A 144,179-nucleotide genomic window follows, 5' to 3' on the forward strand; every position below is an offset into this window, starting at 1 on the left:
AATGGACCGCGGCCGATTTAAAGGCTACCACCTAGCAAGTGTGGTGTCTGGCAGTGACATCACACAGTATTCCACAGTCTAAAGAGTGTGCCGAGAATACCAGACTTCAGGCATTACCTATCACAACGAGCAACACAGTGGCCTTCACTTAACGACCGAGAGCAGGGGCGTTTGTTTAGTGTTGTCAGTGCTAGCAGACAAGCAGCTCTGTGTGAAATAAGCGCAGAAATTAATGTGGGACGTGCGACGATCGAATCCGTCTGGATAGTGCTGCGAAATTTTTCGTTGATGGGCTATGGCAGTAGACGACCAACGCCAGTGCCCCTTTGCTAACAGCACAACATCGCCCGCAGCGCCTCTCCTGGGCTCGTGGTTGGACCCTAGACGACTGGAAAACCGTGGCCCGATCAGATGAGTCCAGACTTTAGTTGGTAAGAGCTAATGGTAGGGTTCGAGTGTGGCGCTGACGCTACGAAGTCATGGACCCAAGTTGTTAGCAAGGCACTGTGTAAGATGATGATGGCTCAATAATTGTATGGGCTGTGTTTACATGGAATGGACTGATTCCTCTGGTCCAGTTGAACCGATTATTAACTAGATATGGTTAAGTTCAGCTAGTTGGAGACCATTTGCAGCCATTTGTGGACTTCATGTGCCCAAAAAACGATGCGCGATGTCACTGGGCCACAATCGTTCGCAATCGGGTTGAAAAACATGGTGGACAATTCGAGCGAATGATTTGGCCATCCAGATCGCCAGACATGCATCCCATCGAACATTTACGGTACATAATCGAGACGTCAGTTCGTGCACGAAATCCTGCACCGCAACACTTTCGTAATCAGCGACAGATATAGAGGCAGCATGTCTCAGTATTTGTGCAGGGCAGATCCCATCGCTTGCTGAGTCCAAGCCACGTCGAGTTGCTGCACTACGTCAGACGAAAGGAGGCCAGACACGATATTAGGAGGTATGCAACGATTTTGTTACCTCAGAATTTTGTCAAGATACTTGTGCATGTGATTGCAGTGTTGCTAAATTGCCTTTATTTTGCACTGAAAATATGCACGGGATGAAAATTTGTTACAAACATTGTTGCACAGTTAGTGTGCAAAAATCGCATATTGCAATGTGGTATCTGAGAGTATGAATTGTGGTTCACCCTGTTTTCTGTAATTGCGTAAGCACGCGCACGCACACACACACGCACACAGAAACGCACGCACGTGCGTGCGCGCGCGCGCGCACACACACACACATACACACACACACACACACACACACACACACACTCTCTGAAAAGAAGAAGTTTTTTTGCTGTTAGTGTTCTTGACAATATGAGAGTCGTGTCTCACCTCACGTGTGATTAACAGAGACAGACTGTAGGCATCTAGACATAATTTCTTCTATAATGCCTATAATTGTTCTGCATACACATGTAGACTAACGCAGAGTGAAATTAATTAAGTGAAAATGAACTATTATGTAGTTAAAAATATTTCAGATGTATTACAGCTCTGTCATTAATGTGATACTGATTGACAAAGCTTTATAACTATTACTTTGAAGCTCATACGACAGTCCATCACACATTTAGAATATATATCTTCTTACACTATAGAGGGTGAATGTTAATAAAACCGTCAAACTTTGCCGGCCGATGTGGCCGAGCGGTTCTAGGCGCTTCAGTCTGGAACCGCGCGACCGCTACGGTCGCAGGTTCGAATCCTGCCTTGGGCATGAATGTGTGTGATGTCCTTAGGTTAGTTAGGCTTAAGTAGTTCTAAGTTCTAGGGGACTGATGACCTCATAAGTTAAGTCCCATAGTGCTCAGAGCCATTTGAACCGTTTGAACCGTCAAACTTTAGGAACGGATTCCTGATTGGAAGTTGAGGAAAGAAGATCCTATGAAAATTTGTCCAGAAATGGACAGTGTTAAACAACGACGAAAGATCGTCGCAGAGCATAGTACAGAGCTGCGTCGCATCCACATAATGGCAGATGTTCAACTCACTGCACGTAACAGGGGTAGTTGTGGTTGCGATTCAGTATATACACAATCGTTCTTTGGCTTACATCAAATGTACAGAATCATCATCGAATTTCATGGTCGCAGCTTGATTTTTTTTTTTAGGTAAACCATACGACTATTCCTCATCAAAACACGTCCTTTTACGGTCACGTAACTATTCTATGTACGAGGGCTATTCAGAAAGTGCGGAACGTTTTGGTATTAGAAAAACTAAGTACAAGAAATAAATTTTATTATATGCATGTGAAAGAACGACTGACATACTACTTTTCCACCTAGTCACTAAACAAATTGAGGGACTTATAGCGGTGGACAAGATATGAAATACCTTCGCCGTAAATTTCTGCCGCCTGAGACTTCAGCCAGTGAGTCAAGCCCGCCTGGAGTTCCGTGTCGTCATCAAAGCGCTGCGTTGCAAGCCAGTTCTTCATCTTGGGAAACAAGTGGAAGTCGCTTGCTGCAAGATCGGGGATGTAGGGCGAATGAGGGAAAATTTTCCATTTGATTGAATTAAGGAGTTCTTTAGTGCTGTTTGCCGTGTGAGGTCCGGCATTGTCGTGCAAAAACAACATTTTGAACGGCAGCTTTCCTTGGCGTTTGTTTTGAACTGCTCTTCTAAGGCTGTGAAAAGTTTGACAGTACCAGGCAGAATTTATGGTTGCTCCACGCTCGAGAAAATCAGTAAGAAGCACACCTTGCCTATCCCAAAACACGGTCTCCATCAGCTTCCTTGCTGACAAGGTTTGCAAACATTTTCATAGTTATTGGGGGGACCTTGTGTGCCCCCACTCCATGGACTGTAATTTTGTCTCGCAATTAACGTATTTCACCCACGTCTCGTTACCAGTTACAATTCAATCAAGTAATGAATCACCATGTTTGTGGTAGGCCTCCAGAAATGTCAACATTGCCCCCCTTTGCAGTTCTTTATGGAGCACTGTAAGCATTTTGGGCACCCATCGTGCACAAAATTTGTGGTAGCGTAGCTTTCGAGTGTAAATTTCAAACAACAAAGTCCGTGAAACTTGTGGAAAAGAAAGCGAAAGCTCCGTTGTTGTGAAGCGACAGTTTTCACGAACCGTTTCATCAACATTAGCGACAAGATCGTGTCACAATGCTCGGGCGTCCACTCTTCTCTTCATCATGAAAGTTGGTTCGGCCATTTTTAAGCCGAATGCACCATTTCCGGACGGAACATTCACTCACTACGCTGTTTCCGTACACTTCACACAGTTCACGATAAATTTATGTAGGTTTTAGGTTTTTTGCCAACAAAACCCGCAACACAGACGGCACCTCACAACTGGCGGGATTTTCGACTGCAGCGCGCATTACAAATTCGAATATAAAAAAAACCAGACGCGCAGAGACGTTCCTGCTGTCACGGATGGATGCCGACTGAGTTGCCTAGCACGCAATACCAAAAAATGCGCGATCGGCGAGCGCCTAGCGGCGTCAGACGGAAACGTTCCCTACTTTCTACATAGTCCTCGTATTTACAGGCACACAATTAACATTTACATGTTATACTAATGCTTATCAAAGGACAAAAGTTATCTGAGTGAATGGAAGATTACATAGAATAAACGTGAACATCTGTCACATTACTTACTGCAAACTTTGGTATCTGAATGTAGAGCAAATGGAAATTTGTCAAGGAGGAAAGTAGTATGACATGTTTTCTAAATTCGGTTATGAACTTTAATGTTTTTACGATTTTCTGTCATATACACTACTGGCCATTAAAATTGCTACGCCACGAAGATGACGTGCTACACAAGCGAAATTTAACCGACAGGAAGAAGATGCTGTGAGGTGCAAATGATTAGCTTTTCAGAGCATTCACACAAGGCTGGCGTCGGTGGCGACACCTACAACGTGCTGACATGAGGAAAGTTTCCAACCGATTTCTCATACACAAACAGCAGTTGACCGGCGTTGTCTGGTGAAACGTTGTTGTGATGCCTCATGTAAGGAGCAGAAATGCGTACCATCACGTTTCCGCCTTTGATAAAGGTCGGATTGTAGCCTATCACGATTGCGGTTTATCATATCGCGACATTGCTGCTCGCGTTGGTCGGGATCCAATGACTGTTAGCAGAATATGGAATAGTTGGGTTCAGGAGGGTAATACGGAACGCCGTGCTGGATCCCAAAGGCCTCGTATCACTAGCAGTCGAGATGATAGGCATCTTATCTGCATGGCTGTAACGGATCGTGCAGCCACTTCTCGATCCCTGAGTCAACAGATGGGGACGTTTGCAAGACAACAACGATCTGCACGAACAGTTTGACGACGTTTGCAGCAGCATGGACTATCAGCTCGGAGACCATGGCTGCGGTTACCCTTGACGCTGGATCAGAGACAGGAGTGTCTGCGACGGTGTACTCAACAACGAACCTGGTTGCACGAATGGCAAAACGTCATTTTCTCGGATGAATCCAGGTTCTGTTTACAGCATCATGATGGTCGCGTTCGTGTTTGGCGACATCGCGGTGAACGCACATTGGAAGCGTGTATTCGTCATCGCCATACTGGCGTATCACCCAGTGTGATGGTATGGGGTGCCACTGGTTACACGTCTAGGTCACCTCTTGATCGCATTGACGGCCCTTTGAACAGTGGACGTTATATTTCAGATGTGTTACGACCCGTGGCTCTACCCTTCACTCGATCCCTGCGAAACCCTACATTTCAGCAGGATAATGCACGACCGTATGTTGCAGGTCCTGTACGGGCCTTTCTGGATACAGAAAATTTTCGACTGCTGCCCTGGCCAGCACATTCTCCAGATCTCTCACCAACTGAAAACGTCTGGTCAATGGTGGCCGAGCAACTGGCACGTCACAATACGCCAATCACTACTCTTGATGAACTGTGGTATCGTGTTGAAGCTGCATGGGCAGCTGTACCTGTACACGCCATCCAAGCTCTGTTTGACTCAATGCCCAGGCGTATCAAGGCCGTTATTACGGCCAGTGGTGGTTGTTCTGGGTACTGATTTCTCTGGATCTATGCACCCAAATTGCGTGAAAATGTGATCACATGTCAGTTCTAGTATAATATACTTGTCCAATGAATACCCGTTTATCATCTGCATTTCTTCTTGGTCTAGCAATTTTAATGGCCAGTAGTGTAATTTATCCCTTAGAATTATCCATTACCGAATGAACACAGCATTTTGTTATCAATGGAGAGACGTCTACAGACGTTAAGGTAACCTCTAGCGTGCCACAGGGGAGTGTTATGAGATCATTGCTTTTCACAATATATATAAATGACCTAGTAGATAGTGTCGGAAGTTCCATGCGGCTTTTCGCGGATGATACTGTAGTATACAGAGAAGTTGCAGCATTAGAAAGTTGTAGCGAAAGGCAGGAAGATCTGCAGCGGATAGGCACTAGGTGCAGGGAGTGGCAACTGACCCTTAACATAGATAAATGTAATGCATTGCGAATACATAGAAAGAAGGATCCTTTATTGTGTGATTATATGATAGCGGAACAAACACTGATAGCAGTTACTTATGTAAAATATCTGGGAGTATGTGTGCGGAACGATTTGATGTGGAATGATCACATAAAATTAATTGTTGGTAAGGCGGGTACCAGGTTGAGATTCATTGGGAGAGTCCTTAGAAAATGTAGTCCATCAACAAAGGAGGTGGCTTACAAAACACTCGTTCGACCTATACTTGAGTATTGCTCATCAGTGTTGGATCCGTACTAGATCGGGTTGACGGAGGAGATAGAGAAGATCCAAAGAAGAGCGGCGCGTTTCGTCACAGGGTTGTTTGGTAACCGTGATAGCGTTACGGAGATGTTTAACAAACTCAAGTGGCAGACTCTGCAAGAGAGGCGCTCTGCATCGCGGTGTAGCTTGCTGTCCAGGTTTCGAGAGGGTGCGTTTCTGGATGAGTATCGAATATATTGCTTCCCACTACTTATACCTCTCGAGGAGATCACGAATGTAAAATTAGAGAGATTCGAGCGCGCACGGAGGCTTTCAGACAGTCGTTCTTCCCGCGAACCATACGCGACTGGAACAGGAAAGGGAGGTAACGACAGTGGCACGTAAAGTTCCCTCCGCCACACACCGTTGGGTGGCTTGCGGAGTATAAATATAGATGTAGATGTAGTGATACGAGGCCGTTGGGATCCAGCACGGCGTTCCGTATTACCCTCCTGAACCCACCGATTCCATATTCCGCTAACAGTCATTGGATCTCGACCAACGCGAGCAGCAATGTCGCGATACGATAAACCACAATCGCGATAGGTTACAATCCGACCTTTATCAAAGTCGGAAACGTGATGTTACGCATTTCTCCTCCTTACACGAAGCATCACAACAACGTTTCACCGGGCAACGCCGGCCAACTGCTGTTTGTGTATGAGAAATCGGTTGGAAACTTTCCTCATGTCAGCACGTTGTAGGTGTCGCCACCGGCGCCAACCTTGTGTGAATTCTCTGAAAAGCTAATCATTTTGCATATCACAGCATCTTCTTCCTGTCGGTTAAATTTCGCGTCTATAGCACGTCATTTTCGTGGTGTAGCAATTTTAATGGCCAGTAGCGTAGTAACTCTTAGACTGAAGAAGAAACACATTAAGAGTAACTCTCACTGCCGGAATGTCCGTCCACGGGCACGTAACAAGATCACAAGCATATATCAAACCGCGTCCACATCAGTCGTGCCTCGCCAGGGGAAGAGATTCGGTGCAGCGCGGCGCATCTGGAGTGGGCGTCAAACCGCTCAGCTCTGCGCAATAACACACAATTTCCACTAAATGTCCGTACATCAGAGGAAATGTTTCGCTCGTGTGCGCCCCGTTTGTGCGGCTTTTCTCGTTTACCATTTTTATTGACGCGCGCCCGCGCGCGCACACTGGAACATTGCTGCGCACCTGCGAACACTCAGCCCCATTCTGCGCAGTTCTGCCTGGATCTGTGCCGTTCTGCGCTGCTCTGTACAGCGCGTTTTTGTTTGACGCGGAATGGGGCAGAGTATTCATTCATAGGTGCCAGGCAATGTTCCAGTGTACGCACGCGCGCGTCAGTAAAAATGGAAAATGAGGAAGCTGTCCAGACAGAGTATGCACAAACGAACCAAGGAAAGGCTACTAACCCACATCATTGTAGGTAGGTATCATTTTGCACAAAAGTTTATGTATACCCACACAGTTGTTTTGAAGGAACACATGTCTTGGATATGGGAGCTCTTCTGGTGTCAGCTACAGCAAACCTGTAAAACGTACCAACAGTACGCGGAGCTCATTCCTTGTTGCGCAGAATAACGCAGAATGGTGTGGTTTGACATCAACACCCGACGTGCCGCAGTGTTCAAAAATGGTTCAAATGACTCTGAGCACTATGGGACTTAACATCTGAGGTCATCAGTCCCGTAGAACTTAGAACTACTTAAACTTAACTAACCCAAGGACATCACACAGATCCATGCCCGAGGCAGGATTCGAACCTGCGACCGTAGCAGTCGCGCGCTTCCGGACTGAAGCGCCTAGAACCGCTCGGCCACCGCGGCCGGCTGCCACAGCGGAACGTCTTACCTGGGTGTTGTGTGATGAAGTGCGGCGCGGCCGCTGTCGACGTGGCTTATGAATGGAACAAAATTGAGTTTTTCTTGTTATACAAAATGTTTGAAAATAAAATATGTAAAAAAAGTGGTCCGTTAAGTTAACTGTAAATAAATTAAGGTAGCAAAATACAGGGTAATTTTTTCCCCCGTGTACATACTATAGGGATTGATCGGTGAGAGGATACAGGACAAGTAAGGTCTAATGAATTTACGTCCGGAAATGCATGGGTTCCATGGTAGTGACCATGTATACAGTCATTCATTGTTACAGAGACTGCGTTCTAATACGCGCTGGACCATACAGCCACGGTTACAGTATGTGTTGAAAATGGTTTCCACGTGTCTCAATGCATGCGTGTGCGCGCCGTAGCATGTTCTGTCTAGGAGTGCAGTATTCTGCTGCATCCATTTTCAATAAGCTACCACAAGAACTCGAAAATCTTAGCAGTAGCCCAAACTCTTTTAAGTCTAAACTGAAGAGTTTCCTCATGGCTCACTCCTTCTATTCTGTTGAGGAGCTCATGGAAGAGCTAAAAAATTAAGCAAATTCCAGTGTTACATTGTTGATTTTCTTCATTTAAACTTACGACTTGTCACCTGAATATGTTTTTTTATATTTCATTTTATCTGTTTCTAATATCGTGTTATAATTTCATGTATCGACTCGTTCCATGACCATGGAGACTTCTCCTTAATTTGGTCCCACGGAAAAATAAATAAATAAATAACATATCCACATCAACGAGGCTTCATCCGAACAATGTCAAAGGCAGCATGAACACGCTGCTCCAGTGTCTTCACGTCTGGAAGGCGCTCTGCATACACGATACTTTTGAGATGGCCCCATAACCAGAAATCGTACTGGTTGAGATCCGATAAACGAGCAGGCCATGCAGTGGACCCCCACGTCCGATCCATCGACGACGGAAGACGCGACTGAGATGCGTCCGGACGTTAACGGCGAAGTGGGCTGGAGCACCATCATGAAGCAGCTACATAGCCCTTCGAACCATCAGTGGGACTTCTTACAGCAGGGGAAGCAAAGTCACCCGCAAGAGCCGCCGACAATTCCGGCCTGTTAGGCGACGTGGAAGGAAGACTGGTTCCAAAATACGGTCGCCAATAATCCGAGCCCACACATTCCGGCTGCTAAAGATTTGCTGTAACCATACCGTGGGGGGTCTGCATACTTTCCCAAAGATGACTATCATGAAAGTTGAAGATACCACGCTGCATAAATGTGTCCGCATCTGTGGATAGGATGGATCACACAGATCCCTGAATCGTGGTTGCCTGATGGAAAAAAAGGGGGGGGGGGGACAAAACTGCTCCCGATGTGCGAAATCTGTCGCTAGTATGCCCTGCACACGCTTAAGTGACAACGGAAGTGACAATTGTCATGGAGAATGTTCCACGTGGTCGTCTGGCTCATTCTGTACTGACGGACCAACTGCCTGGTACTGAACGGCGGTCGCCTTCCAGTGTGTTACATTTTTCTCCAAGTCTGATGTCCGAACATTTCGGGCACGTCCTTCATGATTTCCTGCTTCCTGAAAAAACCCTGTTGTTGGCGGGAATAGGTCACCTGATACAACCTTGCTGCCTGCCGCCCATTACCATTTCCCTTTCCATAAGTAAACACCATGTCGGCAAGCCCTCGATTCGAATACGGAACCATTGTGTACGACGCTGTATCACATCCACTACAAGGTGAGTCAGCTGGAGAATTGAATCGGACACAACATTACCAATTAATATGGCAGAAGAGGGCTCTAGGGCATGACGTATCAGGAACACTACCACTCTCTAGGAGGAAATCATGCATACCGTAACTGTGGCTGCATGGCACAGCACGTATTAGACAGCAGTCTCTGTACGAAGTATGATTGAATAAATGGTTGCTAGCATGGAAACCATGCATTTCCGGATGCAAGTTCATTAGATCTTTTTTGTTCCATATCCTCTCATCAATCAATCCCTAGAGTTTGTACACGGTGGAAAAAAATCACCCTATATATCTTTATTCTCATACCAAAAGCGTCGAAGAGTACGTCATGCCATTTTATAGTGTTGGAAAGCGGTATAGCTTGCATGAGGAAGCTAAGTGGGTTATTTTAATTTATTTCGTTTGTTTAATAACAAAGGGCGTTTCTGATGGTATCATATATTCGTATTCGAAACAAGATCCAGTGGATCTCAAGCTTCTGAAGGCTTATATAGTGGTTATTCATATATTTCAAGGGTGGCATACCAAAAGGGAATTAGCAACTACGATGTTACATAGTGAACAATTCGTCAGAAGTCATTGGAACACTGTAATACAATACCAGTTTCATTTTACGTACATAATCATTTCAGATGCTTGTTTGTTAAATTTAAAGATACATCAAGCGAATTCAAATAGAAGCCCCTGCAGTAGTGTATATACATACGTTTCCACCAGATATCTTGGTATATCATTAAATGTACAAGCATAAGAAATGATGATGAACTGACGTTTTCCTGCGAATAATAAACGGCTGTTTCTTGCAGTTATTGATCAACCAAACGAAACATCGGTACCCAAACGACAATAAAAATGTCATTGAAACGTCATTGTGAAATGTTTTCCTATCAATTAAGCTTTGCACCTAATATTCAAATGTACCTCGACTTCTCCGTACCCTCATACGTTATATTTAAACCAGAAGAAATTTGAAAACACAAGTGCTATCTTAATAGAATCTGACAGTGTTGCAAATACAAATAAGGTTATACTTTGATTGAAGCAATACTAGATAATTCCCCACGAAACAACAAAATAATAAAGGGTACAACCACTGGTCGTTTATAACTTTCACGAAGCTGACATTTGGTTTGCTGTCTTTTAATCACTTAATTAAAACTCCCCATTTGCACTCCGATGATGAATAACTGGAGGACGTACAACATCACAACTTCTATTTTGGGAAGTATGACTCTGTAAGCACTGACAGTGCTAACATATACCGTTTCAAACAAATGTTTAGCATTCTGCCAAATAAACAGGCATTTATGACACTTGTGGATCTGCTCACGGTCTGTTCCATTTCATTGCTAAGTCAGTGATTTGTGATAATGTAGTCTTTAGATTCATTAATCTTCACACATCGACTGCACACTAAAAAGAGTATTCAGATAAATGGTCTTGATGGATGGTAAAACACACGTATCTTCATAACTGAAAATAAGTATCATTCGACTGTCGATATCCGTACTACGGTACTTACGTTGCAAGAATAACTTGTCCCTGGTCTGCATCAGTTACTGAAGCTGAAAGACTGTTAAGTTCATTGGGAAGAATAAAGAGTGGTCTATGATCCACACTGACGCAAAATAGATTATTTTATTAAGTGGTAATTGCTACGGACTCTAACGAATGGTGTAATTCACAAATTTGCCAAAAAAAATGCAGAGGTTTGCTATTATTTTTTCTATTATATCAAATAGTTATAATTTTCAATGTTTCCATTATAATATAAAACACTGAAATATACATTTTTAAAATGCTTTAACATACAAATTAACCATCACATTCTTTAAAATATTTGTTAGAAAACACCATTACATGTTTATAATAATTTTTAATAAACCATATATGCGGCTACATATACCACTACGGAAAGACTACTGACCCACATCATTATAGGTAGGTATCATTTTCTACAAAAGTTTATGTATTACCCACAAAGTTGTTTTGAAGGAACACATATCTTGGATATGGGAGCTCTTCTGGTGTCAGCTACAGCAAACCTGGAAAACAGAGCAGTAACATCTCTTGAGTTTTGTTTTTCTTGGTTGGGAGCAACATACAGAAATTTAAATATTCAGGAATCTATAAGGAATACAAAGTTTGTAGAAACTGCAAGACATGAATAACTAATAACACTTAGTGTTTTATGTAGTCGCAGTGCATTTATAGACTGCTCTATTTTGCTTATCGTATTGTTTTAAAAATGAAGTAAGTAGTTTTTTACCACCATTAAATAACTATAACAGCTCACAAGTTTTCTGCATTGAGAAATAATGCAAAACTGTGATAAATTTCACATCATTTATACCACAAATTCCAGTCCCATGTAGTAATGCTAAATGCGTATCATACTAATTACAGTAGGATGCCACATATGCTAGTTACACTATTGAAAAACGCCTTTATTTTTGTGATCTTCAATGTTGTGTTGTATAAGAAGTTCCTTATAGACTTTGAAACAATCATGAAACCGCTGTCTCTAATTTAAATAACGGTAGCGCCTATTACATCACAGTTAAATGCTGAGCACCATCATCTATCAATCTGAATTTCATTTTAATGTTAACATAAAGCGATACTTTTGTGTTAATTTAATTAATGAACTAGCATAGAACTTATTTTTTATGGCATAGGCTAATACTTTTCAAATATGACTATAAAAATGTTCCAGAGCACATACTATTTTAATTTACAGATCACTACATTTACAGTCTGTTGCAGTAATTTGATTAGAAGTCTGAATGCCCTAAACTGAAGTTCTTTTGTGATTGACATTGATAACTTCTAATTAACAGTTTGGTACCCTTATGTTGCTTAGTCCTCATGTTGCATACGTGTTAAATCCAACTTTTGTTCTTTTTTTCTAGCTCAGGCAATTACCTAAACGTACTGCCCCTGATTGTAGCGCTCGCTTCACACCATGTGATCTCTGTGCATCACTTGTTTTTGCTTCTGCAAGCACCCAGTAGGTTTCAGAATCTGACTGGAGAAAGCTGTTGATCGCAGTGACAGCATGACTTCGTGAAATAAAGGCAACTTCTGCGTATTTTTAGTAGTTTTGAACTATAATGCGTGTATAATATGTCGTAATATGGTAATATACCCTACGCTGTAGAATAAATGATTGTTTACTTCCTCGAAACAATACTGCGATTCATTTTTTACGATGTAGCTGTGAGTCTACATTCGGTAACGACGTACGTTTTCACATTCATAAGAGTGAATACAGGAGGAAAAAGACAGCGACGAAGAAGAAAAGGAAAGTATTGACAAACTTGATGCATTTCCAATTATTAACACCCCAGAACACTAAAGCCTGAGCCATCACCAACAGCAAAAATGTTCCATGCCACGCATTTAACTAGGCTGATGAATAAAACCCATAAACGTTATTTACGATGTGGGTTGCTTTGGTGAAAGGGTTTCACATTTGTGCATTGCACTAATTGCGAACTATACCTTTGTGTCGCAGAAAAAAGTAACTAATTTCTGCAATTCAATGAAAAATAGCAGAGTCGGTTACATGCGTATGGACTTCAAAAAGTAAGTTACGCTTGTCATCCCACCCTAAGATCACTGCGCAACAAGAGTGGAGCATTATCGGAACATAGTACTGGTGTCCTGCAGACACAGTCTGCTGCGGTAAGGATGACAAGTGCTTGACAGTGTGAAAGAACTGGTGCGGTATCTGGAAATAGAGTCTGTTGTGGAAGTACTCGGGAAAGTACGATTCTTGAGGGCAAAACGTGTAACTTGCGCATACACTTATCAGCCAGAATATTATGTATGACCTTCCACCTAATAGCCGGTATGTCTAGCTTTGGCTCGGATAACAGCAGCGACGCGCCGTGGCGTGGAAGTAATGAGGCCTTGCGGCGTCGCTGGAGGGAGTTGGCACTACTTCTGCATGCACAAGTCACCTAGTTCCCATAAATTCCGGGGAGGGGGCGTTGAGTTCTGACGCCACGTTCAATCACATCCCAGATGTGTTCGATCGAGTTCAGCTCTGGCGAGATGGGAGACCGTCACATCAATCGGAACTGTGTTCCTAGAACCACTCCATCACGCTCCTGGCCTTGTTACATCACGTATTGTCTTGAGAAATGCCACTGCCGTCGGGAAACGTGATCGTCACGAAGGAGCCTATGGGGCCTGCAACGTGTACGATACTCCTTGGCCGTCGTGGTGACTTGCGCGAGCTCCACTGGACCTGTGGATACCCACATGAATGTTCCACAGAGCACCGTGGAGCCGCCGCTAGCTTGTCTCCGTTCCGCAATACAGGTTTCAAGGAGCTGTACCCCTGGAAGATGACGGATTCGCGCCTTCCCATCGACATGCTGAAGTTGCCGATGTCGTGGTGTTAACATTGGCGCATGCATGGTCGACGGCCGCGGAGGCTCGTCGTCAGGAGTGTTTCGTGCAATGTGTGATCAGAGACACATGTACTCTGCCCAGCATTAAAGTCTGGTGTTAGTTCTGTCACACATCGCCACCTGTCCTGTTTTCTCAGTCTGCCCAGCCTACGACGTCCGACATCTGTAATGAGGGGTGGCCGCCCAGCCCCACGACGTCTGGACGTGGTTTCACTTTGGATTCTCCACGAGTTGAAGACCACAGCACTCCTCGAACACCCGACAGGTCCTGCAGTTTTCGAAATGCTCGTGCCGAGCCTCCGGGAAATCACAATATGCTGTCGGTCAGATTCAGATACATCGCGCGCCTTTCCCATTTACACACGAACAGCGCGCTCATTGATACTACATACGCCGTGCGTGTGTCTGACTAGCAGTCATTCCTCGCCAGGTGACGCTCCTATCGCCTGTATGGATTTATATCGATAGCAGGTTGGTGGTCATAATTTTCTGACTGATCAGTGCAGATTCACAGTGAAATTCTGGAGGTATATGGACCAAATGCAACGTCGCGTCCAGTGGTAGTGAAATGGTGTCAACAATTTGACCAGTGCCGCACAGACGTGGGTGGTGATGATGAGAAATTCCAGGTCCTGCACATGCGGTTTCCGTCTTTTCAGCAAGCTGGATGAACGTCTTGGGTAGAAATAGATTGTCCAGTGATGAGGATGTTCACACACCAGTTATCAAATAGATCCGTGACTACGCAGTGGATTTCTATCGTCGAAGAATTGAACGATTGGTACAACATTCCGTCTGTTGTGTGCAGACACTTGGTGACCACGTTGAAAACTATAGTCGTTAATCTGTGTCACTTTGGAGCATAGTGCAACATTCGATAAAAATTACCTGTCGCGCTAGAATGAACTATCCTCGCATATAAAATTTTCTGATTGTTACGGACTTGTTGTAGATGAGACTACCTATTACTGTAAGGTACACACAACTCTGTAAAATCAAATAGACTGTTTGTTTAGACAGACCTTACAAACCTAAATGTAGATGTTTCTATCCGTCTCAGTCTAAGGATACATGAAATATAGTCCAGTATTTGTAGAATAAAAATCGATTATACTTTAAGAAAGAGTGTTAAGCACCATATAACGCACAAGAAAATCTTTTACAGTGGTTTTAGTGATTTAATGACAATGAACGCCACACACAAAACCCTAAATAACATGTTGTCGGACTTCCAGCTGCATCAAGTGGTTATACATCCATGAGATTTCGGCCAACTGCTTCTCAGCCATTGTTAAGTGGTAATTGACTGCTTTGTGGTTGCAGACCTCGTCTTTACATGGAAATGGTACCGGCTGTGACGTCAACGCTGCCTAGGCCGTCGTCATATTAAAGAATTTTTATTTATTTATTTCGTCTCTGCTGTGCTCGCCCTCTCGATGACCCAGTTCCACATTGTACTCTTCTGGAAACCGGCGTGATAGTGTTATTTGATAGCCTGATCTCCGTAGCTGCAATATTGCCCCGTACCAGAAACCCTAGCCTTCGTGACGATAGAGGTCTCACGGTATGCAGTGTCCATTTCCCAATAAGTGTTTAGCTGTCGCCTTTTTATCTGCGTAGCACAGGCGCAGACATCTCTCACGTTCAGTTCGGCGTTGTTCTATGGTGCTTTTGGTCTGCCCTGTCCGCACTCGTAAGGAATTTTTTAAATGCCGAGAGCTCTAGCTACGTTATCTTTTCCAATCCACATGGGTTGGTGTATTTTAGCTGGAGGCCTGAAAAGCAACATGCGTGTCTGTTTCTTCAGCAGATACCTAATCCATCGCCACAGAATACAGTATGGGAAAACCGGAAGTCTTTTACTCTCCTCCAAGGCGTTGTTCTGCTCCGGAAAACTCCCGAAATTCCAAAGACGATTTGTTTTCACAGCTATATCGACGATGCTTTGGTCGTCTGGCCGTATGGACGTGAAAAACTTGGGGGAGTTCATTGAACACCTCAGCAGCATGCATGAACTCATCAAGATGACAATGGAGGTTTAAAAAGACGGTACCGTGGCCTTCCTTGATTTTTTTCATCCACTGAAAACCCTACTGGCGGATCAGCCACAACGTATACAGAAAATCAAATCATACGGTCCGGAATGTGCACGGTTTCAGCCACCACCACGCTACTCAATAGCGCACTGTTCAATGAACCATGGTTCATCGAGAGGGATCCGTTTTGCCGGCCGCGGTGGTCTCGCGGTTCTAGGCGCGCAGTCCGGAACCGTGCGACTGCTACGGTCGCAGGTTCGAATCCTGCCTCGGGCATGGATGTGTGTGATGTCCTTAGGTTAGTTAGGTTTAAGTAGTTCTAAGTTCTAGGGGACTGATGACCACAGCAGTTGAGTCCCATAGTGCTCAGAGCCATTTGAACCATTTTTAGGGATCCGTTTTGTCTCCGAAATTTTGCCACGAGACCTGAACCAACTGCAAAAGGTTTTCTGTGAGAATAACTACAACAACAAACGCATATCACCCGCAATTTTAGGAGGTAACCTCAAGATATACGAAATATATGAGACAAGCCAAATACCCTCAGACCAGAAGAAAAATTCAATAATTCCAGTTCCAAAGAAGGCAGGCGCTGACAGGTGTAGATATCAATGTAACAAGTCATGATTGCAAAATGCTGAAACCAATTACTTACAGAAGAGTAGGAAAACCTAGAAGTCATCCTCGGCGAACAACAGTTTGGGTTCCAGAGAAACGTAGGAACATTAAAGGCAGTGCTGACCGCATCCACTTATCTTAGGCGATAGGTTAAAGAAGGGCAAACCTACGTTTATAGCATTTGCAGATTTAGAATAAACTTTCGACAATGTTGACTGAAATGTTCTCTTTGAAATTCTGTAGATAGCAAGGACAAAATGCAGGAATGAAAAAGTTATTTAAAACTTCTACAGAAAACACGCTGCAGTTATAAGAGTTGAAAATAGTTAAGTGGGAGATACGACGACGTTGTAGCTTCTTCCCAACGTTATTCAATCTGTAAATCGAGTAAGCAGTGAAGGAAACCAAACAGAAATTTGGAAGAGGGATTAAGTTCAAGGAGAAGAAACAAAAGCTTGTTTTCTCTCAGACATAGCAAAGAACTTCGAAGAGGAGCTGCACAGAATGGGTCATTTCTTGAAGACGGATTATAAGATGAACATCAACAAGAGTAAAACAAGGATAATGAACAGTAGACGCACTAAATCGGGTGATGCTAAAGGCATTAGATTAGGAGATGAGACACTAAAATTAGTAGATGAGTTCACCTGTTTGCGCAAAATAACTGGTAATGGCAGAAGCAGACGGGATATGAAATGCAGACTAACAACAGAAAGAAAGCATTTCCGATAAATAGGAGTTCGTCTACATTTAATATAAATGTTTTTTCCTAGAGGTATTTGTCTGGAGTGTAGTCTTGAACTGAAGTGAAACTTGGACGATACGCAGTTAAGGCAAGAAGCGAATAAAAAATTTGAATTGTACAGCAGAAGAATGTTGAAGATTTGATGAGTAGTTCGAATAATTGGTGCTGAGGTACTTAATCGAACAGGGGAAAAAAAAGAAATTTACGCCACAACTTGAGTAAAAGCAGGGCCCGATTGATAGGACACATCCTGAGGCATCTAGGCGTTGTCAATTCGGTAGTTAAGGGAAGTATGGTGGGTTTAGATGGTAAGGAGGTTCAAGCGGGTGTAGGTTCCAGTAATTATGCATTGACAAGGAGGTTTTTCACAGTGTAGACTAGCGTGAAGAGCTACATCAAACCAAGGAAGTGGCCGACCGAGGGTTCCAGGAGGTCCGGACTTCCCACCCCTGCTCCCTCCCCCTCCAGTCACCTACATGAAATTGACCGTTAAAGCACGCAACCTTAAGAGGAAAATGCACTGACGAAACAAGAAAGCCAAATAAATTAAGTCAATAAAAACGTCCCACACACTGCCCCGTAATACACACTAAAATAAAGAATAACAAATTTTCCCCCCAATCTTAAGAGGAAGGAAATGCCTAACGGTAAACCCTTCATTCGATAGCTGTCCTCAGCATGAAGAAGTGGAAGTAACACATTAGTCAGCTGCCATGTAGTGAAATTGAAAGCTATTTTGATTTTCAACCATACGACGAAAAAGAGATACGCACTACTTATAGTAAACGTCGCCATCGATAGATTTGGCACTGTCGGCCATGGCCCATCCTTACTTTAACCAAGAGCAACAGCTGTACATTGTTGGCCTTCCTTAAGCTGATTTGTTGTTTTGTGAATCGGTTCAGTTCTTAGTTGCAGTTGAATTTAATGTAAGTATTGCCGTTTGTTGTTTCCGTGCTGTGTGTTGTTATGATAGTTTCTAATTCAAAAATAGTTCAAATGGCTCTGCGCTCTATGGGACTTAACTTCTGAAGTCATCAGTCCCCTAGAACTTAGAACTACTTAAACCTAACTAACCTAAGGACATCAACACACATCCATGCCCGAGGCAGGATTCGAACCTGCGACCGTAGTGGTCGCGCGGTTCCAGACTGTAGCGCCTAGAACCGCTCGGCCACCAGGCCGGATAGTTTCTAATTATGTGTAAGATTGTGTATGGTAAGTTAAAAATATGTACGAACTACTATAATAGCCTAATTGCCTATGTACAGCAGTTTAACGTTAGCAATGGAGTCGTTGTTTGGAGACTGGTAGACCTTCATGGTTGGAATATTTCACTGCTTCACAAGACAGCGGAGCGGTAAACATCATTACAAATACCATTAAATTAAATTCACTGCATAAAAATACATCTGGATTTGCCTGTGTCGCCCAGAATCTCCTTGATTAACAGAAATATCGTCCAAACGGTGACTGTTACATTTGAGAAGTATCATTTCAAATCGTATTATGTGCATATACCATAATTTTTTACAGGAAGCGAAAAAACATTCTTTTCCCAGCCAAATGTAATACGTCAAAATTCTCGACTGCAGGACGTAAGTATTCAGATTATGTTCCAGAATCAGTCATGATCGAAATCACTTCCCACTGGATGAAGGGACCATTTTAATTTTTAAATTCCACTTAATACGTTTTGAATTTTGAATCAATTCACTAAACAAAATACCTTTTGATTGAATCATGTTTTTACACAATATGATTTCAAATGCTCATTTCAATTTTTATTGATTTTATTGTTGTACACAACATATCACATAAGAAAATAAGGTTATTAACATGTTGTTGACGGTAGATCGATGTGTTACAATGATGCACTCAGTCCTTCTTCCACGTGCTAACAGTCACACTCATCGTTCACACGAGTCGGCCTACCAGTTTCAGCTGATTCTGCATCGATATTTAGTGTCGAAACATGAAACTGCAAACTATCAACCTCTTTCTAGTTATCTCCAAATCTTGTTTCCAACAGTATGTCGACATCCAGTTCTTAGAGTCAGGTAATTCGGTTGAAACTCCACTGCGCCTTTCTGCTAAATACTTTACAGTTCTTCGTCATATAACTGAGTCTACAACTTTGTTACACTTTGTCCCGTAATATGTAAACTTTACTTTTTGCCTTCGCCAGGTAGAATACCGGGATGCTTCCACACTTGAATTTGTCTTGTTTATGATTACAAGGGGCCGGCCGAAGTGGCCGTGCGGTTCAAGGCGCTGCAGTCTGGAACCGCAAGACCGCTACGGTCGCAGGTTCGAATCCTGCCTCGGGCATGGATGTTTGTGATGTCCTTAGGATTAGTTAGGTTTAACTAGTTCTAAGTTCTAGGGGACTAATGACCTCAGCAGTTGAGTCCCATTGTGCTCAGAGCCATTTAGATTACAAGGCGGCTCAAAATTACTTAACGTGTATCTGAGCTGAAGAACCTAAAACGAAATACCACTCGTCACGCCCTAACTACAGATAGTAAAGCTCCATCAAAGTATAAAAACATGCATTTATGCAATATTTCTGTCACGAATATCACATCAGTGCTCCGACATTACAAATGTCTCTCAGAATGATCATTCGTAAAATACATCAGGCGTTATTACTTGCTAAGCTTCTCTTTTACGCTGTCTTTTAGTTTTTGCAGCTCTAATTCTGATTCTACTTCATTTATATCACTCTTCCACGGGTAAATATCCCACCATGATTATCGAAAGTGCACAGTCATGAAATCAACACCACACAGTGAGCTGTAGGACGAAAATAGCAGAAACAGCAAGCAAAAGAGTGGCTAGTAACGCATGCTGGTAAACTTGCCCTGAACATAATACGTTCTGAACAGTCGGCTGCGCTGTACATACTACGATTTGATCCGATTCATGTTTTTCAACACTACATTACTATTGGAAAAAATATGACATAAACGATCTGAATCAACGGCCTTAAACAGCATATCACAGTTGAGGTGAAAACGCATCGAACTGTATTCTGAACTCGGCTGTATTTAATACGTTTTAAAACGATGCTCCTCATTGCTTTAAAATAATTGCTCAAAATTCTATTATTTGTGGCTCAAGTGGCAGAAAAACCCCCTATCTGGTCACTCGGGTGCTACTCAATTATAAAAACCAGTTTGGATACGGAACGATGGGGAGAGGATTGTGGAGTGCGGAAGGGATATGTAATGACAACAGATTCCACTGTTCGTTCGTTCTTTCGTTTCTAAAAGGAGTTTTCAGCGGCTGCTTCAATTCGTCCAAGGGACTGCGCCTTGCCTACCCCTCCCTCTCACCCCTTTGGCCAAAATCCTTCTACGCTCTCGTAATAGTATAACTGAAACTAGCAATTCCGTGCACAATTAAATCTTAAAATATGTTTGCATTCATGGACTATAAAATAACAAAACATGCAAAATTATAGGAAAATCTTGCAATATAAGAATTCCATCTTTGATGCATTATTTTGAAACAATGTGCACCGACTAGTTTTCTCCTAATCCTCCACCGATTGTGGTAGCTCTGCGCATTGAAGCATTGAGTTAAGAATCGCTGAATTTGGAGTTGGGGCGCTTCGAATCCATCCGCTGGCAATCTTGAAAATGGTTTTCTGCGGTTTCCCATTTTGAGTTATGCAAAGGACACGGTTGATACCGTACTATAGGCCACAAATAATCCCTTCCGAATTCCTTTCTTTCCTGAAAGATTTCAGGTCCCTTAAAGATGCTTACATGAAAAGAGCTGCATCGAAGGCGAGTCCAACATCTCTTCCAAGGATGTACTGATGTATCATGTCTTCAATTTTTACTGCAATAACGATTCTCTGCTGTGAAATGTCTTCTTTGTAACATACGCGGAACAGCGAGCAAGAGAGGGGAAGAAAACCAATGTGCACTCCGTGTGCACACCGGGCGGAGTCATTCCAGATGTGGAAAGGGTCCTTCCGGATGCCATGAAGGGTACAGGGTGCACCCATCTGCAGGTGGTCGCTCATGTCGGCACCAATGATGTGTGTCGCTATGGATCGGTGGAAATCCTCTCTGGCTTCCGGCGGCTATCTGATTTGGTGAAGACTGCCAGTCTCGCTAGCGTGATGAAAGCAGAGCTCACCATCTGCAGTATCGTCGACAGGACTGACTGCGGACCTTTGGTACAGAGCCGAGTGGAGGGTCTGAATCAGAGGCTGAGACGGTTCTGCGACCGTGTGGGCTGCAGATTCCTCGACTTGCGCCATAGGGTGGTGGGGTTTCGGGTTCCGCTGGATAGGTCAGGAGTCCACTACACGCAGCAAGCGGCTACACGGGTAGCAGGGGTTGTGTGGCGTGGACTGGGCGGTTTTTTAGGTTAGATGGCCTCGGGCAGGTACAGAAAGGGCAACAGCCTCAAAGGGTGCGGGGCAAAGTCAGGACATGCGGGGACCAAGCAGCAATCGGTATTGTAATTGTAAACTGTCGAAGCTGCATTGGTAAAGTACCGGAACTTCAAGCGCTGATAGAAAGCACCGAAGCTGAAATCGTTATAGGTACAGAAAACTGGCTGAAGCCAGATATAAATTCTGCCGAAATTTTTACAAAGGCACAGACGGTGTTTAGAAAGGATAGATTGCATCCAGCCGGTGGTGGCGTGTTTGTCGATGTTAGTAGTAGTTTATCCTGTAGTGAAGTAGAAGTGGACAGTTCGTGTGAATTATTATGGATGGAGGTTACACTCAACAACCGAGCTAGGTCAATAGTTGGCTCCTTTTACCGACTCCTGACTCAGCAGCATTAGTGGCAGAACAACTGAGAGAAAATTTGGAATACATTTCACATAAATTTTCTCACCATGTTATAGTCTTCGGTGGAGATTTCAATTACCAGATATAGACCGGGACACTCAGATGTTTAGGACGGGTGGTAGGGACAGAGCATCGAGTGACATTATACTGAGTGCACATCCGAAAATTACCTCGAGCAATTAAACAGAGAACCGACTCGTGGAGATAACATCTTGGACCTACTGATAACAAACAGACCCGAACTTTTCGACTCTGTAAGTGCAGAACAGGGAATCAGTGATCATAAGGCCGTCGCAGCATCCCTGAATATGGAAGTTAATAGGAATATAAAAAAAGGGAGGAAGGTTTATCTGTCTAGCAAGAGTAATAGAAGGCAGATTTCACACTACCTAACAGATCAAAACGAAAATTTCTGTTCCGACACTGACAGTATTGGGTGTTTATGGAAAAAGTTCAAGGCAAACGTAAAATGCGTTTTAGACAGGTACGTGCCGAGTAAAACTGTGAGGGACGGGAAAAACCCACCGTGGTTCAACAACAAAGTTAGGAAACTACTGCGAAAGCAAAGAGAGCTTCACTCCAAGTTTAAACGCAGCCAAAACCTCTCAGACAAACAGAAGCTAAACGATGTCAAAGTTAGCGTAAGGAGGGCTATGCGTGAAGCGTTCAGTGAATTCGAAAGTAAAATTTTATGTACCGACTTGACAGAAAATCCTCGGAAGTTCTGGTCTTACGTTAAATCAGTAAGTGGCTCGAAACAGCATATCCAAACACTCCGGGACGATGATGGCATTGAAACAGAGGATGACACGCGTAGAGCTGAAATACTAAACACCTTTTCCCAAAGCTGTTTCACAGAGGAAGACCGCACTGCAGTTCCTTCTCTAAATCCTCGCACAAACGAAAAAATGGCTGACATCGAAATAAGTGTCCAAGGAATAGAAAAGCAACTGGACTCACTCAACAGAGGAAAGTCCACTGGACCTGACGGGATACCAACTCGATTCTACACAGAGTACGCGAAAGAACTTGCCCCCCTTCTAACAGCCGTGTACCGCAAGTCTCTAGAGGAACGGAAGGTTCCAAATGATTGGAAAAGAGCACAGGTAGTCCCAGTCTTCAAGAAGGGTCGTCGAGCAGATGCGCAAATCTATAGACCTATATCTCTGACGTCGATCTGTTGTAGAACATTAGAACACGTTTTTTGTTCGAGTATCATGTCGTTTTTGGAAACCCAGAATCTACTCTGTAGGAATCAACATGGATCCCGGAAACAGCGATCGAGTGGGACCTAACCCGCTTTATTTGTTCATGAGACCCAGCAAATATTAGATACAGGCTCCCAGGTAGATGCTATTTTCCTTGACTCCCGGGAGGCGTTCGATACAGTTTCGCACTGTCGCCTGATAAACAAAGTAAGAGCCTACGGAATATCAGACCAGCTGAATGGCTGGATTGAAGAGTTTTTAGCAAACGGAACACAGCATGTTGTTATTAATGGAGAAACGTCTACAGACGTTAAGGTAACCTCTGGCGTGCCACAGGGGAGTGTTATGGGACCATTGCTTTTCACAATATATATAAATGACCTAGTACATAGTGTCGGAAGTTCCATGCGGCTTTTCGCGGATGATGCTGTAGTATACAGAGAAGTTGCAGCATTAGAAAATTGTAGCGAAATGCAGGAAGATCTGCAGCGGATAGGCACTTGGTGCAGGGAGTGGCAACTGACCCTTAACATAGATAAATGTAATGTATTGCGAATACATAAAAAGAAGGATCCTTTATTGTATGATTATATGATCGCGGAACAAACACTGGTAGCAGGTACTTCTGTAAAATATCTGGGAGTATGTGTGCGGAACGATTTGAAGTGGAATGATCACATAAAATTAATTCTTGGTAAGGCGGGTACCAGGTTGAGATTCATTGGGAGAGTCCTTAGAAAATGTAGTCCATCAACAAAGGAGGTGGCTTACAAAACACTCGTTCGACCTATACTTGAGTATTGCTCATCAGTGTGGGATCCGTACCAGATCGGGTTGACGGAGGAGATAGAGAAGATCCAAAGAAGAGCGGCGCGTTTTGTCACAGGGTTATTTGGTAACGGAGATGTTTAGCAAACTCAAGTGGCAGACTCTGCAAGAGAGGCGCTCTGCATCGCGGTGTAGCTTGCTAGCCAGGTTTCGAGAGGGTGCGTTTCTGGATGAGGTATCGAATATATTGCTTCCCCCTACTTATACCTCCCGAGGAGATCATGAATGTAAAATTAGAGAGACTCGAGCGCGCACGGAGGCTTTCCGACAGTAGTTCTTCCCGCGAACCATACGCGACTTGAACAGAAAAGGGAGGTAATGACAGTGGCACGTAAAGTACCCTCTGCCACACACCGTTGGGTGGCTTGCGGAGTATAAATGTAGATGTAGATTACTTGTATTACTTGTAGATCTTCCACTGCCATGAGCCGCGCGGTGTAGCCGCGTGGTGTCAGGCGTTTTGCCACGGTCTAGGGGCGGCACCCCCCCCCCCCCCCCCCCCGCCTTCGGAGGTTCGTGTCCTCCCTCGGGCATGTGTGTGTGTGTGTTGTTCTTAACGTAAGTTAGTTTAAGTTAGGTTAAGTAGTGTGTAGGCTTAGGGACTGATGACCTCAGCAGTTTGGTCCCTTAAGGATTCACACACATTTGAATATTTTGAACATAGCCACGACACCATTAAAGTATCTTACCATACATTTTAATGCTACTTACATCTTCCCTTGTATATATGTATATATATTGTGTAACGGGTATAAGTGCAAATATTTTTATGTGTGGTACCTTAATATGTACACATATTAGTGTATTGGTTGCTTTTCTGTGTGTCGAACAGTGATCCCACAAACACATCACGAACTTTATGACCCGATGTCTTCCACACAGTTGTAGCTGCACCACTAAATGGACTATGCTTGTCGGTACAGGCTAACGGTTTAAACCCACACTAGAACACCTGAGCTGCCACCCACAGAAAAATAAGCATTAATAGCTTGCTCTTTCAACATCTATCTGGAGATACTAACCAACCTAAAAACATTTGACTTGTAATAGCTATAATTATTAGTCTGCAAATTATGTAAATACTGATGTAATATCGTTCATATATATATATATATATATATATATATATATATATATATATCTGTGTGTGTGTGTGTGTGTGTGTGTGTGTGTGTGTGTGTATGTGTATGTGAGTGTGTGGGAGAGAGAGAGCGGGGGGTGGGGGAGAGAGAGAGAGAGAGAGAGAGAGAGAGAGAGAGAGAGAGAAAGAGAGAGTGAGAGAGACAGAGAGATGGTATTCCCTTGTTGTCCTGAGACCACTAAACTTGTTTACTGATTCGTTTATAGGAGAGATACAGTTTGAACCCAAATCTTCGACAGAAATGTACTGTTGAATTTTCATTTATTTATTTACAATAACCTCACAGAATATATTAAATTATAATTTATGTGAAGTGCACTATGTTAATGTGTCTTCGTCAAAGACAAATTTCCTACAAACTGGTATCTTTATTGCTTAAGTATACTTTTATACTTACTTATAAAGTTAGATGTGACTGAACCACATAGCATCCCAGTTGGCGGTGAGCTGAGGTGTTGGTACCCTATGCCCACCAAAGCCAGCAGAAGTCCTGTAAAAAGACACCCTAGATGTTTTAATTTTTTTCTGGGACACACTTTACACACTGTAATAATATGCATATTTGTATTATTAAGCCAGAAGACAAAATACCAGAAATATACATTAACTAATTAAACACTGAAGAAAACTCCTAACATTAAAAGGAAGTCACTGAAGTGGGAAAACAAATACTGGTTCATGAGGCATTCATAACAAATTTCATATTACCCAATCAGTGGTAACTTGTTTGATGGTGTACAGTTGATTTCAGGCTTGCAATAAACATCAAGATCAGTTACAGACAGGAATTCTAATTTACACCGAGTAAAGAAATTCGTACAATTATTTCAAAGATAAACCACTGTTTCTGCATAGTTGCAAGGAATACCATAAAATGAGGTGAATAGAAATGATGGGGTGAATAACAGCAAACTTCGAAGGAAATTCTAAAAGATAAATTTTGAACATACTGCTGTGGTTTTGCTCTTGAACTGTTTGTCCTTATGCTCTCCACTATATTTAATAAATGATTATTAAATACATTTGCCATCTGTGACTCATCATTTGTAGCCCTTCCATTCAGTTCATTAATGCTGTTGTATTGTTCTTTGGCTGGTTGTCCTGTCTCTCGCTTCACTACATTGCATACTGCCGTAATTCTGTTGCCGGGTGTACTGATTTCTGACATTATTTGTACGTTATAGGATTTTTTAATAACCTTTCTTAGTAATTTTGAGTATTTTTTGTAATGTGCAACTACTGAAGTATCCCTACCTATTCTTGCCAAAAGGTACTTCTTTCTTTTCCTTTCACAAGATACTTTAATCCGTCTAGTGATCCATGGTTTTTTACCTGGCTGTTCTGACTAGCTTATGCGGCAAGCTATTTTAAAATAATGATATGAATTTGTCATGGAATAGGTTAAATTGTATATTAGCATTAGGTTCATTATAAATTACATCCCATGCCCTCTCCTGAAAACTATTCTGAAAGACATTTGTCCTGGAGTCATTAATTATTCTAACTGAATTCCACTGATGAGTATTCATACCTTATGGCGCTATGTTATCCATCGTAACTGTGCATCATGATCAGAGAGACCATTTGTTACTGGATAAACAGTTATTTTATTACTTTGAGTTCCATCAAAAAAAAAAACATTATCAGTTAGGGCCCCACTGTCTTTATCCACCTGTGTTGGAAAGTTAATTACTGAGACCAAATTGTGGGATCCAAATAAGGTTTCCGTATCATTTTTCCTATCAGGATCCCTTAGCAAATCTACATTGAAATCACTACAGACTAATAATTGCTCGTTGCAGTTTGAGAGATACGACAGCAAAGAATCCAGATTCCTCTTAAATAGTACAAAATTTCCCAGGGGGGATCTATATACAGTTACAATTAAAAGTGAGATATTTTCAAGCATTGATTCACAAGCACACATATCTGTGTGCATACCACTACAAATATTTTTGAACTTGTATTCTGTCTTAATATATGTAATAACTCCTCGTTTTCATATGTTATTTTTGCATGAGTGAGCTGCACTACTATAATCTTTTATATGTGTGTGCTCAGACAAGTCCAGAATGATGAAGAGCCAAGTGGCCATCTCTCTGTGAAGATCGCAAGGGAAATGGAGGACCTTGTGTTCCAGGACCGGCGTATCTCAGTTAAGGAAATTCCGCAAAAGATAGAAATCTGTAACAGAAAAGTTTTCAACGTTTTCCTCGACATTTTGAACAAGACATAGATCACCCACCGCTGGCTACTGCGACTGCTCACACCCATTCAGGGTGGCCTGCCTATATGACTTGTTTAGCCGCCTAATCACTACGGACGAGTGCTGCGTGTGCTACCATGATTTCGAAACGAAGGAGCAAAGCAAGCATTGGGAACATGCGGATTCGCCACTGCCGAAAATGTCGCAGACGCAGCCGTCAGAGGGCAAGGTGATGCAAGGACTGCCATGGTGTGATGCTAAGATATTTTGCTAGTATGGTGCAAACGTCACAGGAACTTGCTACCGAAATCTCCTAACTAGATTACGGGTGCTGTCAAGACGAAAACTTGTGGGAAGCTGTCCAAGGGTGTGCTTTTGCTCCACGATAAATGTCCCAGCTTGTTCTATACAGTCCCACATGCTGCTTCTTTGGGCTATTAAATTTTGCCAAATTATCTACCTATTCTTACACCGTTGGGAAAAATGTGCCGCCCTAAAGGTTAAATATGTAGAGAAGGACTAACACCACCACGAAGTTACAGCATTGCAGCTCAGTTTTTATCATTGTGATAATTAAACTTGCTTACTCACTGCGCTCAGTTGTATTCTGGGACCTTCAGCCGACACCACTCGTTGTACAAAATATGCAAATTTGATCCAATTTCCACGTCGACACTGGGGCAGCCATAAGCATTACGTGTGGGGGAACTGCAGATTCACATGGTCCCTCTACGTGATTGCTCTGGGTCGCTGAAGGCTGAATCCTGCCCGTAAGTGTCAGGTACTCGAGTGAAATGTTTCACTGTCCTACTTTCTTCCGAGGTGCTTTACAGTATCTGTATGTACTGGAATATTTCGGTCTCCCCAGCTGAGTCCGCTAACGCACGCCTGTATAGTTGCACCAGACTCTGCGGTTGCTGGTTTGGATCGCGGCGGTGGAACAAATTTTCACCGTCAGTATTCACTACACTCCTCCCCCCCTCCACCCCCTCCCAAACCCTGTTCTACTCTCGAATGGGACGTTGGTAGTTTCAAACCACCACACTCACTGTTGGTAGTGATCCGTTCGTGGGATGAGAACATTAGCCATTCAGTCCAGCTGGTGCTATTCGAGAGGAGTAAGCTATGTGCTGGCCGCGAATCTCAGCCTCCCTCTTCTTTCGTCATCATACAACAATAGCACGTGACCTCACTAAAAACAGATACCTATTACAGTCACCATACTTAAAAGATAAATTTGAGACACAATTGTCACACACTGGGAAGAAATGGACCATTGAGCGCGGAGGAGAATAACCTCTCGGGGTCTCCCAGGTACATGATACATTCTTTCACTAAGCAGTCCTATACTGGCGTGTTTTATTGTAATCCGTGAAGTCTCACCATAAAAGCAAAGCTGTATGGCTTGATTGGCGGGGAACTCGTGAGAGGCAGGTTCAGCTGCCTGATTGGAAAGGCATTTCGTATCCCTCGCGCGTAATGGAACCTTTCCGAAGTGTGAGATCTGTGTGTTAAGTGTATGTTACCTGTAGATGGCTGTAATGTTTGTGTGTGTGTAGTATGGTGTCGTGTTCGCATTGTATGATAATGAGAGGAGAGAGCGGGTGGAACCTGGTGCCAGCACGTAGCCTCCTCCCCTCGGGTAGCACCAAGGGGGCTTCGAGCTTATCGTCCCCTTCCAACGGATAGATCACCATCAGCAGGGGCATATGAACTCATTCCATGAGGCAGTGCAGAGGGGTTTAGAGTTTAATCCAGGTCTCTTGCCCAACGTCTGGTGATCAGAAATTTAATACCATCACCCGTCCTTCCCTTTCAGGAAAAGTAACAGGAAATTTGCCAACAGCGCATGACGTGCCTGTGCAGTTACCCATCTAAGCAGCGGCGTAGCATAACTTCGGTGACCTGACGGGAACCGGTATATTCAATGAAGCAAGGTCGTTGACAAGTATAACTATCAGACAATATTTATTCAAAGATCTCGAAATACATTAACTTATATGCACGACTAAGTGCGCTTCATTTGTCTCCCCATACTTGGTTGAGCCCAGTTTAACAATATTATAGGTAGGTTTTTGATTATTCTAGAATCAGCCTTGAAACAATGGATACATTTGTTTTTTATTTGTTCTCGATTCTGATGCGTTATTTGAACAGATAACAAAAGGAACCAATTACAAACAGAATTCAGCTTTGGAAGCGTAGAAACAATTTCCCGTATCCTTGTCCCCAGTGTCTTTGTTCAAATGTATTCTCAGATAACACATACTACCCCGCTGTAAAAAATTCTGGTGTAAGAATGCGTAGTCTAACGGCGATATAAAAGCATTAAAATTTTGTCGAGCTTTCAGCCGCATCAAGTGGTTAAGTATTCACGAGCTTTCGGCCATTGTCAGGTACTGACTGAGTGGATATGTAACCACTTGACGCAGCTGTACCTTCGAATAAACTTGTAGAACACTTCCTCATTACTCGCATTTCTTACTTTTTGCTATACTGCCAGTATACCTATGTGTGTTGGTCACCATTATTGTTCCTATTTTTTTCACAGGTCACAATTTTTGCATTAGCCACTCTCTGTTTAACAACACAAACAGCACGTGACTGGTTCTTTGTGAACTGATTTACACTGTTACCTTAACAAAGATCTTTCCATTTGTTTCCAGTCGTTGCTTATGGAAGTACAGTAATGAGTAATTGTGTCATAAACACTACCCTTATGTGCGTTTAGTAAACTACTTAGTGACGTAGTGCGATATTCACAATTAAGTTACCGATTTTTCAAATACTGTAACTGCATTTGCACGCCATATTCGGGTTTGGGTTTTGTGATATATGTACTTCTTCAGTTATTTATGCTGTCAACAGTGAGGTATACTTACGTCTGCTGCTGGCTCTTGTTGTTGTTTCCATCTTCAATATTTTTCAAATTGTGCACGGAATATCTGTTGTAGAAACCCCAGATACTCTTCATCAGCTTATCACTGTATTTAGTGGGCAGCTCCTCCATAACTGAAAAATTAAATTCAAGTGGCACACTATAATGCATAAGAACTCAAAAGCATAGCATTTTGCTTCGTGAAGTGAACTTAATATTACTTGACTTTCGTTTTTGATATTACGACACCCAAACTATACCCCTCAGCGTCCATGCATACTGGTTTAAATTTGTTGACTTCTGACGTTTAAGGTCCCAGATACGGGTCGACTGTTATGGTGTGGGAGGCTAAGCTATACTTCTTATTTTCTTCTCCTTTCGCTCCCCCCACCCTTCCACCCTAAATGTAATACGCTGTCACTCCCATTTCTAAAGTACCACAGTTGCCTAGTGTTTAATAACAATAATAAAATACATAAAATATTTTAAGATAATAATGTGGTTACATTAATGCTTACGGCATTATTTTAGCATAACTTAGAAGATTAATAGTTTACACAATACAAAACCGGAGTGTGCACTAAGCATTATCTGTATTTAATGAAGCACTAGGGTTGTGAACACTGGTGTCCAGACAGGGCAATGTAAGGTGTACATGAGAGGATGCTATATGGGAATGCAGGCTTTCTCAGCGAATTTCATGGATGAGATCTTCTCGGGTTACCAGCCGAGCCGTGACACCGTGTTCTCACAACATTTCGAAGATTTTTCGTTGAAGCGTTGCGACAACACACTGCATGAATCGGCTGATAATCCAAGAAAAGGAGGATGCTGCTTCTTTCAGTTGTTCCTGGCAATGGTCTGGAAATTCAGTGTTTCTGTGATTTTCTTGCTTAGTGGAGAGCTTTCCTCTCTCTTGACTCACTCAAATTTACAGCTATTTCTGGTTACATCTGTGGCCTCAAGAACCATGTCGTACTTTTTGCCGGCCGCGGTGGTCTAGCGGTTCTAGCGCTGCAGTCCGGAACCGCGGGACTGCTACGTTCGCAGGTTCGAATCCTGCCTCGGGCATGAGTGTGTGTGATGTCCTTAGGTTAGTTAGGTTTAAGTAGTTCTAAGTTCTAGGGGACTTATGACCTAAGATGTTGAGTCTCATAGTGCTCAGAGCCATTTGAACCATGTTTTTTTTTTCGTACTTGTTGGCAGCAAGTATGACCAGCCTGTGGGCGCCAAAAGTCATGGGATACATCCTAATATTATGACGGATCTCTTTTTCCCCGACATAATTCAGCGACTCGGCGAAGCATGGATTCAACAAGTCGTTGAAGACCCATGCAGAAATATTGATCGATGTTGCTTCTTTAGCCGTACATAATTGCGAAAAAGTTTCCAGTGTACGATGTTGTGCACGAACTGACGTCTCGATTATGTTCCGTAAATGCTCGTTGGCATTCATGTCGGAAGATCTGGGTGGCCAAATAATTCACTCGAATTGTCCAGAATGTTCCTAAAGCCAGTCGCGAATAATTGTGGCCTAGTGACATGACATCTTTGTTTGGGAACATGACGTTCATGAATGGCTGCAAATGGTCTCCAAGTAGCCGAACATAACCATTTAAAGTCAATGATCGGTTCAGTTGGACCGGAGGACCCAGTCCATTCCATACAAACACAGTCCAAACCGTTATGGAGCCACGACCAGCTTGCACAGTGCCTTGTTCACAACTTGGACCCTTGGCTTCGTGAGGTCTCCACCACACTCGAACACTACCATCAACTCTTACCAACTGAAATTGGGACTCATACGACCAGGCTACAGTTATACAAGCATCTAGGGTCCAATCGATATGGCCACGAGCCGAGGAGAGGCGCTGCAGGCAGTGTCGTGCTGTTACAAAAGGCATTCGCGTCGGTCGTCTGCTACCATAGCCCATTAACGCCGGATTTCTGCGCACTGTCGTAACGGATACGTTCGTCGTACGTCACACATTGATTTTTGCCGTTATTTGACCCAATGTTGCTTATCTGTTAGCACTGACAACTCTGTAAACGCCGCTGTTCTCGGTCGTTAAGTGAAGGCCGTCGGGCACTGCGTTGTCCATGGTGAGAGGTAATGCCTGAAATGTGGTATTTCGGCACACTCTTGACACTGTGGATTACAGAATATTGAATTCCCTAACAATTTTCGAAATCGAAATTCTCATGCCTCCAGTTCCAACTACCATTCCGCTTTCAAAGTCTGTTAATTCCCGCCGCGCGGCCATAATCACGCCAGAAACCTATTCAAATGACTCACGTAAGTGCAAATGACTGCCTCGCCAATGCACTGTCCTTTTTATACCTTCTGTACGCAAAGCTACCGCCATCTGTATATGTGGAATTCTCTATTCCATGACTTTTCCCACCTATGTGTAATGCTCTCTGCAGCCGGTCAGTCTGCAGCTCTCAAGGAAACAAGTGAAAAGTGTGCTGTTTTAAACACAGCTTGTAATTTTCTAGAATCCCTTGCCACTTTTAAAATGTTTTCGTATTAGTTTATTTTCCGAAACTCATCTATCGTCCTGCTCGTCAACTCGTTTTCTCCTACTGAGGCGTGCAGGATTGTTAAGTTGTATAAGGCACGACCTTTCCTTTAGAAAGTAATACTGACAGGATGAAAATGACCAACTCACCGGATCGAATGGCCTCTAATGAAGCTTCGTTTTGTCAGACTGTGGATGCTGTAAGGCGAAAATTAAGTGATGCAGTGTACACAACTGCAAATGTGTCCCATAAAAGGAAGAGTGATGTCTGAAAAAGTTCGATTCGATAGTCTACACTTCAGACGAAGAACATACAAATTTCCTCGAATGCAAACAAAATGGTTGTGTTCTCATTTATTCCACCTCCGCCGTGAGAAAACATATGTGCTCCGTCGAACGAAAGCTGGGCATAAAACAACGCCACTGTTATGCCACTGCGACTATTTGTGTATTCCTTTGGTCAGGACAACTTGTGTGTTTGAACTAACACTTTATCATCATTTTATCATTCATTTCTACGTCATTATCGATCACTGCTGCAAATTTATTTTAATAAAGAATCACCCTTTAGAGAATACTCTTCATCACAACGTCCCACTTTCTTGCACTGTTGTCACAGAAACTGTGTGTATGTCTCTGAACATATACCAAATTTTAAAATAAATCTACAGCAGACTTTGAAAATTTTTAAAATATGATACCTCCGCCGGAGAGCACTTTCGGTGACTCATAGCGCCAATGGCCCAGGAGAAAGCCGACCAGATCCCATGCGGCGAGCGCCCGAGATGCGGACAATGGAGACATTCTGCAACCGCACAGGGGATAGCCGGGCAGATGCCCTCGCCTCGCGTAAGAATGGACATCTTGGAAAGAGGTTGGCGGACAATGAGCAGCGTGTCGAAAACTGATACACCCCTGTAGCTATAGGGACGGAGCGTCAGGAATGCACACTTGGAGACATGTGAATCCTTCTGGTCTGACAGCAGCCGTTTTATCTGCCTCAAAAAGCAAGAATGTGTGGACAATTCCAGGACTCCTCCAGACACAAAAGCGCCAAGAATCCGCACAGGTAGGCATGTGAGACTAAAGTACTACGTAAGAAATCGTCCTGCTCAGAAAGATGTTTTCTGGACATTACGGACGTCCCCAGACTCCGATTTCACAACATTTTTGCTAAAGCTAGAGGAGGTTCTTTGTTCACTTTATAGCAAATACAAAAAGTTAGGTGACTTCAGTTTTAATTGGTAAGTGATTGTGCAAGGAAAAGGATGCTGGTAGACCTCCTTAATTCATATTATCTTATGCAAACCGTATTCTTTCCAACGAGGGTGCAAGGGAACAGTAGAACAACCATAGACAACATTTTTGTTCATTCCTCATTACTAGAAGGGCATTCTGTTAGCAAAAAGGTGAATGGCCTTTCAGATCATGATGCACAAATTTTAACTCTAAAGGATTTTTGTGCTGCAACAAATGTTAAATATAGTTATGAACTTCTTAGGAAAGCTGATCCAGTTGCTGTAGAGACCTTTGTAAACCTTATCAAGGAACAAGAGTGGCAAGATGTGTATAGTGCTGATACAGTAGACGATAAATATAATGCTTTCCTCAAGACTTTTTTCATGCTCTTTGAAAGTTGCTTTCCGTTAGAACGTTCAAAACAGGGTACTAGCACAAACAGGCAGCCTGGGTGGCTGACTAGAGGGATAAGAATATCCTGTAGAACAATGTGGCAATTATATCAAAACGTTAGAAGCAGTCAAAATCTAAATGCAGCAGCCCATTACAAACAGTATTGTAAGGTGCTTAAAAAAGTTATTAGGAAGGCAAAAAGTATGTGGTATGCAGATAGAATAGCTGAGTCTCAGGGTAAAATTAAAACCATATGGTCAGTCGTAAAGGAAGTGGCTGGTCTGCAGAGACAGGTCGAGGATATAGAATCAGTGCGTAGTGGGAATTTCCTTGTTACTGATAAGTCACATATATGTACAGTATTTAATAATCACTTTCTGAATATAGCAGGTGAACTAAATAGCAACCTAGTCCCAACAGGGAATCATATAGCGCTCGTAGAAAAAGTGTTCCGAGACTGTTACCCGAAATGCTCCTCCATGATACTGACAAGAGGGAGATTGAGTTAATAATTAAATCACTAAAGACCAAGAACTCTCATGGATATGACGGGGTATCTATCAGAATACTGAAGTATTGTTCTATGTATGTTAACCCAGTACTTAGCCATATCTGTAACTTTTCCTTTAGGAGTGGTCGGTTTCCTGACCGATTAAAGTACTCGGCACTGAAGCTACTTTATAAAAAGGGAGACAGGGATAATGCTGACCTATTTCTATGCCATCGGTGTTTGCTAAAGTTATCGAGAGGGTTGTATATACAAGGTTACTGGAGCACTTAAATTCACATAATTTGCTGTGAAATGTACAGTTTGGTTTTAGAAATGGTTTAACAACTGAAAATGCTATATTCTCTTTTCTCTGAGAGGTTTTGGACGGATTAAATAAAAGATTGCGAACGCTAGGTGTTTTCTTTGATTTAACGAAGGCTTTTGACTGTGTTGACCACAAAATATTACTGCAGAAGTTGGACCAGTATGGAGTAAGGGGAGTAGCTTACAATTGGTTCGCCTCTTACTTTAAGAACAGAAAGCAGAAGGTAATTCTCCGCAATATTGAGAGTGGTAGTGATGCTCAATCCCAATGGGGCACTGTTAACTGGGGTGTTCCCCAAGGGTCGGTGCTGGGGTCACTGCTGTTTCTTATTTATATAAATGATATGCCTTCTAGTATTACAGGTGATTCAAAATATTTCTGTTTGCTGATGACACCAGCTTGGTAGTGAAGGATCTTGTGTGTAATATTGCAACAGTATCAAATAATGTAGTTCATGAAATAAGTTCGTGGCCTGTAGAAAATAATTTGATGCTAAATCACAGTAAGACTAAATTTTTACAGTTTCTAACTCACAATTCAACAAGAACAAGACAGAATGGGCATATTATAAGCGAGACGGAACAGTTCCAAGTTCCTAGGCATTCGGATAGATAGTAAGCTGTTGTGGAAAGCCCATGTTCAGGATCTTGTTCAGAAACTAAATGCTGCTTTATTTACCATTAGAACAGTATCTGAAATAAGTGACAGTTCAACACGAAAAGTAGTGTTCTTCGCATATTTTCATACGCTCATGTCATATGGTATTATTTTTTGGGGTAATTCTTCTGATTCAAAAAGGGTATTTTTGGCTCAAAAACGGCCTGTTCGAGCTATGTGTGGTGTAAGTTCGACAACCTCTTGTCGACCCCTATTCAATAGTCTAGGAATTCTGACACTGCCCTCACAGTATATATTTTCTTTAATGTCGTTTGTTGTTAGCAATATTAGCTTATTCCCAAGAGTTAGCAGCTTTCACTCAGTTAATACTAGGCAGAAATCAAATCTGCATGTGGAATGCACTTCCTTGACTCTTGTGCAGAAAGGAGTGCAGTATTCTGCTGTATCCATTTTCAATAAGCTACCACAAGAACTCAAAAATCTTAGCAGTAGCCCAAACACTTTTAAGTCTAAACTGAAGAGTTTCCTCATGGGTCACTCCTTCTATTCTGTCGAGGAGCTCCTGGAAGAGCTGAAAAATTAAGCAAATTCCGGTGTTACATTGTTGATTTTCTTTATTTAAACTTACGAATTGTCGCCTGAATATGTTTCTTATATTTCATTTTATCTGTTTCTACTATCGTGTTATAATTTCATGTATTGACTCGTTCCATGACCATGGAGACTTCTCCTTAATTTGGTCCCACGGAACAATAAATAAATAAATAAAATATAAATCACGAACACCAGCAGACCCTCCAAGCCTCACACACAGAGAGCCGTTGCAAAGAAGTGTTGCGTGGCTACTTTCACAACAACTTATGAATACAAAAGAACATGGAAACCATGGGTGACCAACGCTGGGAACGTCCTTGACAGTAAAATAGCGAGAAAGACTACAATTCTCGAGTCGCACACAGGCCACGCAAGATAGGTATTTCCATCCTGCACGGAGAGGCGTGGTCACGAAACGGCGACAGTCATTGGGTGACATTGTGAATTTACTCCGCCAATGGCAGTGTTGAGAGAGTAAATATTTCGAGGAGATGGATGAAGAGTGAAGAGGGGAGTCGGTGGGACGGCGCGGAAGCAGGAGGACAGGGGGGCTCTTCCATCCATCGCCAACATCCGCCTTCCGACACCGTGATAATGCTCCTTCGGCTACGCAACCCGAAGCGAGCAGAAAACGCGGAGACCATACCTGATCCTCGCCGCAAAGCTGCGACCGATGGCCTTTGTAGTCTCGTCCCTTCAACCCCCACAAACCAACCCCACAGCTCCGCGGCGACCTGCCATACGACGAATGATTACGAATAATGGTGAGATGGTTCATTCCCCCCTCCCCTCCCCCTTAATAATTGATTCGTGTCCACGCTCAATCAAATCGGCCCTGAGACTTGTAATTTTTTGTTTTGCTTTGTGTGCAAAAGTTATTGAAATAAATGCTGTCAAATTCAAATGGTTCTAAGCCCTATGGGACTTAACATCTGAGGACATCAGACTTAGAACTACTTAAACCTAACTAACCTAAGGACAGCACACACATCCGTGCCCGAGACAGGATTCGAACCTACGACCGTAGCAGCAGCGCTGTTCCGGACTGAAGCGCCTAGAACCGCTCGGCCACATCGGCCGGCTAAATGCAGTCATTTCATGTTTTATTCATCTAAACAATCTGTTCCATTCGTTTATCAATCCTCTAATCTCTTTGATTTCGTCCAGTTACTGATGTCACTTAATTGGGTCAAAAATGGGTCAAATGGCTCTGAGCACTATGGGACTCAACTGCTGAGGTCATTAGTCCCCTAGAACTGAGAACTAGTTAAACCTAACTAACCTAAGGACATCACAAACATCAATGCCCAAGGCAGGATTCGAACCTGCGACCGTAGCGGTCTTGCGGTTCCAGACTGCAGCGCCTTTAACCGCACGGCCACTTCGGCCGGCTCACTTAATTCTGACTTCCAATATGGGACAGTTTCATTACTCATCTACATGTCATTCTGGCAGAGAGGAGAATTTTCAGTTCACGAAATTTTTGACGCCGAACGTGGGGCGATCTCATTAGTAATTTGCGTACTGTGCGATATCACAAACAATTTCGCGATTCCCTATATTTTTAGCGCCCAGTGTGGAGCAATCTCATTAGTCATCTACATGACATTTCATGTCAGAGAGCAGGGAAGAATTCTCTATTCACTACATTTTTGGCATCCAACGTGGGACGATCTCATCGGTAAATTTCCTGCTGTGTGACATCACAATTTGTCGATTTACTGCAATACATACATACAAACATATATACATATAAACATACGTTTACGTGAATATAATACACACACACACACACACACACACACACACACACACACACACACACACACACACTTGAACAATATTCACTGCCAATTGGTGAGTCATTATACTGGTATCACGCGCAGTGGTTGTGTAATGGGTCCTAGGTTATACTTACGTACTCGTGTACTCGCTCTTCTTTCTATGCTGGTACAATTCACTAGTACCCGACAACAGATTGAAGTGACGAGCTTCCAGTCAAATGGGCAGAGGCGGACATTCGCGAGTCCAGTCTCCGAGCATACGAAGATGGTAAGTTCGGAGATGAAGTCTAGGACCGGCTGGCGAGTATAAAGCGAGTACACGGAGCTCATTCGTGACCTCTACTGTCTGCAGGCAGGAGCCACAGCACTCCTCCCTCCGCAGAGATAGGAATCACTTTTAAGTCTGTATCTCCTTGTTCGACTTACCCCGTTTCTCTAAGGGGTCGGCATTTTTGTATCGGTTTTGGCGATGTTAGTGACCGCTGGCAGCCGGAACCTGTGTCTGCCATATGTTAAAATGTGGAAACGTTTTCTAAATGTTCGCGTTGCTTGTATCTGAGGAGGGGATGTCGTTACCAGCTCGGTATTTATTAGATCATTCAAAAATAAACTAGTCGGAGGCTGTAAAATGAATGTCGCTGAAGGGATGGTAATGCCATTGCCTGCGGAAGAAGATTTGATCCCCATAAGAGCGCCGAGGCAACAGACTCGTCCCTACAGGGACACAGACGCACACCCACGTGACAACAGAGCAAGCACGTGCACGTGTAGACCGTCTACTGCACTCAGTGGTGCTGAGAACAGAGGGATCGAGGCTTCAAAAGACGAGCAAAGGGGTGTATTGCTGAACCTTACAACGGTTGGAGGGCAGGGAACGGAAATTCACAAAAGAATTTCGCAAATTGTCCTTTCGAACTGCGACCCTCGATCCGGCCTCTGTGTCAGTGGCGGTCACCGTAACTCGTCGGTCTGTGATAATGAGGGCATCCATCCGCTGAACAATGTTATCGGCAATGCGTTGTGTCGTTCCACATCGTGCGTCATCGGCCAACGACATCCGTCCTTCCTCGAATCGCTCGTGGCACTGACATGAAGTGCTCCTTGGATATTTACGCCGCTTTTTGGCGAATTTCCGCCTCCCGCACTCCTTCCTCTGTCAAGAAACAGACTACACGCCTTTACTCTTCTTTTGAAACTTTCGTTGCTCTGTTTTCATCGTGACTGAATGCAGTGGATCGTCGGTGCGTACACGTGCGCGCTGTGTCGTCACGTGGGTGTGCGCTCGTGTCCCTCTAGCGGCAAGTTTGGGGCTCCAGCGCTCTTATAGGGGTCACACCTTCTTCCGTAGACAACGGCATTACGATTCCTTCGGGGATTTTCATTTTACAGCCAACGGATCGTTTCTTTTTGAATGGTCTTAATACCTTGCTGGATGTGGAAAACGTGCTAAAACCACATCGAGGCTTGTCGGGTGTAGGAAACTTTTGGTCTCGGGGGCATAGAGGCGCCAATCTCAACTTGGCGCCCCAAATAGCCGCTTGTGTTGCTTGGGCCTTACACTAGTCATGCTTGCTTGCAACAGTACATGTTAAAACACGAAATACTTACAGAGCCTCGTTTCCCAAAACCGAGGTTGCTGTATTATTGTACATTCTTTTCTTATTTGTCATTGATCTGTGAGATTCTTATTGAATTTTAAACAAGCAAAAACGTTCTTCATGTTAAAGCTCTTAACAATTACTGGCCGCATAACGAGACCTCATTACGAAATCTTGTTATACCTACCTCACTATGGATTTAAAAAAAAACTGGAACTGGTAATGGTAAAATGAGAACAAACTTTTTTTATATAATACTTGTGGCCGATTGGTGCTCGTATTCGAGTTACAATCCTTGTAAGTCTACTACAGATATATTTCTGAAAATGTCTGTTTCCGAAAAGACAGACTTTGTTTATGTAAAAAAGTCATTAAAAATTTAAATTATTGCTTTAAAGGGTAGTCCTTCCGTGTCCTGGTGTTGTTTTTTGATTAAAGCCGTATAGATCGCTTTGTGTATTTCTTTATTAATAACTTCGTTTCGGCTACTGCCATTATCATATCTGCAATTAAGACTAAAGTACCATAAGAATGAGAGATGTTTGTATACTTTGTCAGGCTACAAAAGATGAAAAACTTCAAAGTTAAAAAGTTTAAAAAAAATCACTCACCAAAACATAGAACGTGTAAAAAATGCTCAGTGTCAGTTTTTCGAGCCCAGTTGGAAGGTAATTTATTGCTAAGACTTAGGTTTTACTGTAACTGGCACTGTACGTCGTTTTAAAAGTTCTATGTTTTAAGTTTAAAAAGATTAAGTTTTCAATTTTCCATCTTTTTTAGGCTGATAAAACAAACACCTCTCATTCTTACGTTCTTTTAATCTTAATTACAAATCTGATGATGACAGTAAAAGAAATGACGTTATACATGAAGAAATATTTAATAGATCTAGACTCCTTTATTCACAAAGTATCCAAAATGACTATTTACTTTGTTATAAGTCCTGACGTCGGCTGTCGTATCTGCTTTTGGGACAACACAAGTGGAGGCACTATTAGTCATACTAGGCGTCTGTCCAGTAGATATTACTGTTAGGTACAAAGGTTCTCTTTACTGGCTTCGTAAAGGGGACATTCCCAAGGTGAGAGCAAGTACTGATCAGGAACGATAACCAAACTAGAGGTAGAATTATGGAAGGGGCGTGTGTGGCAAAATGATCGAGAAAGTATCACGACAGATTGCAGAGCGTACATATAGAATGTTTCCAAAGATGAAGGAGAGGATGCTTAAAAGCTGCTAAATTCATCTGGAGTCATGCTTCATTGCCTGGCACGCCATGGACCACACCTTGAATATTTACAAAAGACGTATGCATTTGGCGCCGTCATTGGCACACCAGACCATACTACATTGGAGTGCCTAGCTTATGAAGATCTGTGGATTCGAGTAACAGGCATGGGAACATTCATTGACATTATTAGAGACTTGCTGTTGATCGAAATGGCAAATAAGATATCCGGGAGCAAACTTAGAAAATATTTAGTAAACAAAGGTACTGTAAGAGGAACCTGATGGTAAGTAATGGCGTTGAAGTGAGTACTGTGAAAGCAGTAAATATCACAGACCCTGGAATTAACACCTACAAAGAGGACGACCAGAAGCAATGGAAACGTGGTGAACAGCGAGAGTGCTATGACGTAACGAGCATAACGAATGAAAACTTTTAGATGTTTTATGTGGGTGTACCAGCAAGTGCTTGATGCAGGGAGAAGAGAGGGACGTTAAGTCTCACTCGTTAGCTCCAATGTGGCTCCGTCTCAGGGGTGACGCGTACTGGGTTTAGGATTATTTGCGGACGGTATGGGTTCCCGTGATAACCGGTTTTAGAGATTTAGCATGTTTTCCCCACCAATCGGCGACTCGCTCCCATCCGCGTAAGTAATTTTAGCATAGGTCACAGATGTAGAATTCCGAAACAGGGGCTTCCTGGAGCATAAAACTTTCTTAACCATGAGTTGTATTAGGACCTGCCAGTAAACCATCTGCTGTGATGATAGTGTAGATGATCAACAAATGTAAGACTATAGTTGAAGAGTTTTGGGTGCTTTCTACTTTATGTTTTAAATTTAATTGTACCAGTTATTGCAAATGTTTAATTTACATCGAAATGTGGAGGCGAATGTTTAACCAAAAAATGGCTCTGAGCACTGTGGGACTTAACTGCTGGGGTCATCAGTCCCCTAGAACTTAGAACTACTTAAACCTAACTAACCTAAGGACGTCACACACATCCATGCCCGAGGCAGGATTCGAACCTGCGACCGTAGCGGTCTCGCCGTTCCAGACTGTAGCGCCTAGAACTGCTTGGCCACCCCAGCCGGCAACGTTTAATCACTGTTGTATACGACTTCCTGTAGTAACTTGGAAATATGACCCGCATTAGATTCTGGGTACTGGGTGTCAACATCGTAAATATTAATAAATAGATGTACTTTGTGTTTTTATGATGAAAACTTAGTAAATAATAAATGCAAGAGGAGACTCACACTTGTTCCCCACGTGTGGGAAGCCGCCGCGGCCGGCGCTTCCTGTCCCAGATGCATCTGGATCTTCTCGGCTTTGTGCATCTTGGCGCTGCATATTGGAGCGCACTTTGTACACGGCGTGCATGCTTGGCGGGAATGCCGACATCTTGCGGCACCCTGCAACAAGGCAACTGCTGCGTCATACACTTCTCGTCTCCCGCGATGTACAATTGGCAGAATGCTAGAAAACGTGTGTAATGACACACACTAGCGAGATTTTATATCAAATCATACATATCATGTCAACTCGTGGTCATGAATTTCTTTGAAAACAAATATATTAAACCTCTATATTATAAGTGTTAAGAACTAAAGTATTTTCGCTTTATCTTCATTTTTGTAAATATTACGGCCCTTTGAAAGATGTATAGTTTGTAAATAACTCTGAAAGCAGTAAAGAAAAAAATAACTAATAAACCAAAAGCACTGGAGACCTGGCAGATGTTTTTCGTTAAAGACCCCTCTTAGTGTGTTGAAATTTAGTTGACACCCGCATTCGTATGGGTTTCCTTTAACTTACAAATTTAAGATGAAGATACGAAATTTAACTTAATTTTTCCACTTAAATTTTTTTTTACTTGATTTGGAAAGTGACAGGACGCTATCTTTTCTGTCATATTACCAGATACTACTGATGTAATTTTAAACAGTATCTTCTCTGCTCCAGCTATCTGTACTATTTAAATATTTATCACTAAAAATGCAAAAAAATTGCATTTTTGTGAGTGTTTACAAATTATTTACTCTAAAACCCCCAATCCGAAAACTTTTGAGAATTACACAAAATACTGTTTGGTTGGTATGTAAGTAGTCAGTGTAAACAGAATGGGCAATATTTTCCTGTGTAAAGCGTTAAAAATTGTTCAACATTCTGCATATTTCGCATCACTGAGTTTCTAGTGTAAAATATGCATGCTGGCAACACTACTTACACATAAACCACTCTGCATCGACTTTTGTGTTTGGTTTGAACTTTTTGAGAGATACAATGTCAGTGAGGAAATACAGTAGTGAAAGAGTGAGGTGTGTGGACTATGAAAAAAGACACAAGGAGGTGGTGTTTAAGAAAAGTGAAAAACACTTCACAGTTGTTGAAAATCTGTCAGAGGTATTGCAGAAACATCTTGGTGATCAAGTAACGGTATTAGCATCGCATCAATTGTGAAGGAACTGGTACATTCACTACAAGAAGAAATTTAGTGACAACCCAGCTCAACGGTCATCATCACCCGAGTTTGAAACTGAAAAAGACAGTGCAGATGATTATATTCCTAGGTGTGAAGTTGTTGATGCATTTAATGTTAGCATTTCTACTGTGGCCCCTACTATATCCTCCCTTAAACGTCCAGGAGAGATAAAAAGCACAAGATGAAAATAATATGTCAAAAAGAAAAGTGGAAGAAATAGAAACACGTTTTACACAAGCAACGTCCTCAAAACTTTGTGAAGTGTGTAATGTAGATGCACTGGGTGCAGAACCTGAAGATAGTGGTATGTGCACTAATTGTGGTGTGTGGTTTCAAAACCTCTATACTGCTATCTCAGCAGTCACGTATACTGAGGAGATACACTTACTGACACTAATACCTGGTAGCTACTCTAAGCAGCAGATACAGAAATACATACCGACTTCCTCACATTATTTAATTTCTAAGGCTCGTAAAATAAAGAATGAAAAAGGTATTTGGCCACGTCCAGATTCTTACTGAGGGCATCCGTTGCAAGATGATACGCTTGCTACTGCTCTGGAATATTACCTAAGTGATGAAAAAATTGCAGCAGGCTGATGTCATTTCTGTTACTGAAAATGGTGAAAAAGTTAAAAAGGTAAAAAGATACATCACAAGATCAATAAGAGAAGCATATCTCCCAATAAAAAGGAGAACGCGAATTTAAAAATTGGTCTCACAAAATTCTAGTCCTTACGACCAAAATGGGTAAAATGCCAGCCAGTGAAAGAAGTATGCACATGTATTTACAGCACTAATTTGAAACTTGTTTGTTTCGACGTAGGCAGTGTCACAGGAAAGAAGTATACAGAGATGGAGCTGATGCAGCTGTGTATATCTCAAGAGCCGCAAGATAAATGTTGGTTGCAGGAGTGTGCAATGTGTCCTGATGTTGAAGTGATGACTGTTGAAGAATTATATTCTCAGGATACTGACACTGACGTAACCTACGAACTGTGGGAGAGAGGAGAGTTGGTGAAGAAGGCAGTAGAGCCAGAGAAGTTTGTTACAGAGGTTAGGCATTGGGTCATGAAAGAAATAGCTCACCATCATATCTAGAGGATTCAGAGACAGGCCACAGCAGAAGTAATATCAGCCACACCCCAGAATATTGACACATTAGTTCTTCATTTTGACTTTGCAGAGAACTGGTCTCTTGCTTTACAGAACGAAATTCAAAGTTACCACTAGCACTCGTCAAAGGTATCAATATTCACATGTGTTGCTCACTTCCTTGGAACATCACACTGTTTTGCTATCGTCAGTGGTGATCTCATTCATGGCAGTGCACATGCATGCCATGCTGTCAGCACGATAATTGATGACGTAGCATCTAGAGGCCATGCATTTCCTTAACATGTGTTTGTGACTGATGTTATAGCATCTCATTTTAGAAACCGCTTTCAGGTTTATGAGCTTGGTCAACACTGTAGTACAGAAATTAAGACAAAAATGTGTATCTTCAGCAACAGGTCGTGGAAAATATGCATGTGATGGGGTAGGTCTCTGTAAACATCTTGCAACAAGATTTAATCTCCAGCATGAAGCTATTGATGCTATAGGAGATGCCACTGGATTTGTACACACCATATCAACAAACATGAAACTCTTAATTCTAAACGAAAGTACATTAAGGGAATTCTGTTTAAAAAAGGGAGGAGAGTGGTCTGCTATGAATCCTGTAGTAGGAATTCAATCAACTCACTACTGGGCTGCATTTTGGGGTGGCACATACATTGCAAGAACGGTTCTCCACGAAATGCAACTTGTTTATTGTGTGTGAAATGCAGAGGCAACAGTATACATTAGAAGACCCTGTAGTGAGCCACTTCATTTCTTGTGCGCATGACAATCAATGGTGGGTGGGACAGATAATAAATGTCTCTCAAGAGCTGCAAGATATAACCATCTCCTTTATGACACCTCATAGTCCTGCTACTGCTTTCAGATGACCATCATCAAAAGATCAGTGTGCAGTTCCCATTTCCCAACTATTGCCCTTGTTGGACCATCTTTGTCCATGTGCACATTCAGCTCGGCTATACAAGTTCAATCAGAAGCAGATGAAAAAAACAAATGACATCTTTTCAACAGTTCAGTGTGTACAGTGTTGATTGTTACGTTGTAGGCACTTATAATTCATGGAAAGTGATGAACTAGTAAAATCATGGCAGAAGACAATAATAATTTGTTAATAATATCATAAAAAGAAAGATGGATATAAATATTCTATATCTAATTTTTGTTATAAAATGCTTTCGAACAAAATTATGAATTTTTTCCCTACTCACTTATAATGTTGTAAAGCAATTATTTTGTTTCAGAAATACCAATTTTGCATGACATTTACTTAAAATTAGCCATCAATTTAAATATTTAAGTGACCATGATTTTTTGACCTTGATACATTGTAGAACGGCAGCCAGTCAGCGGTGAGCGCAGAAGTTTATTCGGAATGTGAACAGTTTTGTCCTGCTATGCTGCTGATGTGCTATGCTCTACTTGTTAGAATGAAAGTTCGTTCACGCTCTCTGTACGTTAGCAAAACTTAAAGCCTGTGTCCTTTGGATTTCATTATTAATAGAAATGCACTTTACAGTTACTTACGTCGACAATCTTACTGAACTGCTGTTTTTGCAGTACAGCTTATTATCTTAACAAATAAGTGGCGTTTCGATGCTTTCAGAGTAAACAATTTAATAGTCATATTTTACTTATTAAATGCCAGAGCAAATTCGTGACAGACGTAACCAGCCATGGCTTTGCCTAGCTGTGACTGTCTATCAGAAACTATTATCTTCACCTAATATAATACTAAGTACCTACTCAGTCTACCATATATTCGCTGGGAAAGGTGGTGTAAACACACATATCTGCGCGCTCATCCCTGATTGGTTGTTGTTTTATGGTCGTAGCTTCGCAATGGTGCATATCCAATCAATGGTTAATTGCCCACCATATGAAATTTGTAGAGAAATTAAAACAAATATGTTGTTTATGTTTTGGAATACGCCTCTAAAAGCATTTTACGATAAATCCAAATTGTGGCTACAAAACGACGTCAAACAGTGAAAGGAAGAATATCATTAAGTTTACACAAATTCTGGTCCTGATAATTATATATTTAATGTTTATGAATAATTAAATAAAATATTTTATGAAATTTCAAACTGTCTGTCATCTGCTTGAGAAACTAAATTTATTTTAAATATCTAGTGAATTACATCCGTACGCCAATTCCTCTGATGTAGGTAGTTTCCACTTCTTGTTTTTCTTCGTTTAAGTCGTTGGGCGATCTACTTTAGTTTGCATTGGGACCCCGGATGGAGGGATTATAAGAAATTAAACATTAGTACATTAGTATTGAGCCAGTCTTCAGTCTTTTCTCAAAAAAGAAAATGAAAATAAAAAAAGTCATAAAACTTCTGTAGAACTGCTGCCACTTTCTTTTATCTGCGAAAGTATCTTTGGAAATTCTTCCCCTGTACCTTGGGTATATTCAACGCTGAAATTACGCAGTGTCGGCGGTTGTCGCTAGACAAATGTCAGTTGCTCTGAATGACTTTTAACTTATGCTTTTTATTCCTAATCACAAATGCTTTTCCCCAGGTCTTCTACTACTCTATCTCCTCTCCTCTCTATGTCATGTCTGTCCTTCTCCTTCTCCCCGCTTCTCTCTTCGTGTTATCACCCCCCCCCCCCCCCCACACACACAATACAAGGCCGGTGGACCACAGTATTTCTATCAAGTGGTTCAAATGGCTCTAAGCACTATGGGACTTAACAGCGGAGGTCATCAGTCCCCGAGAACTTAGAACTACTTAAACCTAACTAATCTAAGGACATCACAGACATCCATGCCCGAGGCAGGATTCGAACCTGCGACGTAGCGGTCGCGCGGTACCAGACCGTAGCGCCTAGAACCGCTCGGCCACCCCGGCCGACTATTTCTTTCCGGTTCCCAACTAACATGAGTACCGAATTTCATACATCTCACACGTATTTTCACAAATATTTCATCTGTGTGTCAAGCAATTTTCACCCTGCAGTTTCATTTTCATGCAGGTCATAGACCCAGCGTAATACACTAAAGAGCCAAAGAAACTGGTATACCTGCCTAATATCGTGTAGGACCCCCGTGAGTACGGAGAAGTGCCGCAACAGAATGTGGCATGGACCCGGCTAATGTCTGAAGTAGTACTGGAGGGAACTGACACCATGAATCCTTCAGGGCTGTCCATAAATCCATAAGAGTACGAGAAGGGGGATATCTCTTCCGAACAGCACGTTGCGAGATATCCCAGATATGCTCAATAATTTTAATGCCTGCTGAGTTTGGTGGCCAGTGGAAGTGTTTATACTTAGAAGAGTGTTCCTGGAGCCACTCTGTAACAATTCTGGAGATGTGGGGTGTCGAATTCTCCTGCTGGAATTGCCCAAGTCCGTCGGAATGCACAACGGACATGAATGGATGCAGGTGATTAGACAGTATGCTTACGAACGTGTCACCTGTCAGAGTCGTATCTAGACGTAACAGGGGTCCCATATCACTCCAACTGCACACGCCCCACACCTGCTGACATGCAGGGTCCATAGATTCATGAGGTTGTCTCCATAGTTGTAAACGTCCATGCTCTCGATACAATCTGAAACGAGACTCGCCCTACAAGGCAACATGTTTCCAATCACCAACAGTCTAATGACGGTGTTGACGGGCCCAGGTGAGGCGTAAAGCTTTGTGTCGTGCAGTCATCAAGGGTACACGACTGTGCCCTCGGGTTCGAAAGCCCATGTCGATGATGTTTTGTTGAATGGTTCGTACGCTGACACTTGTTGACGGCCCAGCATTGAAATGTGCAGCAATCTGCGGAAGGGTTGCATTCTGTCACGTTGAACAAGTCACTTCAGTAGTCGTTGGTTCCGCTCTTGCAGAATCTTTTTCCAGTCTCAGCGATGTCGGAGATTTGATGTTTTACGGGATTCCTGATATTCACGGTACACTCGTGAAATGGCCTTACGGTAAAACCCCGACTCCATCGCTACCTCGGAGATGCTGTGTCCTATCGCTTGTGCGCCGACTATAACACCACGTTCAAACTGACTTAAATTTGATAATCTGCCATTTTAGTAGCAGTAATCGATCTAACAACTGCGCCAGACACTTCTTGTGTTATATAGGAGTTGCCGATCGCAGCGCCGAGACTATATTTAAAACAAATTTTTCTATATACACTGTCTGATACAAGTAAATCAGTCAGGAAACGTAGTCAAATGTTAATGTGACTTCATACGCGTACAAGGAACTGCACAACGGCGGGATTCAGATCGAATCCCACTTACAGAAATTACACTGCCTGTCGAAAAAAGTGGAGAGCCCACAAGCGGGCGAGGAAGCTTCATAGGTTAAGCGGGTATGTGATGTTATGTCTACGCCCTGTATCTACAAAGTCACTATACTGAGAGCTAGGATATTCAGATGTTTCTTTCTCTTGTTCTGCCACTGACTCTACCTCACGACCTCAAGTGCCTTTTCCAAGTATGAAACCCGAGGAATGACAAGGAGCAGATTTCCTGGTGTGTTTTTAGACGTTGCGGGCCCCGTGTTGAGTGTCAGCATGACGTGACTCCCTGAGTTATGTGCATTACTGCCCAGTCTGTAAAGTGAGTGGTTCATGCTAATGTGGCTGGGAAATTCAAGTTTCAGCTGCCGCTACTTTTTGTGCTGTCAAATGTACCTAGCAGATGAATTCAAGATGATTAACATCACCGTTGGTATACAAACAGTATAAGAAAGCTACATAAGGAACATCGCCTAGTGCATGACAGGTAGAAAACGAAGCATACGTACACACATAGGCAGATTTTCATTTAAATGCACTCAGCTACCAGATGGGCAGCGCGTGAAGCCGTCAATAACTAGTGTAGAGAAATACTATCGCAGGACGTAACTCAAAATTCCTCGAAATTAATAGTATACTTTAAGGGTGTCAGTGGCACAAATATCAATGTCCAGACACTTCTTAGCGAGATAGAAACGGAACCAGGAAATAGAAAAATAAGAGCCGGAATGCAAAATTAAGTGTCGACTGTTTCTTCAGAAAAGATAAATCAAGGAATTTCGTTATCACCGAATAGCCGTACCGTACCAGGATGAAAGACATAATAACACGTACCAGTGGTGTTGAAAAGGACCTCAGATCGTTGAAATTCAATAAGAACCCGACGCACGACAGAGTTTCTGTCAAGTTTTATACACAACTTGGTAGTGAATTAGTTGCACGCTTTCCCACACATTAGCGAATATCTTTTGAGCAAGGAAGTGTTCTCAGTGAATGGAAAAGAGTAAAGGCACACCCATCAATAAAAAAGCAGTATAACCAAGCCACACAACTACATCACTAACAACTATTTGCCGGAAAATATTTGAGCATGTTCTGAATTCAAACGTAATGATCTAGGAAGAATAAAATAGTGTTCTCCCTTGAAAGGCCGGCCGGAGTGGCCGTGCGGTTCTAGGCGCTACAGTCTGGAACCGCGTGACCGCTACGGTCGCAGGTTCGAATCCTGCCTCGGGCATGGATGTGAGTGATGTCCTTAGGTTAGTTAGGTTTAAGTAGTTCTAAGTTCTAGGGGACTGATGACCACAGCAGTTGAGTCCCATAGTGCTCAGAGCCATTTGAACCATTTTTTTCTCCCTTGAAATCAGCTTGGTTTCCGAAACCATCGATTCCCTTGGGATCTCTGTCCAAGTTCTCGAGTGGATCGAAAATTGCTTGACTGGCAGGAAAGAGCACCATACCCTGGAAAGAGGGTCATCTACAGACACTGGAATGATATCTGGTGTGCTCCAATGGAACATACTAGCACCGTTACTGTATTATGCATTAATACCTACGGCAAGCTGTATCCATTTGAACCCGCTTACTGTATTCATGCCTCGGTCTCCCTCTACAAATGCACCCCACCCCTCCTTTCTCTTGCATCCTATCACAGCATTCCGTCTTTTAGTCAAGTTGTACCATAAATTGTTTTCTTCCCCAACTAGATTCAGTACATCCTTCTTAGTTACTCAATCTACCGATGTAATCTTCTACTGTGTCAACACGTTTTAAAAGCTTGTATTGTCCTGCTGCTTATGGTCCACATTTCACTTCCCTACAAGACTATACTCCACACATCTACCTTCAGAACAGAGTTTCTAGCGCTTAAAATTATGTTAGATGTTAGCAGATTCCCCTTTTTTCAGAAATGTTTTTCTTGCTATAGGCTGTCAGCGTTTTACATTCTCTCTGCTTTGGCCAACATCAGTTATTTCTCTGCCCAAATTAAAAAAAAAAAAACTCGTACGATAATTTTCGTGTCTTATTTTCTAAGCTACTTTCCTCAGCATCGTCTGATTTAATGCTCCTACATTCGACCACTCTCTTTTTACTTTTATTGATGTTCAGCTTACAACGTTTTTTTAAGACACTGTACATTTCATCCGACTGCTCTTCGAAGTGCATTCTGTGAGAGAACGCTGTCAGTGACAGCCCGTAAACTTTTTATATCTTCTCCCTGAACTTCAATCCTCTCACCAAATTTCTCCTAGGTTTTATTTACTGCTTGCTCAATATGCAGATTAAATAACATGGAGACGCGAGGGATTAGCCGAACAGTCTAGGGCGCTGCAGTCATGGACTGTGCGGCCGGTCCCGGCGGAGGTTCGAGTCCTCCCTCGGGCATGGGGGTGTGTGTATTTGTACTTAGGATAATTTAGGTTAAGTAGTGTGTAAGATTAGGGGCTGAAGACCTTAGCAGTTAAGTCCCATACGATTTCACACACATCTGAACAAATAACATGGAGGGAAGTTACAACCCTCTCTTATCTCTTTCACAATTATTGCATCCCTTTCATATTATTCAACTCTTATAACTGCAGTGTGTGTTTCTGTATAAGAAGTAAACAAGTTTTTGATCTCTGTGTTTTATTCCTGCTATCTTAGACTTTCAAAGAGTGTACTGCAGTCAATGTTCTCGTAAGCTTTCTCTGAATCCACAAATGCTATAAACGTAGGTTTGTCTCTCTTTAACCTATCATCTAAGATAAGTCGTAGGATTAATACAGTTTCGCGTGTTAGTACACTTCTTCGGTGGCCTAACTGGTCTTCCCCGTGGTCGGCTTCTACTTTCTGTCTATGAGTAAAGTCTGACCGGGAACAGTTATAGTAATAACAATTTAGCTCTCGCGAAAATGTTATCTTGATGCAAACACTTTCCAATAGCTTTTAATGTACAAAACTTCAATACTTCGTACCTCACGAATCATAAATAGTGTGGCATTCTTTGACTACAAGATTAATGAGTCACAACTAGGGCCAATAATGTCATACAAATATTGTGCAGAAATAGGAACTGGAACGACTACATATGCTCAGTAGTATGTAAAGCAATTCTACGGTAGGACTCTGGCAAACTGCTATCTGTCTACAAATAGAGATTGCAAACGAAAGAACCGTACCGCCCATACTTGAATATCGGTTGCGTTCATGGAATCCATATCACGTCGAAGAAGCATGGCCCATCGAGAGTTTTAAAGGAAATAAAAATGGCTCTGAGCACTATGGGACTTAACATCTATGGTCATCAGTCCCCTAGAACTTAGAACTACTTAAACCTAACTAACCTAAGGACAGCACACAACACCCAGTCATCACGAGGCAGAGATAATCCCTGACCCCGCCGGGAATCGTACCCGGGCGCAGGAAGTGAATAGTCACAGGCTTCTTTACTGTAGACAGAGTGTAATAGAAATGTTGAAAAATGTTAAGTGGCGGACACTCAAAGAAAAACACCGTACGACTCACACGTACTTGCTTATAAAGTTTTAAACACTGTCTTTCAGGGCCGAAACTACGAATATTCAGCAGCTCTCTGGATATCTAACAAAGACTGTGTTCCCTTGGAAGAACACTTGGAAGATGCAACATACTGTACTACTAAACACATTGCCTACACCATGCTTGTCCGCCCTCTGCTAGACTTTTGCTGTGCGGTAAGAGGATCCTTACAAGATAGAACTGACAGTGGCCATCGAAAAAGTTCAAAGAAGAGCAGCGCGTTTGTATTATAGCAAAACAGAGGAGTGTTACGCATATAATACGTGATTGGATTGACAATCATTAAAACAAAGGTGTTTTTATTTGCACTGAGATCTTTGTACCAAATTTCAATCTAAAACTTTCTCGAACGAATGCGCAAAATTTTGTTGACTCCCACCTACAAACAGTGAAACGACCATCGTAATGAGAAATTGAGCTCACACGGAAAGATATAGGTATTCCTTATTCCCGCGTGCTATTCTAGAGTGGTAGGTTAGAGAAGTGGTCTGATTGGTTGGTTGGTTCATTTGGGGGAGGGGACCAAATAACGAGGTCATCGGTCCCATCGGATTAAGGAAGAATGGGGAAGGAAATCGGCGTGCCCCTTCAAAGGGGACCGAGCGCGGTGGCGCAGTGGTTAGCACACTGGACTCGCATTCGGGAGGACGACGGTTCAATCCCATCTCCAACCATCCTGATTTAGGTTTTCCGTGATTTCCCTAAATCGTTTCAGGTAAATGCCGGGATGGTTCCTTTGAAAGGGCACGGCCAATTTCCTTCCCACTCCTTCCCTAACCCGAGCTTGCGCTCCGTCTCTAATGACCTCGTTGTCGACGGGACGTTAAACTCTAACCACCACCACCACCACCACCACCCTTCAAAGGGACCATCGCGGCACTTGCCTGAAGCGATTTAGGGAAATCACGGAAAAGCTGAATCTGGATGACCGGACGCGGCTTTGAACCGTCGTCCTTCCGAACGCTAGTCCAGCGTGCTAACCACTGCACCACCTCGCTCGGTGGAAGTGGTGTGAAAGGAGTTCGATGAGCTCTCTGCCAAGCACTTAAATTTGGATTGCAATGTGATAATACAGATGTAGATCTAGAGAGAGTGCAGATTATATTCAGCAAATAACAGCTTGCTGAGAGGCAGTCATTCTTCAGAAACTTCATGCTTACATGGAACGTGGAGAAACAATATAATTATGCTATAATAAAAAAGTTCTCGTCACGTACTTCGTAGTAAAGCGCTCAGTGCAAATGTAAATGTAGATGAACCACTGCATTTTATCGCTTGGGTTATTCTATGGGAGTCTTCTTTTTATTTTAATCAAAGTTATCCCCTCTATTTTCAGACAAGATATCTGCAGAAGCTGCGTCAAAACAAGGGCAGATCAAGTGTGCTGCACTTTTGCCTCGATGATGAAATAGTGCCAGCACACGCGCTACTGTCTGTGTGTGAGATAACAGAACAGTATCTGTGACGCTCCAAGTCAGGGTTTGGTACTGTCAGAGGCCACCGACGGGTCATGGCGAGACTAGAATAGAGGCACACAATTGCAGATTGTGTCCTAGCAAAACTGTCTGCCTTGGGAAGTATAAAGAAGAATGCAAAATACAGTGTATATTTAGGGGCTACGAGTGAGAATTTCCTGAGTAAATGTTGCTTCTAGAGGAAAATCTGTAATCTAAAATGGCTAACAGTGAACTGCTACGTCGTTTTTAAGTACGATCCGCAAATTTTTAGAAAAATATCAATACCGGTTACCTCTTCTTGAAACTTCCATAAAGTATGGCAGTTTCAAGGTGTAGTTCTTCCTCTTTCCACTTTTATTTGCTTTTGTACTTTCACAGCTTCTCTTTGTTAACATAATTACATATTAAACCACTTCCGTGCAAGGCTCTTAATAGCGAAAACCATTTGCAGAATGATGCAACTGGCTAGTCTTACAGTGACTGCAAGCATTAGCTTTTGGTCATGAAGAAGGAAAACTTTTGAGGCAAAGATTAACACTTTTCATCATAAAGTGGATAAAAACTTATACATCGCCATACACGTGTGAAAATTATGCGCACAGGTTGACAGATCCACGTTTGGTAATACTTGTCTGCCGGACCATTAATGAAGTTACATGTATACCCAATGGGTAGTGTCAGATGGCGGTCTTTAACGACGTAATTTGTTCAATATTTTAGTTATAGTATATTTTTAAATCTGCTTTCTACCACTAAACAAACCTCTCCTTGATGATGTTATGGCAAAGGGTAATGATACTTTACATCTGTTGCATATGTCTGCCTATCTTTCAACCAAAGACATGCCAAAAGCATCGCAGGAGTCAGAGAGAATAAAAGCGTTTTATATAGTATCGAATGTAGAAGGAGAAATATATTACCTGACAAAAAAGTCTAGCACCCAGAAGGGGAGGACAAAACGAAATGACACTTCAAAAAGAATTTGGCAGTATGAGCCCACTTAAAGATGTGACTTTGCACCGCCTCTGGCCTGGCGGCACGCGCTAATTCGATTAGGAAGGGTGTCATAAAACCATTGTATCCTCTCCTGAGGCAAGAAGACGCACAACTTTTGTACCTGATCTTTAAAATCCTTGCTATTGGCAAGGGGACAGAGTTGATGCCCATGCTGGTCTCACACCTGTTCTATCGGGGACAGATCTGTGGGGTTTGCTGCACACGGGAGTACTTCAAAATCAAATACACACTTCATAGAGAAACATAACACGTATGGAAGAGCAGTGTCCTGTTGAAAAATGGCACCACGATACTTTAGAATGGGAGGTAACCCATGAGGATGTAGAATGTCCATGATGTACTGTTACGCCGTCAAAATCACCTCAACACTATCAGCCATGACCTGAGGTAATATCCCATAGCTCCTCACTCCATGACACCAGGAGTAACACCGCTGTGCCCCTCCAAAAACACCTGGATGAATGGGACCGATCCAGAGTCCCACCATACTCGGCGACTATGCTCATCTCAGGCAGTGTAGAACCGCGATTCATGGCTGAACACAATGGGACGCCACTCATCACCAATCCTTGCTTTCCAGTCATGCCATCACTACAAACGCAGCCATTTGTATTGTTGTGAAAATGGCAGTCTATGTGTGGGAGGTAATTCCTTAGCATGGCTGCTGCTAGTCTCTGACAACTGGTGCAGGATGACGCAGAATGTTGCTGCGAGTTCATTACTTGCGCATATGTGAAGCGGTTCCCGTGCTATCCATCATCGGGCCACTGTCACATCCAAATTACCCACAAATCTGGATATTACACTATTAGATCAACCGCCCAAAGGGAGACCCACAATGAGTAGTTGCTGATAACACCATCTCACACGACTACATGGCATCGCAATGTCCTTTTACATCTACATCTATACTCTGCAAACGCATTGTGAAGTGCACGGCAAAGGATATGTCCCACTGTATCAATTATTAGGATTTTTTCCCGTTCCATTCACGTACAGGGCGCAGTGAATCTGACTGTTTAAATGTCTCCCATTGTACATTTGTTAGGGTTTTTCCCACTCCTTTCGTGTAGGAAGCATGGGAAGAATGACTGTTTAAATGCTTCCATGCATGCTGTAATCAATCTAATCTTATCCTCCCGATCCGTATGGGAGCAATAATTATGATAAATAGAGGGTTGTAGTGCATTCGTAGAGACATCATTTAGAGCATGTTCTTGAAAATTTAGAATAAGGCTTTCTCTGGATAGCTTACATCTATCTCATAGAGTCTGCTAGTTCAGTTTCTACAGCATCTCTGTAAGACTCTCATGGATCAAACAGACCAGTGACCATTCGTGCTGCCCTTCTCTGTATACATTCAATATCCCCTGTTAGTACTATTTCCCCAGCATTCTACAAATAAACCGAAGTCTACCACCTGCTTTACCCACGACTGAGCTCATATGTTCATTACATTTCATATCCCTACAACGTGCTACACACAGCTATATGTATGAGTTGACATATACAACTGTAACTTATTGATATTATAGTAAAAGGATGCTATGTCCTTTCGTTTTGTGAAGTGCACAATTTTGTATTTCTGAACACTTAAAGCAAGTTGCCAATTTTTCCACCGCTTTGAAATCTTATCAAGAACAAACTGAGTATTTATGCAGCTTTTTTTTCAGACAGTACTTCACTATAGATAACTGCATCATCTGCAAAAAGTCTGAGGTTACTATTAATACTGTCCGTAGGGGTCATTAACATACAAGATGAACACAGCAAGGGTCTCACACATTTTCGTGGGGGTATACCCGAAATAACTTCTACATCTATCCTTCACTCCCCATCCAAATAACTTGCTGTGTTCTTCCCACCAAAAACACCTCAATGCAGTCACAAATTTCTCTTGATACGCCATACGACCGTACTTTCATTAATAAGCATAGATTTGCTACTGAGTCAAATGCTTTTCGGATATCAAGAAATACTGCATCTACCTGACTGCCTCGATCCAAAACTTTCAGTACGTCATGTCATAAAAGTGCGAGTTTCACTATCGATGTTTTTGGAATCCGTGGGAGCTGTGGTTACACAACATCTGACATTGCGCATTCTTTTCTTTCTGTCTTTCTTTCTTTTGCTTGGGCCTGTTTCCCGCAGGTATGCAGGGTCGGCGCGGTTAATCGGAATTGGCAATGTTAGATTAAGGGGTGGCCGGATGCCCTTCCTGCCGCCACCCCGTACCTCCCGGGACAGAATTAGTGTACCCCAAATGTCTCCGACTAGTGTAATCCGTGGAATAATAAGAAAGTGTCCAGATGTCTGCATGCCATGTAACTTGGCGGGACGTGGGGACCAGCCCGGTATTCACATAGGGGGATGTGGAAAACCGTCTAAAAACCACATGCAGGCTGGCCGGCACACCTACCGTCGTCGTTAATCTGCTGGACGGATTCGATCTGGGGCCAGTGCGCCTACCCGAGTCCACGAAGCAGCGCATTAGCGCTCTCGGCTAACGTGGCGGGTAACATCTGACATTGTGCATGGCGTTTATATACCCTAAAAGGGACAAAGAACACTAATGCACTCTGGTGGCTATTCTATCTGTCGCAGAGAATTGCAACTGTAATCATGTACATACCCGTTGATGGGGTGTGTATGTGCAAAGTTACGAGTACACTGATATACGACCATTTCTTCTGTGTTTTAGTTTTTTTGTTAGGCAGTTTATTGTGTAGATCAACAATACCATACTGAAACGTGGCCTCCAAATGTGTATACCTTTTTCATTAATTTTGATACTGGATTAATATTTTAGAGAATTTATTAGGTTTTTTATTGCATTGAAAATATCTACAGTGACTGATAGTATAGTGCCCTATGTAATTTCCCTTCTTTAACATGGTGAACGACTCTTTGGTTTTTGAATGCTTTTACCTGCATGAGAAGACACAGTGCTGGAGCTAAGATGGGACGAGCAGAAATGTTACAGAGAAACTGCACTTTGCATGGCGAGCAGGAGGCCCAGGCACTGGGTTTTTGAAACTGGACTGCCAAGGTATCCCAGCGGGCTGCTAAGTCATTGTCCAGTTGACAATGCCATGCCACCTAGGAGGATTCCAGAGGGCGGAGGGGTGCCATGAGCTGTGAGCGAGGGTGTTTTTCTTATGTTTTGAGGTCGGCTTTGAAGATAGCAACCTGCCGGTTTCGAAAACACGAGGTTGGCTGCCCTCGCGAGCAGTATCTCCTAAATTCTGAGGCCTCTGGTGTGAACCAAGCACATTGGTGGTAAGACATACGGTTGGTTTGCTAAACTCTGAAGTCATGAGAGCTAGGGTGGGCGTTTTTTTAGCAGTGGGGAGTATTTTGAGATAATTTTGGCGTCTGAAAGTGATAGGCTGTCCTGGTGGGACTTTGTATTCAGGAGAGAAACCTCGCTATTGAGCGGCAATGTTTTCTAACTTTGATACTGGCAACATACATTGTTCAGCGGAAAAACAACGCAGGAACGCAAAGAAAAGGAAAAGTCTAGAGATTTACTTTGTGACCCCAGTCGAGCGCCGTCCAATTTTGAGGTACATTCCAGGCACATGATATTTATTATGCAAATCCCCACTTTAGGATCTATACCCAGAGACTAGTATCGCGTTATCAACCTCAAATTGCACATATGTAAATTCATAGGTTATATTTTAGAGAAGTCGTCAGCCCACAGTTAATTTTCTGGATAGGTAGATAAAACGACAAAGTAGGGGCTTTGCAATAGTAGTCAGACACATCATCGTTCTCTGACGAGTCCTATATTGACAGAACACACATCACTGGATTTTGGAATAGTCCTCCTGCATCTGCCACAAAAACTTCGGTATATTTTTGTACCGATATGCGTTTTGAACTATTTGTACCATATTCAAGATCAAATCCTTTTATTAAGGTGTGCACTATTTCTTTGAATTCTTAAATTACTTTTAAAACTACTTTCACTGAAATGTAATAAATATTGGGAGGCAAAACACATTTTGTTTTAATCATATACCTTCAATATATTGCTGATTTTCTTTAGTGCATATGGGCTCTCTCAAGTTACTTACTTTTCCTCTCACAGCTTCTCCAGCAGTGTGTGAATCTAGCGTCTATTTAGTCGAAAGCTTTCCACGAATACTTCATCACGAACGTCCATAGACAACACTTATCCGCCGTGTGTTCTTGGCTTTTGCATGTGCTTGATTTCCCACAAAGACCTATCACCACTTTTATACCCACTGCATAATAAAACAACATTTCTCAGTTCTGAATCACACTCAGAATCTAAATGTAACTACATCGAGAGATTTGCTTTGCATATTGCAAGGCGCACTGCGCTACTGAATCCTACCCACTGAAACTGGGTAGCAAAAGCTCCGTTGCGCTGCCTTGCCCCTCCTGCTCTTCTGCTAGGTGCTGAGTGCACCAGGTATTTCGCCTCGCTACGTTGTTGCTTTATGGTACTAATAATCGGCATACACAATAGAACTCTTCATAGAGTGACGATGCAAATCTTTGGTATTCATAGAGGATTATTTTGCACGGTTAGCGCAATGTTTTCGACGAAGTAAGCAAAGCAGAGTAAGAAAATAAGACTGTAAGTGCCTCACTTTGTACGTAAACTTGAAATGAGTGGAAGTAGTGGACTTAACACTCATATGCAGCTCCAGCTTTCTTTAACATTATTCCCAAACACTGAACATACATCGGTTGATGCTTTTTTGTGTTCGCATTTTAGGAAATGCTGTGTATCAGATAGTTTCTGATGTCTGAAGTGATACATGTGAAGCACTTTAAAAAACACATACAGGCACGTGTAAGGAAGATAATGTCTATAAAATATGACTGATGGTTCAAATGGCTCTGAGCACTATGCGACTTAACTTCTGAGGTCATCAGTCGCCTAGAACTTAGAACTAATTAAATCTAACTAACCTAAGGACATCACACACATCCATGCCCGAGGCAGGATTCGAACCTGCGACCGTAGCGGTCACTCGGCTCCAGACTATAGCGCCTAGAACCGCACGGCCACTCCGGCCGGCTATATGACTGCTGAAACATTAAATACGCATACGATGTGTAACATAGGCTGCTTGATAAAATTTGCTGTATCGTCTGTTACAGGCCAGATGGCGTGACCCTGACCAAACCACGTTTATTTATATTCAAAAATCTGTAACATAACAATGATATAGCAGCCATGTAATGTTGCACGGTTGCTTGTGACTATTTCGGTATGAAGAAGGCTTTATAGGACATGCATTTTAGGATAAGCTTATGCTAACCCACTGAGCCTACCGGTGCATTTAACCTGCACAATCGCTGCTCGTATTGCTGCTCACTAGAATTCTAGTCAGTCGACGATATCAAGCTGATTTATTGAAGAAAAGACATTTTAAATGCTGCTGTTTATTTACTAGTTTTGCAGAGAACAAAACCTGTTGTGACTAGATGTGTCGAATGTGAATAACAAAGGTATCAGCGATAAAATGGTTCATGTGGTAATTAGTTACGTATTCGATTTTGGATGTTGTTGGTGTGGACACTTCTATTTATGTTACAATACTAAAATGTACGTCATATCTACGTTAAAAGATATCAACGATGTAGTTGCATCTTACAGTATTATGTTAATATATGTACATAATATTTATTTTGGTTGTTATACCTTCATTATCCATCAACTTGTGATCCACGTGGGAACGATATTTTATATATGATTGAAAATTTGTTCTTATTGGGTTACAATGTGTGTCACGCTGACATATTTATTGTGAGTCTTATCGTAATTTTGTCATGTTAATGCAAATAATTTTACTATAAAGGCTTATATAATTTCTGATATATTCAATTTATTTCAAGCTTGTGTTAATATCACTGAGTACATTCATTGCGACACATGTTGTCCCGCAACATCACACATCGGAGCAGAGTGTGCAGCCCGCCCTGGGCCTCCAGATTTCGAGGGCCTCGAGATTTGGAACCCCTCATAGGACCATACGTATCCACATAGGTGTCTACAGGGTGTTTCAAAAATGACTGGTATATTTGAAACGGCAATAAAAACTAAACGAGCAGCGATAGAAATACACCGTTTGTGGCAATATGCTTGGGACAACAGTACATTTTCAGGCGGACAAACTTTCGAAATTACAGTAGTTACAATTTTCAACAACAGATGGCGCTGCAAGCGATGTGAAAGATATAGAAGACAACGCAGTCTGTGGGTGCGCCATTCTGTACGTCGTCTTTCTGCTGTAAGCGTGTGCTGTTCACAACGTGCAAGTGTGCTGTGGACAACATGGTTTATTCCTTAGAACAGAGGATTTTTCTGGTGTTGGAATTCCACCGCCTAGAACACAGTGTTGTTGCAACAAGACGAAGTTTTCAACGGAGGTTTAATGTAACCAAAGGACCGAAAAGCGATACAATAAAGTATCTGTTTGAAAAATTTCAACGGACTGGGAACGTGACGGATGAACGTGCTGGAAAGGTAGGGCGACCGCGTACGGCAGCCACAGAGGGCAATGCGCAGCTAGTGCAGCAGGTGATCCAACAGCGGCCTCGGGTTTCCGTTCGCCGTGTTGCAGCTGCGGTCCAAATGACGCCAACGTCCACGTATCGTCTCATGCGCCAGAGTTTACACCTCTATCCATACAAAATTCAAACGCGGCAACCCCTCAGCGCCGCTACCATTGCTGCACGAGAGACATTCGCTAACGATATAGTGCACAGGATTGATGACGGCGATATGCACGTGGGCAGCATTTGGTTTACTGACGAAGCTTATTTTTACCTGGACGGCTTCGTCAATAAACAGAACTGGCGCATATGGGGAACCGAAAAGCCCCATGTTGCAGTCCCATCGTCCCTGCATCCTCAAAAAGTACTGGTCTGAACCGCCATTTCTTCCAAAGGAATCATTGGCCCATTTTTCAGATCCGAAACGATTACTGCATCACGCTATCTGGACATTCTTCGTGAATTTGTGGCGGTACAAATGCCTTAGACGACACTGCGAACACCTCGAGGTTTACGCAAGATGGTGCCCGGCCACATCGCACGGCCGACGTCTTTAATTTCCTGAATGAATATTTCGATGATCGTGTGATTGCTTTGGGCTATCCGAAACATACAGGAGGCGGCGTGGATTGGCCTCCCTATTCGCCAGACATGAACCCCTGTGACTTCTTTCTGTGGGGACACTTGAAAGACCAGGTGTACCGCCAGAATCCAGAAACAATTGAACAGCTGAAGCAGTACATCTCATCTGCATGTGAAGCCATTCCGCCAGACACGTTGTCAAAGGTTTCGGGTAATTTCATTCAGAGACTACGCCATATTATTGCTACGCATGGTGGATATGTGGAAAATATCGTACTATAGAGTTTCCCAGACCGCAGTGCCATCTGTTGTTGAAAATTGTAACTACTGTAATTTCGAAAGTTTGTCTGCCTGAAAATGTACTGTTGTCCCAAGCATATTGCAACAAACGGTGTATTTCTATCGCTGCTCGTTTAGTTTTTATTTCTGTTTCAAATATACCGGTCATTTTTGAAACACCCTGTAGATGCAACATTATTCCGGCGGTTGGAGATATGTAAATGTGAGCGCGCCACCGCGCTAGAACTGTTCCTGTAGTTCCATTGTTCCGGATCCAGAAGCGGTTCATCAATTCTTCCGTGCTACAGTTCCAGCCGATGCTGAGCATGCTTTGACGCTGTAATAGCCAGCTGGTATTTACAAGTGATTGTCTGACAGTTAAGCACCGTGTGTCTGGTGAAATTCAGACTTCAAAGTCTGAACTCAACAACTGTCACAGACAGCAATTCAAACATAACTTTGTAGATTAGATAGCTTTCTATACGTTAGGTTACTTAAAGGATAGGCTTTAAACTCCAGTGCACCTATCAAAACTACAAACTGAAAATTATATTATTAACATTTTAATACATTTTTATTTCAGGTTTCATATTAGGTGGCCAATATTAATTGTTTCGGAGATTACGCCCAGTCATCACGCATGTTGTGAAGTGAGGAAGCCAGCTACCTTGTAGAGCCAACTAACGTTCTGTGTCATGAGTTGGCTTTCCGCCACCTTTTATGTTATGCGCAATAGTTGCTTTAGTGAATACAAAAAATATGCAGCACCAATACGGATTTCGAACAAAAGAAACACTTAATCATGTCGTGGAACTCGAACAACGAAAGGAAATCACCTTGCCTTGCACAGCCAAATGGCTCGAATCGAGGTCGGACAACGACTTAGAATATCATCGCACGCAGCCTATGCGATAAAACAGCGCTAGTTACATCTTACAGCAAAAATTATAGCTAATAATAAAATAAATTAAACTTTGTACAATTTAAATCCGTCTATCCTCCAAGAATCATTAAACAAAGTATAAACATTATGAAAGAGAACGTGAACAACAGCAGTAATAACCGAAGAGGACTATTCAGTCATTTAACAGATGAACCAAAAGATGAGACAGAGACAGAATTAAAGAACAAAGGCTGGGACACAACCAACTAAACACACTGTACGACGATAATTCCTGATATTTCTCTCAGGGCAAACTCCGGATCAGTTTGTACCAATTCAAGACAGAAACCAAGGAAAACATAGGAATAAGCAGATACATCATTTCGATATGATTTAAATGAAACGAGCAAAAGCAGAACAGCGGAAGATAAGCTGAAGCACCAAAGGGCATTAGAGGACCCTCCATGTGCACCCCTTTCTCCCCCCCCCCCCGCCCATCCTCCGGTGGAGGGAACAGAAAGATGAAAAGAGAAAGGAGAAAGGTTTATCAGCATCAGAACATCTGACGATGGAACATGGCCGCTTCTAAGGCGCTGCAGTCGTGGACTGTGCGGCTGGTCCCGGCGGAGGTTCGAGTCCTCCCTCGGGCATGGGTGTGTGTGTTTGTCCTTTGGATAAATTAGGTTAAGTAGTGTGTAAGCTTAGGGACTGATAACCTTAGCAGTTCAGTCCCATAAGATTTCACACACATTTGAACATGGCCGCTTCCGAAAATATTGTGCACGCTGGACACAGACATCCGGCTGTACACCTGAGAATTATTCGCCCTATTCGGTAATTCCGAGGAACTGCAAGTGACAACCAATATTAGGATATTATACATAGCATGATTATCATTGGAACAGAGATGATGTCGCGTTTTAAAAAATGGAAACTTACGGTGCTTTAAAAGAGAGCTGTTACAGAATACTTGCATGCAAATCATTCTAAAATAAAAAGTTGTGCGTACTCAAGGAACACACTACAATCACGTAGAAAATTCTAACACATACATATTTGAAAAATAAATAAAAAACAATAAAATTTTAGTTTCTTTTCATGAATATTCATAACTCAGATACAAATTTTCTCTGAGGGGTTCTAGGCGCTACAGTCTGGAGCCACGCCTTCGCTACGGTCGCAGGTTCGAATCCTGCCTCGGGCATGGATGTGTGTGTAGTCCTTAGGTTAGTTTGGTTTAAGTAGTTCTAAGTTCTAGGGGCCTGATGACCACAGCAGTTAAGTCCCATAGTGCTCAGTGCCATTGAACCATTTTTCTCTGAGCTCTTTAGTGCGTCCTACAGACAGTCACTAGTAACACACGTTCTGAAAGAATGGGCCGATGTCGCTTTTCTTATAATATTAAAAAATTAATTGATGTATTACAATCTATGTGCTGCCTCGCTACTGCCACATGTGCTTTACCTCAAAGCTGTGTTACTTCTCCTATCTCTGTTGTATCATGGTTATGACATGCTGGTCTGGTTTTCGCATTTCATTAACATAAACACTCTTCCTTAGCATCAGTCAATTCGGAAAAAAATTCAGTTCTAGGTGAAAAAGTTGACATTTATAACAGGCAGTCTAATTCGGTATATTATCTACAAACAAATAGTTATTTTCCGTACAATCTTTGAATGAATCCATGCCACTGACAATCTTTATCAACGGTTCTTACAATTTTATTTACACATTGTTAGTTGTATTAATATAGTCTTCTATTACAGTAGGGAATTCTGAATATACTAGACATTGTCATTATCACTAGCACGTCGTTAACCGTTTACTGAAATTTATGATTAATATGGAGTGGAACACAAAATCCTCGTCATTTCTGTCGACAGAGGGACTTGGCACATATCCACTGTCAGACAGGCTACATATCGAGGATTCTTTTTTCTCACTGTTATGTCAGTATAATTCTTTATAATCATTTGCACGCACAGCTTTGTCACTGTTCTTTAATTCTGTGTCATTACCGTCGTATCCTATCGACTACCGCATTTTCCATATCGACTGTAGTACCACAGGAAAACATTTGACACAACTCGCACTTTCCTCATGTGACACCTGAACGCCGTAGATCAAGACATACCAAATAGGATTAACTTTGGGGATTGAATGTGAACGAAGAAGGCTGCACAAAACCTCACAGGTTTGCTGACTCACGGAAGAGCATCACAGAAATTCTAAAAACATGAATTGCCGGAGGTATATTAAACAGAATTAACGCAATGCCAACCAGCAAGGATTCCGGAAACGTCGATCATGTGAAACTCAACTCACACTAACATACTGAATGCTTTGGATCAAGGCAGTCAGGTAGATGCAGTATTTCTTGATTTCCGAAAAGCATTTGGCTTAGTACCACACATGCTTTTTGTCAAAAATACGATCATATGGAGTATCAAGTGAAATCTGTGACTGGATTGAGGACTTTTGGGCAGGAAGGATGCAGCATGTTATCTTCGATGAAGAGTCATCAGTAGTAGAAGTAACTTCAGATGTGCTCTAGGGAAGTGTGTTGGTACCCTTGCTGTTCATCTGGTATATTAATGACCTTACAGATAATATCAATAGTAACCTCAGACTTTCTGCAGACGATGCGGATATCTATAATGAGGTACTATGTGAAAGAAGCTGCATAAATAATCTGTCAGATCTTGATAAGATTTCAAAGTGGTGCAAAGATTGGCAACGCGCTTTTAATGTTCAGAAATGTAAAACTGTGCACTTCACAAAACGAAAAAAACGTAATATCCTTTGACAGTAATATCAATGAGTCACTGTTGGAATCGGCAAACTCATAGAAATACCTGGGTATAGCAGTTTGTATGGATATGAAATGGAACGACCACATAGGCTCAGCCGTGGGCAAAGCGCGTGGTGGAATACCGCGGAGGTGCAATAAAAAAAAAAAAAAAATGTTCAAATGTGTGTGAAATCTTATGTGACTTAACTGCTAAGGTCATCAGTCCCTAAGCTTACACACTACTTAAGCTCAATTATCCTAAGGACAAACACACACACCCATGCCCGAGGGAGGACTCGAACCTCCGCCGGGACCAGCCGCGCAGTCCAGGACTGCAGCGCCTTAGACCGCTTTTTTTTTTTTCCATTGTTGATCGTTGGGTTTGGTCGTTGCGGACGTCACATGACATCCGTTAAAGTTCGTTTGTTGACCCTTCCACTCAGTTATTTATTACAGAGGCCAACCGGCTCTCTGACCGAACACGCTGAGTTACCGTGCTAGACTAATTACATCACGCACAGGGGCATGTAAGCAGCAGTTTTTCAGATTATGTACATAGACGCAGACTTAAAGATATCTGACAGTGGATGCTTTTCTTTTCAGCGACATTGTTTTATTTCTGTTGTTGTCACTAACTGTCCTTTCCGTACTAAGAAATCGGTGAAAATATGGATCACAGATCTAAAGCAAATTGCTAAATAAATTCGGTCGAAAATTTCGTTTCATTTCACTTAATCTTACTTACTTTCACCCCAACAAACGGTTAAGTCCTTACAAAGTCGTTGCCACTGGTGCTACGTTGTCGCGTTGAATCAAAAGCAGCTGCTACAAATATTGGCACTAACTAAACACAAAGAATGACAGACAACAACTGCCACTAAAATGTAGGCACACACATGTAAACTTTCTGCAATGCAGTAATTCTCTCCTGGAGTGACTTTTGTGAATGATTTTGACATCCGCTCCAGAACGACATGCTGAGACCACAATAAAACGTCTAAAACAGTATCTATCGCTAATAAGATTTTTTACACATACAAATTCTCCAATAATACATGTTGAGGAGAACGGATTTAAATGTTGGAACAGGACAAAATTGGAATGACATTGACTAGTGGACTGGAAACCAAAATATCGAAACTTATTAGGGGCGATCAAAATGTTTCCGGTTTGGTGCGGTACTGCAGCGTATAAGCAACGTAGAACGACTCCATCGCGGGTATATATATGCACCGACATATAGGCAGGGCATTAGTGTGACATTCGTGTCTTTCCGACGTGCGTGTTGAAAATGCGGAAACGTGAACCAGAGGACCAACGTGCTGTTAGTCTTTTTTTGGCTGACGAAGAGCAAACACCGGTAGACGTCCATTGGAGAATCAAGAATGTGCATAGGGCAGCATGTCTATTGAAAACCACCGTTGTGGAATGCTGCGTCAAGATCACGAAACTGCCCGCCCCAGGTAGCTTAATGGCCAGCGCGACAGAATGTCAAGGGCCCTGGTTCGATTCCCGGCTGGGCCGGAGATTTTCTCCGCTCGGGGACTGGGTGTTGTGTTGTCCTAATCATCATCATTACGTCCCCACCGACGCGCAAGTCGCCGAAGTGGCGTCAAATCGAAAGACTTGCACCCGGCGAACGGTCTACCCGACGGGAGGCCTTAGTCACACATTTCCCTCACGGAACTTTCTGGACTCGACCTATCCCCATGCTATTATCACGCCTCCAGTCCCTTAAAACAGACTTGAAGGGTGAAGGGTAGACGATTCCTGTCGGTCGAGGATGTGCAGCTAGCAGTTACGGACTTCTTCAGGCAGAAGGTTCAAAATGGTTCAAATGGCTCTAAGCACTATGAGACTCAACTTCTGAGGTCATCAGTCCCCTGAACTTAAAACTACTTAAACCTAACTAACCTAAAGACATCACACACATCCATGCCCGAGGCAGGATTCGAATCTGCGACCGGAGCGGTAGCGCGGTTCCAGACTGTAGCGCCTAGAACCGCTCGGCCACCCCGACCGGCAGGCAGAAGGACACCGTGTTTTATCAAACGGGTATCTTTAACCTGGTGCGTCGGTGGTATGACTGCATTAATGCTCACGGCGATTTTGTCTGCTTGGTATACCAATTCTGGATTGTACGGCCTTCGAACGGAATATTTTTGATCGCCCCTCATATTTATGTGCTTGCTTTCACAACGTAACAGGTATCCCAGAAGTCTTTCCTTGATTATAAACATTCATAAGGCATAAAATATGACACGTAACCAAATACTTTTTATCTTGAATCGCATGTGACATATTCAAGTTTTTGTGTACATTCATACTTACTGTTACTTCGTTTAGTATAGGGCCCAGTGACTTAAGAACGGCGGAATCGGACACCATTTGCAAACAACGTGTATTCAGACCAGGAGAAAGCCCATTGCGCCTTCTGGTATCAGGAGACAGAGTCACAAAAAACAGTTCAAATTCAGGACATTCGGACTTAATTTTCCAACAAGATGGTGCACCACCACATGGGGGGCTAGATTTTCGTGCCCGTTTGGAAACAACATTTTCAGGAAGATTAATCAGCCGTGGTGGACCAAGAAACTGGCCTCTGCGATCACCGGACGCAACACCAGTGGATATCTTACTTTGGAGTTATATCTAGGAAGAGGGTTACCAGATACTAGTGAACGACATCGCAGCATTACGGCGCAGAATTACTGACGTCATAACATTCATCCCTCACGAAATTTTGACAAACACATGGGTGGAATTGACATATGCCACGGACAACGAAAGGAGCTCATATCGAAATTTATTAATTGTATGTGTGTGTGTGTGTGTGTGTGTGTGTGTGTGTGTGTGTGTGTGTGTGCACAAATACATGAATACGTTATCTGCACTTCAAGATAAATGATGTGTGTATATGTATCATATTTTATGCTTTATGCATGGTAGTAATCAGGGAAAGATTTCTGGGACACCATGTATTTGTAATAATGTCTACAGTTACGGCGATGAATGTGTAAGGGAAGCATAAGTTGAGATGGGAAAGAGACAGGGTTGAAACCTATCCTCTATGTTATCAATCGGTGCATTCGGCACGCAGTTAAGGAAACCAAGGAGAAATTTGGATAGTGAATTAGAGCTCAGGGAAAAAAGACTAGTTGAACAGAATGGATACTGTTGTGAAAAGGGGTTACAAAATAAACAAAAGTCAAACAAGAGTAATAGCGTGTAGTCGAATTAAGTCAGACGATGCTGAAAGAATTAGATCAGAAATGTGACACTACATGTAGTGGAAGAGACTTGGAATTTAGGCATCAAAATAACTAATGACAGCCGAAAGAGACAGAAAAACAAAAAGAGGATTGAAATAGCAAGAAAGGCGTTCCTAAGAAAAGAAATTTGTGAACGTCGAACATAAAGTTAGGGAGTAGTTTCTGATTGTATGGGTCCCGAGTGTAGCCTTGTACGGCAGTGAGATGTTGATGACAAACGCTTTAGACAAGAAGAGAAGAGAACCTTTTGAAATGTGGTGATACAGAAGAACACTGAAAATTTGGTGGATAGATCATACAACTAATGAAGAGGGACTGAATCGAATCGGGGAGAAAAGAAATTACTGGCTAGGGATTGAAGCATTAAGGATCGTCAATTTAGAAATGGAGGGAAGTGTGGAGAGGGGGGCGAAGGAAGTGAAATTGGAGAGATATACCAAGTCTTGACTATAGTAAGCAGACTCGAATAGATGTAAGATGTAGTAAAGACTTGCACACGGTGCACAAGCATGGAGAACTGCATGAAATCAGCATTCGGACTGAGGGCCGCAACACGACAACTAGGAGCTATTGAAGTTAAAATTTGCTGCATACAGTAGTACGTTAGAAGCACGCCATAAAAGGTAAAAATCCTACTAAATAAACTAATCCAGAGTAAAACACTCGCACTATACGCCGATCAGCCTAAACATTATAAGACCCTGCTTAATAGCGTGTTTCTCGACATTTTCAACGCAAAACTGTGGCGATTCTGCGTGGCATGGAATCGACAAGTCCTCGCTAGGTTTCTGGAGGTAAGTAGCACAGTATGTCTACGCCCTAGTAAACAATTCCTATAAATTACGGGTCGGTGGTTTTTTGGAATGGAGCTGGCCCCCGACAGCGTCATAAAGTGTTCCATTAGGTTCAAATCAGGCAAATCTGATGGACAAGACATCAACGTGAGTTCCCTATCACGCTCCCCAAACCTCAGTGGTAAGAAGAGTAATCCTGTTGAAAGATGCCATCGTCACTGGAGAAGACATCAAGCATGATGGGATGCAGGTGGCGCGCAATGCTCTTCATGTAGTCCACATATGCCATGGTGCCTTCGGTTATTACCACGGGTCCCACTGATACTCTGATGTCGTTGGATCAACATGGGACGATGTAGGTTTAAATGGCTTTGAGCACTATGGGACTTAACTTCTGAGGTCATCAGTCCCCTAGAACTTAGAACTACTTAAACCTAACCAACCTAAGGACATCACACACATCCATGCCCGAGGCAGGATTCGAACCTGCGACCGTAGCGGTAGCGCGGTTCCAGACTGTAGCGCCTAGAACCGCTCGGCCACTCCAGCCGGCGACGATGTAGGGGTCGTCTCTTGCAGCACGTAGGGGACGTCTCTTGTAGGGTTCCGTGTTCAAAATATGCACTGAATGATACGCTCCGAAACACTTGTGGCTGCACCAGCATTTTATTTTGTCCTAAAATCTGCCACAGATCACCGCCTATCCTGCTTTACAGAGAGGGCAGCCCTCCATCCTTTACGCCCTGTGAAGAGGCTCGGACGTCCAGCAGATAGTCACCTACTCGTTATTTCACCGCCCTTCAATAACTTTCCACAGATGCTCACGACAGCAGCACACCAAAAGCTGACCAGCTCGTCGGTTCCGAGGTGCTCGTTCGAAGACACCGGACCAAATTAATCTTCGCTCTGTCACGGTCGATTATGTACGTAAGTGGATTTCGCCATTTTTGGCACGTATTGTCGGTATAATGGTTCTCCATTCTTTCTGCTCCACTTAAATTCTTTCCTCACCGCGTCACGTGCTCGCTACACCACCAGGTGCCGTTTAGTCTCACAGTGGACAGTGATCATAGAGTGATCTTGCAGTTGGAATGTGTGAGTACGTCCTTTGAGTACTCGTTGCAAATCCACATGGGTTTTTCTCACAAAGTTAACGTCTATATGGAACACAGTGTTTGAAAGAGCGTAACAGCGTCTTATTAACGGAGAAAACTCATTTTATTTCTTAGGTTCATTCAGGCTTACGGCATCTGAGCTACATTTTAAGCAGAATTAATCTGACAACACAATTAAGGTTTCCATGACCGGTTGTTTTGGATGCTGTTGAATCCTCTGAACCGTATGGTGGTGATCCGTGGAACTTACTCGTTCCTGACGGTTCATCATGCGCTGCATTTGACACCTTCAGAGGTGCTACTAGTTCCTCTGAGACTTACCGACTGTAGGGTCAAACGTCGAAGACTGATGTAAATACTGTGACAAGGCGGTCTAGTAGAAGTTTATGCGTGAGCAATAAAGATAATCCTTGCCGAAGATCAACTTAACTATCGGAATATTATTTTTCAAAGATAAAATTTACCTATCAAATCTGTAGTGCTACTGTCCACGTTACATGAAGTCTTCTTTTCTAAAATTACGCTCATGTTTATGAATTTCGATGACTTTTATATAAAACCGTGGATAATAAATAGTTCATTGTAGTAGATAAAATGTTGGTTTTGTAAAATTTCACTTCATGTTTTCCTGACTTAAGTGCTTTTTCTGCTACAGCCGATTTTTCTACTTTCTACTTTCCTTCGTACGTGAATTAACACTTTTCTTAACAGTTCCAATGACTTTATTACACAAATATGCAATCTTGTACGCTTCAGAAGCAGGAACGCAATGAGCATCTCGGATCAAATTTGATCTTTGCACTTTTACCTTGAAATTCTCCGCCTCCCTTCCTCATCCCACACCCTCCACTCACATCCCCCCTTCCCCTCTTTTCTTTCCCATCGAATCTTCTCCTCTACCTCTGGCCTCCTCCCTAACCCTATTCCTAATCCCTGCCCCTTCCACACAATGTAAACATTATGTAGCTGCCAACATCACTGGATCGGTATGATGTCATGATCCACCTATCCTTGATACAGAAAGGCCTCTTACTGGCTTATTTCCAAGAAATAGTATAGAAAAAGAGGGCAGGGGTGTGTCTTAAGAAGGAGTTGGGAATTGTGGTTGGACAACCTGATATGGCAGTTAAATGATGAGCTGTGATTGTGAGAGCTAAATATGTGTAATACAACTGCCTTAGAAGCTATCTGATTTGTCTGTTTCCAAGAAATGGGTGGGGCTTAGGAAAAAATTGGGGGAGGGGGAGAGGGCTGGAAAAGGGAGGGGGATGATGACAGCATGCCTTTTCCCCTGAATGTAGGCAGCCCATAGGTCAATGGACAAACTGTATTCTAAGAGTACATCGCTCTCTTACTCCGTCACACAATCAGAAGAGGGCGTTTATCTCACACAGATATGAGGATTTGATATTTTTTTTCTGTTAGTCTAAAAACCGATTTCACGTTATGTTTTCGTTGAATGTTGTCAATCTGATCAAAAATGGTTCAAATGGCTCTGAGCACTATGGGACTTAACATCTGAGGTCATCAGTCCCCTAGAACTTAGAACTACGTAAACCTAACTAACCTAAGGACATCACACATATCCATGCCCGAGGCAGGATTCGAACCTGCGACCGTAGCGGTCGCGCGGCTCCAGACTGAAGCGCCTAGAACCGCTCGGCCACACCGGCCGGCTCAATCTGATCAGTTGCATTCTTAACGAAAGGGAGAGAAACTGTGTTTTTCCGTCGTTGTTTTTCGTCCTCTTTCTTCAGCCTATAGTTATTTAGCCACAAAATTTTATTAACTTCTTTGACAGAATAGCCATTTTCCTGGAAATCCTGCTTCGATGTTTTAATTGAACATGTAGGTCCTTAACGATGGAAAAATTCCAAAATTCAAGTAAGTTTCGTAGAGAAACCAACAATTTAGTGTTCGGAGGCCACTGTCTGAACGCAGATTCTTACGAGTAACAATGCGCTACATCACTTAGTAGAGTTCTTTTTAGACCTAATGGAGTATGAGCTTCATTAGAAATAGCGAGAGAGGTGGCGCAATGGTGCAGTGGTATTCTGGAGGGCAGAGTTTCATCTTACCATTCAGGTTTAAGTTTTCTGCGATTTGTTTTAATCGCATAAGCGAATGCCAGGATGGCCCTTTGAAAGGACAGGATCGATTTTCCTCTCGACCCTTCCCCAACCTAGCTTATGCTCCGTCTCTAATGAACTAGTCGTGGACGGGACATTAACTCTTATTTCCTTCCTTCACAAAATTCTGAAAATTCGTAAAAGTGGATTATCCGTTCAGTGTGAAAAATAGGTTGCTGTTGGTTGTCGCTCAAGCAGTTACAGCCGGAATATCCAATTGACATTTTCCAAGAACTTATTAAAAGAATCAGCTTTGATTATCGCCGACGTTGATTTATTATCTTGAACCCATGGCACTGGTGTTATCGGAATGAGGTTATAATAGCCGCCTAGTTTGATACTGTGCTGTTTACAGGCACATGTTACGACCTGTGCTCCAACAATCATGGTTTATTCATCATTCGAAATCGCAGTTTCGTCACCCTAGCTGTTGCACACATGGATACTTCACAGCCACTCGTTAGCTGTAAAAAATAATTAATGAAGGCAGATCAGCTTCTAATATTACAACACACTTATGTCGAGGCCTCTGTGCGGTTACTCTTCTGACGGAAGAAACCAATTTCTGCGATGTCATTTGTCTTCCTCTTCCGGCGTCGTCTTTTACCTTCATTAACAGCGCTAGAAGTTTACATAAGTACAGTACCTGCAACCCTTACTAGGTTTGATTAATAGAAGAGACAGTCAAGATAAAATGAAGAACCGCGCAATTTGCCACGGGATTATTTACAACCGCGAGAGCGTTACGGAAATACTCAACAAACTTCCATGGCAGACGCTGCAAGAGCGGTATTGTGCATCACAGAGGAGTTTACTGGTAAAATTCCTAGTGCGTACGTTCCAGGAAGAATCAGGCAACATATTACTTTCTCGCAAATACGTCTCTCGAAATAACCACGACAAGCAAATCAGAAAAGTTAGAGCTCATACAGAGGTTTATTGACAGTCGTTCTCCCAATGCACAATTCAAGTGTGGAGCAGGAAAGGAGAGTAATTACAATGGTACCAGAAGTACACTCCACCATGCAACGTAGATTCCGTTGTACAGTATATGGGATTTGGTCTGACACTCCAGTCTCTATCACCATAGCAGATGTTTACGTATTACTGCCAGTTTCGTAATCGTTTTTTCTGCGGGACAGTTTCTTGCATGAACGTTATTTGTCACAAACAAAAACAAAAATTAAATATATGTCTGTTGGGTCTGCTCTCGAATAGTCTGTTGCGTATCTCACAATATTTCGTTGTGGCAACTGCTCGACATCTTCAGAAGGTGGCTATTTCTTAACGCTGACAAGTAGCAGTGTGACAAAAGCAAAAATGATTGAACCCTAACAATTTCAGTGTCCACTGTCGCCAAATCTTACAATTTCTTCTTAGCATCACGTTCATTCTCTACTGCAAATACGAATGCTGTCATCTTCACTATAAGAGTTATCCCAACTCTCTCTGTCACTGAAACGTGTAGGCTTGTTTACTACTTATTTTCACTCCATTATCTTCTATGATATAATATTCTGGAGCAACTCAGTGCTCTCACCAAAAATATTTAAAGCCCAAAAAGGGGAGGTCTGGCAGACCTGCGCCGTCAGTTCCTGAATGTCTTGTACGCCATTCTTCAGGTGTTTTAAAATTATAACTGTACCATCCCTTTGTATATCCTCCATCATGGGATTTGTTGTTGACAATACTCACATACACTGTGTGGCCAAAAGAATCTGGACACCCCCAAAAATATACGTTTTTCATATTAGATGCATTGTGCTGCCACCTACTGCCAGGTACTCCATATCAGCGACCTCAGCAGTTATTAGACATCGAGAGATAGCAGAATGGGGCGCTCCGCAGAATTCACGAACTTCGAACGTGGTCAGGTGATTGGGTGTTACTTAAGTCATACGTCAATACGCGAGATTTCCGCACTCCTAAACATCCCTAGGTCCACTGTTTCAAATGTGATAGTAAAGTGGAAATGTGAAGGGACACGTACAGCACAAAACTGTACAGACCGACATCGCCTGTTGACTGACAGAGACCGCCGACAGTTGAAGAGGGTTGTAATGTGTAATAGGCAGACATCTATCCAGATCATTACACAAGAATTCCGAACTGCATCGGGGTCCACTGCAAGTACTATGACAGTTAGGCGGGAGGTGAGAAAACTTTGATTATATGGTCGAGCGGCTGCTCACAAGCCACACACCATACCGGTAAATGCCAAAGGACGCCTCGCTTGATGTAAGGAGCGTAAACATTGGATGATTGAACAGTGGAAAAACGTTGTGTGGAGTGACGAATCACGGTGCACAATGTGGCGACCCGATGGCAGGGTGTGGATACGGCGAATGCCCGGTGATCGTCACCTGTCAGCATGTGTAGTGCCAACAGTAAAATTCGGAGGCGGTGGTGTTTTGGTGTGGTCATGTTTTTCATGGAGGGGCGCACCTTTAAACACGATCGAGCACCTGTTGATAATGTACGGCCTGTGGCGGCGTGGTTACACGACAGAAACATCCCTGTAATGGACTGGCCTGCATAGAGTCCTGACCTGAATCCTATAGAACATCTTTGGGATGTTCTGGAACGCCGACTTCGTGCCAGGCCTCGCCGACCGACAGCGATACCTCTACTCAGTGCAGCACTCCGTGAAGAATGGGCTGCCATTTCCCAAGAAACCTTCCAGTACCTGATTGAACGTATTCCTGCGAGAGTGGAAGCTGTCATCAAGGCTAAGGGTGGGCCAACACATATTGAATTCCAGCATTACCGATGGAGCGCGCCACGAACTTGTAAGTCATTTTCAGCAAGGTGTCCGGATACTTTTGATCACATAGTGTACCCACAGGAGACGGTAACATTCGTTTGGTGAACACAAGTCGGAGAAAAGGTTTGCACTTGGACAACACTTCTTTAAGCATTGTACGCTATTGTGCACTATTCAACAGGTTTCATTTTCAATAGGTTTCCAGCAGAACTTAAAAAAACTGAATGATGAACCACAAGTATTGAAATCCAAGTAAAAAAGTTTTCTTGCGGCACAGTCCTTTTATTCTGTACAAGAATTTATCTCAGTAGTTGAGGAACTTTCTCGCTGCAGAGTCATATTAATCGTATTCTCTCTCACACAAAGATTCCCATATTGCCTGAAATAGTTCTTTCTTTTTTTAGTTTTTTGATTAGCATCCCGTAAATTGTGTACTGCCTCGTTCCATAGCCAAGTAGCTTTGGCTCTCATGGCTCCCACGGAATCATAAATAAAAATGAAGACGCGCTCAAGTCGGAGGCAGCTGATTTTAATCTAAATGGTGTGATGGGCTTCCTGAGTCAACATTTGCCTTCAAGAGCTGATGACGCACAGGTCATTATACGTGTTCGTCGAAACCCCAAGCAAGTTCCTGTTTAACGATTCAAATCTCCTGCTTTTTTCAGGGAAAGCAGGACTTTGGTACATACAATGCTTCTTTGGCGATGCCGACTGTGTGTAGGTATGGTTACAAATTTAAATTTCTCTCATCTCTATGATGGCAAAAATTTAAACGAAGCGAGATCCCTTAGCAACTCTGTTTTCACAAATCTGTTCCATAACTAATAAATCGCCAGAGAAGTATGAAAAATGACGAAATGGAATACAAGAGAAGGTGCCTTAGACAGAAATGTGTGTACATGGTGGCGAACATAGGAATGAAGTGATTTGATATACGGCTGACTGATTTTGCATGTGACTGAATTTTTGTCAATGGTGTATACAGTGCGAACGATTTAGTCCGCAGCTCTAACTCCTGGGAAAGGGCGGCATACCACTAGAACAAGAAGAGTTATTTCTGGGAAATACGTGTTGGCTGTTGTGGGACCAACCTCTCTGCCGCAAACCATACTGTTAGACACAAGAAACGTCTGTTCCTGGCAGGGTAGTAGAACTAAACCAAAGACTCGAGCTAATGGGTACCTGCCCATGGCAGAAGTAACTTCCTCCACGATCAGAAACACGTGGCAACCAAACGAAGGAACTCCGATTGCAAGCCTCGAAGAAGAAGAGCAAGGGCAGGAGAACACTTCGCGGAAGAGTCAGTCAGGCATGGATCCTGGGTTCGGTTCGAGGGAGGAGTAAGGGGAAAAATTTATTAATTACAGTCAAGAGCGGCGAAAACTAAAACTAGAGCTTAAATTTCATGAAACATTCAAATTATGAGGAACCGAATTACGAGGACGTCTTAAAAAGTAATGCCATCGAATTTTTTATGTATCAACTCGGCTTTTTAAATAAAACGAATGATATTAACATTATAAATCTCTGTTAACCATGACCGTATATTTGTATCTGCAGCTACAAGATTACTCTGCAATTCACAATTAAGTACCTGGCAGAGGGTTCAACGAACCACCTTTAAGCTATTTCTCTATCGTTCCAATCGCGAGTGGCGCTCGCGAAAAACCAGTATTTAAATATTTCTGTGGGAGCTCTGATTTCTCTTATTTTCTCATGATGACCATTTATCCTCATGTAAATGGGCGTCAAGAGAATATTTTCACAAATGGAGGAGAAAGTAGGTGATTGAAGTTTCACGAGAAGATCCTTCCGGAGCGAAAAATTTGTTTTATGATTGCCACCCCAACTCACATATCATGTCCGTAGCACTCTCACCTCTATTTCATGATAATACAAAACTAGTGCCGGCCGCTCGTGGCCGAGCGGTTCTGGGCGCTTCAGTCTGGAACCGCGCGACCGCTACGGTCGCAGGTTCGAATCCTGCCTCGGGCATGGATGTGTGTGATGTCCTTAGGTTAGTTTGGTTTAAGTAGTTCTAAGTTCTAGGGGACTGATGACCTGAGATGTTAAGTCCCATAGTGCTCAGAGCCATTTTTACAAAACTAGCTGTCCTTCTTTGAACTTTTTCGATGTCCTCCGTCAGTCTCATCTGACACGGCTCCCACACCGCACAGCAATACTCCAAAATAGGGCGGACAAGCGAATGTAGATCAGGAACAGCAGATTGGCTGTAAGACTTCCTTGGGGAACGCCAGATATTACTTCTGTTTTCTCGATGACTTTTCGTCAGTTACTACAAACTATGACCTTTTTGACAGGAACCTATGAATGCAGGTACACAACGGATGCGATATTCCATAGGCACGCAGTTACTTATAAGACGCTTGTGAGAAACAAAGTCAAAAGCCTCCTGGAAATCTAAAAATATGGAATCAATGTGACATTCCCTGTCGATATCACTCATTACTTCGTCAGAATAAAGAGCAAGTTGTGTTTAACAAGAGCAGTATCTTCTGAATCCGTGCTGACCATTTGTCAATAAACCGTTTTCTTCTAGGTAATTCATGATGTCCAAACGCAATATGTGTTCCAAAATCCTACCGCAGATAAACGTCAGTGATATGGATCTGTACTTCAGTGGATTACTCCTATTCCCTTTCTTGGTTATTGGCGTGACTTGTGGAACTTTCCAGTCTTTCGGTGCGGATCTTTCGACTAGAAAGTGATAGTTTATGATTTCTGAGTATGGAGCTATTGTATCAAATGCTCTGAAAGAAACCTGACTGGTAGACAAGCAGCACAAGAATACTTATATTTATTAAGTGATTTAAACTGCTTCGCTACACCGAGGGTATCTACTTCTAAGTTACTCGTGTTAGCAGTTGTTCTACATACTAATTCTGGAATATTTACTTCGTCTTTCAGAAAACTGTGTTTAGTGACTCTGCTCTAGTTTTACTGTCATCACTGACATCACCATTGTTACTGCACAGTGAAGGTACTGACTGCGTCTTGCCAGTGGTGTAATTTACATATGATCAGAATCTCTTTGGGTTTTCTGCCAGATTTCGAGACAGAGTTTCGCTGTGGAAATTATTAAAAACAGCTCGGATTGAAGTTCACTCTAAATTTCGAGCTTCTGTAAAACTTCGCCGATATTGGGGAATTTGCATTCTTTTAAATTTAGCATGCGTTTTGCGTTGGTTCTGCAACAGTGTTCAGACCCGTGTTGCAGCCCTATGCGACCAGAGGGCTCCAAATTGTAGAATGTAACACGGCGATGTGTAAGGTGCGTGATGGACCCTCGGAAAACTGAAAGCACGAATTCGAAGAGTTCGTCCACACATCGGGCTCCCTCTCCTTCAGCACGATAATGCCAGGCCACACGAGAGAGCTGTGACATCTGCAACAATACGACGCCTTGAGTTCACTGTCATCGACCATTCTCCAAATAGCCCTGACTTGGCACCATCTGATTTTCATCTGTTTCTAAAACTTAAAGATCTCCTTCGAGGAGTTCGCTTTGATAGTGATGAAGCGGTGCAAGTAGAGGTGTGGTGGCTCTGTCAACAAAGTCAAACATTTTACAGTGACGGTATCAACAAATTGGTGTATGGCTGGGAGAAATGTGTTCGTCGCCAGGATGTCTGTGTTGAGAAATAAATATGTAGACATGAAGGATAAAGATGTATAATGTTAATAACTCTTTAATTTAAAATGCCTTAAGAGTTTTCAGATAAAAAATTCGGAGCCATTACTTTTCAGTATGCTCTGGTAGAATAGACTGCTTAACATTTGCAGACGACTTGGATGTTCTATGCCAGGCCCTCTGAACAGCAGAAAAACAAGTATAAATTACTAAAGAAACGGTGGAAGGAGTAGGTCTCCTGCACCTTTGTTGTTGATGCTTTGCTGGCTCGAGAACATCCCAAGACGCTCTTTGATTCTATGGAGTGACTGTTAGGGGGTCTGACTGGAGCAACTAGGGACTCGGAGCCAGAGATGAGATACAATTCTGTAATCCTTATCACGTATCTATTGGTGTATGCCTAATCTGTGGCAGAAAGTTCATTTCCGTTACAGGTATCGAAGTTGTTGTCGCAATATCGACAAGTGGTGGAGCATGTTACACAAACAGGATGGTCAAAATACGACTGACCGTCAAATATTTTCTGACATTTCGTGACAACGTAATCTAAGAAGCAGAAAGATAATTAGAAAGTTATCAAAAACGAATTAGGAAAATGGAAAACTTTGATCAAGTGGTAGATAGTCTGATGAAAACTCACACTAAACCGCAATTTAGAATTAAAAGATATTTGTGTTACAAGGAAACTCTTATGCACTTGTCCACAATACTGAACGCAAAATACTTGTGCGAAACAGAGAAAGAGAAAGAGAAGAGATGAGAGAGAGAGAGAGAGAGAGAGAGAGAGAGAGAGAGAGGGCACAGACCAGTCTGCACTGTAATCTATTCATCAGGTTTATAATGCTCCACGTATGAATTTTTACATGACTAGCATGCAGTCATGTATTGTGTAATCACTTTGTATAGTTCTTATATAACTTACATGTTTGACATCGCCGGCCGGTGTGGCCGAGCGGTTCTAGGCGCTTCAGTTTGGAAACGCGCGACCGCTACGGTCGCAGGTTCGAATCCTGCCTCGGGCATGGATGTGTGTGATGTCCTTAGGTTAGTTAGGTTTAAGTAGTTCTAAGTTCTAGGGGACTGATGACCTCAGATGTTAAGTCCCATAGCGCTCAGAACCATTTGAACTATTTTGTTTGACATCGAACAGCAACAGTAAATGGGTTTAATGAACATTTGATTAACTGACTAATTAAATAACTTGCTGTTGTACTGAAACGCACTAAGTACTTACATCTTGACACAGACTTATTTATGTTCTCCATACTGATGTAGTTACTCTTTTCTTATTTCTTCCTGAAACGTTTCTGCTTATTCAGGTCGTTCACAGAGCCTCTTCCAAGATTCTGTTTTCTCACACAGTTTATCATTTAACATCTCTTCCCATTTCAGTCCTCTACGGTCAATATCGTCCTTCACCTGCTCTCTTCATCTTTTCGTGGTCTTCCAGTTGGTCTTCGTCCAGGTTCCGTCCATTCTAGGGTTCTTCTCGGAAGTGTTTTTGGTTCCATTCTTTTAATGTGGCCAAACAATTTAAGTCTATTACTCTGCACCGTTTCTTTTAGCGGCTTGATCTGCAGGGTATTTTGTATTACTTCATTCCTTATCCAGTCCCTTCTCGTCTTACCAGGGATCCCCCACAGAAAGCGCATCTCTGTTGCTTATGTTCCGCTCAGATTTTTCTTTGTCCAAGCCCAACATTCTGATCCATACAACAAAATTGTCAGATAATATGACTTGTACATCATGATCTTTGCTTTGGCACTTATTTCCAGTTTCTAATTATGTCCGTAACACAGAAATAAAATTTCGAACAATTTTCTATTCTCTCCGAAATTTCATTCTTGATTTTTCCTTTCTTCTACATGATTGAAAGCAACTACTTTTAAAATAATTTTTCTCTTTTAAATTACATCCTACATTTTTTCTCATTTTCCCTGCTTATTTTCATTACTCTCTGTCAAGCGTTAAGTTGTTCTTCCAATTTCAGCTCATTTTCTTCACAAATCATCACATCATCTGCGTATGCTACGATTTTCATATGGTCTGCTGCTGAACCTTGGCGAACTTTTCTTATGATGTGGCAGAGAGTTGCATGGTCTGACGAATCCTGATATCTTCTTCATCATACCGACGGAAGGGCGCTAATCCGTCGCCTTCCAGGGGAACAACTCTTTGACACCTGTGTTGCGGGACAGAGACAAGCTGGTGGCGGCTCCATTATGCTCTGGAGAACATTCACTTAGGCATCCACTGGTACAGTGGAACTCGTACAAAGCACCATGAGGGTCAAGGAGTATCTACATCTAAATCTACATCCATACTCCGCAAGCCACTTGACGGTGTGTGGCGGAGGGTACCTTGAGTACCTCTATCGGTTCTCCCTTCTATTCCAGTCTCGTATTGTTCGTGGAAAGAAGGATTGTCGGTATGCCTCTGTGTGGGCTCTAATCTCTCTGATTTTATCCTCATGGTCTCTTCACGAGATATACGTAGGAGGGAGCAATATACTGCTTGACTCTTCGGTGAAGGTATGTTCTCGAAACTTTGACAAAAGCCCGTACCGAGCTACTGAGCGTCTCTCCTGCAGAGTCTTCCACTGGAGTTTATCTATCATCTCCGTAACGCTTTCGCGATTACTAAATGATCCTGTAACGAAGCGCGCTGCTCTCCGTTGGATCTTCTCTATATCTTCTATCAACCCTATCTGGTACGGATCCCACACTGCTGAGCAGTATTCAAGCAGTGGGCGAACAAGCGTACTGTAACCTACTTCCTTTGTTTTCGGATTGCATTTCCTTAGGATTCTTCCAATGAATCTCAGTCTTGCATCTGCTTTACCGACGATCAACATTATATGATCATTCCATTTTAAATCACTCTTAATGCGTACTCTCAGATAATATATGGATTTAACTGCTTCCAGTTGCTGACCTGCTATTTTGTAGCTAAATGATAAAGGACCTATCTTTCTATGTATTCGCAGCACATTACACTTGTCTACATTGAGATTCAGTTGCCATTCCCTGCACCATGCGTCAATTCGCTGCAGATCCTCCTGCATTTCAGTACAATTTTCCATTGTTACAACCTCTCGATACACCACAGCATCATCTGCAAAAAGCCTCAGTGAACTTCCGATGTCATCCACAAGGTCATGTATGTATATTGTGAATAGCAGCGGTCCTATGACACTCCCCTGCGGCACACCTGAAATCACTCTTACTTCGGAAGACTTCTCTCCATTGAGAATGACATGCTGCGTCCTGTTATCTAGGAACTCCTCAATCCAATCACACAATTGGTCTGATAGTCCATATGCTCTTACTTTGTTCATTAAACGACTGTGGGGAACTGTATCGAACGCCTTGCGGAAGTCAAGAAACACGGCATCTACCTGTGAACCCGTGTCTATGGCCCTCTGAGTCTCGTGGACGAATAGCGCGAGCTGGGTTTCACATGACCGTCTTTCTCGAAACCCATGCTGATTCCTACAGAGTAGATATCTAGTCTCCAGAAAAGTCATTATACTCGAACACAATACGTGTTCCAAAATTCTACAACTGATCGACGTTAGAGATATAGGTCTATAGTTCTGCACATCTGCTCGACGTCCCTTCTTGAAAACAGGGATGACCTGTGCCCTTTTCCAATCCTTTGGAATGCTACGCTCTTCTAGAGACCTACGGTACACCGCTGCAAGAAAGGGGGCAAGTTCCTTCGCGTACTCTGTGTAAAATTGAACTGGTAACCCATCAGGTCCAGACGCCTTTCCTCTTTTGAGCGATTTTAATTGTTTCTCTATCCCTCTGTCGTCTATTTCGATATCTACCATTTTGTCATCTGTGCGACAATCTAGAGAAGGAACTACAGTGCAATCTTCATCTGTGAAACAACTTTGGAAAAAGACATTTAGTATTTCGGCCTTTAGTCTGTCATCCTCTGTTTCAGTACCATTTTGGTCACAGAGTGTCTGGACATTTTGTTTTGATTCCCCTACCGCTTTGACATAAGACCAAAATTTCTTAGGATTTTCTGCCAAGTCAGTACATAGAACTTTACTTTCGAATTCATTGAACGCCTCTCGCATAGCCCTCCTCACACTACATTTCGCTTCGCGTAATTTTTGTTTGTCTGCAAGGCTTTGGCTATGTTTATGTTTGCTGTGAAGTTCCCTTTGCTTCCGCAGCAGTTTTCTAACTCGATTGTTGTACCACGGTGGCTCTTTTCCATCTCTTACGATCTTGCTTGGCACATACTCATCTAACGCATTATGTACGACGGTTTTGAACTTTGTCCACTGATCCTCAACACTATCTGTACTTGAGACAAAACTTTTGTGTTGAGCCAACAGGTACTCTGAAATCTGCTTTTTGTCACTTTTTCTAAACAGAAAAATCTTCCTACCCTTTTTAATATTCCTATTTACGGCTGAAATCATCGATGCCGTAACCGCTTTATGATCGCTGATTCCCTGTTCTGCGTTAACTTTTTCAAATAGTTCGGGTCTGTTTGTCACCAGGAGGTCTAATATGTTATCGCCACGAGTCGGTTCTCTGTTTAACTGCTCAAGGTAGTTTTCAGATAAAGCACTTAAAAAAATTTCACTGGATTCTTTGTCCCTGCCACCCGTTATGAACGTCTGAGTCTCCCAGTCTATATCCGGCAAATTAGAATCTCCACCCAGAACTATAACATGGTGGGGAAATCTACTCGAAATATTTTCCAAATTATCCTTCAGGTGCTCAGCCACAACAGCTGCTGAGCCAGGAGGCCTATAGAGACATCCAATTACCATGTCTGAGCCTGCTTTAACCGTGACCTTCACCCAAATCATTTCACATTTCGGATCTCCATCAATTTCCTTCGATACTATTGCACTTCTTATCGCTATAAACACGCCTCCCCCTTCACTGTCCAGCCTGTCTCTGCGGTATACATTCCAATCTGAGTTTAAGATTTCATTACTATTTACGTCTGGTTTCAGCCAACTTTCTGTCCCTAGTACTATATGAGCGTTGTGACCGTTTATTAATGAGAGCAGTTCTGGGACCTTTCTGTAGACGCTCCTGCAGTTTACTATTAGCACATTAATATTGTTATTCCCTGTTGCATTTTGCCTACTCCTACCTTGCTGCGTCTCAGGAGGCGTCTTGTCGGGCCTAGGGAGGGGATTCTCTGACCTAAAAAAAGCCCATGTGCACTCCACACGTACTCCGCTACCCTTGTAGCCGCTTACGGCGTGTAGTGCACGCCTGACCTATTCAGGGGGACCCTACATTTCTCCACCCGATAGCGGAGATCGAGAAATTTGCACCCCAGATCTCCGCAGAATCGTCTGAGCCTCTGGTTTAAGCCTTCCACTCGGCTCCAAACCAGAGGACCGCGATCGGTTCTGGGATCGATACTACAAATAGTTAGCTCTGATTTCACCCCGCGAGCGAGGCTTTCCGCCTTCACCAATTCCGCCAACCGCCTGTACGAACTGAGAATGACCTCTGAACCCAGACGGCAGGAGTCATTGGTGCCGACATGAGCAACAATTTGCAGTCGGGTGCACCCAGTGCTCTCTATCGCCGCCGGTAGGGCCTCCTCCACATCTCGGATGAGACCCCCCGGCAAGCAGACAGAGTGAACACTGGCCTTCTTCCCCGACCTTCCCGCTATTTCCCTAAGGGGCTCCATCACCCGCCTAACGTTGGAGCTTCCAATAACTAATAAACCCCTCCCCCCGTGTGCCTGCTCGGACCTTGCTGAAGGAGCAGCCACATGTCCACTCACAGGCAGAGCGGGCGATGCCACACGGCCAGCCTCCACATTGACCCTCCGTCTCGTGTGACGCGAACGCCGCTGAACCCGCCACTCCCCTTGGGGAGAGGGTGGCCCAACCGCGCCCAGTACACGCGAAGATGTCTCGACAGCAGGGACAGTGGGTGAAGCATGTAACACCTGGCGTGTACCTTGCGACACACCAGACTCCCCACTGCCGCTACACTCCGAGGCAGCAGCCTGAAGACGGCTGACCGCGGCCGTCAACACGCTCAGCTGTTCGCGAACAGTGGCCAGCTCCTCCTGCGTCCGTACACAGCAGTCACACATCCTATCCATCCTAAGGAATCAATTTACTGAAGAGAGTTAATCAACCTTTAACTAGACTGCTAATTCACTAAAGGCGGCTGTTTATTCACTAAACTGTGGTTGCTAGGCACTTCTTGTAGAAAACAATGAAAATAGCACTACCTGTCTCTGGACTGTATTGCAAACAAACACTAGCACTACTGGCACTATGGTTGACTAAAGGGACTCTCTCTGACTATATTCAAAACAAACACGAAATCTATGGAACTATTAATAGCACTCGACAATTAAAGCTTCCTAAAAGCAAATGCACACGGAAGAAGAAGTGACAAGTAAGAAAAATACAGTTAATACTTAAATTAAGGTAGCTCGCTGCACAACAGACGTGAAGCAGACGGCAGTTACGACGACACTGACTCTACTGGCACTATGGCTGACTAAAGGGACTCTCTCTGACTGTATTCAAAACAAACACGAAATCTATGGAACACTATTAACAGCACCCGACAATTAAAGCTTCCTAAAAGCAAATACACACGGAAGAAGAAGTGACAAGTAAGAAAAATACAGTTAGTACTTAAATTAAGGTAGCTCGCTGCACAGCAGACGTGAAGCAGACGGCAGTTACGACGACACTCGTACACTTCTTCATGACGATCATGTTTCCCGACGGCAGTGACATTTTTCAGCAAGATAATGCGCCATGTCACAAGGCCAGGAGTGTGATGCAGTGATTCGAGGAACACAGTGGCGAGTTCCAATCGATATGCTGTCCACCAGCCCCCCCACAACCCCACCCCCAACTCGCCAGATGTGAACCCAATCGAACACATCGGAGATATGATTGAAAGTCGCGTCAAAGCTCATCGCTCACCTCCCAGGAATTTACCGGAATTACGTGGCTTTTGTGTGCAGATGTGGTGTCAACTCCCTCCAGCGACCTACGAAGGCTTCATTGTTTCCATGCCACGACATGTCGCCGCTGTTACCCGTCCAAAAGGTGGACATACCTGTTATTAAGTAGGTGGTCATAATGTTCTAACTGATCAGTATATGGTACATGGTGGAGTTTAATCCTTATGCTTCGTACTTATCTTCTTCCGCCTACATACACAGTATTTTATTTCGTTTATGCTGTGCTGGAAATCTTCTGAGTTATTATCTAATTGATGAAACCGATTGTGCTTATTGGCACTACAGCAGCTTTTCACATTTCTTTCAGAACTGAGAGATAAAAAATAACGTATTTTTCAAATCAGTGGTTCCTTTCAATTGTGGTAACTGATGACAGGACATTTAGAATTATATCCATAAAAGTGAACTCTGGATTACATATGTAGACACACCCTTCGTCTTAAGGGTTAACAAACTTTTGTGTTTCAGCTCACACGAGCACCGTTCGACAACTTCTTCTAAGACGTAAACAATACTCACTGATGAAGCAAACACAGAGACCACTTGCATATAGCGTGTTGGTCCACTTCCGGAAAGAAATACAGCAACGATTGTGTGCAGTACAGATTTGAAAATTGCTTGACAGGTTTTGGAGTTATATGGCACCAGACGTTTGAGCTCAGGTCATTTAATTCCGGTGAATTACGGAGTACTGGTTTTTGGGCGTGGCACTTACGCCCAATAGCGTCCTATATTTGTTCCATCAGGTTTAAATCAGGTGCGTTCGGTGATCAAGACATCAATGTGAGTGTTGTATCATGATCCTCAAACCTCTGTAGCACGATTCTGGGGTTGAGACAATGACGTTTATCCCGCTGGAAAACTCCATTGCTGTCAGGGAAGGCCTCAGGCAGGGAGGGATTAAGGTTAAGCGGTCCAGCATTCGGGCAGATGTTCGCTTGAATGACGGAGTATTCGAACACGATCATCGATCTGGTGTAAAAAGAAATGTGATTTAACGTATCTGGGGACACATTTCCATTGATCCACAATCCAATCACTATAATTCTGTACCCATTGCTATTGTAATTGACGACGTCGTTTTCTGAACATGGGAACACGTAGAAGCCGTTTGCTGTAGAGCGCCATGTTCAACACTGTGCTCTGAAAAGTGTGCTCCAAAACGGTTGTGGCTGCACCAGTACTGTCCTTTGTTGTCAGATCAGCCACATATCGCCACATATCGTGCTTTACAGAGCGGACAAGCTTCCCACCTACGCGTTGTGTGATGAGGCGTGGACGTCCAAACCTTGTCGCCTACTCCTAGTTTCACCGTACTTCAACCACTTTCCATGTATGTTCATGAGGGTAGCACACAATATGCCGAGATGCAAGTTAACACGCACTGGATCGTAATAATCTGCTCTTTGTCGACATTATTTATGTACCTCGATTTCCCATTTACTGCTACTGCTGTCGCTAAAACGATCCCCCATTCGTCTTCGCTCCCCTTCTATACTTCCCTTACCGCGTGGCGTGCCCACAATGCCACCAAGTGACACTCAATCTCATGGCGGGCTGTGATAATTTTTTGACTCGTCAGAGTGCACCAAGCGATATGGTACAGTGGTAACGACAATAAATTTACATTAAAACCCCAGTCCAGTCATCCAAATTTAGGTTCTCCACGGTTTCCCTAGGTTACTGAAGGCGAATGCGTGGATGGTTCCCTTGATAAGGACTTGGCCTGTATCCTTCCTATCTTTACCCAATCCAAGTGTGCTCCGACTCTAATGGCTCGTCGTGGACGGGAGGTTTAACCACAATCTTCCTTAATTTCTTCAGGTGTTCCTCAAGGAGGTATAACTGAAACGCAGACGTTCTCAGTCTACGTAAAAGGAGTTATAAAATGGGACCTACAAGTCTGCCAGATTTTAGTTGAGCAAGTTATTGCAAACAAGTATCGCCACTAGGTAAATAACCTCTCTTGAAATGTGGATGAATGCAAGGCAACACAAATAACAGTAAGAGGCTTATAGCATCCAACTAAAACGTTGGTAGCAAACCTACAGAGTTATTTTCGCATGTTACAACGAAGCAACATAAAATGAAAATAACACTTTGCACTATCGATAGGTAAGGTGAATGGAAGGCGTAGATTTGTTGCGAGAACTCTGGGAAAGTTTCGTTACCCCGTAATAAGACTGTGTACAAGTCGCAAGTCGTGACCCATTCTACAGGACTGCTCACATACATTGGAGTGCAGAACTTAAAGACGAAAGTAACATTCGTATCATGTGTCACCGGCAGGTAACATAGGTCGATGAAAGTTGGACCATACATAGAAAGACCTCCAAAACTATAGTACCTAAGGTAACTAAAAGTAAAACGCAATAACGCGAACAGATATCACAATTTTAGCTAAACAAAATAATTTCAGTGGTGTCACTGGTATTTATAATGGTCTCTGGAACATGGCGTGAAATAGCTCTTACAAGGTGTGTGAACACCACGGACGGCAGTGCATCCTCTGCAACGTGCTCTCATGCTGACCACAAGGTTGGTTGGGATTTCTTGTTGTAGGGCGTTCCATTACTCCACCAGCGCGGCTGACAACTGTTGGCAGGCCGTTGTGGCCGAGCGGTTCTAGGTGCTTCAGTCTGGAACCGCGCTACTGCTACGGTTGCAGGTTCGAATCCTGCCTCGGGCATGGATGTGTGTGACGTCTTTAGGTTAGTTAGGTTTAAGTAGTTCTAGGTCTAGGGGACTGATGACCTCAGGTGTTAAGTCCCATAGTGCTCAGAGCCATTTGAACCATTTTGACAACTGTTGGATGGTCGTTTTTTCGTGAGGACATTCTCCAATACGTCTCCTCAACGCATTCCACGCGTGATAGATGGGATTTAAGTCAGAGCAAGTGGCAGGCCATTCCATTTGCTGAATATCCTCCCATTACAAGGGCTCCTCCACCTGCCCTTTTCGATGCGGTTGCGCATTATCATCCATAAAAATAAAGTCACCGCTTAAAAGACACATTTGGGGAAGGAGTACGGTGACACAGCAACGTTGACCAGCGAGCGTACAATGTTCAAAGATTTTACCAATGCAAATTGTGCCTCCTCGCACTATAACACCTGGACCTCCAAACGAATCGTGTTGACAATGTTCCAGGATACATTACATATTGCTACCTCTCTCCAGACGAGTGTATGACCAGAATCACTTATTACAGAATCCGATCTCATCCGAGAAGAGCACGCAACCCCAATCTTATGGTGTTGGTACTATCTCAAGCGGTGCCTCCGATCTGCGGGTGCCAGCGGAACACAACGTACTGGTCGTCGGGCAAAGAGACAACCACCATACCGTCACCGTGCCACCGAGAAGCGTGAGATTGCATGCCCTGCAGTCCTGTTAAATGTGGTTGCAATTGTAACCACTGTTTGTCATGGGTCCTTTCTTGCCCATAGCACAATGAGCTGTCATCTGCAGTTGACCATGGTCGACCACATCCTCTCCTTTCGGGGGCAGAGCCTGTGATTCAGAACGGTCCCGATGTACGTGAAGCAATGCTGTGAGCAATACCAAACTCCCCGGCTACACTCGTCACGCTTCATCCTTCCTCCAGTTTCCCGATGATTCTTCTCCCTGTGAAGTCATCCAAATGTTGTCTCCGGGTCATGTTGTAATGAAGAACACCAACACAGTGCACCGTAACTGCTCGCTGATTGCCGCACACTGTCTGTTCTGTCCCTTCAACTGCCTCGTGGTACCGGGCCAACCACACTTGCCGCCTTGCCGCTGTAGCCATGCTGATCTCATGCCATATGATGTCCAAACTCCTGTGCATGACTGGGAGACTTCTGGCAACATGCTCCGGCACTTTCATTCATTTTCCCAATGTAATTAATGTGTTCTGTTACTTTATCCAGCTCGTCCTTAAGTTTTGCAGAGTAGTGTATCTAGGTTCTTATCACGTACACCAGAACACAGACGTCTCGGTTTCAGGATCGTACGGATTTGTATAGCCCATAAAAGAGTGTAAAAGAGATGTTTACAAAATCATTGTCACGAAATCGTGGTGGGTATGTGTAGGGTATGCTGCAATTAACAGTGAGAGCGGCTATGGGTGAAGCAGCCTATGGGATAATACTACGGACAGTCAAAATTAACGATACACATAGAAAAAGGTAAGTAAACTCTTTATTATTTCAAAAGTAATCGCCATAACTGTTAATACGACTGCTACGGTCGCAGGATCGAATCCTGCCTTGGGCATGGATGTCCTTAGGTTATTTAGGTTTAAGTAGTTCTAAGTTCTGTGAGATAAGACGATCAATGCCTTAGTGGGAAAATGTTTGTGGCTTCTTACGGAACCATGATTGTATCCCGGAGTGCACCTCTTTTTCAGAAGGAACTCAACGGCGACAAATGTCTTTCGTCAGGGCTCCAAAAATATGGAAATTCCATGGGACCGGCCGCTGTGGCCGAGCGGTTCTAGGCGCTTCAGTCTGGAACCGCACGACTGCTACGGTCGCAAGATCGAATCCTGCCTTGGGCATGGATGTCCTTAGGATATTTAGGTTTAAGTAGTTCTAAGTTCTAGGGGACTGATGACCTCATTTGTTAAGTCCCATAGTGCTCAGGGCCATTTGAACCATTTGAAATTCCATGGGGAGAGGTCGGGACTCTATGGAGGATGTGTGAGGATGTGTGAAACTTCTGCAGCATACTCGAAACAATCTTGGCAGTAAGTGGACGTTGTCTTGCAACAGAATGATGCCGTCTGTCAACATTCGAGTGCGATTGGACTTGAAGGCGCGCTTTGATTTGTGCAAAATGTCCATGAGTCGCCATACGTTAATTGTGCCGCTGAGTTTCAGAAAGTGAATGAGCAGCGGGGCCTTGTCCCGGAGTTGGAGTGCCTGTTGTTTCGTCTTCGCTGCAGAAGTTCCACTATGAGGGCCTTACTCATCCTCCATACAGTCCCGATCTCTTCCACAAACGATTTTCACACTTTTGGAGCCCTGAAGAAAGACATTTCTAGCTAAGAATTTTTGGCATATTGCAGTCCCGTCAGCAACTATCATAGACTAATATTTTGAAGAATCAGCCTCAGTTGCGCAAATTTTCTAGTCTTTACCAGGTTTCGGCTAAATTAATCTAGCCTTCTTCAGACGCATAAAATTACTAAAACATGCCAGAGTAAGGCACAGTCAACATTGAAATTAAAACCTAGTTGCCGATTGCTTCGGACGAAAAGATGCGCGCTTGGGTAAAACGATATTTGCGTAGGCAACCGCAAACATTTTTTCATGAAAGCACTGACATCTTGCGCCACAGTGTTGGATAAATGTGCTAACAAAACAGTTTACTTATTGCTTTTCCTTCTGTCTTGTTTCCATTTGACTGCCCCTTATAGAAGCAAGAAGGTTACATGAAACGTGCGTGCACAAACGAACCGTATGTGAAATAACTGTAGGTGCGAAGATACGAGTTCGCCTCCTTAGCTGAATGGTCAAGGTGTATGACTCCCCTGCGGAGGCCCCACATTCAGTTCCTCGGTACTGCCGTGGATATTTCCTTGGTCGGAGAACTGTAGCACTGTCCACTCAGCCTCGTGATGCCAACTGAGGAGTTACTTGAATGACAAATCACGACTCTAATGTCTAGAACGCCGACAACAGCGGCGAGAGTGGTACGCTATTCTCACTTCCCCTCATATGGCAACCAAATTATGCCACTGGTTGAAGATTACACGACCGTTGGACGGTCCCGATTTGCGTCAGACGGGCCAGAACGGCGGAGCTTCCCATGTGGTTACGAATTTTCATTGGCATCAGTATCAATTATCGTTATAGTTAGTACAAATGTACGTGAAATATAAACTTTTCGATTAAGTCCCCATGTAACTGAACTCAAATTTCACTCATGTCCCATAGATTAGGAACTCGGTAGATTTATGACTGTGCACCAGCAAAGTCTGCTGCTGCTGTAAGATGACGTCTAAGGTATCTCTATTTAATCAAATGAACCTATATAGTTCCAGAGACCTTCTCAGGTCTCAAACATCTATGATGTGTATATGAAGACTGAAAAACGAATGTAGATCTATACTAGCTCACTAGGCAGATGCGCTAATCACTACGACACCGTAACTCAGTGGTTTTGCACAACTACATGGACTACCCTCGCACGTCTCCCTCCTCAATCCGCATTCCCATTGACACATCAGACCACTTGGCATTCCCCCAAAATAGCATTGCAGAGCGGGAATACCAATGGTATGTGCAACCCACTGTGCCTGGCTGGCGTAGTAGTTAGCACATCTGCCTATTGCGCAGGAGACGCCTTTTCGGATCCTAGCCTTGGTACAAATTTTCATTCGTCGCTTCGTCTACATACATACGAACCTTGTTCAATGTGGTGGAGAGGTCCACGGCCCGTCCCCACGGCTCCAACATCACCTGACCTGAAATATCTGACGTTTCTGTCTGCGGTCATCTCATAAGAGAGAGGTACAGTACTCTCGTTCATACAGTTGAATAATTCGAAGAGCGTATAAACCCTTCAAGGCGACAGCAGCGTCACTTAGCGAGGACTGACTGCTAGGCAGACAAACGCACAGTGCATGTACTATCAGTGAGCGTGCTGTCCGTTTGTAGAATGGGGAATGCGCGCGTTTTGTCTGAGTTCGACCGAGGGCAGATTCTGATGGCCCGGAGGTTCGATACGAGCATTTCGGAAACTATACGACTCGTCAGGTTTATAAGGAGTGCTGTGGTGAGTGTCCTCCACACGTGGCGAAACCAAGGGGAAACCAAGTCCAGACGTTGTGGGGTTGGACGGCCAACCTTCATTACTGATGTCGGACGTCATAGATTAGGCATGCTGTTAAAAGAGGACAGGCGGCGATCTGTGGCGGAACTAACATCAGACTATAATGCTGGACAGAGTACAAGTCTGTCATCCCTAACTTTGGGCCTCCACAGTGGACGAAAGATGCATGTGCCAATGTCAACATCACGACAACGGCAACTACGACTGAAATGAGCACGTGACCATCGGCACTGGACGCTGGCGCAGTGGCAGAGCGTTGCATGGACTCATGAATACCGACACGTTCTTCATCATGCCGATGGAGGGCGCGAATCCGTCGTCTCCTAGGCAACGGCTCCTTGACTCCTGTACTGTGGGACAGAGACAAGCTGGTGGCGGCTCCATTATGCTCTGGAGGACATTCACGTGTGCATCCATGGGTCCAGTGGAGCTCGTGCAAGGCACCTTGAGGGCCAAGGAGTATTGTAGACTGGTTGCAAACCACGTACACCCCTTCATGATTCATGACGATCATCTTTCTCAACAAGGTAATGCGTCATGCCAGAAGGCCAAGAGTGTGATGGTGTGGTTCGAGTAACACAGTGGCAAATTCCAATTGATATGCTGGCCCGACAACTCGCCAGATCTGAACCAGATCGAGCACATGTGAGATGTGGTTGAATGTCGTGTCGGAGCTCATCGCCCTCCCCTTCCCCGTAATTTACTCGAATTAGGTGACTTGTGTGTGCAAATGTGGTACTACCGCACTCCAGCGACCTAACAAGATCTGATTGCTTCCATGCTATGACTCGTTGCCGCTGTTAGCCTTGCCAAAGGTGGACATACCGGCTATTAGGTAGGTGGTCATAATGTTCTGGCTGATCAGTGTACAAGACGATCCGGCGGTGTTTGAAAGAGTTCGTACCTCACCGCAGAGACGAGTGCAGTATTCAGTCAGAATGCGAGGACGACACGAGGAACACCTCCTTCAACAGATACGCGTAACATGTAACATGCTAAAGTTCTGTTGGATGGTGACAAAACGAAAAGTTTATATTTTAAATACGATTGTATAAGGGTCTGTCAAAATGTCTTCGTTTGAAGCCATTGCTGCAGTGTATGTGCAACATATCGAGACTCCGATGGAGTGTATCAGAACCGACATTTAGACAAGGGATTAGCGTGGCATTCGTGTCTTTCCGAAGCGTGTGCGGCAAATGTGGTAACGTGAACTATGCAGACGTTGTTACCAAATGCATCCAAACGGGACCAACTGGCTGTTATTTTTTTGTTGGCTGGCGTGGGACAAACACCGGTAGACATTCATAGGAGAATGAAGAATGTATTTGAGGCAGTGTATGAGTCGGAAACTGCTGCTGTGGAATTGTCCACCAAGTTCCTTGCTGGTCACGATTCGACACAAGACGCTGGTCGATCTCGAAGGCCAGCTTCACATGAAGACTGAAATGGGAGGCGCTCGAGCAACCACCCTACAGAACTCATCTCTTCCCATGCGAACAACACACCTTCAGTCCCTTAAAAAAGGCCTTGGAGAGTCGAGGATTCCTGTCGGACGAGGATGTGCAGCTGGCAGTTACTGACTTCTTCGCGCAGCAGTATACAATGTCTTACCAAACGGCTATCATCAACTTGGTGCTTCGGAGGGAGGATTGCCTCAGTGGTCACGATGAATTTGCCTGATTGGCATATCGATTCAAGTGGAAACTTTTTGATCACCCCTTATACTAACTAGGACAATATTTCATTTTCAGCTCAGTGACAGCTCGTAACCACATATTCGCAGTTAGCTCGCAAACGGCAGTTTGTGGATCCTTGTTTATATGAATGTTTCTGCTTCTATATCACATGTTTTTATTTATGTCATTTCCCGCTATTAACAATGACACTAAACTATCGGTATGCACTGTTGGTTTTCGACACTGCCTCCATCGTACGTTTCGAATGGGGATAGAGAGAATGAGATAAGAGATAAGGGGGCATTCGAGGGTATCAGGGGCATGCATTTTTTTTCTTTTTTTGCTCCATTAGTTATGAAATACGACAGTAGCGAACATTGTAATGTGTGTCTTGTGGCATGAGACGTACAATGGCTTCCAGAATATGTATAATGATGACAAAACGCACTGAAACATTGGCGCTCGATATTTCATTTTATAGTGCTGACCCTACGACTTATCTCCGAGGATAGACTGAAGACAGGCAAAACTACTTTTACAGAATTGGTATATTCAGAGTAAGTTTTTCCCAATGTTGACCTGAATACACTCTTTGAAATTCTGAAGACAGCGGGCGTAAAAAACAGGGAGAAAAGGTTATCTGCAGTTTGTACAAAAACTAGACTGCAGTTATGAGAGTCGAAAAACATATAGTATAAGGGAAACAGTAGTTGAGAAGTGAAAAGGGCAAGTTTTGTAGGTTATCTCCTACGTTACTCAATCTGTACACTGAGTAAGCAGTAAAGGAAACCCAGGAGAAATTTGGGAAGAGAATTAATGTTCGAGAAGAATAAATAGAAACTTTGCGGATGGCGATGCCATTGCAATTTTGTCAAAGATGGCCAAGGACTTGGAGAAGGTGATTTTACGGAACTTTTAGTGTCTCGAAAAGAGGTTATAAGATGCACTACATCAAAAGAGAAATAAGGATAATGGAATGTTGTCGAATTGGCGAAGCTGAGGGAATTAGTATAGGAAATGAGACACTGAAAATAGTCAACAAAATAACTGACTATGGCTGGAACAGAGAGCCGGTCGGGGTGACCGAGCTGTTCTAGGCGCTATAGTCTGGAACCGCGCGACCGCTACAGTCGCAGGTTCGAATCCTGCCTCGGGCATGGATGTGTGTGATGTCCTTAGGTTAGTTTAAGTAGTTCTAGGGGACTGATGACCTCAGAAGTTAAGTCTCATAGTGCTGAGAGCGATTTGAACCATTTTTGCTGGAACAGAGAGGATATAAAGTGTAGACTGGGGAGAAAAGTGTTTCTGAAAAAGAGAAATTTATTAATACTCAACAAAAATTTAAGTGCTCGGAATCCTTTTGTAAAAGTATTTGTTTGGAGTGTAATCTTCTACGGAAGTGAAACATGGAGGACAAACAATCCAGACAAGAAGAGAATAGAGGTGTCCGAAATATAGAGCTACAGAAAAATACTAAAGAGAAATGGATAGGTCGGATTAATAATGAAGAGGTACCGAACAGAAATAGAGAGAAAAGAAATAAACTGCACAGTCTGACTATAAGACGGAAACGGTTGATAGGATACACACTGAGGCATCAAGGAATCGTCACTTTGGTGATGGAGAAATGTGGGAGGGAGACGGGAAGCAGGTGCAAATGGGCGCAGGTTGCAGTGATCAGTTGCCACGATAGAATAGAACTGCAATAAACCGGTATTCGTACTGAATACCACAACTACAAGAACGTTACTTTCAGGAAATATTTCAGAGAAATTACTTTCCATTTCGAATGATGCGCTATCATGTCCCTGAAAGTACACGAGTAGCTCGACTGAAGATAAACGCGGTAAAGTCAAGAGACACGATACGAGATTGCAGTGCCTGTGTTCTCAAGGAAAATTTCATTCTGAAGTTCTTCTTAACAGCACAGACACTTCAGACTCATATTTATCAGCCGATACGAGGCCCTCGACTCTTAATAAATATGTCCTTCATGGACTGTAATATACGTTAACGTATGAGTGCAGGTTGTGACACATGGATGACTACGTTTGAAAGTTTGGGTCTGGCCACTATTCGTACACGGAAATCCTAAGGATTAAGGCGGAAAACCGGGCTCGAGCCCCGCCCGGCACAAATTTTCGTGCACCATTCCGTTATGCAGCGGTCGTTCGTATTCGCAATTGCGAATATATTTTATGTTTATAGAAACGCCGAAATGTTGAGGCTGACGTGAACAACCGCCGGCCGAGTGTCGTTCACATACTCACCGGCGCAAAAGTCGAAAATCAGCAAATGGACGGGGTCGACGTGGGCTATGGCGGTGCGAGGGATCATACAGCAGCGGCGGAGGCGGAGGGAGCGGCGGTCTTCCGTAGCGGCGGCGGTGGAGCCTGCGGACAGACTGAAGCGGCGGCGGCCGTGGGCCGTGGCGCTCTTATAGCCGCGCCGCGTCACCAGGCAAGATAAACCGCCACGCAGATAGCCCCCCTCAGCGCAACGCCCCGACTCCGCAGCCAACGTTCTCTTCAACGGCGTCACACAGACCGTATTAAAGGTACCATTATTTTCACTTTTCTTGTGTACGCAGTATTTTCGGGAAGACAACATTTCCCGCCTGCATTGGTATTGAGGAAGCATATGACACCCTCAGATTTCAACAAGAATGTAATTCCAGTCCCAAAGAAACAGATGTGAAAATTACCGAACTATCAGTTTAATAAGTCACAGCTGCAAAATACAAACGCGAATTCTTTACAGACGAATCGAAAAACTGGTAGAAGCCGATCTCGGGGAAGATCAGTTTGGATTTCGTAGAAATGTTGGAACACTTGAGGTAATGCTGACCCTACGACTTATCTTAGAAAATAAATTAAGAAAAGGCAAACCTACGTTTCTAGCATTTGTAGAGTTAGAGAAAGCTTTTCACAATGTTGACTGGAATACTCTCTTTCAAATTCTAAACGTGCAGGGGTAAAATACAGGGAGCGAAAGGCTATTTACAATTTGTACAGAAATTAGATGGCAGTTATAAGAGTCGAGGGGCATGAAAGGGAAGCAGTGGTTGGGAAGGGAGTGAGACAGGGGTGTAGCCTCTCCCCAATGTTATTCAATCTGTATACTGAGCAAGCAGTAAACGAAACAAAAGAAAAATTCGGAGTAGGTATTAAAATCCATGGAGAAGAAATAAAAACTTTGAGGTTCGCCGATGACATTGTAATTCTATCACAGACAGCAAAGGACTTGGAAGAGCAGTTGAACGGAATTGACAGTGTCTTGAAAGGAGGATAGATATAAGATGAACATCAACAAGAGCAAAACGAGGATAATGGAATGTAGTCGAATTAAGTCGGGTGATGCTGAGGGAATTAGATTGGGAAATGAGGCACTTAAAGTAGTAAAGGAGTTTTGCTATTTGGGGAGCAAAATAACTGATGATGGTCGAAGTAGAGAGGATATAAAATGTAGACTGGCAATGGCAAGGAAAGCGTTTCTGAAGAAGAGGAATTTGTTAACATCGAGTATAGATTTAAGTGTCAGGAAGTCGTTTCTGAAAGTATTTGTATAGAGTGTAGCCATGCATGGAAGTGAAACATTGACGATAAATAGTTTGGGCAAGAAGAGAATAGAAGCTTTCGAAATGAGGTGCTACAGAAGAATGCTGAAGATTAGATGGGTAGATCACATAACTAATGAGGACGTATTGAATAGAATTGTCGAGAAGAGGAGTTTGTGGCACAACTTGACAAGAAGAAGGGATCGGTTGGTAGGACATGTTCTGAGACATCAAGGGATCACAAATTTAGCACTAGAGGGCAGCGTGGAGGGTAAAAATCGTAGAGGGAGACCAAGAGATGAATACACTAAGCAGATTCAGAAGGATGTGGGTTGCACTACTGGGAGATGAAGAAGCTTGCACAGGATAGAGTAGCATGGAGAGCTGCATCAAACCAGTCTCAGGACTGAAGACCACAACAACAAGAACAACTACATGGCACAGTACCACTAAAGCTATTGTTCGAGGTGCTGTGGTCAGGGAAATTCCAAAACTTTATGTAAGAAGTATCGTAAACCTCTACAAGCCGGCGGAATGTGTCATTAAAGTAGGGAAAGAAATTTCTAGAGAGACCTTCAGATTAACTAAAGGACTGAAGCAAGGATGCTGTCTGTCTGCCACACTCTTTAAGATGTATGTGCAGGAGGAACTGAATCTGTGGTGTAGAAGGTGCATGGGCGTGGGGTTTGAAGCAGGGAACCAGAGTATGTACACACTTTTCTATGCTGATGATCAGGCTGTTGCAGCAAACGACGAAGAGAATACATCTTACATTCTCAGGAAGTTATTGGAAGATTATAAAAAGAGGGGTTTGAAAACTAATTTTTAGGAGGAGGAGTATCCATGTCGCTGAGAAGACTGAACACTGACGAACATCTGTTTAAAGTGTGTAAAGAGTTGAAGTACATGGGTAGTATGCTATCACGTGATGGAAGACGTGACAGAGATATCCAATAACGGATCAGGCAGGGAAGGGCGGCTATCCAAAAATTAAACCCTATTTTTTGGTCTTCAGAAAGAAGGTTAAAGGTCTAAATTCGTTTCTACAAATTCATCGTGGAACCAGTAATAACATATGGGAGTGAGTGCTAGGAACTCACAGAAAGAAAGAAAAAATGGGACTTAGAGCTTTAGAAATGGGCCACTTGAGAAGAACCTGTAGAATTTCCCGACTTGACCACGTAAGAAATGAGAAAATAAGTGAAAGGATACATGCTCATAGTATTACGGATAAGATAGAAGAAAGAGAGATAGGATGATTTGGACATATCAGAAGAGTCAATGAAGATAGATGGCCCAAGACAGTAATTTCATGGCTACCTCCTGAAAGAGAAAGAAGAGAAAGACCTCAGAAAGTGTAGCTAATTGGAATCCAAGAGGCGAGGGAGAGAAGAGAAATGAAAGAGGATGATGAAGAATGACGAGGTCGAGGGATTTGGCAACAGAGATACAGGATGAAGCAACAGCTATAGGACACCCGCAACAAGGAAGCAAGGAAAGGAAATAGAAAACGTTCTAAGTACCATTGTTTCAGCGAACTCATTTTCATTGCTACTGTACGGTAATCTGTAACACGTCCTTAGACCTGACAGAGGTTCCAAAGCATGTAGGAAATCTTTCAAACGTGCGTTAATAGATGGCGCGTAGACTGTGTGCTACGTTGTGCTTCCCTCTGGAGCTCCAAAATTTAAAAGATATGAGAAGTCGTTTCTGTTGAAGACAGTTCTAATAATTAAAAACCTAATGCCTTTATTTCTGTACTTGTATTACTACAAATCCAGTGTCTTTCACATATTACGCAATTTTTAAATTTGGTCGCAAAATTTTGTTTCCAAGTTTACAGCATTGTATTTATTATTTTTAATATCGACTGCCATTCCGATTACTTGATTAAACGTTGTTTGTGTATTTCAGGATCTGAGTTGCCATGGAACGGTTCACAAAGTAGGAACGTATCATCATTGTGAAAACCCGCTACAGAACCGGCGGGGTCTTCGGACGTATTAATGCTCCTACAGCATCAACAATTTTGCTGTTGATAAAGAAATTCGAGGAAATCGGGTAAGTTGCAACCATAAAATCGCCTGGGGGAAACCGTACGGTTCGTAGGGAACAAAACACTGTATAGGTGCGGGATAGTGTGGCTGTGAGCCCTCAAAAGTCGCTGCAACGTCGTTCTCAGCAACTGGGGATTTCGACAGTCTCTATGCAACGAATTTCGAAAAAGAATCTTCATCTGCACCCATACAAGATTCAATTGAAGCAATATCTCAAACAAGCAGGTCAATTGAAACGGAGAAATTTCGCCAAATGCAATCCCACAAAACAAAAAGAGGACAATAATTCTGCAAGAAGAATAATCTTCAGCGAGACACATTTTCATCTGTGTGGGTTATGTAACCGACTATTGCCGTATTTGGGATCAAGAAAACCCTAGGGTGATCCCAGACAGCCACATGCATCCACTGCGAATCACAGTTTGGTGGTGTTTATGGGCAGGTGGTGTGATCGGACCTCTCTTTTTTTAAGATTTTGACGACAATGCAGCAACAGTTAACGGTGAGCGTTATCGTGAAATGGTCAGAAACAACTTCTGGCCTGCTCTGGATGAAATGGATACAGGCAACATGTGGTGTCCCAGATTTTGTGGCAAAGCCAAATGACTTCTTTTACTGGGGTCCAATATCCACGTGAACAAACCACAAACTGTTCTCCTATTAAAGGAAGAAATTCAACATTTCATCAGCGACATCAACAGAGAAGTTGCTGAAAGAGTCATCACGAACGTCATAGACCGAATAACAGCCTGCCGAGAGTCTGGAGGCGGATATATGCCTGATATAACTTTCCAAACTTAATTGGGAGTGTATGTAGATGAAAAAAAACAAGAATTTTTTTTATTTCGATGCATTTTTGACTTAATTATTGCTTTTTTAACAATAGTATATCTGAAAGATCCTATGAAACCTAATGCCTTAGTATTTACGGCACTTGGAATAAAAACTTTGTTCCTACATTGTTCTCGAAAACTGAAATGTTTCAGACCGTGCCTGTGTACAAAATACATGTTGATGTTTGCATAGAAGAAACCAACAATTGTTCTCTGTTAATAATGCTAATTATATACTGGCTTCGAACCGAGAGGTTCATCTCCAGACGACTGTTCACTTTTATTTTACATTTTGTTCTTGTTCACGTTATTTGTTGAAAAAACAACAACCAACAACCAATGCAAACAGCAACAAATGTAATATACATGTGACCAGCTGCCTGACTATCAACCTGTTCATCCAAAACCGGTAACCGTGCTATGTGTGTAAATAAACAGCATGAGCATTAGCTGGTTGCTGTTTTCTTCTTTGCAAAAATAGACGTATAAAAACTTTCGTATTGGCTCTTGGAATCAGTTGCTTTAATGGTGTGGCCCTGAGAACGCTCTTAATAAGGTATTTCTTTTCAAATTTATTTGTCTCATTATTTATTGCGGTGATGAGATGAGCAGCATAATTTTGTGGTATCAGAATAGTTTCTCAATTTTTTGGATACAGAAAAGAATTATGTACAAACAGAGATACGTTATTTTGTTCATTCTCCCAACTTACGTCAGATTTAGCTCTTAAAACGTTTCCATTTTTCATTTGTGTATATTCCCCACGATCGTGATTATACCATTTTCAAGTGATAGCTGTAACAAAGTAAAATGCTTAAAGACGGTTTCATATTTAAGAATATATTTTGTTCCTAAGATATTTCATAAAAATATATTTTTTTAAGTTCCAGCTTTCGCAACCTCACGCTGAAGTGTTCAGTGCTTCGTGTCTTTTAAGATAACACTGTCCTCATGTCAACAGAGTTTTTATGTTCCAAGTGAGTAATAACACAGTTTTTTCATTTTATTTTTATTTCAGTTCCTCACGAAGGGGCAGACTGGCAGCGATAAAACTGCTAATTAGCCGTAGGTTACACAACTTGGAAAGATGTTTTAAAACACATAAAAGCAGATAGCAATAAATGATTGTTTAAAAAATACATTGGTGAACAATATAAGTGATTTTACATCAATCAGATAACAATAAATATAGGAGCACACACAAGTTGCCAAAGCTGTTTTGCGTACACTGCATAAGTTGCGCTAGGAAGCCCTTATACATCCTTCATACAGCCCCGATCTCTCCCCACCCGAAATCTATCGTTTTGGTGCACTGAAAAAAAGACATTCGTGTCCGTTGATTTGCTTCGAACGAAGAGATGCACATCTGAGTACAATCATGGTCCGTAGGCAACCGCAAACATAAATGGGATAAGTGTACTAATGGTTATGGCGATTACTTTTGAAATCATAAATAGTTTACTTCCTCCATCTACCTCGGCCGGCCAGAGTGGCCGAGCGGTTCTAGGCGCTACAGTCTGGAACCGCGCGACCGCTACGGTCGCAGGTTCGAATCCCGCCTCGGGCATGGATGTGTATGATGTCCTTAGGTTAGTTAGGTTTAAGTAGTTCTAAGTTCTAGGGGACTGATGACCTCAGAAGTTAAGTCCCATAGTGCTCAGAGCCATCTATCGCATTTTCACTTGATTGGTCCTTATTCAGTTAAAATATAATCACTGATGGTATTATAAATGATGCTATATTGATGCTGGTGATGCATGGAAATGATCACGGTCATAACGGAGGTATAATGATGGCTATAACAATGGGGTCCTGTGGAACAAAAGGTAGCGACTAAAAGCCAGTAATGCGAAGGAAAGCGGAGGAAGAAAGATGGAAGGGTCGTGTGAGGTGAAGGGTTGTGACTAGGGTTGTAAAGAGGGGTATATCTCGGGACAGAGTGGGAGTTGGTTGAAATTCCAGTGCTAGGGATGAATAAGGCAGGAAGGCGCGTAGAAGATGGATGTAGTGGCGCACCAGGATATGTGGATTGGTGCCTAATGGGTGGAATGATGGGTACCGGTACTGGGTTTTGCGGTTAATGAATTGGATCCAAAGGTGATCAATGATGAGAAAAAGGTGTGTAGAAGAGTTGGCGTAGTTTGCAAGTTTGGGAAGTTAGGTGTATGTGGATAGCGAGGAGGTGTGGGATTCCACCCAGGATTTCAAAGGACTTGTAGAATTTACGGGAGGCAGAGATCTAGGCAACGTTGGCGCAGGTGAGGATGGGGTGGATGAGGCATTTGTGGATGAAGATAATGATATAAGGATGTAGATCCCAGGTGCAGCCTGTTACTAGTTTTAGAATGTTTTAATCGGTTCCGTACTTTGCATTGGATGATAAGAAAATGTGCATCCTGTCAGTTTTCTGTCGAGCGGTGGTGCAAATACTTTACTGCGTTAGACATAGGGATCTGTTGATTGTAGATTAAGAGATGGGAATCTGGTAGGTGGTGCGACCAAAGATGGTGGCTTGGATTTTTTGTGGATTTACTTCAAGTTTCCACGTATTACACAACCCGATCAAGAGAATCAAGTGGCGTTTGAGGGAGACATGGGAGAGTTGATGGGTGTGGTGAGTGACTAGGTAGGTAGAGTCGTCAGAATATTGCAGCATGCTAGGGTTGGTGGTTTGGGGATGTTTGCAGTGTACAGGATATAAATGAGGGGAAATACGATAGAGTCTTTTTTGTAGGCTGCAGATACCTCGACTTGCAGCATAGGGTGGTTGGGTTTCGGATTTCGCCGAATAGGTCAGGATTCCACTAGACGCAAGAGGCGCCTACACGGGTAGCACGCGCTGTGTCGCGTGGACTGCGCAATTTTTTAGCTTATAGGGTCCCGGGGAAACGCAAAAGGGTTTCAGTCTCAAAGGCTGCAGGTCGATCTCAGGAAGAAAGTAGATCCACAAACATCGGTATAGCAGTTGTAAATTGTCGTAGGTGTGTTGAGAAAGTACCAGAGCTGCAAGCGCTAATAGAAAGCACTGATGCTCAAATCGTTATAGGTACTGAACACTGGCTGCAACCGGAGATAAGTTCTGCCGAAATTTTTGCGAAGGACCTAACAGTGTTCAGAAAGGATAGGCTAAACACAATTGGTGGTGGTGTGTTTGTTACTATTAGAAATAGTTTATCTTGTACCGAAATTGAAGTTGATAGTTCCTGTGAGTTATTCTGGATAGAGATCATTCTTGGCAACCGGAATAAAATAATAACTGGATCCTTTCCGACCTTCCAACCCAGAGGATACAATTTGCTGAAAGGTTCAAAGAAAACTTGAGCCAAAATTCAAACACGTACCCGACTCATGCCATTACAGCTGGTGGTGACTTCAATTTACACTCGAAATTTTGGCGAAAATACATGTTTAAATCCTGAGGTACGCATAAAACATCATCCGAAATTATGCTAAACGCATTCTCTGAAAATTTTTTCTAGCAGTTAGTTTATGAGCCCACTCGAATAGTAAACGGTTGTGAAAACACACTTGACCTCTTAGCAGCAAATAATCCTGAGCTAATAACGGACGTCGAAATGGGTACAGGGATTAGTGAACCCAGGGTTGTAGTAGCGAGAATGAATATTGTAAATCCCAAATTTTCCAAAAAGAAACGAAAAATATAACTATTCAAAAATGAAGATAAAAATTTACTCGACGCCTTCCTGAAAGAAAATCTCCACTCCTTCCAAATTAACAACGTACCAGTAAGTGTAGGCCAGATGTGGCTTGAATTCGGTGAAATAGAATTCTGAAGGTGGCAGAAGTAAAATACAGGGAGCGAAAAGCTATTTACTATTTGTACGGAAACCAGATGGCAGTTATAAGAGTCGAGGGACATGAAAGGGAAGCAGTGGCTGGGAAGGGAGTGAGACAGGGTTGTAGCCTGTCTCCGATGTTATTCAATCTGTATATTGAGCAAGCAGTAAACGAAACAAAAGAAAAATTCGGAGTAGGTATTAAAATCCATGGAGAAGAAATAAAAACTTTGAGGTTCGCCGATGACACTGTAATTCTGTCACAGACAGCAAAGGACTTGGAAGAGCAGTTGAACGGAATGGACAGTGTCTTGAAAGGAGGATGGATATAAGATGAACATCAACAAAAGCAAAACGGGGATAATGGAATGTAGTCGAATTAAGTCGGGTGATGCTGAGGGAATCAGATTAGGAAATGAGACACTTAAAGTAGTAAAGGAGTTTTGCTATTTGGGGAGCAAAATAACTGATGATGGTCGAAGTAGAGAGGATATAAAACGTAGACTGGCAATGGCGAGGAAAGCGTTTCTGAAGAAGAGGAATTTGTTAACATCGAGTATAGATTTAAGTGTCAGGAAGTCGTTTCTGAAAGTATTTGTATAGAGTGTAGCCATGTATGAAAGTGAAACATGGACGATAAATAGTTTGGACAAGAAGAGAATAGAAGCTTTTGAAATGTGGTGCTATAGAAGAATGCTGAGAATTAGATGGGTAGATCACATAACTAATGAGGAGGTATTGAATAGGATTGGGGAGAAGAGGAGTTTGTGGCACAACTTGACTAGAAGAAGGGATGGGTTGGTAAGACATGTTCTGAGGCATCAAGGGATCACCAATTTAGTATTGTAGGGCAGCGTGGAGGGTAAAAATCGTAGAGTGAGACCAAGAGATGAATACACTAAGCAGATTCAGAAGGATGTAGGCTGCAGTACGTACTGGGAAATGAAGCAGCTTGCACAGGATACAGTAGCATGGAGAGCTGCATCACACCAGTCTCAGGACTGAAGACCACAACAACAATAACATCAACCTAACAAGCGGCATGTAATCAGATTATGTGCTTATTGAATATCGTCTCAGTTATGTTACTGGATTCGTGATTTGCTGTCACAGAGGTCACAGTTCGTAGTAACTGACGGAAAGTCATCGAGTAAAACAGAAGTGATTTCTTGCATTCACCAAGGTAGTGTTATAGGACCTCTGCTGTTCCTTATCTATACACACGATTTAGGAGACAATCTGAGCAGCCGCCTTGTTTGCAAATGATTCTGTGTTTTATCGTCTAGTAAAGTCATCAGAATATCAAAAGAAAATTGCAAAATGAGTTAGAAAAGATATCAGTTTGATGCGAAAATCGGTTCAAATTCAAATGGCTCTGAGCACTATGGGACTCAACATCTGAGGTCATCTGTCCCCAAGAACTTAGAACTACTTAAACCTAACTAACCTAAGGACATCACACATATCCATGCCCGAGGCAGGATTCGAACCTGCGACCGTAGTGGTCGCGCGGTTCCACACACCGGCCGGCGCGAAAACTGGCAATTGACCCTAAATAATGAAATGTGTGAGGTCACCCACATGAGTGCTAAAAGGAATCCGTTAGACTTCGTTTACACAATAAATCAATCAAATCTAAAGGCCGTAAAGTTAACTAAATACCTAGGAATTACAATTACGAACTACTTGAATTGGAAAGAACACATAGAAAATATTGTGGGGAAGGCGATCCAAAGACTGCGTTTTATTGGCTGAACACTTACATCCAAACGGAACATTTCCGGATATGGGTTCGCTATCAAAATTTCATGTATTAAGTCCCCTATACAACCCCTAGATGCCTGTAATGGGTATTTTGAATCACCCTGTACAAAATAATATAGCACTTCTCTAAAACGAGAATATTACATCACGTTATTAGTTATAGGGAGCTCCAACGTTAGGCGGGTTATGGAGCCCCTTAGGAAAATAGCGGGTAGGTCGGGGAAGAATGCCAGTGTGCACTCGGTGTGCTTGCCGGGGGGTCTCGTCCGTAATGTGGAGGAGGCCCTTCCGGCAGCTATTGAACGCACTGGGTGTGACCGGCTGCAGATAGTAGCACATGTCGGAACGAATGACGCCTGCCGCTTGGGTTCTGAGGCCATCCTTGGTTCCTTCCGGCGGCTGGCTGATTTGGTGAAGACAACCAGCATCGCACGCGGAGTGCAAGCTGAGCTTAATATCTGCAGCATAGTGCCCAGAGTCGATCGCGGTCCTCTGGTTTGGAGCCGTGTGGAGGGTCTAAACCAGAGGCTCAGACGACTCTGCGACTATAATGGTCGCAAATTCATCGACCTCCGTTATTGGGTGGAGAACTGTAGGGCCCCCCTAGACAGGTCAGGCGTGCACTACACACCGGAAGCAGCTACTAGGGTAGCAGAGTACGTGTGGCGTGCACACGGGGTTTTTTAGGTTAGAGGGACCCCCCCTTGGGCGAAACGATAAAATACCTGACGGCTTACCAGAGAGGACATTATCATCGTTGATAAAGAACGTCCATCCTCAGAGACCACAAACAGGAAAAGTTAACGTAATATTGGTAAACTGCAGGAGTATCCAGGGCAAGGTTCCTGAATTAGTATCTCTTATTGAAGGAAATAGTGCGCATATAGTATTAGGAACGGAAAGTTGGTTAAAACCAGAAGTGAACAGTAACGAAATCCTAGACACAGAATGGAATATATACCGCAAGGATAGGATAAACGCCAATGGTGGAGGAGTATTTATAGCAGTGAAGAATTCAATAATATCCAGTGAAGTTATTAGCGAATGCGAATGTGAAATAATCTGGGTTAAGTTAAGTATCAAAGGTGGGTCAGATATGATAGTCGGATGCTTCTATAGACCACCTGCATCAGCAACCGTAGTAGTTGAGCGCCTCAGAGAGAACCTGCAGAACGTCGTGAAGAAGTTTCGTGATCATACTATTGTAATAGGGGGAGACTTCAATCTACCAGGTATAGAATGGGATAGTCACACAATCAGAACTGGAGCCAGGGACAGAGACTCTTGTGACATTATCCTGACTGCCTTGTCCGAGAATTACTTCGAGCAGATAGTTAGAGAACCAACTCGTGAAGCTAACGTTTTAGACCTCATAGCAACAAATAGACCGGAACTTTTCGACTCCGTGAATGTAGAAGAGGGTATCAGTGATCATAAGTCAGTGGTTGCATCAATGACTACAAGTGTAATAAGAAATGCCAAGAAAGGAAGGAAAATATATTTGCTTAACAAGAGTGATAGGGCACAAATCGCAGAATATCTGAGTGATCACCATCAAACGTTCATTTCTGAGGAAGAGGATGTGGAACAAAAATGGAAGAAATTCAGAAACATCGTCCAGTACGCCTTAGATAAGTTCGTACCGACTAAGGTCCAAAGCGAGGGGAAAGATCCACCGTGGTATAACAATCATGTACGAAAGGTACTACGGAAACAAAGAAAGCTTCATCATAGGTTTAAGAGTAGTCGAATCACAGCTGATAAGGAAAAGCTGAACGAAGCGAAAAAGAGCGTAAAGAGAGCAATGAGAGAAGCATTCAACGAATTCGAACATAAAACATTGGCAAACAATCTAAACAAGAACCCTAAAAAGTTTTGGTCATATGTAAAATCGGTAAGCGGATCTAAATCCCCTATTCAGTCACTCGTTGACCACGATGGCACCGAAACAGAGGACGACCGAAGAAAGGCAGAAATACTGAATTCAGTGTTCCGAAACTGTTTCACTGCGGAAAATCGTAACACGGTCCCTGACTTCAGCCGTCGCACGGACGCCAAAATGGAAAATATTGAAATAAACGATATCGGAATTGAAAAACAACTGCTATCACTTAGTAGCGGAAAAGCATCCGGACCAGACGAGATACCCTTAAGATTCTACAGTGATTATGCTAAAGAACTTGCCCCCTTTCTATCAGCAATTTATCGTAGATCGCTGGAAGAACGTAAAGTACCTAGCGACTGGAAGAAAGCGCAGGTCGTTCCCATTTTCAAGAAGGGTCATAAATCAGATGCGAATAATTATAGGCCTATTTCGCTTACGTCAATCTGTTGTAGAATAATGGAACATGTTTTGTGTTCTCGTATTATGACGTTCTTAGATAATACAAATCTCCTTCATCATAACCAACATGGATTCCGCAAACAGAGATCATGTGAAACTCAGCTCGCCCTATTTGCCCAAGAAATTCACAGTGCCGTAGACACTGGCGAGCAGATTGATGCCGTATTCCTGGACTTCAGGAAGGCATTTGATACGGTTCCGCACTTACGTTTAGTGAAAAAAATACGAGCTTACGGAATATCGGACCAGGTTTGTGATTGGATTCAGGATTTCCTAGAAGAAAGAACACAACATGTCATTCTTAACGGTTCAAAATCTGCAGATGTAGAGGTAATTTCGGGAGTACCGCAGGGAAGCGTGATAGGACCTTTATTGTTTACAATATACATAAATGACTTAGTTGACAACATCGGTAGCTCCGTGAGGCTATTTGCAGATGACACGGTTGTCTACAAGAAAGTAGCAACATCAGAAGACTCGTACGTACTCCAGGAGGACCTGCAGAGGATTAATGCATGGTGCGACAGCTGGCAGCTTTCCCTAAACGTAGATAAATGTAATATAATGCGCATACATAGGGGCAGAAATCCATTCCAGTACGATTATGCCATAGGTGGTAAATCATTGGAAGCGGTAACGACCGTAAAATACTTAGGAGTTACTATCCGGAGCGATCTGAAGTGGAATGATCACATAAAACAAATAGTGGGAAAAGCAGGCGCCAGGTTGAGATTCATAGGAAGAATTCTAAGAAAATGTGACTCATCGACGAAAGAAGTAGCTTACAAAACGCTTGTTCGTCCGATTCTTGAGTATTGCTCATCAGTATGGGACCCTTACCAGGTTGGATTAATAGAAGAGATAGACATGATCCAGCGAAAAGCAGCGCGATTCGTCATGGGGACATTTAGTCAGCGCGAGAGCGTTACGGAGATGCTGAACAAGCTCCAGTGGCGGACACTTCAAGAAAGGCGTTACGCAATACGGAGAGGTTTATTATCGAAATTACGAGAGAGCACATTCCGGGAAGAGATGGGCAACATATTACTACCGCCCACATATATCTCGCGTAATGATCACAACGAAAAGATCCGAGAAATTAGAGCAAATACGGAGACTTACAAGCACTCGTTCTTCCCACGCACAATTCGTGAATGGAACAGGGAAGGGGGGATCAGATAGTGGTACAATAAGTACCCTCCGCCACACACCGTAAGGTGGCTCGCGGAGTATAGATGTAGATGTAGATGTAGACGTGTTGTCACGGTCCACGCGGCTCACCCCGTCGGAGGTTCGAGTCCTCCCTCGGGCATGGGTGTGTGTGTTGTCCATAGCGTAAGTTAGTTTAAGTTACATTAAGTAGTGTGTGAGCTTAGGGATCGATGACCTAAGCAGTTTGGTCCCATAAGATCTTACCACAAATTTACAAAAAATATTACGTCAAACCGGCTGTCTAAGCAAGAATTTACTCAACATCTTGTAAACCCATTATTTACTGTAATAATTGCTATCGAATCCATGTCATCTGTACACATAATTTCCGCTGTGCGTCCATCAAGTTTGACCAACATTCTCGTTTTAGTGAAATACGAAGTTCTATACAAACTGTAGTATCATTGCCACAGATACTACTACAACGCCGCGCCAACACAAGTTTGGCAGCCCGTCGTCTGCCGAGTACAGCGCACTCTAGCGGGCTGTGCAGCTCGACGAAACTGGAGTGTTCTCTTCTTAGCTCGATTTCAACATAGGCAGACGCACTTTCATAATCGGCCCTCAGCCAGTTCTGTTATGTTTGCATTGATTGTCTGAGGCGGGCGCATCAGGCTTAGTTCGTGAGAATATGTTGTATTAGTTCATGCTATTCCATGTTACGAGATTGTCAGTTCATAGCCGCAGCTGCACTCCTACAAACTACTGAAGATAAGTAATTTCATTGTACTATGTGTTTCTTGAACAATAATCCTTCTCTCTAATAGTGTGCCGTACCGCATATTATTGCAACCTGGACTCCTTCAGCTCCTGTCAACTCGGCCTCCTACTTATTTGCATTTAGTAACGAGCTGAAAACAAAAATGGTTCAAATGGCTCTGAGCACTATGGGACTTAACTTCTGAGGTCATCAGTCGCCTAGAACTTAGAACTAAGTAAACCTAACTAACCTAAGGACATCACACACATCCATGCCCGAGGCAGGATTCGAACCTGCGACCGTAGCGGTCACTTGGCTCCAGACTGTAGCGCCCAGAACCGCACGGCCACTCTGGCCGCGAGCTGAAAACACCCACGCGATTTGTGCCTCTAAACAGTGAGACACAATACAAATGATGAAGACTGTTGTGTTATTACACACACGGGATATATAAACATGGTGTAAGTGAGGACAGGGTCCTCTTAAGGACTTACCAAGAACGATGTGCAGTATAAACGCACTAGTGATGCAGCAAGAGCTAGAATTGGTTTAAAAAACAAGTTTATATTTATGAAGCGTTGTGAGTACAAAATGTACTCTTAAAAGCTTAACTGGTCTTCACGTAGTTTATTTTGTTGCAGCTATCGCCTGAAAATGGCACTACAGGCTGAAATCGTAATCGTCATGAATAAAAATATTTAATAAGAGTCCGTCGGGAAACAGCATCCTTTCTGAAACAGCTGTAAATGTTATTTCGGGAAGAGTACAAGAGAGTGTGTTCAGCGTTTATGACCACTATGCGAAGGACCCAGAATCAGTTCCCGATATTGTCAGAGCTTTTTCCTTGGTGGGAGGACTAGGACGCTGTGTATTCAGCCGCGTGATACCAATTGAGGGGAAAAGCTTCTCTCATAGAATCAATACTGTTTCAGAACAAACCTCTCGTGCGAAGCAGCCAGCTTCATCCAGACACATATTGCATACAACAGATGCAGATGAACAGGAGTACTGCGTCTTCAAAGATTTCTCCAAGGCGTTCCCCACCGTAAAACATCGTCGATTACTGTGGGGGGGGATTAAAGGGACCAGACTGCTACGGTCATCGGTCGTCGATTACTGACCAAGATACGATCATACGGAGAATCTTCGCAAATACGTGACTGGCTTCAGGAATATTTAACTAATAGAAGCCATCAAGTTGTATTGGACAGCGAATTTCAACACAAACGAAATTAACGGAGGGTGTGCTACAAGGAAGAGTAATGGGATCTCTAATGTTTTCAATATACATAAAAGATTTATGAGACTGGGTCAGCAACACTGTAAGACTGTTTGCTGACGATGCAGTTGTGTACAAGGAAGTATCGTAGTTGGACGATCGTAAGGAATTACAGAAAGGCTTGGACAAAATTTCGCCTTGGTTTAATGAATGGCAGCTCTTCTCATATGTGGATAAATGTAAGATAAGGCCTATAAGAAAGAGAAGGAACGGTATAGTATCTGATTACAAGATTAGTGGTGAACATCACATGGGACAAATATTTAGTAGTGATGCGAAGAAATGATGTGAAATGGGACGATATAGTTAAATGAGTGTTGTGGAAGCCGAATGGCAGACTTAGATTTTCTGGAAGGGTTCTTGGCAAAGTGCCGTGAATCTGCAAAGATAATCACGTACAAGACTCCAGTGTCACCAATTCTACAATATGTTCCAGTGATTAGAGTAGCGTGGAAGGCTTAAATCAGAAGTGTGGGTTTGAGGGAAGGTTTTGGAGGGGGGTGTTCAACGATCATTTTTTATGTTTTCTTGAATAACTTGCAAACCTCAGCTTCTGTCGAAAATGTGTACCGGTACAAAATAGCATTAGGTTTCCTACAAAGAAAGGTCTTGACTTTTTCCCTCTAGAACTGATAATTTCCGTGTTGCAGGGGGTGGAAAAACTACGGTACATTGAAAATAGTGCTTTAATGGTATACAGTTGATGTTTATTGTCAAATGAAGTTGGTTAAGAACAAATACTAAATATGTGTACCATATCTTAGTGCAATAGAACTGCATCACGGAATAAACTGTGTTCTGGAGGTGTAACAGGGTGGAAAAGGAGGGAGGGGGGAATGGAGGTTAGCGGCATGAAGGAAGGCAGGTCGCCAGGTTGTGGTCATGCACTTCACTTCTTTATAGGTTTGTAAACTTACGAGACAGCAGGCGATTTCCCGTTCTCTCTACCGCAATACGTCACAAAAAGCAACTACGTGGTGTTTCACAAATTTAAACCGACACTTCCGCAGCTCGCCTTGTGATTCATTGGTGGCGCAGTCTGCAGACATAACCAGGGTGTTTATTTTCCACAAACTGCGTTAACACACCAGAGAATACGGATGTCAGTTATTAACAGTACTAGGGCAATAATGGTCATGGACGGAATCTACCTAAATCTCTGCACCCTGTTCTACACTGCTAGAGGCAAACTGATTTTTAGTTGCGACTTAGCCTGCGCAAGGGATTCGAGCGCTGAAATAATGGAAAATGAGTTCAGGAAATCGACCTTACGTTTCAACTTTTGCGCCGGCCGCTCTGGCGGCGCTTCAGTCCAGAACCGCGCTGCTGCTACAGTCGCAGGTTCGAATCCTGCCTCGGGCATGGTTGTGTGTGATGTCCTTAGGCTAGTTAGGTTTAAGTAGTTCTACGTCTAGGGGTCTGATGACCTCAGATGTTAAGTCCCATAGTGCTCAGAGCCATTTGAATCATTTTCAACTTTTGTCTGGAATATACACGACCGAAAGATGTGGAACGTTTCCTGTCTGACGAGGCGAAGATCCCGCCATAGTAGCTTCTGGGCGTCCACCTCTCGATTCTCAGTTTACGTTAAAATGATCAATGACGCTGCGTGCTAGTGCGTTTTAAATACGTGCTACCAAACAGGGATTCCCACTTCGGCGCTGTTCATGATCATAAGACAGAACGCTCGGCCCACTTCCGCACATACCCTGTTCTTAACGGGGTGCGTCAGGTCACAATTGATCTGCGTAACCATGTTCCGACTTACGATATAGCAGTGCCGGTGTTATACTGATGACGATGTACTGCGGCGGCCACAGCCGTTACTAAACACATCAGATGAGTTCGCAATTGCGAATAATAACTACCTTCAGCTGTAGAACGGAATGACGGCAATGAAACTTTGTGCCGGACTGGGACTCGAAGCCGGGTTTCCCGCTTATCGCGAGCGGTCGCCTTACCATTTGGCTATTCGTGCACGACTCACTGCCAGACCCGAACTTCCATATGTCGTCAACCCTACCCCAACCTTTTCTGATCTGTAAGGGAATACACATAGTGGTTGTGCAAAGGCAGATCGTAGACGTATGGTTGACGACAGATGGAAGTTTGGGTCTGGCCGTGAATCGCTGACGGATAGCCAAATGGTAAGGCGACCACTCACGATAAGCGGGAAATCCGGGTTCGAGTCCTGGTCCGGTACAAATTTTCACCGTCGTCATTCCGTTCTACAGCTGATGGTAGTCATTATTCGCAACTGCGAATTCATCTGATATGTTCTGTCTTACCTGACCGTCAGCGGATGTCGAGCCCTAATCATGTACGACGGACAGCCGCGTACTTGTTGTGGTTGTGGAAAAGAGGACCACATCAGATCTGAATGTCTGCAGTCATGGATAACGCCGTTACCAACTGTAGGAGTGGTACTTCCCTCGTCGTATACGATACTTTCGGTCACATATGCGACGGAGCTCAAGTCGCCGCGGCCGCCCGGCTGTTCTCGGAATTACGTGAACAGCTTGATGGATAGTGTTCCGATCCTCCCTGAACCGGTTATGGATGAGGTGACTGACGATGTGACTTTAGCCATATCCTCAGTTCCAGTGGTTGCTCCAGCTGCGCCTGTGGCCGACGCTGATGTCGAGCGTGACTCCTTGGTCAACTCTCTAGTTGTCCCGACGGCGACCTTTATGCCTGACCTGCGCTGACCTGCGCGACTCCCTCCCGTCTTCTGACACGGAAGGACCAGTGCGAAAACAACGATCCCCTGAATGACGCAAAAGGAGGCGTACGACGTCGAAACGGAACTCTCCTCCCTGTCGAGGTGATACACTACCTATTGAGCGAATCAACGTTTCAGTGTCTGAGACCCCGGACGACGGCATCGTCAGTGCGTCTCTGGACCGGCGGGCCCCAGTGGCTCTCACATTGACGGGACGGAATGACCCTCTCTACCGAAGAAAGAACGAAGTCAGCCGATCTGGCGGTGTCGGAATGCGTTGAAAATATGGATACCACGGCGACGGAGTCACCGCTGGTTTGGGGGGAGGATCCCGTACAGGAGTCTCCGCCATTCAGGGAGGCTACCTGCTGAAGTCAACTTCTGCGCCGGGCAATGGGCGCCGACAGCGCCTGCCACTGAGTATCCCCTTACCTTCACAACAGCGACCTGTAGCCCCCCCCCCCTCCCCCGGTTGGAGTGGGGGCTATAGGTATGGCAGCACTGAATGACAACGGCGTGCGAGCGCCCACCAAGATCCAAGATACATCTCTTGAAACAAATGATACAGGCTTTGGAACCAGACATTGCCCTGTTACAGGAGGTGCATTTAGCAGCGCTACCACGGATAGCGGGATATGACTTCTATGCTTCTTATGGCGATCACCTTAGGCGTGGAGTGGCGGTGTATGTTCGCAAAGGCATCCTGATTAACGACATCATGTATCTCCTGTTAAGATTCACTCCACGGGTCACTAATGTTGTGAGGTGGCTATAATTTCGCACCTTACAAGCACTCATCTACATACTTTGCCGTAATCTACAACCACAATTAGGTATCATTTGATAGGTTGTACATCGTATATATGAATTTTTAAAGAAGACTGACATCGTCATGTACGCCTTGTAAGTAATTGTTAACACTTTTGCGCGAAAGGTGACGGAGTGTCATTATTATCAAAATGGCATAATGAATGATTGCATATACCAGTACAGGTTGGAACGCCAGTGGAGATGAAACGGCAGGTGAAACTCAAGCCCTGGGTAGAAGGCCCATACAGGTGTGTTGGTCCTGCTTAAACACAGGAAGTAACAAGACAGACGTTGGGGCACCTGAGCGCTGGAGAACAATAGAGTCGCAGCCGGCCGGTCTTTTAGCTGGACCGGAAGGATAACCGGGAAGTCTGCAAATCTTGGACACAGCTGAAAGGAACAAGGTAGCGTCACCTCGGAAATCACGCAAGCTGCGTTATTTCCAAGGATTTTTACTCAGAAGCATACCATTGTATTCCGTAGTTTCGTGAAGATGATTTGCCTTCTGCAGTTACGAGGGAGGGGAGCCGAGTCTTGCTGGGAAGCCAGTGGTGGAGAGGAAGAAGTACTCCGTTTTGAGCGCCTGTGTGTGATGGTCGCTTAGTATCAACTTTGTTGGAACAGACGGACTTGCTGTCTTTGCTCTCAGGAGAGTTATAGTAAGATCGGTTAGGCACTGTACTGTTGCGAACTTACACGATTCTGGACTTCGCCTCTGGGCTGGAAGTCGTCGTTGAGTACGCAGCGTTCAGTGATTGCGAACTCACACGATTCTGGACTTCGCCTCTGGGCTGGAAGTCGTCGTTGAGTACGCAGAGTTCAGTGATTGAGAGCACTTCATCTGCCTATACTTACGTTGAGACGTTATTTGAACTCTGTTCTTGTGGCTGGGAGTTCGCGTTTCTCGTCTGTAGAACACAGAGAGGGGAAGACAGTATTAGAGTATATTAGTCAGAGGACCGCCTTCTGCTGTCCTAGTGTTTGAAAGAGTTTTATGTTGTGGCTGGAGTTTTTCCATCGTCGCAGACGTGTACGAGAACCATCACTCCGACGAACCGGACGCAGTACATACGGTGATATTGTTAATTGCTTCGGGTTATTAGGGCTATAAAGCTAAACAGCTGTGATCACGCTAGTTTATTTCCGCTGAGGTTCCACACCACCATAAATCATCTTTGAAAGTAGTATCTTCTAGTGTTTGGTACGTAGATGATGTCAGTCATTTCGCGTTATTTATATTAGATCGCGTGGCCATAAAAAGGGCAGAGTTGGATAATTGATCAGAAATTTTAGCTAGAAAATATAGACATTTGTAATAAAGGGTTGTTTAATAATCTACAATAAATGTATAACAAGAAACAACGTTTATCATTTAGTAGTATTAGTTGCCTTACTAATTCATTTAAGTTGAGGTCGTAATTTAAATGTGAAAGAGCATTAAGAGATCCTAAGATCTGCTTCAGGGGGTAGTCAGATAGGGCCAATTCATCATTTTAGCGTACAATATTTTTCCGTTGCGCACATGCATTTTACACCCACCTGGAGTAGCATCTTGGATATGGCTTACTCTACCAGGATTCTACTTAGAGTCTTCTAATAGTAGTCATAAAGTGGTTTGAAACATAGGAAATTTTCAAAAAAAAATTTTTCCATTTAATGTTTAGGTATTATTGATAGTGATCACCAGCTTGCGTGTATAGTTTGCAGTGATAAAGTCACGCGATAACATTAAAAATAATATTCATTTATTTTAATGTATTTCTTTTCAGAGGCATTGCGCTTTAAGCCGCTGGCTGCAATTTACTGATATTTATGTTACGTCGTGTGTCATTGTATTTTGCTTGTATTGTAACGACACTGCTCGTTCACGACATTGCAATTAGTTTAGCTTCTTTGTTGTAGATATTTTATGTTACATGGCCGTTACATAATAAATGTGGGTAGTGTAGATTGTGTACCTTTAAGGGAGAACTGTTATCAGGGATCAGTCCATGTTAACTAGGCTGAAAGCGCGGTTAGTAGCACAACAGAGCACTAGTTGTAACAATATAGAAATGGCAGATACACGGTGTAGTCAAGAAAGCCTATGGGATGAGAAAGAGATAGCTATATTAGAAACACAAGGCACTGGTGAGTAGAATACCGATCCAAGGGAATTTTGTGAGGATGATAGACACAGTCAAGCCTATGGTGGGCAATCCGATAACGAAGATGAGGGACAGAGACACACTAAGGCAATAGTAAAGATGCGGGACTATAATGTAGGGAGTCCAAGTGAACGCAGAACAACTAAGAGTTGTGGTAGATCGCCGTCAATGACATCGTCACGACGCAGCACACCAGGGGCGCGTGATGATGACTTTCTTGAATACCAAGAAATGGACAGGGAAAGGGGAAGAAGATCATCTAAGAGCAGAGCAAGAGAAAGTCACAATAGGAGAGAATATTTAGATAACACAGGTGTGTTGGACATCCTTGCATACCTAAAAGCAATGGGAAGTGATATGGGAAGTAAAATTCAGAAGGTCAGCTCAGAAATGGGAAATTAAATTCAAAACATTAGTGCTGAAATGGGAAATAAAATTCAAAACATAAGTGTCGAGATTCAGTCGATAAAACATGAAACGAGGGAAGTGAAAGATGAGGTAGTGACACTCCGAACAAAACTAGAACGAGATGTTGCGGAGGTCAGAAGAACTGCGAATGAGGCGCGATTACTAGCGAGGGGCGCAAAGCGGATTGCTCTTGAAACATTAGAGAAGACAGAAAACACGGCAAAGGTAGGTAGAGGTGCATTAACGAAGTTGCAGAGGCGCGTGAAACAAGTAGAAATTGCCAAATAAGGCATTGGCTGCGGAGCTCTCCCAATTTAAACAGAACATAGAAAGCGAAATTAAACAATTATCTCAGCAAGTCAGGTCGCAACCAAGGCAAAAATCACCTCTCAGAAAAGAAGTAGTAGGCGATTTGAAAACAACAGGAACTGAAAGAGCCAGTTCAAACTCTACATGCTTATTTCCAAGACCAGACGATATTAGACTGTGCTCGAATGTAAGAGTTGCTCGTCAACTAGACTGAAACCGTATCTGCAGAGCAACGAAATATCGCTAGAGATATGGCCCTCGCGTCGATACAGGGCACGACTGGGTCGCAAATTGTGAATACGGAGAACAGCAATGAGATATGTCATATGCATAACTGTTACCCGATAATGCGCACCATGGGACAGTTTTCCAGTGATGAAAACGTGACAGGGAGTAGAAGAGAGGATGCCCAAGGTCACGGTAGACAGGAAACGTTAGCGCTAAGTGAGAATGTGGTAGGCCAAGCGGGAAGAAATTCTAATGAAATTTTCGATTTTAAGCATTCCCAATAACTTTTATTGGACTGTCTGATTTATCATTACCTCCTCACTGGCCTCTGATGTACAAAATGGAATTCGTCTGTTCACATATCGAGGGAACATCGGCCGAACGCATGCGGAACATTGCAAAGACGTGCACGTCATACAAAGAGTTCGTGACGCATTTTTAAACAGATACTGGTCCAAGGAGATACAGGACAGGATCAAACAGGAAATAACGATGAGCAGAGATTTGGAGAGTTCAGGAATCCATAGTCCGGTGAAGTATTTCGAAAACTTGACCAAGAAAAATCAGTATTTGTACGACCCATTCACACCGGCTGAGATCGTAAGATTGTGTTACATGAAGTTACCAATTTCCTATCAGCGAACGCTCGTCGGCCGATTTTGATGTAGAGGGATTCAGTGGTATCCTAAGAGAGTTGAAGTTCGCTTTCAACGAGCATCAGGCGCGAGAAAAACGTAGGCAGAGGGATGTGCAAAGTGAAAGAAGGGAGAACAACAGATGGAATAATAGAGCCCGTAATTGGCAAAACAAAGTAAATCGGCAGCCTCACCAAAACATGGACCATAGATATCGTAGTGGGACCAATGTACAGTGGGAGAGCTATGGCAGATAATATAGGCAACAAAATGAACACAGATGGGAGCCACAAAGTAATGGCGCATCATGGGGCGACAATAGAGAAACGTGTCAACGGTCTGACCAAGGATGGGGTGGAATGAATAACAACAGGAATCGGGAACAATCAACTGAAATTAGACTAAAAAACCCTGGGAGAGTACGGCAAAATGACACAGAATAAGTAGGAAGAATTAAAGTTAGCTCGAATGATGGCGAGAGTAAAGTATATTGTATATAATTAGCAATTAAGTTAATTTATTACACTGAAGGGATATGTAGATTTATCAATATTTTCTGTGCTGTTATCATGTTAAAAGAGGTACTACAGTAGACAAATGGGCAGGATGTCGAGGGTGAGAAAATTAGGGTATGTTTTGTAGACTATAACTATGTGCACAGCAAGCTGAGCTTACAATTTTAGAAGGTGTTTAGAGTTTAAGATATGCTATCTGTCCATGATGGAATAAAGTAAAAATGAGAAACGTGTGGTACTGCAAAATGCTGTAAATTTGTGTGAATAGGTAAGTTTGTTACCCAATTGACGTGCAACGTATTAGCAGAGAACGTCAGAATTTTGAAAAAGAAATTTTTGAACTACTTCATGAAATGAGCGTCTATTTTACATGTTTGGCAATGGGATCACAAATGAGTGACTCGCTAGTAGGGGTTTGCGGCGACATGCAGCTGTGTCGTCCAAGTGTGATTGATCTCCATTCAGAGAAACGAGAGTTCAATAGGTGGCCTGCTCCACGTGGCTACGCGAGAGCGCACCGTTATTGGCATATGGAAATGTTGTATTTATGCTGGTCAGACAGGCGGAATAATTGCGTACATGGTGGCCAGTTCTGCGGAATACCGTATGAGCGGACCGAAATATTGTTTGACTGTTATAGCGACATGAAATGGAAGTGTAATAAGGGGATATAGAAACATAAAATTTAATAAAGGAAAATAAGAATGCTGCACTTATTAACATGAGAAGAAGAGAACAGAAGATAACGGTAATAGCAGCAGCTCCAGAAAAAGGGGACAGTGACAGAGAAAGTATTACTGAGTAAAACAATGAGAAAATGTATGTGAAGTATGATTAAAGAAAGAATCAGTAATTTTGTACTAAACTTGCTATGTAATTTATGATTGTCCACAGGAAGCATGCCAAACCATGAAATCAAGAAGAGGCCCATCTAACCATTCATTTGTGTATGTTTGTGCAGATGTGCACTTTATTGTTCACAGATATTCACGAAGACATCCATTACGAAACCAAGAGCCATGAGATCGGACGATCTTGGTATACCCAATGACAGTAGTACTTTGAACAGGGTGGTAGCTAGACTAGTATAAACATCCTACTGGCCAGTAGTTTACCAAAGAGTTTAACAAGTAGTATTTGCAACTATTAACATTGGGATTTCGTGAGGATTATAATGCTACTGTTGTATGGACAACTAATGAAAAGAGTATACAGGTGCCGACAAATATTTAATAATTAAAAACGACAAAGATTTAGAAATGTTCTTTTATAATTAACATTAACTTGTACATGAGATTTTGATCAAAATAACAATAGTAAATAAGTGAGTATCTTGGCTGATTGTATAAATAGAACAATAATAAATGTAAAAATAAATAACCGCACTTAAAATTTTATATTTCATAGTGGAGAAATGTCAATGATTTTGTGTTATGTATTGTATAGTATTTGTGTGAATTGGGAACTAATTGTGGATAACAGTGGGCACAGGATGCACGAAAAAATTCTTGCGAGGCACACTGGAAGCAACAACGTGATGTGCAGATGGAACGGACTGGAAGCAAGGGACGCCATCGGCCATGTCGCGGACGTGGGCAAACAGCTGGCCTATTCATGCGGCTACCAGCAAGTCCTCGGGCAGCAGACAACGGCGGAGCAGGTAACAGGCGGCAGCCCAAGCAGCCCTGCTGGGTCCACAGAGCATAGAAGGGGCAAGATGGGTGTTTAAACGGCACTAATGACTTGTCTCCACTGTTGTACTACACGATGGAGACGAGATAAACCAATCGCACACATAATACTGTCAGTTAAGCCTACAGCGCAACTGCTAATAACTGTACAGAACTGTGAACTATATCTGCTTTTCTTCTGTGGTCCTCTGCCAGACAGAGGCTGATAAACATCATAATCTGTAGCAGTCAGTCACCTGGCACTGATTTCTGAGTAATCTGAGTCACACACAATGATTCAAGTTCCATTTATAGAGTCAACAAACAGATGACCTACCTGTCCACAATTACCAATATCCTTATCCAAAACACAATATTTATATCAAGAGAAAGAAGCGACATGAAGAACAGAAGAGTAGGAACACAAACACAGTAAAAAGAAGAAACACAAATAAGGGAAGAATACATTCAATTACACTTCTCTTAGCCAATGCAGAAGAATTTTAGGTGACATATAAATATCATACCTGACTGTACCTCCCTCATACTGTGTGCAAATTCGATGAAAACTTGGCTGTTTCAAAACATACACCCACTTACCTTGCTGTATATTCTGAGGATACTTCCACATCATCAACTCTACGAGAGACTGATAACCTGACGGGATCAACTATGGACTGAGGGTCCAAACACTTACTTGCAAGCCACCATGACCGATCTCAAACAATCATCACTTCCTAAACTTCACAAAAAAAACTGTAGCTTCCATCCCCATACACAAATGAAGATGAAAGTGTTGTGAAATATAAATCAGTGTGTGACTCTTGATAAAGAAAGGTGCATAAGTTAGTGAACACTGAACAGTTACACCCACAAACTAACAGTTTCCGATATTTATCGGTTTGTAAACATCTTGTACTTATTTTTCAGGGTAGTCTTAAGAAAATATTTGTATATTTATTCATGTAAAATTATTGTACACCATTCCCCTGGATAATCATGCTATGTCCTTCACTGTTTTATATATTTGTGTATTTCCAGAATTTTATTTGTATATGTATTTATGTAAAATTATTGTTTGTCGTTTTCTTTGTTAATCATGCTATGGGTTTTTATGTATTACATTTTATACACTGTGAAAAAGAACATTAGTTAAAATTTATATACTTATATGGATATGGTGTCTGTTGTTTCGGACATGTCCAAAAGAACAGACACCGTTGATGACCTGCAGCCATCTAGAACGAAATTGGAATTATATTAATACCTTCAGCTGTTGACGGGCATTGATATATATCAATGGGGACAGGTGAAAATGTGTGCCCCAGCCGGGTCTCGAATCCGGGATCTCCTGCTTACATAGCAAATGCTCTAGCCATCTGCGCCGCCGAGGGCATAGAGGATAGTGCGGCTGGAGGGACTATCTCATGCATGACTCCCGTGAGACCCACATTCTCACCTTGTATGTCCACACACTACATTGGCAGTATCCCACCCCAACACACTCATTACTCGTGGAAGACATTCTTACCAAATCCCGTAAGAGTTCGGGGAATATGTGTACATCCGCACAGAAGAAGAAGGTCATGGCCAGTATTTCCAGAACTATATACGTATATGGATATGGTGTCTGTTCTTTCGGACATGTTCGAACATTATTGTCTAGTCTACCATGCCGATGATGGGCCGTCCTGGACTTCGATCCTATCGTGTGAATGTTCCACGCGCCCTCACAATTGAGGAGGGCGTTACGTTATTGAAACCTTTCACCTCCGAGGTGGTCACTACGGCTATATTCAGGGATGCGCTGTGCAAATAGCCCACAACGGCTATCTTCAGGGGTGCATCGACTGATGCCCTACTGAATATTATTGCAAGTTTTGTGGCCTCATGTCTGCACGATGGAAGTAGATACATAATAAACTGATAACTTCTGCAGCTGCGATTCCGCAAGCTTTTGTAGAGGGCGTTATTGTTCTCGTTTATAAACCGACACCAGGAATTACTTCAGCCCGTTACCGCCCTCTCACCTTATTAAATACTGATTACAAGATTTTTGCGCGTTTATTGTTGGCGCGCTGCAGACTTCTACACTCCTGGAAATGGAAAAAAGAACACATTGACACCGGTGTGTCAGACCCACCATACTTGCTCCGGACACTGCGAGAGGGCTGTACAAGCAATGATCACACGCACGGCACAGCGGACACACCAGGAACCGCGGTGTTGGCCGTCGAATGGCGCTAGCTGCGCAGCATTTGTGCACCGCCGCCGTCAGTGTCAGCCAGTTTGCCGTGGCATACGGAGCTCCATCGCAGTCTTTAACACTGGTAGCATGCCGCGACAGCGTGGACGTGAACCGTATGTGCAGTTGACGGACTTTGAGCGAGGGCGTATAGTGGGCATGCGGGAGGCCGGGTGGACGTAGCGCCGAATTGCTCAACACGTGGGGCGTGAGGTCTCCACAGTACATCGATGTTGTCGCCAGTGGTCGGCGGAAGGTGCACGTGCCCGTCGACCTGGGACCGGACCGCAGCGACGCACGGATGCACGCCAAGACCGTAGGATCCTACGCAGTGCCGTAGGGGACCGCACCGCCACTTCCCAGCAAATTAGGGACACTGTTGCTCCTGGGGTATCGGCGAGGACCATTCGCAACCGTCTCCATGAAGCTGGGCTACGGTCCCGCACACCGTTAGGCCGTCTTCCGCTCACGCCCCAACATCGTGCAGCCCGCCTCCAGTGGTGTCGCGACAGGCGTGAATGGAGGGACGAATGGAGACGTGTCGTCTTCAGCGATGAGAGTCGCTTCTGCCTTGGTGCCAATGATGGTCGTATGCGTGTTTGGCGCCGTGCAGGTGAGCGCCACAATCAGGACTGCATACGACCGAGGCACACAGGGCCAACACCCGGCATCATGGTGTGGGGAGCGATCTCCTACACTGGCCGTACACCACTGGTGATCGTCGAGGGGACACTGAATAGTGCACGGTACATCCAAACCGTCATCGAACCCATCATTCTACCATTCCTAGACCGGCAAGGGAACTTGCTGTTCCAACAGGACAATGCACGTCCGCATGTATCCCGTGCCACCCAACGTGCTCTAGAAGGTGTAAGTCAACTACCCTGGCCAGCAAGATCTCCGGATCTGTCCCCCATTGAGCATGTTTGGGACTGGATGAAGCGTCGTCTCACGCGGTCTGCACGTCCAGCACGAACGCTGGTCCAACTGAGGCGCCAGGTGGAAATGGCATGGCAAGCCGTTCCACAGGACTACATCCAGCATCTCTACGATCGTCTTCATGGGAGAATAGCAGCCTGCATTGCTGCGAAAGGTGGATATACACTGTACTAGTGCCGACATTGTGCATGCTCTGTTGCCTGTGTCTATGTGCCTGTGGTTCTGTCAGTGTGATCATGTGATGTATCTGACCCCAGGAATGTGTCAATAAAGTTTCCCCTTCCTGGGACAATGAATTCACGGTGTTCTTATTTCAATTTCCAGGAGTGTATTACTGTGTGTCCTCTTCACCGAGGAAGCTATGTTAGGTAACATAGTTAACGTCCAGACATCCACCAGAGACTGTCGTGACGTGACTGCGCTGGCAGAGGCGTGCAGACTTCGTGCGGCGATCGTAGCTGTAGTTTTTGACAGCGCTTTTGACATGGTGCGCCCTATTTCTATATTCTGTCTTAGAACGGATGGGCTTTCCTGACCGGTTCATCAGCGTCCTCCGGTGGCTCTTTAGCAGTGCGTTCACTGATCCAGGTCAATGGGCGTGTGGCGACTTCGATACCGATCCAACGATCGCTCCGGCAAAGCTGCCCCTATCCATGTACCTTTACGCATTGGCACTGGAGCTGCTCATACACCTGCTGACGGCGCAGTTGTCCGGAATATCCTTATGCTGTTACACCTTTCGATGTCGCTCATACGCAGATGACCTCCTGCTGCTGGTTCGCTCTCGGCAGAAGGTCGCACAGGTCCTCAACACCACCACGGTTCATGACAGGGCAGTTGGAAGTTGTGACGGAAATGGAAATGAGCATTTTGCGTCATTGGCCGGGAGGCCCCTTGCGGGGCAGGTCCGGCCGCCTTGGTGCAGGTCTTATTACATTCGACGCCACATTGGGCGACCTACGCGCCGGATGGGGATGAAATGATGATGTAGACAGCACAACACCCAGTCCCTGAGCGGAGAAAATTCCCGACCCAGCCGAGAATCGAACCAGGGCCCGTAGCACGGCAATCCGTCACGCTGACCACTCAGCTATCGGGGCGGATGGACGTGGGTATGAATGTGCGCAAATCCACAGCGCTTCCCCCTGAAGATATGGTGCCATTACCCTGCTTCCAACGTATCCGCTATCTTGGGATAACCTTTACGTCGTCAGCATATCGTACAGTGGCGGTCAACTATCGTCAAGTTCTAAGAATTACCCGTATGATTATCAGTCACAAATCCCTACGCCCCGTCGATCCTTTGCAGTGTGTTGCCTACCTGCATGCCTACGTAGCATCTAGAATGGTTCATATTGCGCAGTTTCTACCGATGCCAATTACGATAGGACGTTGTATTCAAGCGGCATTCGGATATTTTCTGACGGCTGGGTCCGTCTTCGAAGTATGCTGAGATACACTTACTCGCTCCCCACATGCAGGAGGGCTTCGTCTTACGAACGTACGCTATAGTGCGGCGGCACTTTACATGGCCACGATGCGTTCATTGTTCGCTCCGAACTCTCACTAACGCGCCTGCCGCGGCCATAGGGTTTCTGTGTCCTACTCCTGGGTAGTATCGTAGAACGCAAGATCCCATAGTTGCGGTGGACTTTGATTTGGCGACACATTCATCTAAGTTTCTTTCTGACGCATATCAGATCGACTTGGTATTATGCGACCTGTGGGAGTGTCCAACTAAGCAGCGGCTCCATCCCGTAGGAGTGGCGGACTCTCCCCTCCGCTCAGTTTTCCATAGTGTCGACGATGACCATCACCGATTCAAGTGTGTAGCCGTTGCGGATGGCTGGTTGTTGTGGCGACAAATGGTCGCGTGTTTTCTACGAGTGCCGCCGCATGTTATTGACCCTGAGTCCTTTCTTTACCCAGTGGTGGAATATTTTCCTGCCACAAAGTCTCGTGCGGTTCTCTGGATAAAGGGTTGGACCTTGGCATATGTAGAAACATCAAAAAAAAGTTTTGCATCACCATTGTTCTGAGAGTTCCGGAACCTGTACAGAAAAGTGGAATAGAGATCAACATAAACATCATTTCCGCCCTTTTTACTGCTCATGAAAACCACACATTGCATGTTGTACCACCATACAGCGAGACCTTCAGAGGTGGTGGTCCAGACTGCTGTACACTCTCGTACCTCTAATACCCAGTAGCACGTTCTCTTGCATTGATACAAGCCTGTATTCGTCGTGGCATACTATCCACAAGTCCATCAAGGCACTGTTGGTCCCGATTGTCCCACTCCTCAACGGCGATTCGGCGTAGATCTCCCAGAGTGGTTGGTGGGTCACGTCGTCCATAAACAGCCCTTTTCAACCTATCTCAGGCATGTTCGATAGGGTTCATATCTGGAGAACACGCTGGCCACTCTAGTTGCGCGATGTCGTTATCCTGAAGGAAGTTTGTCACAAGTTGCGCACGATGGAGGCGATAATTGTCGTCAATGAAGACGAATGCCTCGCCAATACTTTGCCGATATGGCTACACTATCGGTCAGAGGATGGCATTCACGTATCGTACAGCCGTTACAGCGCCTTCCATGACCACCAGCGGCGTACGTCGAGCGCACGTAATGCCACCCCAAAACAGCAGGGAACCTCCACCTTGTTGCACTCGCTGGACAGTGTGTCTAATGCGTTCAGCCTGACCGGGTTGCCTCCAAACACGTCTCCGACGATTTTCTGGTTGGAGGCATAATCGACACTCATCGGTGAAGAGAACGTGATGCTAATCCTGAGCAGTGCATTCGGCATGTTGTTGGGCCCATCTGTACCGCGCTGCATGGTGTCTCGGTTGCAAAGATGGACCTCGTTATGGACGTTGGAAGTGAAGTAACTCATCATGCAGTCTATTGCGCACAGTTTGCGTCGTAACACGACATTCTGTGGCTGCACAAAAAGCATTGTTCAACATGGTGGCGTTGCTGTCAGGGTTCCTCCTAACCTTAATCCGTAGGTAGCGGTCATCCACTGCAGTAGTAGCCGTTGGGAGGCCTGAGCGAGGCATGTCATCGACAGTTCCTGTCTCTCTGTATCTCCTCCATGTCCGAACAACATCGCTTTGGTTCACTCCGAGACGCCTGGACACTTCCCTTGTTGAGAGCCCTTCCTGCCACAAAGTACCAATGCGGACGTGATCGAACCGCATTATTGACCGTCTAGGCACGGTTGAACTACAGACAACACGAGTCGTGTACCTCCTTCCTGGCGGAATGACTGGAACTGATTGGCTGTCGGAACCCCTCCGCCTAATAGGCGCCGCTCATGCATGGTTGTTTATATCTTTGGGCGGGTTTAGTGACATCTCTGAACAGTCAAAGCGACTGTGTCTGTAATACAATATCCACAGTCAACGTCTATCTTCAGGAGTTCTGGGAACCGGGGCGATGCGAAACTTTTTTTGATGTGTGTATATTGAGATGCTCATCGCTCGTATCGTGATTTTTGGCGTTACTTATAGACTGCACATGCGGAGATTGTGCGCTGTTTCCGTTATCGCATGCGTTTTGCCAATTACCTTAATAACATTTTTACCTCGTCCCCACAAAGGTTGGTGTGTTCCTGTCGTGGCAGACGCCAGCCCGGTTCGGAACAAAACATGACGCGCCTACATCTTGGACTGGGCCCACCTTCCATCCTTCATCAGTTTGTGTGGTTTCCGGGATTCCGGATTGGTGGATTAGTTTTAATTTTGTCCATTGTATATATGTGCAAAAAATTGATAAATGAGTATGATAAAAATGAGTGACGTGAGGATGGGAGGGGGCAGGAATCGTAGCCAGACCTCGGGATTCGACCCCTGCCCACTTTGTCTCCTCCAGTCTGTAGCTGACTGTGACCAGAGCATTTTCCCGCGAAAGGGAAACGATCCGAGTTCGAGTCTCGACCCGGCACACAGTTTTAATCTGCCAAGAAGCTTCTTATCAGCGTACACTCCGCTCCAGAATGAAAATTTCACTGTGAATGCTTTTCTGTTTTTTGTAAAATAAAAACTTTTTGCGTGTTTATAATGTAATTTAATTACCAATGTCTTCAAGACAATATCTACACACAGTGTAGTACGAGGGCTGTCGAGAAAGTAAGTTACGATTGATCGCGAAATGAAAATCACAGTGAAAATCAGAAATGTTTCATTTGTAACAGTTAGCTACACCTTTCAGCTACTTCTCTACGTAGTCGCCGTTCTGACTCAAACATTCGTCGTAGCGTTGTACCAACTTTCCAATACCCTCATCATAGAAGGCAGCCGCCAGTGCTTTCCGCCAATTCTCTACGCTGGCCTAAAGCTCGTTGTCTGTGCCAAAATGTTGTCTTCATAGCCAGCGGTTCGTTTGAGCAGAGATGAAACTCAGTGGGAGACAATTACGGGCTGTATTGTGGGTAACCAAACATTTCCAATTGAAACGATGCAGGAACATCTTCATTGCCCCTGGAGAATGAGGCTGAGAATTGCCTTGAAGAAGAAACCGCACGACAGTTATGTATTGTTGGTCGCATAGCTTCAGGGGAAAATTATCTCCAGGCCCTCGTACTTGGCGGGAGACACTATTTTCTATAACATCTTTACGCGCTCACTAAGAGCTCAGGAATGAAAAGAGCGACATAATTCTACCTAGAGTCGTACTAGAGACACTGCCCAACACATCTTTGCAAAGCTTTATCGGATTTTCATAGTCGTTTCCATTTCGCGACCGATCGTAACTTACTTTCTGGACAGCCCTCGTATAATGGTTACGAAATAGACAAATCAGAAGTTGTCGCTGGCCGCTGCATGCCCTATGGGCCAGGTACGTATTCGCTTTGTGCCGTTTATTCATTTTCTCTTCGACGCTGTCATAGCTCTCGCATTTACTCGGCACTCAAATTTCTAGGCGTTTTGGATTCCTTTCGACGCGAGCTTTCCTCTGACTTGTGTTTTCTGTAGTTCCGAGCATACTTGCGAGTAATGTGAGACATCTTTCATTTTTTTGTGATTTTCAGTTTAATATCGGTTTTCACTTACATTCCGTCGAATATTTTTATTGTCTCACTTTGTGTCCTAGTAGTGCTCCGCAAACTCTTCACAATGGCGCACAAATCACTATCCTAGCAAAACTTGTTTCCACGCCACACTAATTTATAATTTTATAAAAGCTAATTCGTAACAATCACGCTTGCACCTATACAGGAACGATGACATCGCAGGTAGAGCAAATGCAGCACGACAAACACCTACGGACATAATCTACCCGTTGCGAGATCAACCATTGTTTACGCAGTGTTGGTGTCCTATTTATTATTCGACCGACGAGTGAACTGACGTTCTCAGGTCAATAGACAATACGTATTCAGTTTTAACATTTTTTTAGATCTGAAAATATCCAGAGATTTAGAAACTAGTCATACTGTAATAAAATGTGCAACTGGGACTGAAAAATAAATTGTTTTAAATATCACTACAGTTGCTGACTTCTCTTGTCTATAGTGAAATACGACGCTGCTCTCCGGAAACCTGTTTGGGCACATTTAGAGGACGTATATTCTAAGATGACTGTGCGGCTATTAGGCTGCCATCAACACCTATCTCGTATACGAATCATGTGAAATAATCACATTTACGCAGTCGTATTCCCTCGCTCAGTACGCGAATGGAACAGGAAAGGAAATTTATAATAATAATAACAATAATAACTTCGTGTGGCTCAATGACCTGGTGCAAGCCCTTCGATTGGACGCTTTGCCGGAGGCTTGCGTGTCCCTAACCTACTCCCTCCATCCAGCCGGGGAAAGGGTCCCTACAGTTTGGCGTGGAATCCGAACCACGTGTCGCTGCTGGCGACTCCTCATTTCGTTGAGAGATGGACGATAGGTTAAAACGCAAGCTGAAAAATCTGTTGTCTGACCAGGATTATATCCCGCTATCTGTCGATTTCTAGATAAGCGCTATACAGCTTTTTTCCTTGTCTATCCGTTTATTCGTCATCAGTTCAGTACGGATGTCGCATGGTATCTGCCGACTTCCCTCTTGATACGAAGGTCTCTCAGTTTTTCGTTACACAATGTAGCCAGTGGCCTGATCGAGTACGCTGAGCTACCGTGCCGGCACGAGTATACCAACAGGACGGACAGGAAATCTATAATATTGATACGATGGACCCTCGGCCATGCACTGTACAGTAGCTTGTGAAGTATTTATATAGATGTAGATACAGATGTACCTGAGTCAAACGCAACGGTTCCAAGGCGTGGGAAACTGACAGCGTCCTGGAGAGCGGTGTGCTGACTCTTCGTTCCTCCTTACCGCATCCAGAGGATACCATCAGTAAAAGATGACTGCTATTCCGCTGAATAGGTCAGGAGTTCACTGCACGCAGGAGGCGGCTACACGGGTAGCAGAGGCTGTGTGGCTTGCACTGGGCGTTTTTTTTTTTTTTTTTTTTTTAATTAGACGGTCTCGAGGAAACACAAAAAGGGCTTCATTCTCAAAGGCTGCAGGTCGATCACAGGAAAAACGTAGATACAGGAACCACCGGGTATAACAGCTCTAAATTGCCGTAGCTGTGTTGGGCAAGTACCAGAGCTCCAAGCGCTAATATAAAGCACTGATGCTCAAATCGTAATAGTTACTGACAGCTGGCTAAAGCTGCAGTTAAGTTCAGCCGAAGGTTTTGCGAAGAACCTAACTGTTTGTAGAAAGGATGGGCTAAACACAGTGGGCGGTGGCGTCTTTGTTGCTATTAGAAGTAGTTTATCTTGTAGGGAAGTCGAAGCAGATAGTTCTTGTGAGTTAGTATGGCCAGAGGTCATTCTTGGCAACCGGACTAAAATAATACACTACTGGCCATTAAAATTGCTACACCAAGAAGAAATGCAGATGATAAACGGGTATTCATTGGACAAAAATGTTATACTAGAACTGACATGTGATAACATTTTCACGCAATTTGGGTGCATAGATCGTGAGAAATCAGTACCCAAAACCACCACCTCTGGCCGTAATAACGGCCTTGATACGCCTGGGCATTGAGTCAAACAGAGCTTGGATGGCGTGTACAGGTACAGCTGCCCGTGCAGCTTCAACGCGATACCACAGTTCATCAAGAGCAGTGACTGGCGTATTGTGACGAGCCAGTTGCTCGGCCACCATTGGCCAGACGTTTTCAGTTGGTGAGAGATCTGGAGAATGTGCTGGCCAGGGCAGCAGTCCAACGTTTTCTGTATCCAGAAAGGCCCGTACAGGACCTGCAACATGCGGTCATGCATTATCCTGCTGAAATGTAGGGTTTCACAGGGATGGAATGAAGGGTAGAGCCACGGGTCGTAACACATCTGAAATGTAACGTCCACTGTTCAAAGTGCCGTCAATGTGAACAAGAGGTGACCGAGACGTGTAACCAATGGCACCCCATACCATCACGCAGGGTAATACGCCAGTATTGTGATGACGAATACACGCTTCCAACGTGCGTTCACCGCGATGTCGCCAAACACGGATGCGACCATCATGATGCTGTAAAAAAACCTGGATTTATCCGAAAAAATGACGTTTTTCCATTCGTGTACCCAGGTTCGTCGTTGAGTACACCATCGCAGGCGCTCCTGTCTGTGATGTAGCGTCAAGGGTAACCGCAACCATGGTCTCCGAGCTGATAGCCCATGCTGCTGCAAACGTCGTCGAACTGTTCGTGCAGATGGTTGTTGTCTTGCAAACATCCCCATCCGTTGACTCAGGGATCGAGACGTGGCTGCACGATCCGCTACAGCGATGCGGATAAGATGCCTATCATCTCGACTGCTAGTGATACGAGGCCTTTGGAATCCAGTACGGCGTTCCGTATTACCCTCCTGAACCCACCGATTCCATATTCTGCAAACAGTCATTGGATCTCGACCAACGCGAGCAACAATGTCGTGATACGATAAACTGCAATCGCGATAGGCTACAATCCGACTTTTATCAAAGTCGGATTTGTGATGATACGCGTTTCTCCTCCTTACATGAGGCATCACAACAACGTTTCACCAGGCAACGCCGGTCGACTGCCGTTTGTGTATGAGAAATCGGTTGGAAACTTTCATCATGTCAGCACGTTGTAGGTGTCGCCACCGGCGCCAGCCTTGTGTGAATGCTCTGAGAAGCTAATCATTTGCATATCACAGCATCTTCTTCCTGTCGGTTAAATTTCGCGTCTGTAGCACGTCATCTTCGTGGTGTAGCAATTTTAATGGCCAGTAGTGTAATTGGATCCTTTTACCGACCTCCCAACTCAGATGATACAATTGCTGAAAGTTCAAAGACAATTTGAGTTTATTTTTAAACCCTTATTTGACTCATACAGTTATAGTTGATGGTGACTTGAATTTACCCTGGATATGTTGGCGAAAATACATGTTTAAATCCGGAGGTACGCATAAAACATCGTTCAAAACTGTACTAAGCGCATTCTTTGAAAATTATTTCGAGCAGTTAGTTCATGAGCCCATGCGAATAGTAAACGGTTGTGAAAACACACTTGAGCCGGCCGCGGTGGTCTAGCGGTTCTAGGCGCGCAGTGCGGAACCGCGCGACTTCTACGGTCGCAGTTTCGAATCCTGCCTCGGGCATGGATGTGTGTGATGTCCTTAGGTTAGTTAGGTTTAAGTAGTTCTAAGTTCTAGGGGTCTGATGACCTCATTTGTTAAGCTCCATAGTGCTCAGAGCCATTTGAAAGATTCACTTGACGTCTTCGTCAGAGACAATCTCCACTCCCCATGGTTTTACGGCACATATCCCCTACGCTTTCCCTACTGGTAGTGGGATGGTGATCCTATTACATGACGAATGCCTCACTGATACAGTTACCTATCTCCCCGATTCCTGAGGTATGACTATCACTTTTGGTGGCGTAAGAATCGTCAACATCTATGTGCCATCTGGTACAGGTCGTTACCGCAAATGCTTCACTTTCTCCTCAGACCTCTCTTCATGGGTCGGCGGGACGCATTGATCGTGGGAGGCGACTTCAACTCCACCCAGGCGTCCAAAGACCAACTGCCACGTCACTCCCCATGTGCAACGTTAGCGGCAGCTGTCCAGCGCCTCAAACCGACAGAGTCTTGCTAGCATATTTATGGTGACCGTCCAGGGTTTACCGTGCTACTGTCGGTGGGATGCATGCTGATGAAGTCTGGCCCTTTGCGTTCTCTGTCCATGCCACCTGCACCTGTGCTGTCAATCTCTGCTGCCAAAAAGTGTGGCACAACCGGTGACCATGGACACAACACAGTCCATCTTACTTCATATGTGTGCCACCTGCTCTTTGGGACCACGGGGACACGACGCTGTGTTACAGGTCAGTCTGTCCTACCATGTTGGGTCCTCTGTGGCAAGCGTGCCCCATGAAGCGCCTTGATTGGTTATGGAATGGAGCATACGGCGTGGCGCCGGACTCGGTTTTCGGCCCTTGAGGAACTATGGGCTGCCAATCATCCACAGACGTTCAAACAGTTCACTGAAAGTGTCCCCAGCAGATTTGAAGTCGCATGAAGGCGAAGGGTGGTCAAACCCCATGTGAGTGTCCTCTAATAGGTGTTCGTGTACTTTTAATCGGATAGTGTATATAAGCGTATCAGAGACAAACAGAAATCACTCTAGAAATGATACTGGTGACAAACAGGGAAATGCACTGACACAAGCGATTTTGAAACAAAGAAGAACGTTATAATCTGGTGCCTTGGAATGAACATCTCGGAAAAGACGAATTTGGTCACTGTTTGCATGCTAAAGTTTTGAGTATCAATGCAAAGACGGTGAAACCACGAGTAGGCAACAACGTACTGGATGTCCACACCGCATCACCAAACATAGAGGTCGGACGCTTGCCCACTCTGTGACGATCAGTGACAGATCTAAAGACAGTGAACAGTATTGGTGCAGGCGCAACTGTTTCGCATCACCCTGTTCAGTGAACATTGTTGGACACGAGGTTTTGCAGTAGATGACCTCAGTTGGGTCTCATGTTATCACAACAACATCGACAGTTACGCTTGTAGTGGACACATGATTATTGCGAGTGGACCTTGGGTCGACGGAAACGAGTCTCCTGGTCGGAGGAATCACGTTTTTGTTTCATTAGTTCGCTAGTTGTCCGAATACGCCATCATCCAGGTGAGCGACTGCTCTAAATACAGGGGTTGGGCAAAAATATGGAAACACCGCGAGAAATGCATGCTTGAACATAAATGTAGACGATAGTCAAGCCTGCAGATGGCCTTCTTGCAGATAACCACGAACGTAACTTGTACAATGCCGACAATATGTTGGAAGCGTCAGTCGTGGTCAGAATAATCTTCTGTTAAGTTGTGAGTGGATTACGTCAGATCTATGTGAATCATTCATAGATACAAGGGTGAGTCAAATGAAAACCTTAAATATTTTTCAAATACTATTTATTGTGCAGAAGTGGTACAAAGCTGTAACACTTTTCAACATAATCTCCCCCACGCTCAATGCAAGTCCTCCAGCGCTTACAAAGTGCACAAATTCCTTTAGAAAAAAATTCCTTTGGTAGTCCGCGCAACCACTCATGCACCGCGTAGCTTACCTCTTCATCAGAACGGAACTTCCTCCATCCGATTGCGTCTTTGAGTGGTCCAAACATATGGAAATCACTTGGGGCAAGGTCTGGTGAGTATGGTAGATGAGGAAGTGGTTGCTGGAAGTGAACCCAGGTTTCGTCCCCAGTAACGATTCTTTCAAGGAAGCCATCACCTTCTCATTCAAAGCGCCGAAGAAGATCTTCACAAGCATCAACACGTCGTTCTCTCATTTCAGGTGTCAGCTGCCGTGGCATCCATCTTGCAGACACTTTGTGAAAATGTAGCACATCATGCACAATGTGGTGTGCTGACCCATGACTAATCTGTAAACATGCTGCAGTGCCATTCAGTGTCAGTTAGCGGTTTTCCTTCACTATGGCTTCAGCTGCTACAATGTTCTGTGGAGTCACAACTCGTTGTGCCTGACCTGGACGAGGAGCATCTTCCACTGAAGTCACACCATTTGCGAACTTCTTACTCCAATCGTAGACTTGCTGCTGTGACAAACATGCATCACCGTACTGAACCTTCATTCGTCGATGAATTTCAATAGGTTACACACCTTCACTACGCAAAAATGGAATAACAGAACGCTGTTCTTCCCTGGTGCAAGTCGCAAGTGGGGCGGCCATCTTTATGCTGATTCTGCGACGGTATGTGTGCATCTGCACTATGCTGCCACCTACAGGCTATTCCTGCACGCTGTTTGTAACGCGCTTACCAACATACAGGATAACGGCGCAAAATTTAGATTTGGTATTACAAATTTAAGGTTTTCATTTGACTCACCCTCGTACATACATACATTAATCCTTGTTCCATAGATCATGAATACAACATTCCGTAATGATGTGGAAGGTGTCAATTTAACGTAAGTTTTCTTTACACAAAATAATTATTTATTTATTTATTTATTTTTTACAATTACTACTTCATATCTAAGAATTCATCTGTTGAGTAGAAGGAGTTGTAATTCAGAAATCCTTTTAATTTGTTTTTAAATGTTGGTTGGCTATCTGTCAGACTTTTAATACTATTTGGCAAACGACCAAAGATTTTTGTGGCAGCATAATTCACCGTCCTAATGTCGGCAAATTGTTGGCGTTGGTATGGTGGGTGCTTCCGTAACTAGGGTAGCAGAAGTGTTTAGTGCTCAAAAGGCAACGTATAAAAGATTTATACCGCATACGGGGAACGCAGATTTAAGTGTAGAGTGATCGTAACTGACAGCCATTGAACAGGACTGTGACGAAAAGTAAGAGACCAACAGCTACAAAAGTCACTGCAGACATTCGTGAACCCGGTCAGCGCTGAAGGTAGGGAGCTCCATAAGCAGGCTGAGCTGGAATTCCAAAACCACTCACCACTGACGAAAGCGCCCGTAACAGGGAAGCATGGTACCAAAGCCATAAAACCTAGACTATGAACTATGGAGGAAAGTTATTTGGTCGAGTGAGTCTTTTTTCCCACTGTTTCCCACTTGTAGCCGAGATTACGTCCCAGATGTGAAACATGACGCTATTTCGGTAATGATGTGGGCGGCCATATCGTGATATTTCGTGGACCCTATGTTTACTGTGCAAGGTTGCATCGCTGTTAAGGACTACGTGACCATTTTCGCTGATCAGGTCCATCTCATAGCACAATGGTTGTTCCCCAGCGGTGATGCTCTGTTCCAAGACGACAGTACCCCTGTTCACTTCGCTCGCATCGTCCAGGACTGGTTTTGTGAGCACTAGGATGAATTGTCGCTTCTTCCCTGACTATCAGTAATAAGATCTCAATATTATAGAGCGTTTGTGGTCTAAAGTGGATAAAAAGGGCGCATGATCACTATCCACCTCCTTCATAGTTTCCACTGTTTCGGAGGAAGAATGAGATAAAATTCCCGTGAAAACCATACAGGACCTGTATTTGTACGTTCCAATACCGCTGGAAGCTATTTTGAATGCCAACGGTTTTCCTACAGCATACTAGGCATGGTATGTACTCTGTTTTATGTATTGTGTGTTTCCATATTTTTTCTAACTCCTGTACACACTGCGTTACGGACACAGCCCAGTGGGTGTAATATAATAGTACACTACTGGCCATTAAAATTGCTACACCACAAAGATGACGTGCTACAGACGCGAAATTTAACCGACAAGAAGAAGATGCTGTGATATGCAAATGATTAGCTTTTCAGAGCATTCACACAAGATTGACGCCGGTGGCGACACCTACAACGTGCTGACATGAGGAAAGTTTCCAACCGATTTCTCATACAGAAACAGTAATTGACTGGCGTTGCCTGGTGAAACGTTGTTGTGATGCCTCGTGTAAGGAGGAGAAATGCGTACCATTTCGTTTCCACCTTTGAAAAAGGCCGCATTGTAGCCTATCGCGATTGCGGTTTATCGTATCGCGACATTGCTGCTCGCGTTGGTCGAGATCCAGTGACTGTTAGCAGAATATGGAATCGGTGGGTTCAGGAGGGTAATACGGAACGCCGTGCTGGATCCCAACGGCCTGGCGTCACTAGCAGTCGAGATGACAGGCATCTTATCCGCATGGCTGTAACGGATCGTACAGCCACGTCTCGATCCCTGAGTCAACAGATGGGGACGTTTCCAAGATAACAACCATCTGCACGAACAGTTCAAATGGTTCAAATGGCTCTGAGCACTATGGGACATAACATCTATGGTCATCAGTCCCCTAGAACTTAGAACTACTTACACATACCTAACCTAAGAACAGCACACACCACCCAGTCATCACGAGGCAGAGAAAATCCCTGACCCCGCCGGGAATCGAACCCGGGAACCCGGGCGCGGGAAGCGAGAACGCTACCGCACGACCACGAGCTACGGACACGAACAGTTCGACGACGTTTGCAGCAGCATGGACTATCAGCTCGGAGACCATGGCTGCGGTTACCCTTGACGCTGCATCACAAAAGATGGTTCAAATGGCTATGAGCTCTGTGGGACGTAACATCTGAGGTCATCATTCGTCCACGAGACTCAGAGGGCCATAGACACGGGTTTACAGGTAGATGCCGTGTTTCTTGACTTCCGCAAGGCGTTCGATACAGTTCCCCACAATCGTTTGATGAACAAAGTAAGAGTATATGGAGTATCAGACCAATTGTGTGATTGGATTGAAGAGTTCCTAGATAACAGAACGCAGCATGTCATTCTCAATGGAGAGAAGTCTTCCGAAGTAAGAGTGATTTCAGGTGTGCCGCAGAGAAGTGTCATAGGACCGTTGCTATTCACATTATACTTACATGACCTTGTGGATGACATCGGAAGTTCACTGAGGCTTTTTTCAGATGATGCTGTGGTGTATCGAGAGGTTGTAACAATGGAAAATTGTACTAAAATGCAGGAGGATCTGCAGCGAATTGACGCATGGTGCTCGGTGTGGCAATTCAATCTCAATGTAGACAAGTGTAATGTGCTACGAATACATAGAAAGATAGATCCCTTATCATTTAGCTACAAAATAGCAGGTCAGGAACTGGAAGCAGTTAATTCCATAAATTATCTGGGAGTACGCATTAGGAGTGATTTAAAATGGAATGATCATATAAAGTTGATCGTCGGTGAAGCAGATGCCAGGCTGAGATTCATTGGAAGAATCCTGAGGAAATGCAATCCGAAAACAAAGGAAGTATGTTACAGTACGCTTGTTCGCCCACTGCTTGAATACTGCTCAGCAGTGTGGGATCCGTACCAGATAGGGTTGATAGAAGAGATAGAGAAGATCCAACGGAGAGCAGCGCGCTTCGTTACAGGATCATTTAGTAATCGCGAAAGCGTTACGGAGATGATAGATAAACTCCAGTGGAAGACTATGCAGGAGAGACGCTCAGTAGCTCGATACGGGGGTTTGTTAAAGTTTCGAGAACATACCTGCACCGAAGAGTCAAGCAGTATATTGCTCCCTCCTACGTATATCTCGCGAAGAGACCATGAGGATAAAATCAGAGAGATTAGAGCCCACACAGAAGCATTCCGACAATGCTTCTTTCCACGAACAATACGAGACTGGAATAGAAGGGAGAACCCACAGAGGTCCTCAGGGTACCCTCCGCCACACACCGTCAGGTGGCTTGCGGAGTATGGATGTAGATGTAGATGTAGGTCAGTCCCCTAGAACTTAGAACTACTTAAACCTAACCAGCCTAAGGACATCACACACATCCATGCCCGAGGCAGGATTCGAACATGCGACCGTAGCGGTCGCGCGGTTCCAGACTGAAGCGCCTAGAACCGCTCGGCCACACCGGCCGGCTTCTGCATCACAGACAGGACCGCCTGCGGTGGTGTACTCATGACGAACCTGGGTGCACGAATGGAAAAACGTCAGTTTTTCGGATAAATCCAGGTTCTGTTTACAGCATCATGATGATTGCATCCGTGTTTGGCGATACCGCGGTGAACGCGCATTGGAAGCGTGTATTCGTCATCGCCATACTGGCGTATCACCGGGCGTGATGGTATAGGGTGCCACTGGTTACACGTCTCGGTCACCTCTTGTTCGCATTGATGGCACTTTGAACAGTGGACGTTACATTTCAGATGTGTTCCGACGCGTGGCTCTACCCTTCATTCGATCCCTGCGAAACCCTACATTTCAGCAGGATAATGCACGACCGCATGTTGCAGGTCCTGTACGGGCCTTTATGGATACAGAAAATATTCGACTGCTGCCCTGGCCAGCACATTCTCCAGATCTCTGACCAACTGAAAACATCTGGTCAATGGTGGCCAAGCAACTGGCTCGTCACAATACGCCAGTCACTACTCTTGATGAACCGTGGTATCGTGTTGAAGCTGCATGGGCAGCTGTACCTGTACACGTCATCCAAGCTCTGTTTGACTCGACGCCCAGGCGTATCAAGGCCGTTAATACGGCCAGAGGTGGTTGTTCTGGGTACTGATTTCTCACGATCTATGCACCCAAATTGCGTGAAAATGTAATCACATGTCAGTTCTAGTATAATGTATTTGTCCAATGAATACCCGTTTATCATCTGCATTTCTTCTTGGTGTAGGAATTTTAATGGCCAGTAGTGTATGTGGGAAATTCACCTGTACTTCCGTAGAACCTTTGGTAGTAACCGAAGGCACAGTGACGGTTGTGGACTAGGTGATTATTACTTTCGGACCATCTGCACCCCTTCATGCGTAAATGTCTTCCACGACGGCAATGGCATCTTCCAGCGGGATATCTGTCCATGTCGCAATGCCAGAAACGTTCTGCAGTAGTTTGAGCGGCATCATAATGAGCTCACATTTATGTCTTGATCACCACATTCGCCTGTTCTGAACCTGATTCAACACATCTGGGACGTAATCTACCGCCATCTCTCCAGCAAAACCACCGGCCAGTAGTTGATGGGATTGCGTGACACGTGCGTAGACATCTTGTGCCACATATCTGCTTAAACATATCAAGTCGAATCCATGCCGCACAGAATCGCTGTAAAATTGCATTCCAGTTGTGGACTAACGAGATGTTAGTAGGCAGTCACGAAATAGTAGCTCATCAGAGCATATGCACGTGTTTTCATGTCACAGAATATCTGCAGTTACAACTAGTGTCAAGTTACTTAATTCCGTTTTAGATTCTCGACTGTAGAGATATGCTGTAAGTTTTAATTCAGAGCGCCGGCGATTCTGTAGCTGGAATCGTTTCTGCGCTTCGGCGAGGTGTGCATTCTACTGACACTGGCCTCTCGCTGTAGGGTCAGCCACGGAGGTCTCTCGGTTATCGCAGCGCTTACGAAACGGTTGCCAGCCGCTCGCTGAAAGCAAAGCGCGGCTTCCTGGAATGTCTTTTGTCATGTACTCACTCCATTCCACTATCTGCAGCTACATAACACATTGCATGCCACTGTGCGATGGCCACAAATGACCATTAAAAGGCGCGCTATTGAGATGTTCCATTACTATTATTTTGAAATCTGCCATTTGTGATTGTGAAAACAATGGTAACTCATTAGTTTATGTACAGTGAACGTTTAAAGTAACAAAGTTGTGAAAAATAGAAATTCCATGTAATGGTTTTTGTTTGATGAACTAAACGAAACACTTTTATGCCTTGGTCCATAGAATTTTTGGTATTTTTGTACGACCTGGGTTTCGGGTTGTACACCCATTTTCTGGTAATCTTCTGATTCCAAAGATGGCAACCAAGCGAAGATAAACGTATGCTAGCTTCTTAATCTATCAGATCTGAATTTAAACTGTCATAGTTACCTCTGTTCGCTATTTTAACACAGTTAAATTCGTATTTTAAGTTTATGACATTCATTAGGACAGCATTCACATATAAATAAACCTTCGCCATGTGCACAGGAACTGGCATTTGTGTGTTTAGCTACGAGGGCTGTCCAGAAAGTAAGTTACGATTGATCGCGAAATGAAAATCACAGTGAAAATCAGAAATGTTTCATTTGTAACAGTTAGCTACACCTTTCAGCTACTTCTCTACGTAGTCGCCGTTCTGACTCAAACATTCGTCGTAGCGTTGTACCAACTTTCCAATACCCTCATCATAGAAGGCAGCCGCCAGTGCTTTCCGCCAATTCTCTACGCTGGCCTAAAGCTCGTTGTCTGTGCCAAAATGTTGTCTTCATAGCCAGCGGTTCGTTTGAGCAGAGATGAAACTCAGTGGGAGACAATTACGGGCTGTATCGTGGGTAACCAAACATTTCCAATTGAAACGATGCAGGAACATCTTCATTGCCCCTGCAGAATGAGGCTGAGAATTGTCTTGAAGAAGAAACCGCACGACAGTTATGTATTGTTGGTCGCATAGCTTCAGGGGAAAATTATCTCCAGGCTCTCGTACTTGGCGGGAGACACTATTTTCTATAACATCTTTACGCGCTCACTAAGAGCTCAGGAATGAAAAGAGCGACATAATTCTACCTAGAGTCGTACTAGAGACACTGCCCAACACATCTTTGCAAAGCTTTATCGGATTTTCATAGTCGTTTCCATTTCGCGACCGATCGTAACTTACTGTCTGGACAGCCCTCGTATTTATGACTGAAGCTACAAAGATTATTTTCCTATGTGTAAGTTGTAATATTATCTAAAAGGCGTGAATATTTAAATTGGGTCTGATAATACAGTAGTAAACGCGGGGATACACACATCTGTAATTTAATTTCTAGTATTTCTGACTGAGTGAGCCTTGTACCCTTCACCCTCTCCCTCTGTGTGTAGCACTTCCGCCTTGTGGTTTTGGCTTAAGCAACGTTAGGCAAAGGATGAATCTGGCTTCTTTAATCACGAGCTCTATAGTGTTCTGTCAGCCTAGCACAGACTGATCTCTTAATTTGTCCTGTACAGTAGCGTCTTGGCAGGTGATCTTGTAAACCCCGCTTTTCACTATGGTCAATTGCGTATCCTTTGAACTGAAGAAACACGTACCTGACGTCTGTGGGACATAGAAAAACGCAGAGGAAACCTATCCCTTTAAAATGTTGCTCCTATTAGATATTTTACCTGTGAAAGGTAAACTATACCATTTCTTTTTGAACGATCTGACTCAGTTCAAGTATTCCCACCTTTTAGTTAACGTTACAACTTCTGAATAGAAGCAGAACCTTAGTGCCTGCATTCATGAATAGATAATCACACAAATTCCCATTCTTGTGCACATAGCTCTACTCCAATGTACGTGTATTCATATAGTTATTGTAAATGTTGTCCTAAGGTTGTACAGTAAGAATGTAACTGTGTCAAAATAGTCAACAGAGATAACTTTTATAGTTAAAGTCTTGAATTAATATATTAAGAAGCTCATATGTGCTTGTCTTTGCTTGGTTGCCACCTTTTGAATCAGTTCTTTACTAGAAAAAGGCCTCACAGTCCAAAGCGTAGGTCGTACAAAAATGATAAAGCACTATGAAAGCAGGTAAAAATGTTTCGTTTAGTTAATGCAGTTTAAAATGTTTCACGAAGAACTCACAGTTGTGACAATTAAAACGCTTCCTTTCGATGCTCCAGTGCGATTTTCGTGAAAGCCTAAAGGCCTAACTTAACAAGACCTCGAATATCTTGGTTCAGCTTATTGTAATCAATCATCTTCAGAAAGGGTCGTATGTAATTGGCTTGCAGAATTTCATTATGATCGTTCTTCCGTCAGCGATAAACTTGGCGGAGGCCTAAAAAAA

General features: G+C 43.6%; 1 protein-coding gene across 1 annotated transcript; it reads right to left on the reverse strand.

The window, feature by feature from the left end:
• Nucleotides 1-11,070: 11,070 nt before the first annotated feature.
• LOC124556208 lies at nt 11,071-97,824 on the reverse strand. Its single transcript, XM_047130197.1, has 5 exons — nt 97,485-97,824; nt 42,305-42,460; nt 30,260-30,389; nt 25,569-25,661; nt 11,071-11,400 (listed from the first exon to the last, which is right to left on the reverse strand). The coding sequence occupies exons 1-4, from the start codon at nt 97,822-97,824 to the stop codon at nt 25,577-25,579; spliced, it is 711 nt and encodes a 236-aa protein (XP_046986153.1). The 3' UTR covers nt 11,071-11,400; nt 25,569-25,576.
• Nucleotides 97,825-144,179: the final 46,355 nt, after the last annotated feature.

This window comes from Schistocerca americana, chromosome X (genome assembly GCF_021461395.2).
Source record: "Schistocerca americana isolate TAMUIC-IGC-003095 chromosome X, iqSchAmer2.1, whole genome shotgun sequence".
In the NCBI taxonomy this organism is placed as follows: domain Eukaryota; kingdom Metazoa; phylum Arthropoda; class Insecta; order Orthoptera; family Acrididae; genus Schistocerca; species Schistocerca americana.

Coding starts and splice junctions, on each gene's coding strand:
- LOC124556208 (XM_047130197.1), bottom strand. CDS start 97,824: ATGTTGTCTTCCCGAAAATACTGCGTACACAAGAAAAGTGAAAATAAT. Junction 42,461..97,484: donor GATTTTCGACTTTTGCGCCG/GTGAGTATGTGA, acceptor GCCTTGTTGCAG/GGTGCCGCAAGATGTCGGCA. Junction 30,390..42,304: donor CCCACACGTGGGGAACAAGT/GTGAGTCTCCTC, acceptor TTAATTTTTCAG/TTATGGAGGAGCTGCCCACT.